Consider the following 144179-nt stretch of genomic DNA (forward strand, 5'->3'; position numbering starts at 1 on the left):
TCATGTAGAAATTTTAAAAAATGGGTCCAAGATGGTAAAACTATTTTTGACGAACATTGTGGAACATCGAAAATCGATTTTTATGAATTTCCGAAACTTCGAATTTTTGTATGTTAACAATCATTTTTAGCCACAAATTATGATTTCTGATGTGATTTTAAACAAAAAAGCCCATTATAAATCTCATTCTAAATGTAGCCATTCTCGAGATATTTTAAAAAATATTTTTAATTTATTGTCTTTTTTATAGTAAATATTCCCTTTTAATATGTTTGTCGTGTTATACCGTCATGTTCATGAAATTTTATCAGTTTCCTTATAATTTCCAAAAACTTCTCCAAATACATCATTATGGTAAAAATATATGTTTAGGAGTTACGTTGAAAATCATTTGAAGACATGTGGGTTAACACAAAACGTAGCGATAATAAAAAATCTTTTTTTTATCTTAATACAAACTTTTAACATATTATTCGTGTTAAACAATCAAAACACGAACAGTATAATTGAAATCCCAACAACAAATACAACTTGTTGATTCAACCGGACGTTATGGGTACAAATATAATTAACTTGTTTACTTTATGCCTAGATTATACCTGAAGTCAGGTATCTTTAAGCTACCTCTGTACAGGTATATAAAGTCAGGTACCTTTAAGGTACCTCTATAATGAATATAAAGTTACTCATATTTAAATATCGTTCATCAGTCGAACAATTTTCCTTATAGAGTGAATAACAGTACACCACAATGGACTACAAATTTTTTTTCGTGTTGTAGACCGTTTCCGAAAAACGGTAAGAAATGTTCATCTGAAAAACGTTTCTTAACTGTTTCATTGAGCTATTCAACAAGGGAATCGCCGGTATTAACGTTTCACCAATAATGACGAAAAGACTTGGACAGGCTAATTACCCCGAACAAAAATTCAAAGAAATTTCTAAAGGTATTAAAAGAAATCTATTTTCCTTTTCACATGAAGAAGACGAAGAGTCGAACTTTAAACAAAAGGCAAAAGAGTTTGATGAGATTATCAATCAGCTCAAAGAGAAATTAGACCACACAGAGACAACAAGATCAGAAAAGTTAGAATTTTAACAGTTTTGTCTAAGTCTTGGTCCGTGCAAAAAATGGAAGAAGAATTTGTCGTTAATAAATATATGGCAATTCAAGCTAAAAAACTGGCAAATGAAAAAGGTGTATTGTCGACACCACATAGCAAATATGGACCAAGTTTTCCAAATCATGTAAATCATGTTTCGAAATTTTATAATGACGACGATATCAGACCTGGAGAAAGAGACTATGTTTCTGTAGCCAAAGATGGGAAGCGTCAACACATCCAAAAAAGGTTATCAATAACATCATTACGTTGCTTTCTTCAGAAATTCAAATGGCTTACGCCGAAAAAAAACAAATGGCTTCAGTATTCTTGGACATAAAGGGGGCCTTTGATTCTGTTTCAATAGAGGTTTTGTCAGACAAATTACACTCTCGGGGTCTGCCGCCTCTATTGAATAATATGTTATATAACTTGCTTTGTGAGAAACATTTGAACTTTTCTCACGGAGATTCGGCAGTAAGTCGGGTCTCTTACATGGGCCTCCCCCAGGGCTCATGTTTAAGCCCCCTTTTGTACAACTTCTATGTAAGCGACATCGACAATTGCCTTACACAAAATTGCAGCCTAAGACAACTTGCAGATGATGGAGTGGTGTCTGTCGTAGGATCAAACGAATCCGACCTGCAAGGACCCTTACAAGATACTTTGAACAAATTTTCAACCTGGGCCATTGGGCTAGGGATCGAATTCTCCACGGAGAAAACAGAGATGGTGGTTTTTTCTAGGAAGCATAGACCAGCAAAACCAAAGCTTCAACTTTTGGGTAAACCGATCACTCATGCTATGTCATTCAAGTATCTTGGGGTCTGGTTCGACTCCAAATGTACTTGGGGGGCCCATATTAGGTATCTGAGTAAAAAATGTCAACAAAGAATAAACTTTCTCCGTACAATTACCGGCACCTGGTGGGGAGCCCATGCCGAAGATCTTATTATGTTGTATCGAAAAACTATTCTCTCAGTGATGGAGTATGGCAGTTTCTGTTTTCAATCAGCTGCCAAAACACACCTCATTAAACTCGAGCGAATTCAGTATCTTTGTCTCCGTATTGCGTTGGGATGTATGCCCTCAACGCATACCATGAGTCTCGAGGTTTTGGCAGGCCTACTCCCACTAAAAGATCGCTTCAATTTATTATCTCTTCGGTTCCTCATCCGGTGTAAGGTTATGAATCCATTGGTGATCCGAAATTTTGAGCAATTGATCGAGCTAAATTTTCATTCTGGATTCATGAATTCATATCATGAATTCACCTCTATGCAGGTTGTTCCTTCTTCGTATATTCCCAACCGTGTTTGTTTTCCTGACTACATCAATTCCTCTGTACATTTCGATCTGTTCATGAAGGAAAAAATCCATGAAAATCCAGATTATCTTAGATTGGGGTTCGTTCCTACAATCTTCAATGCAAAGTATGGGCGTATCAATTGTGATAATATATACTTTACTGATGGGTCCTCTATGAATGAGTCCACAGGATTTGGAGTGTTCAACGTATTTTTTAGCACCTCACACAGTCTTCAGAATCCTTGCTCGGTATATATTGCTGAATTGGCAGCGATATACTGGGCGCTGGACAGCGTCGCCTCACGACCTGTTGAACACTATTACATTGTAACGGATAGTCTTAGCTCTGTCGAAGCTATCCGTTCAGTGAGGCCGGAAAAGCACTCGCCGTACTTCCTTGAGAGAATACGAGAAATTTTGAGTGCTTTATCCAGACGCTGTTATGTCATTACCTTTGTCTGGGTCCCTTCACATTGCTCAATTCCGGGTAATGAGAGGGCTGACTCATTGGCAAAGGTAGGTGCAATTGAATGCGATATTTATCAGCATCAAATCGCCTTCAATGAATTTTATTCTTTAGTTCGCAAAAATACCATCGCTAACTGGCAACGCAAGTGGAATGAAGATGAATTGGGCCGGTGGTTTCACTCGATTATCCCTAAGGTTAGCCTCAAACCGTGGTTCAAAAGTCTAGACTTGAGTCGGGACTTTATCCGCACCTTCTCCCGACTCATGTCCAATCACTGTTCGTTAGATGCACTACTCTTTCGTTTCAATCTTGCCAGCAGCAATCTCTGCGTTTGTGGCCAAGGTTATCACGACATCGAGCACATTGTTTGGTCGTGCGAGGTGTATCTGGTCGCCAGATCGAATTTAGAAAACTCCCTTCGTGCCCGAGGAAGACAGCCCAATGTGCCGGTGAGAGATGTGTTGGCTCGGTTAGACCTTGATTACATGTCCCATATATATGTTTTCCTTAAAGCTATAGATCTTCGTGTGTGATTGTCCCTACATCCTTATACCCTCCTTTCCTTCCTTTTACGGGTAATTCGTCCCCTTGCTATAAATAGTAGAATAAGTTGAAATGTAAATAAACTATAGATATACGAATAGATTTAAGAATTGAGTGCTCATCAACATTGTTACAATTTCCTTATATCCCATCCTTCTCCTAAAAATATGTCACCCTTCTAAACTCAAGTACACCGCGAGTAATCGGTTTTCCACCTTACTAACCATAGATGTAAGAAAATTGTTTCTATATATATATAGTTTTAAAAATATATTTAAGAATTCGGCTCCTTTAAACTTAAGTAACTGAGCCTGTAAAAATAAACGAATTAAAAAAAAAACATCATTACGGGAAACTTTCAACAGATTTAAGGAACTTAATCCAAATTGCAAAATTGTATTTAGCTCTTTTGCATCAATGCGTCCGAAGCATTGCAAATTGCTGAGTAGTTCAGGAAATAATAACGTTTGTGTTTGTACATTCCATGAAAATGTAAATCTTATGCTTCATAGTCTCAAAAAATAATCCTTTAACATTGAATGCATTGAATATATGGAAAAAATATTATGTAACATATCAAATAGATCAAAATACTGTTACCTTCGTGAATGTAAGAAATGCCCAATGATGGACGAGTTTGGAAACTGGTTTCTAGATGAGCTTCAGGAACGCAATTTAATTGAAATCACTTATGCACAATGGATTTCTACTGATCGATGCGACATAGAAACTTTTGTAAAACCAATGGAAGAATTTGTATCGTATTTTTGCGAAAAAATAGAAAAATTACTTACTCATGATTACATTAAAACACAACAGTCCACATTTCTTAACAATATAAAAGCTAATTTGCAAGAAAATGAGGTTGTTATGATTTGCGATTTTTCCGAAAATTATTCATTTGTGCTTCAAGATGAATTTCAAAGTCATCACTGGAACAATTATCAAACAACAATCCATCCATTCGTTGTTTATTATAGAGATGAAAAAGGTTCTCTGGCAAATTTAAGCTTTGTAGTTATATCTGAAGTTTTAAGTCATGACACAATAGCTGTGCAAGTATTTATTTCTAAATTTGTAACATTATTGAAACAACAAATGCAGGTAAAGAGAATAAAATTCATGTCGGATGGTGCTGCATCCCAGTATAAAAAGGGAAAAATTTCACGAGTTTAAATGGATGGCAACAAGAGCTAGTTTGGCTAGGCAGAATGAACATCCGATTACGAGTGCAAAAACGTTATTTGACTGGGCTAGCAAGCGAAAAGAAGACTGTCTTACAAAATTGCCATTTTCATATATGTCACAAGAAGAATATGATCAGGGTGTGGAAGAGTTGAGTAGCATGTATGATAACACCAAACAAATTTCAGATACCCAAAAGTATCATTCTTTTGTACCTGTATCCGAGAATGAAGTAGCAGCAAAGTTGTACTCTAACGACAATGCAGCAAGTTATCATAATGTGTATAGAAATATAAGAAAATAATGAAAAAATTAAATTATATACAACAAAATTGTTAATTTTTTTTTCCAATTTATTTATTTATTAGGCTCATTAGCATTTTATCTGTAACAGAGCCGGGTTTTATCGTGTACATGTACATATGTTTATGTTTCTATAAATTGTAAATTCACAGTAGTGGTAGTAGCCATTTAGGCGTTAGGTTTTTTTTTTCTGTTCCATTACATTATGGTAAATTACACTGTAGTAGCCATTTAGGCGTAAGGGTATTCTACTGTTCATCCATTGTTCAGCAGACCGGACAGCGGAGACAGTTGTTGATCATTGTTGGGTTATTTATAGAACAGCAGCCCGATGTTTCTTGCAGAGCAGAACAGTTGTATGGATGAATCGATCTTATTTCGACCGTGGATCGATCTCCATCGCTGATGATTGTTGCGTGGACGTAGTTATTCTATAACAACACAAAGATGGTCAATTGAGGGCCCTGAGTTTGAACTGACGATCGATCGCTTAGTAAACGAACGCGTAACCAAGTGGCTACGAAGACCCCAAAAAAATTGTTAGTCTATAAAAATAAATGTTGATAAAAAATAAATGCTAAAAATTCTAGTATTATTATTAGTATCTCTTAAACTCCGATAAATATAGGAATTATTGACCAAATTGTAGAGAATTATATTTTTTCCTTCTATAAATGTTGTGTTCTGTTGGCGCAACATGTATAACATGCTGAAAGTTTGTATTAAGATAAAAAAAACATTTTTTAATATCGCTACGTTTTATATTATCCCACATGTATTCAAATGATTTTCAACGTAACTGCTAAACATATATTTTCACCATGATGATGTATTTGGAAAAGTTGTTGGAAATTATAAGCAAATCCATAAAATTTCATGAACGTGACGGTATAACACGACAAACATATTAAAAGGGAATATCTATATATAAAAATGGATGTCTGTCTGATTCTTATGGACTCGAAAACTACTGAACCGATCGACATGAAAATTGGTATGTAGGGGTTTTTGGGGCCGGGGAAGGTTTTCGTGGTAGTTTGAGACCCCTCGCCCCTCTCTGACGGAGGGCTACCATACAATGAAACACCAATTTCTGCATTGCTTGAGAATTAATCAAGCAAATGAAACCAAATTAGGCATATGGAGGTTTTAGGGTGAAATAAATGTTTCTATGGTGGTTAGACACTCCTCCCCCCTTTCTAAGGGGGGCCGCCATACAAATGAAACACAAATTTCTGCATTACTCGAGAATTAATCAAGCAAATGAAACCAAATTAGGCATGTGAACGTTTTAGGGTGCAATAAATGTTTCTATGGTGATTAGACACTCCACCACCCTCTCTAAGGGGGGCTGCCATACAAATGAAACACAAATTTCTGCATAACTCGAGAATTAATCAAGAAAAGGGAGCCAAATTTGGCATGTGAAGGTCTTAGGGGGCACGAAACGTTTCTATGATGAATACACTCTTCCCTCTCTCTAAGGGGGGCTGCCATACTAATGAAATACAAACTTCTGCATAACTTGAGAACTAATCAAGCACAATTTGGGATGTGAGTGTTTTTTGGTATAAGAATTGTTTCTATGAGGGTATGATACCCCTCCCTCCTCTGGAATGTAGAGGGGGTTCCACAAAAATGTTACACATATTTCAACCAGAATCAATCAAACATGACCATTGAAAATTTTCAGAAAAGTCTGAAGGAATGAAGGAAGAATTCGGAAAATTAAATCCCCTTATGTCCTACAATTACATAGTAACAAGCGTTGTTAGTCCATTTGATGTTTGCGCTAACGAAATATCTTTATCTTCTTCTATCTTAACCAATAAAAATGAATTGCCGAATATGTTGATAAGAGCAAAACTCGAGGAAGGAATTGTCCGATTAAGGACTGTCTTTATTCTATCATATTTTCTGTATGAAACATTTATTCCATGTAACAGAGAAACATGTTATTTGCAAGTGGTTGAAAAATCTTGAACGAGAAATGTGACGAAGTTTGCCGGGTCTGCTATCTATGTATATAAAAATGGATTTCTGTCTGTCTGCCTGTCTGATTCTTATGGACTCGGAAACTACTGAACCGATCAACATGAAAATTGGTATGTACGGGTTTTTGAGGCCGGGAAAGTTTTTCGTGATAGTTTGAGACCCCTCTCCCCTCTCAAAGGGGGGGGGGGGTGTCTTCCAAACAAATTGAATACAAATTTCGACATTTCTGCCATACAAATGAAACACAAATTTCTGCATTACTCGAGAATCAATCAAACAAATGAAAATGGGTGCAATAAATAATTTTACGGTGGTTAGATACTCCGCCTCCCTCTCTTAGGGGGGCCGCCATACAAATGAAACACAAATTTCTGCATTACTCGAGAATTAATCAAGCAAATGAAACCAAATTAGGCATGTGACGGTTTTAGGGTACAATAAATGATTCTATGGTGGTTAGATACTCCTCTCCCTCTCCTAGGTGGGGCTGCCATAAGAATGAAACACATATTTCTGCATAACTCGAGAATTAATCAAGCAAATTAAATCAAATTCGGCATATTGAGGTTTTAGGGTGCAGTAAATGTTTCTATAATGGTTAGACCCTCCAACCCCCTCTCTAAGAGGGGGCTGCCACACAAACGAAACACAAATTTCTGAATTACTCGAGAATTAATCAAGCAAACGAAACCAAATTTGGCATGTGGAGGTTTCAGAATGAAATAAACATTTCTATGGTAGTTAGACACTCCTACCGCTCTCTAAGGTTCTCTAGGAATTTTATAGTAAAAGGTAAATTCAACGGGATCGAAAAGAAGATCAATCAATGAACAGTTCAGCAATTGGACCCATGAACTTGCTCATAGTAAGAAAACGTGAATGTTTGAAGGTATTGATAACAAAAAACAAATTTTGGGCGGGACGAAGTTTGCCGGATCAGCTAGTTTACTATGAAAAAGACAATAAATTAGAAGTATGTTTCAAAATATCTCGAGAATGGCTGCATTTAGAAGGAGATTTATAATGAGCTTTTTTGTTTTAAATCACATCAGGAATCATAATTTGTGGCTAAAAATTATTGTTAACATACAAAAAGGGGGTCTTCGTAGCCACTTGGTTACGCGTTCGCTTACTAAGCGATCGGTCGTGAGTTCAAACTCAGGACCCTCAATTGACCATCTTTGTGTTGTTATAGAATAACTACGTCCACGCAAACATCATCAGCGATGGAGATCGATCCACGGTCGAAAATAGATCGATTCATCCATACAACTGCTCTGCTCTGCAAGAAACATCGGGCTGCTGTTCTATAAATAACCCAACAATGATCACTATCAACTGTCTCCGCTGTCCGGTCTGCTGAACAATGGAAGAACAGAAAGAATACCCTTACGCCGAAATGGCTACTACTGTGTAATTTACCATAATGTAATGGAACAGAAAACTTAACGCCTAAATGACTACTACTAACTACTGTGTAATTTACAGTTTATAGAAACATAAATATATGTACATGTACACGATTAAAAAACCCGGCTCTGTTACAGCTAAAATGCTAATGAGCCTAATAAATAAATAAATGGGATAAAAAAAACATACAAAAATTCGAGGTTTCGAAAATTCATAAAAATGCTTAGACATCAATACTCTATATCTCTCGATGCTTAGACATCAATACTCTATAACTCTTTCTAAGACACTATTTCGGTACGACTCATAGTTTTTGAGATATCAATTATCAAAGATTTCTCTTACTAAAATCGATACGCCCTTTTCAAAAGTTACGCTTGAGTCAAAAAAATCCCAATTGCTGTGGAAAACTCATATTTCCTTCAACCCAAACGGAATACAAACTTTCATTCGAATAAAAAATACTCATGTTTTGTCATTTGTCGATTTCATTTGGATTGCTCTTTATAGTTATGCAACATAGCGTATGTAAAAAGTTGTGAAATATGTAATAGAACAGGATAATAGGATACCATTTTCTGTTAGGAGACATAAATGATAAACGATGCGGAACGAAGCGAAACGATCTATCAGAAATCATGAATGACATTTCTAATCCTAGTTTATCATTCTCCACCCCTGTTATAAATCTCTTCCTGAAATGTGGTGAACTTAAGAGCGCAATCACGTTCCATGAATGAAGTTTTAACTACTCACACATTAATTACAACTTTCTCGAAGCGAATGAACTTTTTTTCACACAGATCCCACTCACGTTGCTCACTTTGTGATCGAAATCCCCAGACCGTGGGACGTATCGATATCCAGCTGGCATCACGTGAGAAGTGAGTATGTTCGTCACATGCGGAGGGGTTCATAACGTTCTGCTTCCTTCGGTTCACAACGGTCGTAAGAACGATTTTGCGTTACAAAAAAAAAGTTTCATTGATGCTGTTTCATCATCCAATCCAAGTTTTCGTCATTATAATCTTTCGAAATAATCATTCATCACTGTAACATTTTCTAATCCTGATTTCAGGGGAATACGTTTCGAAACAACGTTCCATATTTACGTCACTGATCCCATAGTTATCCCATAGCTTCTTACCAGACACCGCATGTCATCGGAAACGTGTTGGAAAATGCGAGCCCTCCTCCCATTGAATAGAAGCTGCGAAAAATGAGGCTAATCCGTAGTTTCTCCCGCGTCAATAGAACAACCATTTCACCCATCATCATCCTGCCCATCCGTCCCGCATGATGCGTATCGAAAACATCACCCAGACGAATAAGAGAGCCCAGGTGACGGCAGGTAAAAGCATCACCATACACTCTCAACGAAACAACGAAAGCAATCAACTGGCAGGAGGAGGCATCATCGTGTGTCACCAGACACGTGTTCAGCAACAGGTGTTTAATCGTCGTTCATTTCACTTCATTTAATCAGGTGAACGGCGCCAGATTCAAAGTGAGTATGGGTGGGTTCGAATGGGGATAGCAATTAGACAGCCGCTTGATTGAATGCCAATCTGTGGATGAAGGTATCCTCCAATAGATTAATGTTGCTCTCGTGTTTCAATGATGATACGGTGGTTTGCCATCATCCATCTGATTATGGTATGGTGCGACTTTAGTTTCACGTTGTTTTACAATATTTAATTTTATAGATTCATTCATGTAAATATTATCCGCTCCAGTTACAATAAGAGCCGAAGAATGAATGATCTTCACGATAGAATAAATCCGGGTCTTTGGCAGTTCAAGCCTAGGCAGTCAATGTTAAGCATCGTAGAAATTAGGGTTTATGGCGTCAGGCTATCAGGATGTCAAAATAATTAATTGTCGATGTCAAAAAAACTTTCAGTGACGCACACGCATAGCATAGGTTTTGTATGGACCAAAAACTAGTTCGGAGATGCTGTAATTTGAATGGAATATACTGAGAAGCTTTTTAGAGCAAAAACTTTCGTGGTTTGCCATGTAACGAACTGCGTCATTATGTGAGCATCGTAAGTGATTACATTCCAAATATTAAACACCATTTCATTGACAGTTGGTAGAACAAATTAACTTCTCACGCTTAGAAAGCAATCATGAAGTTATTACCGAGAAGAATTGAAAGTCCCACGCCTTATAACAAATCGGTACATTTGTTATGAGGCTTGGTTGAGGATTGAGGATGAATTTAGTCTTACATTTAGATACGATTTGAATCTTCTTATAATTGAATGTTTTGAATGAAATGATATATTTCAAAATTTAAACGCATCTAAAATGACCATCTCTACTGGTCAACAACGGTGAACCGATCCCAACTTACAGTTTTGCGATGAGCAATAGAAAGTCAGTACAGGACTGCAATTTTATACAGACTCGATTACATATGATTCGATTATATAAAATTTCAGATTTCGAAAGAATTTCTGGTGTAGGAAAACGTTTAACTGAACATCTAAACACTCAACATGTAGGAAAAAATGAATGATTTCGGATGTATGTAACTCGACCATTTCGTAATAGCTCGGAAATCATAACTGGAATTTTTCGGCAAATACTACAGATTTCGAAATTCAGTGATTATCTATATAAATAAAAATGGAAAGTAAAATAGGTTGATAAGCGCAAACCCCGACATTGCGATCGGTTTGCGATTGCGATCGTTTCCGAGTTCTAGTAGCTGAGCAAACTCAAGCCTAATTCTAGCCGATACTTCAGACCCATTACATTACATATCCCAAGGCATGTAAAGAAAATTTCCAACCCGAAAAAATCCTTGACCGATCAGGAATTGAATGGAAAAGGCAGATTCCGACAATATTTAAATTGAAGGTTGTTGATCAACGTCTGAATCCATCGATCACGGCTGGATCCAGAAGAATTAGTCACCCGTCAGGTCGCGGATTCTTCTCCCGTCATGGCTGTCATTTACGGGCTTTCTCCGAAGAGAACAATTTTACAAATGACAGCTGATGTAGAAATTATTATTTATTTATTAATTCCATCTGACATCAAATTGTCTTACTGAACCTACTTAAATCTAATACAAATATATACATTGCGATTGTCAACTTCTTCTAAAATATTCTTTAAATCTACTTCGAAGCGCTGTGCTTGCGGGGTTAAAATCAAAGAGGTGAAAAATCTTATTAAAGGTAGCAGACATGAATTCCAACGGATCATGCTGACCATACACACTGTTCCGGAAATCGAGCCTTAGGAAATCACGGTGACGCAGGGTGCGCTCTGGAGCATACATATTGACGTTAGCTAGCAAGGAAGGAGAATCAGTCTCACTCCTCAGCAGTTTCGCAACAAACTTGGCTTGTACTGCAGATCGCCTATTCTCCAGAGTATCAATTCCCAGCAAGTTACAGCGTTCCTCGTAAGGAGGCAATTCCCTTGGGTTCCGCCACGGAAGATTCCTCAAAGCACGACGCACGAACTTTCTTTGGACAGATTCAATGCGCGCTTTCCAAATGCCGGGGAAAGGGCACCATACGACAGAAGCAAATTCCAGGATAGAGCGAACCAGCGCACAGTAGAGAGATTTCAAGCAAAGCGAATCCATCGGTGACCTTCAAAACGAAAACGAGCAGTTTGTTTGCCCTGGAGATGATATCGTTATAGTGGTAGATGAATGTGAACTCCTCGTCAAGTATTACACCCCAATCGCGAACTCGTTGAACCCGCTCGATGGCTTCGCCGGACAACATGTAGGGGAAAGTGATGGGATTTCGCTTCCTGGTAAACGAAATAATTTGGCATTTCTCAACGCTCAGCGTCATACAATTTCGTGCACACCACGTCTGAAAAATGTTCAGCAATCCTTGAAGATGATGACAATCATCTATGTTCTCAACGATAACGTAGACCTTAGAATCATCAGCATAGAAGAGCCTCGTTCCTCGGGGCAAAATCAAGGGCACGTCATTTATGAACAATGAAGAAAGTAAGGGGCCTAAATTGCTCCCCTGAGGCACTCCAGATATGTTTGTGAATGACTCGGACTCATATGACCCAATTTTCACACACAAAGTTCGATTCGTCAGGTCCCGAACCACTCGACAAAACCTACACCACATTTCGCTAAATTTTCGAGAAGGATTCGATGATCGGCCCGGTCAAAAGATGTCTTCAAGTCCAAGTAGACGGCATCCACTTGCTTACCAGCGCGGATACAACGCGATGAGAACTCAACTAGATTGGTGCTCACGGATCTTTGTGGGTAGAAACCATGCTGATTCATTGATATGTACTGCTTGCAACTGGCAAAAAGCGATTCATTTATGATGATTCAAACAGTTTTAAGCAGGCGCAAAGAGAAGTAATGCCGCGATAGTTTATAGCATCTCGTCTATCTCCTTTCTTGTGAATGGGAAATAGATGCAATTTTTTCCAGCTCGAAGGAGACACACGCTGCTGCAGTGATCGATTAAAAAGTTTCGTCAGCGGAGAGGCCAGTGAAAAACTGCATTTTTTCAATACTGCAGGTGAAATTCCATCCGGACCTGGAGCATACGTGGTTTTAGGCTTTTGAATTGCTTGAAATACCTCCTGCTCAGATATTTCAAACATTTCAAAGTTAAACACATCCCGAGGAGCATCCTGGATAGCTGATCTAACTTGTTCAAGCTGAGCTGTATAACTGTTGAAAGAGTGTTTAAACTGTCGAGCAAAAAGTTCGCATTTATCACTGATCGAGTCAGAACAAAACTCGTCGAGATGCACTGATGTTGGAAGACCGTTTTCGTTTCGCTTCGAGTTGACAAACGACCAGAACTGTTTTGGATTCACACGTAGGCTTTCCTCAATACGAACTTTGTATCGGGTATACAAAAATGCATTGTATCTCCTGTACTCATTGCTAGCCTGATTGAACTGCAGCTTCGAGTGTTGAGATCGATGACTGCAGTAGGTAGTAGAGCAGCAGATCGACGAAGTTTCAGCAAGCGTAAACGGTTGTTTGTCCATGGCGGTTTACACGGAGGAGGTCTCAATAGAACATGCTCTCCAATCGCCTGAAGTACAGCGTTGGAGAAGTATCCAAAGGCTTTATCGATATCATGAATCGTGTCCAGAGTATTCCAGTCGACCACAAGCAATGCTGCACACAAATGCTCAAAATTGGCCCGTTTGAAATCGTATCCAGGATCATTAAATTCAGTTCCGTATGTTACAGCTGTTGGAAATTCGACGACTAGCTCGAATGGAGGATGGCGAGGATCAATCTTAGAGAGCGCTTCAATGGATTCGCTAATGAGGTAACTCGGTGGCACGATGTCGTTAACGAGGACAAGATCAAGAGTGCGGTTCTCTGTATTCTCCAAGGACTGTGAAGCTAGGTTTAAAGAATGTAAGAATAAGGAGATGGATCGAGAACAGTGATATTCGACTTACCCTCACCGTCATGATTACTTCCTCGTTATCGTCATGGATTGTGTTCCTAGTGATAAGATACAACAGTCCAAGCAAGTGACGTGCTACTAATCACGTCACCGATTCTGCTCTCTCAGAATCGTTTCAAGATGTTTGAATCAATGGATTGGAAATATTTCTACGCATCTAGGAAATTTAATACTTTTTTAGATAAACAATTGAATAATTGTAAAATATCAAGCATTATCTTACGAGCTAAATCCCACGTTTTGATTGATACTATTTGTGTTTCTCAAATTGTACCGACCAGAAAAACAAACAGCGGAACACAATTTGAGTACAGTAGAACTCCGATTATCAACGGAAAAGTTTGACAAGATCACAGCGAATAAAGAACATCGTGAAAAAGGCAATAAAGGACTAAAAATGAGGTAAAAATGCGAAAAAAGGTTATTTCAGAATGAAAAGTATATTTTATCAATACAAAAATCATGAAATTATCCATCTGCAAGCTCGTGTACACAAATGATGAGATAATGTGAAAGCTATGATCAAAACGAAAGAACGTGACCCTACCACTTAATGACAATTTCCGGGAAGGCCTATTCATTTACTATGTAATTCGCTAATTTTAGTTAATTCGTGCATTGTTCTCGGGTTGACAGTGCATTAAAGTACAACACATTGCAAGCCGGATAGTTTTTGCGAATAAGAGATTTTTCCAGCAGCGAGAGCTGTGCAGGACTGCCTAGTGTATTTTCAGTATAGTCTGGTTGCTGGTGACTAAAAAGTCTGGATTTGTTTGAATCTGCTCAAAATAGGAATAAATTTTTCTAAATTATATCGGTTGACGTTCATTCAAAATCATGAATTTTTTAATATAAGGTAAATGATTTTGGTTTGTCCAGTCGAAAATATGATCATGGTTTGTCAACTTTTTTGAATTCTCTAGTTCAGCGCACCTGTGTCAAATTAGGTATTCGAATGTTTCAAAACATATATATATATATATATATATATATATATATATATATATATATATATATATATATATATATATATATATATATATATAATTTTCCTTTTCATAATTTACATCAGTTTTATAGTATAGTTTTACGGATTCACATGACCTTCTATTGGTGTCAATGCGCCTCTCATTTGAGTTAACTTTTAATCAATCACCAGATCATTATTTGGCACGTATTTACACCTTTTCTAGGTTATACTACTTACAAATATTAGGCTGTCAAAAAAAGTCCTGCGGTATTTTTTTTGAATTTTCATTTGTTCATAAAATTAGTTACAATCATCTGTTTTAAGTCAAATATGCGCCGTTTTGTTCGATGACTTGTTCCCAACGAGATGCCAACTTCATAATACCCCTGTTATAGAAGCTCGCTCCCTTATTGGCAAAAAACTCGGATAGCCAATTTTCACAGGCCTCTTTTGTGGCTAACTTCTGACTACCTAGCTCGTTCGCCATGGACAAAAACAGGAGGTAGTCACTTGGTGCAAGGTCCGGACTCTACGGCGGATGCAAAAGAACCTCCCATCCGAGCTCCCGGAGCTTCTGGCGCGTCACCAAAGAAGTGTGTGGCTTGGCGTTGTCCTGATGGAAGACAATGCGGCCTCTGTTTATCAAAGATGGCCTCTTCTTCATGAGTGCTACCTTCAAGCGGTCCAGTTGTTGGCAGTACAGGTCCGAATTGAGCGTTTGGCCATAGGGAAGCAGCTCATAATAGATTATTCCTTGACAATCCCACCAAACACACAGCAGAACCTTCCTGGCCGTTAATGAGGGCTTGGCCACCGTCTGAGCCGCTTCAGCGGGCTTCGACCACGACCGTTTGCGCTTCACGTTGACGTAAGTGAACCACTTTTCATCGCCAGTCACCATCCGCTTCAGAAACGGGTCGATTTTTTTGCGATTTAGCAGCGATTCACATGCGTCGGCCGATGCTACGGCTGCTACTATGCCGGTCTTTCTCGGCTAATTCCGCGATTTTGTCGCAATTTTTGACGACAGGCCTTCCGGAGCGTGGCGCATCTTCGACGACCTCTACACCAGAACGAAAACGTTGAAACCATCGTTGTGCGGTGGAAATGGAAACTGTATCGGGTCCATAAACTGCACTAATTTTATTGGCAGCTTGAGATGCATTTTTGCCTTTGTCATAGTAGTAAATACTGTAAAATATGTCGGATTTTCTCTTTATTTTGCTCCATATTTGCGACACTATAACTCACGAACGACTTAACCAAACAAAACACTGTCAAGGACTATATTATAGCGCGCCTTTCCAACAAGCTATATTATGACTCGATACAATGAATACAACTAGAACTACGCGCTTACGACGACACCTCGCGGAAATACCGCAGGACTTTTTTGACAGCCTAATATTGTAAACATCATGCTTGCACACCATTTGTATCAAATTTACATAGCTAAACCATGTAATTAACGCATTTCGATTACCTCAATTCTGATCATGAGTTGTCCGATTCACTAATGCTGTTTTGTCCACATGATTTCTATGACAACCGCATGGCGCGCTGCAATTTGTTTATTGTGTCCTTCGCGCATAGCAGAAATAAAGTTTCTCTGTGTTGAGTGTGTTGAGGTGAACACTTTTAAAATGCCCAAGAAAAGGCAATACTCTGAAGAAAGCCTGAATTATGAATGGATCATACAGCAAACTCAAACATTGATAAATGCAAAGTCTACTTGAAAATTCGAATTTCTCTCTCTCAAAAATGGTGATATCTAATGATCATAATTTCTCTTTGAGCTTTTCAGCAAACCCAAACTCGTATTGATTATGTGTTATTTTCATGAATAAAAATCGATTTGAATTTACTAGTTGCGTGAAAACACCCTAAATCGGACAAACCAAGATTACTTACCCTACTTATCATGACCATTGCACAATGATCCAGGAGATGCATTTAAGTGGAAACTAGCATTTAGAGCTCGACAGTTATTCGCTAGACAAAAACTGTCTTCGACCAAGTTGTTACATATAATAGAGCGCTCATTTTTATGTTATCAAAAATAGTGACCAAAATTGTCGATGAAATGAAACCAATATAACTTTCTTATCTTTATAGATAGAGGTAAACATAGTTCGACAATGTTGTAGCCTCAGTTATTTCAGACATCTTTGCAGAACAAAGTTTTGTTCGATCTCTTGAGATAACCGATATAGGGCTTTTTTCCAAGTTGCGTTAGGGTCACCATAAAAAAAAAATTTTTTTAAATCTAAATTTATATTTCAAATTTCACATAGAAACCGATTTTGAAAGACTTTTAGAACTTACTAATACAAACATTTTACGATGTAGAACTTGTCAGTATCTCAACTTCACTCAAAGTGTTTTATATTTCTTCCCAAAAATACGCTCTTTTCATTTGTTTGCAATTCCTTTTGGGGCAAACATAAAACATTTTTGTTGACGGAATTTGAAAGCACAAATTTCACTCTATATAACATGTGATATTAGAAACTTTGTGGGAGATATAGACAAAAACTGTCTTCGACAAAGTTGTTACATATGATAGAGCGCTCATTTTTATGTTGTCAAAAATAGGGTGACCAAAATTTTCGTGAAATAAAAAATCTGACTTTCTTATCTTCGTGGATAGAGATAGACAAATCTCGACAATGTTGTAGCCCCATTAATTTAAATAACAACATTTTGCGATGCAGAACTTGTGAATCTCTAAATCCTGCTCAAAGTTATTGATTGTTTTTTACCCAAAAACTCATGATTTCTATTTTAATTCACCCAAAAACAAAATATAACATAGTTTTGAAAATCACACATAATGTAGTGTGAAATCTGCTCTCTCAAATGCCGCCAATAAACAATCTTTTATGTTTGCCCCAGAAAGAATGACAAACAAATGAAAAGAGCGTATTTTTTGGGAACAAATATCAAAAACTTTCAGTCAAGTTGGGATATTGACAAGTTCTACATCGCAAAATGTTCATATTAGTAATTTCTAAAAGTCTTTCGAAGACAGTTTGTATATAGAATTTGAAATATAAAAGTTAGAGCAAAAAACCCTTTTTTTTCATGGTGACCCTAACGCAACTTATAAAAAAAAGCCCTATATCGGTTATTTCTAGAGATAGAAAAAAACTTTGTTCTACAAAGGTGTCTGAAATAACTGAGATTACAACATTGTCGAGCTATGTTTACCTCTATCTATAAAGATAAGAAAGTTATATTTTTTATTTCACCGACATTTTTGGTCACCCTATTTTTGATAACATAAAAATGAGCGCTCTATCATATGTAACAACTTGGTCGAAGACAGTTTTTGTCTAGAGATAAACTGTTCAGCTCTAAATGCTAATTTCCACTTAAATGCCACTCCTGGACCAATGTGCATTGGTGTCACCCCTTTGAGGACGACACCGACACCCGGAGTGGACCGCCTCCGTACACTACGCCACTGCATCCATGTAAACTTCATATTGAATGCAATTAATGATGAAACCATTCTGTGTTTACCAACACAAATAAACTTCACCTACTACTCCACCTTGTTATATGAAGCACTGCAGTTCACTCATACAATGTGTTCTTGTTTGCAAGCTTGTGTACAATCATATGACTCGCTAGCTGAATGTTATCATTGATCATGTCGATCAATAATTCCTGCTTAACTTTTCAATAGGACCTATCTGTTTTGATCGATTCTCTTCATTGACTTTCTCTTTCGATAATCACGGCCTTATAAACAGATTTTGCGCCAGTTTTGCTATAGAGGCGAATGAACTGCAAAGTTTAAAGCCTCTTAAAAACAAAGAAAGAAGAAGAAGTTTTGCCACATAGTTTGATAAACGAGATTTCCCTCCACACTCCCGATTATCGAACACTTCAGAGAATGCTTTTACCGCTGAGTTATTAACGGTAGAAACTGTCGATGAAGAGAATCTATCAAAACAGATAGGTCCTATTGGAAAGTGAGGCGTGAATTCGTTTCGATTCGATAATCAAAGCCATTGTGCAAAAATTATTCCTCTTTCCTTGAGTCCAATTCGTAAACAACGAATTTTGCAACCATTACGGTGTGGGTGAATCTCATAACGAATGGCGATAAAGCATTCATGGAATGAAGCGCATGCCTTCATATACACACACACACACCCGCATCGAACTTGAAGTCCTTCGCTGGTGGATCGTATACATAATACATGAGGTAATAATGAGTTGATCAGTTGGAGTTGAACAAAAAACTATTGCATTTCGTTCAACACACTAACTAGTCCCAAAGCTTCACCAAAACTCTGACGAGACCCTCACCAGTAGTAGTCTGCTTTTACACGATCGCTGATCACCGATCACCGATCGGCGAATGGCGATCCACCCAGCGTGAATGATGCTGCTGTTGGATGAATGTTCGAAATGTTCGCATTGGTGAGAGGCGCCAGTAGTGGCAATGGTAAACTTTTTTTGCCACTCGCAGGTGCCCGATTCTATGAACCACTTCTTAGTTGTCGCTTGAACGACGGTTATGCGCCAACAAGTTCTCCGCGCGACGGCGGTGGCTTCTGAATGTGGTTGAGCAGTGAAATTACGACAGGAAAAATGTCAAAATCGCGGGTGTTAATTGTGCTGATGGTCGCGACGAATGTTCAATTCTTGGCAGTTCAAAGTGCACCACTCGGGAAGAACGCCTTCGCAAACCAAAGCAGTGACAGGTCGAAGTTCTGGGACAAGGCCTACGACGAGGAGTTCACAAAAGTGCCATATGTTGGAAATAACCCCGTAAGTGAAATTGCTTTAACTGCTGCAAAGTGTGCGAGGGGTGAAGCGTTTAAGCAGCGATTACGGTTTCGCGCGGATCGTTAAGTGTGCTTACTTGTGGGTACATGAAATCTGTACGCAATCACCTTGCAAGGCTGTGTTGTTCAGTTGTGTAATGTGGATTAGCAATAACCACAACGTTGTGGGCCATGTTAAACCAGTAGTCATCGTACGAAAAAAAGCGTGTTCTGTTGTACCCATGTCATTGTGTCGTTGTTTCGAATTGCTTGTCATGTTAAGCTTCGCTGGAAATTGAGTTATATATGGTTTTGCCATTGACTTTGTCTAAAATATTTGATGAAGTCTGCTGGAACTTCTTCCAGAGACGAGAACGAGAATGAAGCTGAATGCGGGAATAATTAAATTCAAGAAGCACACACAGCGTATCATTTTTACGACTCACTGATATGCAAATTTGAACTGACGAGATCGAAAATTCGTATTTTAGATAAACGGTACTGAGCGTGAACCCTTCACTTCTCCCAGTTAATGGGAATGTGATGTTTTTGTCTGTTCTTGCATTGGTTTAATAACTATTAGCGACCGTTTGAGAAATGTTACGCATGTAAATCCTTCCTATTTCCCTATCATGTAAATGTAAGAATTGGATCATCGTCTGAGCTGCTAACTATTGGAATTTTTCCTCCGTTTCTTTTCGTAAATGATTACTTATTCTTATACAGCCATTCCATGCCAAACCGATATAGTCATCCTCAGATTTTCATGAAAGAAAATAAATTTGGAATTTTAATGTTGGTTGCTTCGTGAAATTTCACATCAATAACTGATCATGCATTGTGAAACATTGAGCACAAGTGTAAGTGTGAAATTATGTATGGTAGCGGTAGCGTTAAAATGACCTTAGATATGAAACGATTTATTTTAATTTCTCGAGAACGGATCGTTCGGTTTAAGCCATCTGTTTTGTTGTGTTCATTTTCCCCCAAGGAAAGTTCATATGGCGAGAAAAATTTGAAATGTGACGGAACATTCGGAAAAGTGATTTTCCATATGCTCTATACATCGTATTAGGTTCTGTTATTCCAGATGAAATTCACATTTTGGTTTATAGGATCGTGTTCTGTTGGTTTGAAGCGAAAATGGAAATGGGTTGAATAAGCACTCATAAAGTAAAAATTATAAAAGAAAACTACCTTTTCCATTTCAAATATATGTATAAGAAACATGTTTGTTCTAGTGAGAATAACACAGGAGCCATCTCGTTCACCTTCTGCATCTTCCATCGTGATACGCACCATTCAACGACTAATCACCATCCTTCTGTCATGATCACTCGGTTGTAAACACTGATGGAGTGAACAAATAAGCTCAACAACCAAACAAATCGTCTCTCCTCAGGGCGACCAAATCATTATCAAAGAGTTTAACGATGTAATTTTTCAAACACATCCAAAATCAGCATGCAACAGATAACCTAACAGAATCCTATGTCAACTATGCGGTCGTGTCTCGGACACAATCCTCCAGTGACATTTTTCTTGAAAGCTGAGGTGTTTTTACATAACATATTTTAAAAAAAAGTAGAAGGGTCTGAGCATAAGGGGAACGGACGGAAGTTTGACGTAGGACTGTGATTGTTCAGAACAATTGTTTTTTAAAAAGTACTTCTTCATTGTTCAGAAAACTGAAACTCTTGAAACTCCAAAGAGTAGCCCTGAAAAGGGCCGTTTGTTATATATACTCATACCTGTCAAACTATCAAAATCGAGTCGTATAGGTTCTACTGCTCAATCTATCATAGGATAAATTGAATTATTGAGAATTATGAATATGAGTCATGTAGAGTATTATTATTTCATTTCGTTTCATTTTTTTGATGCGATGTAATGCCGATCTCAATCAGTCCTCGCATGATAATCGCTGGCATCCTCCTAGTATTGATATCATTGTACAATTGCCCATGTTGCTGCAGCCCGGAAGACACTCGCCTCAGATGTTCGTCACCCCGTCATATACAGAACTCATTCGCTAACTGAACTATCTTCAACTGGACTTATCAATAACAGAGCGTACGTTAACTGGGTTGCAAAGCAGTTATGTATTAATAGTAGATATCGTCATCAATTTTAAGTACTGCTTTTGCTGTTTTGTAGTTCCGTTAGCGAGTAAAAATCGATAATTGTATTGATTTCCCGACCCTATTAATGAACTATCACTGTATGGGTGACACTTTCCTCGTTGCTTTTTGATTTGATTTGAGTGATGCACGAAATCTTTTTTTTTATCCCATTTATTTATTTGAGGCTCATTAGCATTTTAGCTGTAACAGAGCCGAATTTTAATCGTGTACATGTCACATGATTATCATATCTATAATTAGCACATTACACACAGTTGCCATTCGCCAGTATTCCTTCTATACCATTACATATGGTACATTCACACAATAGCCATTTAGGCGTAAGAGTTTTCTATCTGTTCTTCCATTATCCAGTTAGACCGGACAGCGGAGACAGTTGATTGATCATTGTTGAGTTATTTATTGCACGAAATCTTGCATCTGATTATTTCAATATGTCGAAAAAGATTTTGCTAATTTGTTTGATAGAACGAATTATTGCACACAATTTTGTGTTGCATACAGCATTCATAGGAAGTTGAAAGGCGTCGTGCAAAATTACGTAACACTAAAAATCCGGATTTTGGACCGCCTCCCCCCCTACGCAATTTCCTATCTCTAATATACAGAAAGTAACGCAACCTCGACCTCTTCCCCCCTTATCGCGTTACGTAACTTGTGCACGACGCCAAAGAAAGAATGCATAATACATGATTTTCCTTCGCATTCGCTCGCAAAACATACCTCTTTTATTTGTTAAATTTCTCACTTGTTTTATTATTTCCACTGTTGATGTCTCAAGCAAAAAAAATTATGGATAAATTTGCTGTCCAATAGTATATATTATAACATATATCGAAAGAACGATTCTGCGCAATATGCAATTGAAAACTCTTAATAAACGTTACATTTTTTGTAAAGTGACCCCCCTATATAGAAATCAAAGACGTAATCCTACGTCAACAGAGAGGCCTATTTTTTCGTTTTTGGGTTATGATTTTTCAAAGTTAACCGATGGTCCAATAAACGATTTTTCCCCCTTTATTCAAAAATTATTTTTTCAAAAATTCATAACTTTTGACTACTGGACTGATTGAGATGATGATCGACATATCGAATTGAAAGCAATGAGCCAGTCAACTTGTCTTCTAAACTTGCGGATAAAATGGATTCTAGTCGCACAGATCAAGTCTTGTTGCATAGGAATATTGAACGAAGACTGAAAACATTAAAATGGTGATGAACACCGTGGATACGATGTGGTGACCAAGTGGTGAATTGTGGTATGGCGATCCGTGAACTTGTGAAGTTAATATTGAATGGTGACCAATGGAGAAACGAAGGAAACAATATTAACATATTGCGGACCGCTCACGAGTTTTCTCGAGTTTCGCGTTCCGTCTGTTACGGATGGATCGCGAAATAATCCGTGTTTTCTACACTTGAAAGTCCTTGGTTTGCCAAGAATCTAACAAGGCCTACCTATGGCTCGCCTTCGTCTCATCCACATCGATGTAAACGATCTCATTCGTGGAATCCGAACAAATTAAGCGTTCAAGTTTGCCCCAAAACGTGCGGTCCTTAATGTGTTAAGTGGCAACCACTTTTGTCCAACGGTGAAATAACATTGATAATACGAAATGGCGACTGTGATTAGTTAATAATACGAAACGGCGACCGTTAGTCCACCGAAAAACAATTATTATCCCATAATCTCATCATTGTCATCTCATAGCGGTATTAACCCATTCGCTACGATCGTCATCTATAGACGACATCAGGGTGATACTGCACATCGATCACACCAGCGGGATATGCATACTTTTCGGCGCAGTGCTCCGGATCAGCGGTAGCACTCCGACGGAACACACTGCCGTAATGAAAGGGTTAAGGGTGTATTTTTTCGTGTATGCACTAGGTGTTGGGCGTTTTTTAGAAAAAGATTGATCTTAATAGATCAATTCTCCAAATGGATCAGGGATCGATTCACTGATTAAATCGGTCTCAAAGAATCGATTTTTGCTGAATCAATCTTTGAAAAATCGAATCCCTAGTTTGAAAATGATATTGCAGCGAAAAGAAGAAAGATAGAAGTTGGGTGTCAAAGAACCAATTGTAGAGCGGATAGAGAGCTTTAATTTGGTTGATAGAAATGTTCAAGTTTAATATGAATTTTTTGGATAAAATTCAAAATAACACTTTAAGAACCAGCGACTTTTATGTTTTTCACTTCTAAAATGTTACTTAAATCCATTAATTTGAAAGAAGTGTTTGACTGTATCCTGTATAAAATTTTCTCATCTTTCAAATGGAATCAACAGAATTATCTTATGTAGGATAGAAAGATTTTTTTCATCAAATATGATCCTTTATCACTTTCTGAATGGATTCGGATTTTGTTTTATATGAGAAAGGTATTTTATGACTTTAAGGGAATGAATCGAAAATTAAATTCCTCATTTATGTTCAAAAAACGAAAAATATATGTATAAAAAAAAAATATATATATATATATATATATATATATATATATATATATATGTATATATATATATATATATATATATATATATATATATATATACAGAATTCGATCATACAGTGAAAAGAAATCGTAGACTACATATAATCGAATCCGCACTTTACCTGTAAAGTCACGGCTACTGATTGTGTCAGGGTCGTGAGATCATGCCTAACTCAAGAAGGGATTATCCGATTGAGAATGCTCGAGAGTGATCGTTTCCAATGGATTGATCCAGTTGAATTTCTGGCAGAAATGAAATCATTATGAATGTGTTTCTTAACATCATCCAGAATTTTGTGAACATGTGCAAGTGCGATTTCAGCAATCGAAAATTTTAATTTAGTAATTCAAAATCCAATTCCTGATTGCTTTTCGAAATTCATAATTGGTACCCGATTAACAAACAACTTTGCGCAGTAGCGATCGATGAGATTTCACCAAGGTGCGATTATTGCTAGTTGAAAATAGAAAAAAAAGCCAATTATGTCTAAAACACGAATCCATGGTGACGTAGGACTACGAAATTATTTTTCAATTCACTTACTCATTTCTTCGGGTATTATTTTTGAATTTTAGAATTCATCGAAATTTTATAAATAACACTAGCCCATAAAAAAAGCCACTGCTTTTCGTGGTTTTGTTGAAGCAGTTGAAGTATGTTGATTGATTGTTTAATTTTTCCTTCGCGAGAACAATACACAAACTGGCCGTATGTCATGATTTGTTTCCTTATGTAAGCGTACGAATTGCATTGAGTATTCATGGCGGCGGTCTCTACATGCGGTTTCTCGCCAAATCGTGTTGCGTTGTGATGGTTGACGGAACCTACGACAAAACCAACTATCCTCAACCCCCTGTACAGAATTGTCACGTTGCCAAGCCTAAATTTAGTGTTCCGGACAGTATTTAAAAGTAGAAAATATCGAAATTTACGAGGAAATTCTTGTTCTGGTAGGCGATTTGCGGGTGTGAAGAAAGTTAGCGCTCCCAACATCTTTTCGACAACTCATCTTTTCTGGGATGATTCATTTATTTCTTTTCTCGAAGCACTGCGTGGTCACTTCGAATTTGTGTGATTAGATGGATACCCAATGGATACCCACTTTTGAACGTAACATCTTCTCACGAAAAAAAACCCCTACTTCATCCGAGATTGGATTCGGATATGGCCCCATTTTGTTCAAAGCTAATTATGCGTTAGTGGCTTCAGCCTTGTGGTAAGCTGGTCGATTTCTTTTTCCAGAAACTGAAACCTATTTTGGATCATTATTGCTTGCACTCAACCATAGGTCCCAGACTAAGCTGATCAAATAGTTCAGGAATAAAAACTCGTAAACCCAAAAAATAAACAAAAATACATAATATTTTTTATTGAGTGAATAATAGTGATCTAACAAACATTCTTGGATGTACAGGGTGGGCCATTTAAAGTGGAAGGATTTGTTTTTGCAATAGCAAAGTAAAGAAGTGGAATTTTAAATTTTTTTTTTGAATTTCCTTTATTTTGGCCCAAGGAGATTTGTTCTAACTACTTTTTGATTATGATATCTCGTAAATGACCGCCTCTGGCCTTGACCGCAAAATGTGCCCTTTTTTCGGCATTTTCCATCACTTTGCCCAATGTTTCGGCCGATATGGCAGCAATTTCTTGTCGGATATTGTCTTTCAGCGCAGCCAGGGTCCTTGGTTTACCAGTGTATACCTTGGATTTTAAATATCCCCATAAAAAAAAGTCAGGAGGCGTCAAATCAGGTGATCTCGGTGGCCAGTCATAATCGCCGTTTTTCGACATTAATCTTCCGGGGAACATTTCGCGCAATAATTTGGTCGTGGCAGCCGCTGTATGGCATGTAGCGCCGTTTATACGGAAACATTTTCAAATCAACACGAATTATGCGTCGGAGAGTGGTTCGAGCGATGCCTTACTCTTGCGAACGATGGCGACCTGATGTCGATGGAGTCTCTGCAACACTGGCTCGAACGGCATCAATATTCTCGTCGAAACGTCTTGGTCGTTGTCTGGACAGATGACTGGCATTACCAACACTACCAGACGATATAAATTTGGCATATAATCGACGTATAGTGTTGTCTCCAGGCGATGTTTTAACTTTATTTTTATTTTTCCACGCACGTTTAGTTAACACAATTGAGAAGTTATTTTGAATGTACAGCTGAACAATTTCAGCGCGTTGTTTAGGTGTGTATTGTTCCATGGTTAAAATTGTACTGAAATGACGCTTCCAACGCGGTATGACATTTGTTAATCTGACATCTCTGTCAAAAGTTATGGGGTTGCCAGATGCTTCCACTTTAAATGGCCCACCCTGTACCTGCTTTGCTCCCTACAACTAAAGAATATTGAGATACTGGAGAGATTTTTGCAAAGGAGATTATGATTTTTGGTAATCAAATTTGTCATATTTCAGATCAAAGTTCTGTATGACAATTATCATTGCGTCGTGATTGTTCTGTTGTCCAAATGGTCGGTGTTAAGTCAGACCGGACCATGTGACATTTTTATGATTTCGAGAAAAACGAGTTTGAAGTTTGGTGCTATAAGGGGTTCTAATTGAGCGTTCAAAACAATTGCGATAAGTTATTCCTGCTGTACGCGTTATTTTCCAAATCTGATAAATGCGGAATGTAGCTTACAAGATGTTTAACCTAATGCAATTAATAGCTCGAAATTTGTAATTCTGCGACTTGGTCCGCTCTGACTTAACACCGACCAAATATTCTACTACTATTCTACCAGACAAACACAAAATATAATCATTAAGTTTTACGAGTTCCTTACATTCTAGAAATGTGTTTTTCATTTCAGAAAAATATTTGCACACAACTGTTTGCAAATGGTACGGATTATTATTATTATTTTTTTTAAACAATCGGTCATTGATTCCGACAAAAAAAGTTGTTCGCCGACATTTTAACATTCCATGTGCTGAATCGGTTTTAGGTATTGAAACGGTTCAATATCTGTATACTGCAACTTTTGAAAAGTATGAATCTTGTAGATTGGGTTCATTTGGATTGGCAGCCACCCAATTCTGCCTGTTTGTAACCCTACTCAGGTGGCAGCGATACTCATGAAAAACATGTGTAGAGGGAATGTCTGATTGTGAGAATATTCTGTATTATTTTTTATTTTATTTATTTGTTTGTTAGATAGCATGAGATATTGCATCTTTTAAATTGCTACATAGCATATGGCTTGTTACTACTAACATAACATAAAAAAAATAACAACAATACAATCCAATTATTAGGAAAACAAAAAAAACTATAACAATTATTAAAATCATCCAGGTATTCTTTGCATTGCTTCTTGAATGTTGTCAATGATTTTTGATTTCTCATATGATTGGGAAGAGAATTCCAAAGACAAACACCTCTTACAAATAATGTTTTCCCATGCAGTGGCGTGTGTTGGTAAAACACATTTATTTAGTCTGTCACTTCTGAAAGGCGCCAATTTCTCATACAAATATGTAGGGCATTTTGTAGGGATTATTTTATGAATCAAAAGACAAGAACGAGCTTTGATAAAGTTGTGGGATGAGTACCCCAAAAGTTCGCTTTGTAAATGAGGAACGCTGTCCAGGCAGTTGAGATTGAAAACGAAACGAACACAAGTATTAAGTGCTACCCTTAGCCTGTCCAAAGTTTGCACATTAACCGAAAGCAAAAGAAAGTCACACGATATGAAGAATGTTAAAATGAAACTTTTGAAAAGTCTAAGCTTAGTGTCTTTATTCAAGCAATAACCCTTTAAATTGAAACATGTACATCTTGCCACATTGGGACAAAACAAATTTATCCCATATTCCTTCTGTTCTTCTATTATTTATTTAGACTGGACAGAGGAGACAATTGATATGATCATTGTTGTGTTATAATTATCACAACAACCCGATGTTTCTTGCAGAGCAGATCAGTTTCAAGCAGAGCTTGTATGGATGAAGAGAGGACAGGACTCTGACCGTTAACCTCTCTCCATCGCTGATGATTGTCGTTTGGACGTAGTTGTTCTATAACAATACATAGATGGTACAGATACATCACATTTTTCTCCAAGGCCAATAAATGTTCGAAAGATCGCTAATCGTTGTTTAACAAAAAAAAATTAGTACTCAAAAAACGACGCAAGTTGATTAAAGGCGATGTAATCGAAAATAGCCTAAAAGACGATACTGTCCCGTTCAAAACGGTACGTTTGGTCAGAATTCCATTCCTACTATTTTCATATCCAACTAGAACTACGGGAGGACAAGGGTAGTTCGGAAGGTTTAGGTTCTGTCAAGGTTCTTCTAGGTTCAAAAATTTTTTGATAACCATACCTATAACGAATCCAAACATGAATAATCAATTGTGTCTAATTTGTCCCCTTACGCGTTGAACCACGTTTCGCGATCTCACAGTGCTTCTGCAGTATCGTACACACACAAATGCAATAGAAAATCAGTTTTTTACGATAAATTTTCAAATGTAAAACTTCATTCTCCCAGGTTCCAGCTTTAGAAAAATACAGCAACTCCAAGGATCAGGATAATGCCCAGAAGGAGGTGGATAATTTCCCGTCAAATGTGTATAGCAAATACGATAATATCCAAAAGAAAATCAAGGATTGGTTTGATGTGAGTGGTCATCATCTTTTAGATAAGCTAAATCATGATATATGTTCAATTTACCCTTAGACTGAACCCCTGATCGACAATATCCGTGAGGAAGACAAGTACGGAAATGAAGGTGACCAATTCTACTTCTTCACCAAACCGTTGGTGAAACTCACCGAGACCATGGCTTTGATTACGAACAAAATTATTGCGGTAAGTTGAGATCATCTCCCGAGAGATTAAATTACAATAATTGAATAACGTTTATTCTCGACAGGCCCCACGGGATTTGTTCAAGAGTGCAAAAAAAAGTATATCCGATAAGGTGAACAACATAGGCGGTAGCTTAGTTGGCTTGAGGAAATGACAGTTTGCGTATTAAAAATGCAAAAAACGAAAATCGTTTACTTGCCAATTTCGACCGACTTGTGATATCTGTTCAAAAATTTACGGTTAAGTATACATAGTGTCTATTTGAAATAAGTTATTCTGATACTGCGACCCAGTTTCCCGCTAAGGCCAACAACCGCCAGCGTTATTTCTCATCATCATCTTTCAAGGTTACCGCCGCGTGCTTTCGCAGCATATGCACCTGACAATCGACGATCGACGCAAGCACGAGACGGAGCGGGGTTTCGAATGAATTTCCCGCGCGAGATGAATCCACACGAAACTGAGAGTGTGCATGAACACCGCCATATACGTTTTCGGACCTCTAGTTCATAAGAGCCCACTTAGAAATGATAAAGATAAACAAAAAAAATACACAATACGACTCACACACAAGTGACAAGATGCGAGGCTGACGTGAGGAGAGCGAAATATAAGTCCAAACACATGGAACCAAGAGATCCGTCAATGATGAACCCAAAGTCAAATGGTTGGGTTAGATAATCGACCCTATGCCACCACCACCGTCGTTTTTTGGCAAATCGTAACTAGGCACGAGCTGGCCGCTCGGATTGGATTTACAATTTTTCGACCAATTAAGTCAGTCCATTTTTCACAATCGACCGCGATACAGGACTTGGATTAATCATTTTCGAGTGTTTCAGACCGGCAATCCAAAATGTTTCATCGGCGCAATTTAAACGTTTTGATCGTGTCAATGATTTTAATTCATCAGCAATTGGCACAGGGTAGACCTCAAGAGAAGTCAGTAACTTCCAACAGTGAAGTGGGAAGCAGACGAGCAAATGAGCTGACCAGAGAGACAAAGATTGGGGACTCAAAGGTAGGTCAAGAAACCAATGTGTTCATTTAGATTTTACAAGGTGAAAAAAAAGTTCGAGAAATACAAAGTGTCAATGCTCTGGAAAACAACTGACAAGGTCACCAGAAAAAAGTTCACCGTGTAACACAAGCACTCAAGCGTAATGATATTTCAATGTTTTTCAGAAATACCCATCGAATGATACCAGCTGGGTTGGATTCCAACCGAAATACTTTTCGAAAATTCACCAATTCCTACGCGAGAAGCTCAACTTCAAAGTTTAAAAGAATTTTTTTTAACTCTATTATTTCTGGGAACGAATGTACGCATCGGGCGATAAGCGACAAGAAATCCATTTCCTGGCAAATGAAGACATATGTCTGCTGGGAAGGAGCGGTTCGGGTGTTCGTGTGAAAATTTCAATCCATCCCAAAAGTTTGACCAATTCTCGGAAGGTTTCAAGCCTTTAATGGTGGAAGGAAGGGTGGCGATGCGAGCCGAAGTAGCTCTCAATTGATTGAATTATTCGATAATCAACTGCTACCAGCCAGCTGTCGGTTTTCAATCATGGATTGATTGGGTTTTTGTTGGACCACATATTTGCCATCTTATGTGTGTTTACATGAATTTAAATGAACCGTGTTAACCTATAATCCTTTCGATCCGGACTCGGGGCAAGAAAAATGAAAGAAGAGGATTGAGGTGAATTTTCAGCGAATCTGGGACTTTAGCTTCAAGCATGCGATTAACAACGAACGTAATTCTTTTAGGAGAAAAACGACTTTTTGCGATATTCAGTATTCTATTCATGCAAGGTGATTCAATTTATCGCTTGATTTTATTGTATTTCCAACGGAAAATGCTAAATAAATGGCAGGTAATTGTACGTGTGAAACAAAATTTCTAGAGGTTTATTATTTTGATGTGATAGAAGGACCTCTATTTTTGGGATCGATGTTCTTTCCCAAAAAATTGTCCTCTGTATTTATCTTTTATAGCACTCATGAATCATACAAACTGGTAGAAAATAGAGTGAAAGAGTCTTACTGTACAATTTAACTTTTATTGTTAATTGTTTGTTATTGTTTTATTTTATTACTTTTATTGTAGATATAAGTTGGGTCTTACTGTCCGGTTTACAACCACCCTCATTTTATGTCTCAAAAAATGATGAGCTTACATGCTCTTCTTCTTCGGCAGCCCTAATTTCGGAACGTTCGAGGAACTTTTGAGAAAACAAATCTGAGCTGTCTTGATCAGAATCACAACATAAACTGATTCTATTTCTGCATTAAATTGATTTCTGTTCGCACGGTTCAAGCTAAAATATGCTTAAAGGGTGGAACGATCGAAATCAACTCGAACAAAAAGACGTGCAGTTTGTTTTTTTTTAGTTAAAAAATGAAATTGAGTCCAAATGTCGTGTGGAAAGCAGAAGGCCCGAGACTGAACTACTAATCAATATTATACAAAGAAAAAATAGTCATTTCTAGCTTCCGCTTTGTCAAATCCGAACAGCCGTGTTTTTCGCTTAACCCATCCTGAACTATCTTACGCTTTCCACAGTTTTGCGTCTTCTTCAAGTTCTGCTTGGCAATGGCCCAATATTTCTCTATGGAGCGAAGCTCTGGGTTCCACCACATCACCATCACGTTGGTTCATTTTCATTTGTTGTATCACAATCGTATCATTCTGCCGTCTTTTTTACGTGATGGTACTACGCCAAATCCAGCCAAGAGGAATGGGTTAGTCGAGTATGTTGAGGAAAGGCAACAGATGTTTCCCCAAGCATTCCTGGAAAATTGATGGTTCCGATTACGAAGTAAATATCGCTTGTCCAACCGCAGGTGCAAATTGCCTGCCAAGCTGGGTATTTTGAGGAACTTGTTTAGTTTCATGGTCTTGAAGATGTCTGCCACCTATTTTCCGTCGCCGTGTAAACTGCCTGTCCCGGGAGTTGCTTGAAGTCCGTTTTTGCCAACATTGTGTGTCAGAACCTTGAATTTTCGCATAGTGCTGGATTTTGAAGCGATGTTCCTCTTAATTGGACGCCATTTTGAAAACTGAAGAGCAAACGACAATATCAAAATAGAGAATCATTTTTCACACACAACCCTACAGAATGATGAATATTTGAGTTTATTAAATGCACACTCAAAATAAATACGTTATAGAACTTAGAACAACTTAGAATATAGGTCCCACCCTATATTCCAGTTTTTGAATACTTAAGTTGCTAAGCTTACTATTTTAATAAATGTGAGTCTGCGGCTCGGTGCACTGGTTCGCAATGTTCTTCGCTGGTGGTGTATCATGCCTAAAGCCTGTTTCAGTTAGAATTTGAACGCATAAAGTAGAACATTTCTCAGCATAGAAATATGTACGAAAAAGGGAAGAAATTCATTCTGTAGGGTTTTTAATTAACTTTAAAAAAAAAACATGAAAATTACTCGTCAGCTATGTGTGTGAAATATTCCAAGCAGAAATTAGGTTGTTTGTTTTTTTTTCATTAAAGTTTGTATGTGTGCAAAAGGACATTAGAACCTTTCGGAGGGACAACTCGAAATTACATGGAGACATGAGTGGTCAGCCCGGAACTACTTAGTTAGCAGAAACCTACAAGTAGCAGTACGGATCGGGACGACCGTATGATGAAACGGAATAATAAAACTGGATATGCGCGGATGGGGACGACCGCACAAACGGCTACGACTCGAGACGACCGTATGAGTACAAATGAAAATGAAAAAAATGTGGATCGGGACGACCGTATAAAAAATGATAATGATAAGAATGCGGATCGGGATGACCGTGCTGTAAAAATGAAAGTAAAATTATTTGCGAGACGGAAGCGCAGAACAAGTACGGCTCGGGACGACCGTATGAAGAACAGAACTTGACGTCTTTTTTTATTCAATTCTTTTTTTTCGGAGAAGAGAGAAGATGGTATGCACAGTTCCTGCAACACGGGCATCGCCAGTTTAGCGATAAAGTGGGCTTGACACTCGACACACTTTCCGCCGTGCAAGGAAGCTTTCTTCACTACCGTAATCTCGCAAACTGACGCAAGCGCCAGAGGTAAGAATTTTCAGTACGGGACTTTTTGTAAAATTGCATGTATAATAAGCATACGCGTACATTACGAAAATCTGATCTGTACAAAATGTGTATTGTTGATGGAAAAACATTGCAATCGGCTTGATTTTTCAAAAAATGCAGTTTTTTTCAAGCTATGCCACCAACGCCAGTTTGTTGCGGTAACAGCAAATTTAAATCGCTGTGTCCACAACCGATTGGCGTTCATCCATCAAAGTATGCAAGAATCTGTGTCCAATTATTTTCTCCAACATGCTGCCGTTGAGTGAAGCATCAGGAAGCATCAGGGAGAAGAATTCACACACTTCTCCAACTTTGTAGCAAGCGTTAACGTAGTTGAGAACCGGATTGTAATAATTATGGACAGCACCAATTTTTTCGAATTCAAAATGCAATTGAAACCATCCGTGTTAAATAACATAAAGCCGTCCGAAATTATCCGAAGTAAAACAGATACAGTTTACGCGAGGATGTTTTGAGTTTTGTTACAAGATGCGTTTCGTTTCGTTTGGAGCATTTAGAAGAGTGCTGCTGTTCACCAAATCCGACATTTACCCTTCAATCAACACTCAGCTTCAATTTATCCGAAAGAGGAATTGAACAGACGAGGAAAGTAAACATCGTCAAGAAGCATTGTCCCTTGATGCCTGAAGAAAAAAGACACTACATATTAGGGAATCCTTGTAATCAACAATTAAATTGATGAGTTTGAACTATTTAGTTCTAATCTTTATGAGCTATATGTGAGAACAGCAATACACTTCAATCTAGGATAAACTTTACTTTAAGATGAGTATGATTTTATGTATTTAAAGTACGTGGTTTTGTGAGCTTCTTAGTACATGATTTGTAATTCTGAAACAAAATTGCTATTATAAAAGTAACATTATATGGGGATGGACTGTTTTTGATTAAAATATTTGGCATGACAAGCTTTTCGGAAAAGTGTTTTTTTTACAAGAAAGAAGGCATGTGACTTTTATTATGCTTTATTATGCTATTATGCCACATCATAGTGGAAATGGCGCTTGCGCCACTCCGTTTTCAAGCTTTTACGGAGTCATTTTTTCACATTTCTGTAAATTTTCACAATTGTTTGGAAGGATTTGGTATTCTTTATCGATCTATAACAAAAAAAGTAAAATGTCAATGTTGGCGATTGCGTCACTTTGCGAGATTACGGCAGTTCAGGTGTCTCCCCTAATGTTGAAACTTCTGATTGAACGATCAAGTTCTTAACGTTGGTGGCCGATGAAAACGTACTTGTGCTGGATCAGCGCAACTTCTATTTAGTGTTAAATATATCTTGGTATTCAAATCGACTAATTTCCCTTTAATAGTAGGCGATTTGAATACAGGCTCGTGATTTGCTTCATTACTTTAGACTGCCCTCCTACGCGTTTTTACGAGTTGATTGATAGTTCAGCTGACTATGTCCTAATTTGAAAAAATAATGTAGATGATAATGATTATGATCATAGAAGTTGTGGAGGAAAACTTTCCGATTATTGTCAAATGGTGTGTTTATATTGTAAATATAAATCAGGTTTTCTAGATTTTCCAGATTTATGTGATGAATTAATATAAGATAGATTTTCTCATTGCTATTGTGGACGAAAGCTTTTTGCAATTCTTATGCTTGAGCTTGTTGTCTTCTGTTGAATTTGTTCTAATCCGGCTTGGTCAATTTGTCTTTCAGATTTTCGCTTGATTTCCGTATAAAATTTTTGTAACTGTTTCGGGGTGTGTAATGTGAATGAATGAATGGAATAATTGTGTTCCACCACGACCACGTTGAAAATATTATGGGCCGAAAAGTGAGGAGTGACTTACTTTTGGATTATATGAGGTTCTAGGGCGATAGAAGGTAATGTCTCCACGGGCCAAAAGAAGTGAATATTTTCTATATAGAGTTAAATATACCTAGGTACTCAAATCGTATAATTTCCCTTTGATATCAGGTGATAGAATGCAGGACCTTTATTCATCACAAGAGAGCTCGATACAACAAAGAAGGTAACTGTTTCCTATATTGCTTTCTCAATATGAACAGCATGTCGAGATCTAATGAGAATCATGCTCCCATACTTACTGAATTTGTCAATGCTCGAAGAAAAATAGTATTATTATATTAGAAAAATATCTGTGCGAAGGATTTGGTGGGGTTTATTAAGAACAAGTGTTTTCCTGACTCATCTGCGTCTATAACATCTCGTAATATACAGGGTTTTCCAATTCGGGCTTCCGAAAGTATACAGCCCTGCGCTGACAACCGTTTGACATAGCTGTCAACCAAAGCGTCATATCGTTAGTTGAATGTCTGCCATTTTACAATATGGATCGTTTTAGCATCGCACAACGTGTTAATTTTGTTAAATTATACTATAAAAATGATGAAAAACCGGCAAATGTTTTTCGAACATTACTGACGGATTTTGGTCGTCATGGACGGCCTACAGAGCACACAATCGCTAATGTAGTGCGTAAATTCGAACAAACTGGATTCGTAGCGGATATTGTGAAACCTGTGCATCATCGTAATGTGCGTTCGGCCGAAAATATTGCTGCTGTTGCTGCCAGTGTGGAGGATGACCCGAATGTTTCGATTCCACGGCGTGCTCAGCAATTGGACTTGTCAAACACATCATTGTGGCGAATTTTGCATTTGGACTTGCACCTACATCCATATAAAGTCGAACTGGTACAAAAATTAGAGCGTGGTGACCATGGAATTTCGCGTTTTGGTGATGCCAATTGGCCGTCCAGATCATGCGATTTGAACCCGCTAGACTTTTTTTTGTGGGTTTATGCGAAAGACCGTGTCTATGCCAACTCTCCGCAAACTCTTGAACATTTGAAAGAGAACATTCGTGAAGTTATGACCGAGATACCGCCCCATATGTGCCGAAAAGTCATCGAAAATTACCTGTTCCGGATCAAGGTGTGCGAGGAAGCCCTAGGTGGACATTTGAATGATGTTGTATTTCACACATAATGGCATAAACCAAACTTTAATTTGAAATAAAAGTTTCATCGAAATTCGAACTCAAAGTGTGTTTTATTTAAATTTACTTTCGGAATTTAAAGTTGGAAAACCCTGTAGTTTAAGTGAGACAAATCTTGAGGAGTCCTGGCCTGCAGAAATATTTTTTTGAACACATCTTGGATTCGTTCTAGAATTGTTTCAAAAGTATTTAACACGGTGATTTTTGTTTGTTTTGTTCTTCTGGTTAAAATTCAATGATTGCCTGGAAACGGGATTATTATTACTGTTTCTGGGTTGGTCGTGGTAGTTTCAATTATTATTTGAAAATAGAAGCTATTCAACGGTGCTTCTGTTGACATAACGTAGCTGGAATCGTCGTCTTCTATGGAGTGTGGTGGCAGAGTGGGTAATAAAAAATTGGTCTGAACGCGGCTTAAGCAGCCCTCCGACAGGCTGGGTTAGCTGAAAGCTGAAAGGTGAACACTTTGGCAGTTGTTGATCCTTACTGACAGCTGAGATGTGGGCACAGTCGGAACGATAGACAATGCTACTCGACTGCGTTGAGGCATCAGCTACGACAACCATAATGATACTCTCGGATGTTCATATGTTGTTTATTTGAAGTTTTTGGAGAAATATTGTATGTTGGTGGCTAGTGGTCTTATCTTTCTCACCTATACATAGGTATCCTCCACTGAATAGTTCAAACCCCAAACAATCGCAAGCAGTTACTGTTGTGTGGCACTATGCGATTCCTCAGTCTTGTTTAAAGTTTTAGACGCAAACTGTGTCGATATATCGTTAATATGATTTCATTGACTCAAAACAGCACCAATCGAAAAATTAGATGCGTCGATCCTCGAAACAAAAAAGTTTAGAGAAATTTTATGTTTTCTAAAATTTTGTCAGCCCTATTTACTCAGCGGATTCTTAATTTCTGTAATGAGCGCGAAAAATGGTTCGAAACCGAGTAAAACCAGATGGGCCAACCACAGAAGCCGAGCCGGCTGCGAACGGCCGAAGGAATCAGGTTGAGCACAGATGCTCTATGTAAACAAAACACCGTTGTCCAATGTGATGCCGTAACACGTCATTTATAGATCACCGAAAGATGACCGGTGCAAATGGAATACGAACGAATTTGTATTAACCACAATCAACTAATCTTTCATTTTAATCTGATGAAAACTAGATTCATGATCGAGAGTAGTAAAATATTTATAGGAAACTAGCTGACCCGGAAAACTTTGTTATGCCAAATAAATTATTTCTAGTGAATATTTTGGTGATTGTATAAACCACAATAACTAATATATTATAAGTATGTTTAAATGGTTTTACGTTTTTCATCCATTCGTTGATCAAGATCAAACTGATGTTTTTGATGTAAAGTTTTAATATTTTACATATTAATAAAAAATAAATAATTGCTATATGTAAAATATGTTGTGAGAGCATGTAATATATTTTTGTCTCAAAGTAGAAAATGAAATAAAGAAAATCAATATTAATTTTGTTCAATTACGATCTCGTTAGTGAAAAACAACGTTTCTGAATGGACCGCCAAATTTATGACTGTTCATGAATTATGAAAATAAATATATGACATTGGTGGTAATATACCTGCTAATTTGTTGGCGCATTATTTCATCGTTGTCATTCAATCGAGAAATAGTTACATATTCTGAGTTTGAAACACAGCCATATTGCTTCATTTATTCACGAACCTTTAATTGGATTTACTGATTTTCGCCGAACAACGGAACTCAACATTAATCCATTAATACCCAATACCAGTCCGTCAACGTCTGCGTTACTGATATTAGTCGATCACCACATGGACCATGAACCATGTTTGTGGGAACAATACCAAACACTAACCCATATTCCGGAATCCGATTGGTCTGAAGGCCGATCGGATTCCACGATTCGAATGAAATCGACTTTTGCATACTCAAATCTGTTCGACTCAAATTTAATCGATCTTTGGAAATGTGGCAAACTGGCCTTGATGAAAAATAGAAGTTGTGAAGCAATTTACTTTCTAACGGTTGGCAGACCGGAAACAATTTCATATTGTTAACATTTGAATGAAGATTATTACTTTATGTCATTTAGATGACATAGATGACATAGTCCTGACCCTAACTCAACTTTTTTTTTCTATATTATTTAACTGCATTTCCGCTAAAACTTTATCCATAATATAAAAACATTATCAGACACAATTTTCACCCACTAGCAGAAAACGTGTTACTGTGTTACATACAAAACACCCGAAAATCCGTTTCTATTTTTACAGAGATTGAACCCGAAGCTCAATGTCGTCCAAGTCAAATTGCCATGCATTATCACATTATCACAACTTGATTGGACTTGAGTCGAACGGATTACAGAATGAAAAACACGATCCGTTCGAGTTATTCTGACTCGATCGTATTTTAGAAGACGGGTGAGTAGTTGATCAGTAGATGGATCTGGAATTTCCGAGGCCTTTACGCTGTTGATTTCCATAACAATGCATTGCGTTTTAACCTGGCAATAGCAGATGCTGTGTCGGTGTTGCTTTTGATACCTTCTCGCAGGTGAAATTATTCGTCCTCATTCTACTTCTGTCGATTGTGTCGTAGGAATCGCAGTCGTTCACCCCCTACCTTCGCATATATGCCGACCATGAATTGTTGGCACAACTCACGACATCGTAGAATGACGTTGCCCTAGCTGCGTTGAATCATCGTTCGATAATAAAAATCCATCGAGCTCTATTGTTTGTTTCGTCTCTTGGAACTACATATAAATTTTCCAGTTACTTCCGCATGTGTGGGTTCGATGAAGCTACGTAGCGCCATTTGTCATTCAATAACGTAAATAATTTCGTCCTGTTGGAAAATTGAGCGGTGGTTGTTTTTTCATTTGGATATTGTGTTTACAAAAGTACTAAAATCGCGAAATAAAAAATATAAAAGGGACGGCATTAAAAGCATGAAAATTTGGGTTTTTATGTTCTTATGTAATTTTGAAAAATACGCAAAAAGAAAATTCAATTTATTCAGAAAAAACCTTTTTATTTGCATGGTGTCACACTAATCGGTATTCAATATACGGTGATCGGTATCCTAGCGGTATGTAATATAGTTTACGACCTATTCACATGCCTAACAAACGTTTTGTGCATAATTTCATTAAAAACCGCCGAACCGTTTCGGAGGAGTTCGGCCACGAACATCGTGAAACGAGATTTTTATATATATAGAGAAGAGATAACATATGATGACAACCTCTCTACAGAGCGTTAACCGCGTATGGTGAAGGCCCGGCTCAGCACCGTCTCATCAGCCTGCGTATGAGATGCGATAGGGCATGTTTGGACTGCATGGCGGAACATCGTCCTGGTAGCCTGCATGCGAGATGTTTAATGGATTCATATCCTATTCCAATGGATATATAATCATCGATGGATAAATAAATAAGAGGATATTCCAGTCTAGAAATCTGAAACTAAATTTGTTTCATATTTTTGGAGTTTAGACATTGAAAAATATATATTATTCACCAAGCTATAGCTATTTCAGTAATACGGTATCTAATCCAGTACGAACTTGATTCAAAGCTTCAAACGCGTTTTTCTCGGAACTAGTTCTAGATCAAGTTCAAGAACTAGAACTAGTTCAAGTTGGCATACACGATATCTCAAGTTCTACTGAACCAATTTATTCCAAATTTGATTTGAATAATTCTGTATATATTAGGCTGTCAAAATAAGTCCTGCGGTATTTCCGCGAGGTGTCGTTGTAAGCGCGTAGTTCTAGTTGTATTCATTGTATCGAGTCATACTATAGCTTGTTGGAAAGGTTTTTTTGCGCGCTATAATATAGTCCTTGACAGTGTCTTGTTTGGTTAAGTTGTTCGTGAGTTATAGTGTCGCAAATATGGAGCAAAATAAAGAGAAAATCCGACATATTTTACAGTACTACTATGACAAAGGCAAAAATGCATCTCAAGCTGCCAATAAAATTTGTGCAGTTTATGGACTCGATATAGTTTCCATTTCCACCGTACAACGATGGTTTCAACGTTTTCGTTCTGGTGTAGAGGTCGTCGAAGATGCGCCACGCTCCGGAAGACCTGTCGTCGAAAATTGCGACAAAATCGTTGAATTAGCCGAGAAAAACCGGCATAGTAGCAGCCGTAGCATCGGCCAAGAGCTGGGGATAAGTCATCAAACCGTTATTAACCATTTGAAGAAGCTTGGATTCACAAAGAAGCTCGATGTGTGGGTGCCATACACGTTGACGCAAAAAAACATTTTTGACCGTATCGACGCATGTGATTCGCTGCTGATTCGCAACAAAATCGACCCGTTTCTGAAGCGGATGGTGATTGGCGATGAAAAGTGGGTCACTTGCGACAACGTGAAGCGCAAACGGTCGTGGTCGAAGCCCGCTGAAGCGGCTCAGACGGTGGCCAAGCCCTCATTAACGGCCAGGAAGGTTCTGCTGTGTGTTTGGTGGGATTGTCAAGGAATAATCTATTATGAGCTGCTTCCCTATGGCCAGACGCTCAATTCGGACCTGTACTGCCAACAACTGGACCGCTTGAAGGTAGCACTCATGAAGAAGAGGCCATCTTTGATAAACAGAGGCCGCATTGTCTTCCATCAGGACAACGCAGGCCACACACTTCTTTGGTGACGCGCCAGAAGCTCCGGGAGCTCGGATGGGAGGTTCTTTTGTATCCGCCTTATAGCCCGGACCTTGCACCAAGTGACTACCACCTGTTTTTGTCCATGGCGAACGAGCTAGGTAGTCAGAAGTTAGCAACAAAAAAACTCACACGGTGATTGAAATGTCTTTTTGCGACATTTGGTTGTGGGACAAATCACGAATACACTGCCACTTCGTAATGGTTATCACGCATACGTTACTTCAAATCAGAATCTACTTCCAGCTCCGAAATTCGGAATTCTTTCATCTGTGTCAGAACACTGAGAACCGTTAAAACTGTACTGGTCTTTAGAATGAGAATCTGCAGTTGGAATCGTAACTGAGATCTAAGTACGCAATCAGGAATACTCCAGATTCCAGATTGTGTTCAGAACAGAGAAAATGGTCATAAGAAACCAATCATGGTTATGGAACCTTAAAATGTTGTCTTCATTTCAAATCAAGGTTCAAGATTTGTTTTTTTGAAATTTTTAATTTGTATCTGGAATCCAAACATGGATCTGCAATCTGTATCTGTAATTTTTAGTTTGTATTCTGAATACAACATCAACCGTATCTAGTATCTGGGAAAATTTGTAGCTTGGATTCACAATCCCAACCTGAGTTTTGCGACCTGTGTTGTGGATCTGTGGTCTTGATCTAGAGCCTAGAATCTGCAGTTCGGGATCTGGATGAATCTCAGAAAATTCAAATCAATCATCAATTATACTAATTCAAATACTACTATTCCGCTAGAGTTCTTTCCGGGAAATTTATATATATTTGTATCCTTCTAACAGACATTCATTTTAGCATATTTTTCACCGGATTCCGGGTTATCTTGTTTATTTAAACTGAAAGTCGAGAAATTTATCGCCAGGTTAAATTAAATGGATGATTTTTGTACGGAAATTGCCGGAAGTATCAATAGGTACAAAAATGAAAGAGTAAATAGACCTCCATGAAAGTCTGTGTCGCTAATTTCTATAAATGATCTATCACCAAATAACATATCGCCTTTCTCCTTTTTTTTTAGCGAATAAACAATCCAAATACAAGTTTACTAACTAAAACACCCCACGAGAATTTAAACTGTTACAGCCCTAGAAATAATTCCTAAAGTTTTCGAATATTCTATGTATTTAATACTCTGACCAAGACGATTATTAATTGATACGATCATTTCAAAGGTTTTCGGTCTACTGCACAACGAATCCGAAAACAAGGAAGCCAAACTGGAAAAAGAGGACCTGACCTCCAAGATATATTCTTTCTACGACAATATTCAGCAAAAAATTATCGACGCATTGAACGTATGTACTCTATCCTAGTATTTATATAATATCCTATTTCTATCAGTTATTTTTTTCGAACATATCAACAACTCTTCTCCCAAATAGCCCGGAGCGGTCGTGGACAAGGCAACCCCCAAAGATTACAAGCCAAACCCAATAGAGGATTATCAGGCGTTCCGAGAAGGAATCATCAAAGTGGTAGATGCCCTAACCAAACAGCTGAATGCGGCCATTGAGGTGATCTGTTACAAATAGCATGCTCTTACCTAATAATTATTGTTTGATCACTTCTCAGGCTCCCAAAGAACTTTTCAACAAGGCGAAGAAAGGTCTTACGAAATCCGTCAACGAAATCGGCTCCAAACTGGTTGGATTGGAATGAAACACTGAAACGCTGGAGTATATCATCGTTTATTTTGGTCACTGTGTAAATACAATGCTGCAACTTTGGAATGTCTCTCTTGCTGGCTAATGAACAATTTACTCCCTAGTGGAAGCCCTTCGATCTCCTCATGCATGCATGATAAAATATAATCATTAATCTACGCTAATCTTCGCGCACTTGTTCCAGTTTGTTGAAAATAAATCTATCCTTGTCGTCGTTTTGTTTTGCATGAACGATGTCCTGCTACGGATCTTAACTCTATATTGTTTTCTATCGTTTTCATAAATTAACATTGGCTCATCTACAGATAGAAGTAACCATCTTTGTATGTTATCTTCAATTTTTGGCACAGCTTCTCTCTTAATCTAACAACTCGTTGTTATCTCGGCAGAAAAAAATAGAATTATAATGAGTATTTTTTCGCCTGCGATGTGTATGTTTTTGTGGGTCCCCTCCGTATGTGCACCACTTCGCTTTCAATCGTCCAAATACGTGCCGGAACTGTTCCGATTCAGGGTGGTATCAACAGTGGGCGAGTAGGATTTGTACGTTTTCGAGGACCGCTTGTGCTTCACGGTACAGAACAGGAGCATCGATGAGATGAGACCAAATAGCTATTGGGAGGTAAAACGTTTGCGCAGGTTAACGTTGGGAAACGATCAAAGTCGCTCATACTAACCTGAAGGAATGCTATGACGAGGCCAACAGTTCCAACAACATGCAACCGTTGGACGAACCACATCTGGAGAATTTGGCCGCAACTCTTGTCCCACAGTAGGGAGGGGTCCCCGGCTCTGAAAACGGTCATTAATTTAGCACATACGCAAAAAATATTTATGAAATTGAACGTTAGATATACTTTCTACAATCAACACCCTGTAGGTCATCGCCAGATCCCTCCAGGAAAATGGAATTGTAACGGGGACGACAGCATGATCGGGGTACCCATCGCTCGCCAGGCCAGGCACTGATATCGTACCAATCTTCGTACGATGAAACGCCGCAGCATTGCAGCTGAAAAATTTTTGACATAAAAAAACAATTTGAGAATGATTAACCATTGGTATTGGAATAATCACAGTTAGTTTGAGGTAATCTCGTTTCATAGTTCATGTTTTGTGATTTTCGGTAAAAATCGAAGGACATCTCAGGTCGAAGAATAGGGTTTTTAATCGGATTTTAACACGAGGAGTCAATACATTGAATATAACAGGGTGTTTCATTAAGTTTAAGTACTATTTTGACAAGCCCTTGCTCATCCCATATGACGTTTAAAGAGGTGATCCTCGCTGTCTATTATTGTTTACGGTTCAGCATGAAACTCTGTGTACAGTGAGCGCCAATTTCCATATTGTTCGTGAAAATGTTTTGCAACGCAAAAGCGCAAATTGATCGCACACAAATAGAGTACCATTTCGCTACTTTTGGACGAAGCATTGGAGCGGTTTGGAATGCGATTCAGAAGTATGGAGAAGAATGCAGCTTCCAAGACAGAAAGATACCAGGGCGGAAACCGGGTCCGGTGGAAAAACAAACTTTGAACCGGATAGAAATGCGTGCTTAAGAATAAGAAAAGTACCTCAGTTACGGATGTGACCAAATAGGTGAGATCGTCTTTCAGTACCTTTCATCCTACCAAGGTAAGATTAAACCGAAAGACATATGAGAACCAGAAAAAGTTAAATCGAAGTCAAAAACAAGTCGTAACCGTAATTTTCGTAAATTTTAATTGAGTTTTTTAGACTCCTGCAAAATCATGCTTGAGAACATGTGAAGTCAACAGATTCCTGCAAACAAGTAGCCAAAATCATCGCGAATCAGTTCGTGCTGAAGATGATTGGCCTATACGATTGACTGAAATATAGCTAGTATTGAAGCACTGTAATAGAAGAATAAAGTGAAAAAAACAAGTGAAATACAAATTGAGTTTGCTCCTAAATTATGCGTATATCGTTCATTTTAAATCGTTTTTAATGTGGCCGTGCACTTTCTTCCGAAGGTCAAATATTTGACAGATTGGTTTGAATTTGGTACAACACTATTTTGTTTGTCACCCTTCAATTATCAACAGTGACCAATGCAGATTTGATAATAGATAATAGAATTCTTTTGCATTTGAACTTTGGAAAATGGAAGATTATATGTTTAGTGACTTCTTGCCTTTTTATACGCATAATGACAAAAACAAATTAGTTCAATCTTCGTTCCTAACTAAATCACAAGTATTTGCCATGTATGTACAGCAGCCAATGAAAATGGTCATCTCGAATTTTTTCTCGCCGTGTGGTTTGCTCGTCACGTAAGGACATCCCAGGGCCTTTTCGCAAGTAGTGAAATGTAACGACAGGAACTGCTGCATTCAACCAAGGAGTAGTGTAAATCAACATCAATTTATATCAATCCATGTTCCTCTCAGTTTAACGCCAGATGGGTTGAAAGCACCAATCCCAACTGATGTCAGCATTAATTTTCCATCTATGCTTGTTGAAAATTCTATGAACTTGTCAAAAGTTCTTCCGATGTCACTACTTGCATATAAGGAACTTCCGTAAGAACAATTGCTTCAGACCTGGGCAGATATCAAATTGTTTTATGATGAACGAACGACTTTGACTTTGTATGAAGATTAGCGTTACGTAACATAAGAGGGGAGGGGGGTTTTGTCTTGCGACGGATTTCGCGCCAACTCGACCAGATGTTGGCACGACCCTCTCAGAACCTAATGAAACTTTCTGGGCCTGAAGACCTTACCTAATTGCGCAACTAGGCATACTTAGTTTTCCGAAAATTTATCTAGACTAGCATATGGAACGGGCCAAATATTTTCGCCCATTTTTTTAATAAAATTTTTTTATTCGAAAATGGTAAATGGTAAGTCGTAGGTAGGTATTTTTTTCCTTCATATTTCAGTAGTTCAGGCATTCAAGGATATACCTCAGAAAGGACTTATCGAAAATTCTATTATTTACCGAGTTATAGCAATTTTACTGATGTGGTATCTAACCTGGTACGGCCATAACAATGAACTTCAAACTCGTTTTTCTAGAAACTAGTTTTTTCAAACTGGCGTACATGATATCTCAAGTTCTACTGAACCGATTCATATCGAATTTATATGAATACAATCTGCAGGCATCGCGCTATCGCATGAACCTCTCAAATATGATATTTTCTAAGTTTTACTATGTTTGAAAAATCTGGAAACGTAAAAAATAACGTTTTAAACCGCATTTTGTGGCGACGACCTTTTCGAATTTCTCTTGTTCATAGTGTAGTGTATTCTCCAAATCAAGCCATTCAGCAATTTTTTAATGACGGCCAAATTGAATCTTTTAAGATCATGGAATACGCAGTTTTATAATGACAGTAGAGAATTAAATGTATGTTCCTAATTCCAGATCAATCATTCAACAGGAACGGGGTCAATTTTCTATTAATGTGGGACAACCCTACAAACATTCAAAGATACATAGAAACAGGTCAAGCTGAATGAAACCATTTTTAAAGTAATTGAGTGTTTGGGGACTGCGGCCATCTTGTAATTGGATATTTCATTGAGCTTGATTCTCGAATACACTTCACGGTGAAAACTAAATGAACGGCACGCCATTGAACTACGTTTTACGAGTTAGTGAAGCGTCAAAGACAATAATGGGTTTCCAAGCAGAATGTGCACTTTTCAAATAAAAATGATCAATGAAAATTAACATCTCCGTTTCAAATTAGTGTTCATTGTGAATGGAAAACATTGTTTTCTTTGTGTGATAAAATAACCTCATACAAAAACTTTATCTAAAGACAATTTGATGAGTTTTAGTGGGGAAATAATTTCGTATCCAGATGTCGACACCGTACCGTAGACAGACACTTCATTTCGTTTCCATCGTGAAGTGTATTCGAGAATCAGGTCCATTATCTGCTATGTTCTACTAGTCGAGAATTTTCTTTTGATACTCATATTGATGAGGTTTTGAAAAAATATATGGCATTATCTTGAGGTGGCGGCCATTTTGGGTTTACATTTATCATAAATAACTGTGTTCTACTAGCCAAGCCTTTTTCATTTGATATACAAATGATGGGGTTCTGAGAAAATTTGTAATCCGCCATTTTGTAGAGGTAGCCATCTTTGATTTACATTTTCCATAAATAATTGTGTTCTACTGGTCAAGTCCTTTCATTCGATACTCATTGTTGTAGTGGACGGAAAAAAATAACTGATTTTGATAGCTTTATTAATGAAGCGCTTCAAAGCTGAAAGTTTAACATCCGTCAGAAACTAAAGGGTGTGTCACATCAAATTGCATCACGGAAAAAACGCTGTAGAAATTCGCCCAGTAGACCGATCCTTTTGAAAATTTTAGACAGTAAAACCAAAACTATTAAACAACTTTTGGCATTTTCCATTTTTCATACTTCGAGCCCAAGCCCGTATGCTCGTACCTTCCTCTTTACCCCGTCCATAAGGTTCTGTACAACGTCAGGTTGTAGTTTTTTTTTAATAGGAATCCATTTTCTCTTGAAGTCCGCCTCCGATTTGACAACTTTTGGGTTCTTCCGGAGGGCCTCCTCATAATCGCCCAATATTTCTCTATTGGGCGAAGCTCCGGCGCGTTGGGCGGGTTCATTTCCTTTGGCACGAAGGTGACCCCGTTGGCTTCGTACCACTCCAACACGTCCTTTGAATAGTGGCACGAAGCGAGATCCGGCCAGAAGATGGTCGGGCCCTCGTGCTGCTTCAATAGTGGTAGTGAGCGCTTCTGTAGGCACTCCTTAAGGTAAACCTGCCCGTTTACCGTGCCGATCATCACGAAGGGGGCGCTCCGCTTTCCGCAAGAGCAGATCGCTTGCCACACCATGTACTTTTTGGCAAACTTGGATAGTTTCTGTATGCGAATCTCCTCCGGAACGCTGAATTTGTCCTCTGCGGAGAAGAACAACAGGCCCGGCAGCTGACGAAAGTCCGCTTTGACGTAGGTTTCGTCGTCCATTCCCAGGCAATGCGTCTTCGTCAGCATTTCGGTGTACAGCTTCCGGGTTCGCGTCTTCCCCACCATGTTTTGCCTTTCGTCGCGGTTAGGAGCCTTCTGAACCTTGTATGTACGCAGGCCCTCCCGCTGATTGGTCCGCTGGACGAATGAACTTGACAAATTCAGCTTATTGGCGACATCCCGGACCGAACTTCTCGGATCACGTCTAAACTGCTTAACTACGCGCTTGTGATCTTTTTCACTGACGGAGCATCCATTTTTGCCGTTCTTCACCTTCCGGTCGATGGTTAGGTTCTCGAAGTATCGTTTTAGTACTCTGCTGACCGTGGATTGGACGATTCCCAGAATCTTACCGATGTCCCGATGTGACAACTCCGGATTCTCGAAATGAGTGCACAGGATTAATTCACGACGCTCTTTTTCGTTCGACGACATTTTTCCAAATTTACGAAAAATTGACAGAGAAGCATGGCCAACGTGATCTATACACTCTTATCTGATTTTAAAGCGAAAGCTGAAGATATAATTCCTAAAAATTAAATTTCTACAGCGTTTTTTCCGTGATGCAATTTGATGTGACACACCCTTTAGGTGAATAAAGAATATGTTCTACATACAATTCAGTTTCCTTCCAGTTACTTAAAGTCCAACTAACAACGTAATATATCCAATAGATTTCGCTCTGCTCGTCCAATTCGCCTAAGCTGAAATCTATTGTACAATCCATTAAGTCTGCTACTAATATTAATCTGGATCTCTCAATACCTACTTCTTATATCAATGGGTTATTTTAATATTCGCTGATTAATTCAGTATCTTCTAACCAATATAAATTTCTGTCGCATTCAATGGTTATTCTAAGCATCCGTAGTAAACACCGCCGTCCAAAACAATAAGCCGAGATGTCAAACCGTTGTAGCTGTTGGCTGCCTTTGTTGTGCAGGGCTACCTAATTCGTCCGGGTTACCAGGGGTATTTTGCGGCGGCAACACTCATATTGACGGGGTTTTAGGAAAACCCATATTGATGGGGTTCTGAGAAAATATGTATCCGCCATTTGTAGCGGCCGTCATCTTGGGTTTGTATTTTTCATAAATAACTGTATTTGACTAGTTAAGCCCTTTCATTTGATATCCATATTGATGGGGTTTTGGGAAAACCCATATTGATAGGATTTTGAGTGCCAGCCGCGAGGCCTTTTCGAACCGAAGGCCGCTTGTTGTTAAGGCAGAGGGAGAAAGATTCGAATTTGACGAGGGTAATACAAAATTCAGAAAATCCAATTCGCATATGTTCTACAATTACATGGGCTAACGAAATTGATCTTTATTCGAAAGTGGATTCTAATGTGATAAAACGCCCTCCTATATCGTCTTTTATCCATACAAATAAAAATTGATCGCCGAATGTGTTGATAAGAGAAAGGCATTGTCCAAATTAGGGCTGTCTTCATTCTATCATATTTTCTGTATCAAACATTCATTCCATGTAACGTAGAAACATGTTATTTGCAAGTGGTTGAAAAATCTTGAACGAGAATTGTGTCTGAAAATAATCTTATATTATAATGACGAGTTTTGGTAGAATTATTAGGAGTATTATAGTAAAAGGTAGGACCCATGAACAGCGCTTAGTAAGAAAACGTGGATGTGATAACGAAAAATAAATGTGGGCGAGACGAAGTTTGCCGAGTCAGCTAGTACGATATAAAATTATTCTTCTGATGATTACTCACCTCAACCTGCAGCTTATCCCAGATGGAGGCCACCGAGGGAGCGAGAAGCCCTCCCCGATCGGTGACGTTGTAGTGCTTCTCAATACCATACTTGAGTTCGTGAACCAGCATTCGTCCGATTCCGCCGCGGAAAACGAATGCCAGCGATCCCAACAAGAACTCGCTCAAAAACAGTAAAACCACCAACGTGAAATACTATGAAATGGATAAAACGTGTGTTTCACAATCGGCCTTATTGTTATTACTGCAACATCCTCTCGGCGGAAATACCTACAATAATAAGGAAACACCTCGACTGTAACCACGAGCCGCAACAGCCGAAGAAAGCTATCACGAAGCTAAGCACCCCGATGGTGATGAAGACACAGTCGGCACTGAGGGCCGCATGGTCCGGCAGCAAGGTAGCGTACCCGGGTGCAGCGAATCGCAGCCATACGCCTATGGCTAGGAATCCGCTGCCACAAAGCTGTAAAAAAGTTTGAATATTGATTAAATAAAAAAAAGAGTCCTGTCGTATAATCAGCAATTCCTTACATACCCATATGAGAACATTGAACGAGCAAAAAGTCCGTCGGATGCAGGTGTAGCCTGAGTTGCCCATTATCCTGAAATAATGAAAAAAAGCAAAATTTTCAGTTTAACGCGTGTGTGGTATGAGCATAAGCGAAAATTGTGATCGTCGATTGTAATACAACACTGCTGATTGCACCAACTCAGGCACAGGCTCACGGTCCTCAGAATAGCCAAATAGCCAATAAAAGTATCGTCAAAATTGCACGGTAGTCAACGCCAGAGCGAGCACTCGTTAATCATGAATAATATATGTACGATAGATAGATACTACTGGGCTGCGTCCAACACCTCAATTTTGCTACTTGTTTGAAATCCAGTCTCTCACAACGCCAACCACTAACGACGCATAATGATAACATCCGCTGCTCGCAACCGTGTATAGTAGGTATAGTGTCTGCCCTTATCAAACAGAAGCTGTTGTAAATCTTCGGCTCCTCCAGCAACCGAGGGGAGAATCACATGATGGTGATTTTTGTGTGCGCGCTTAAATTTACGGTATTGAGACGCCAAACGCGTGTTTTCGCTATGGTTGGTGAGGGTTACTTTTGAACTCCACTGGACTCTGCTTGAATGTCGTGCACTTTTTCTTATTTGTTTTGAATATGTTTCCAGAGCATTAAATTATCATCACTGCCATTTTTTGGAGGAAGTTTCATGAATCGAAACAAGCTAAACCAAATGGCGAAATATTAGGTTGGGGAAAAAGTCATCCATTATTTTCTCGGTAGCTTTAGTGATCAATATCTCACGTAATATAGGTCATACAATTTCAAGTTTGAACTCGTTGCAAAGGTGACATTTCACAATAAAAAATATGTTGCTGTTGACGTGGGACTACGTCTAACCGGAATATATGGGGGGTAAAATGAAAACCTAAACACAGAACATGCAGAAAAAATGCAAGATTTCGAATGCTTATAACTCGAACATTTCTTACTGGATCGGAAAGATGTTTGCATCAATTGATAGGGAATATTTCTACGCATCTATCGCAATTAATAAAATGTTATTTTTCATTAAATATACAATTGAATAACTGTAAAATGTTAAGCGTAATCTAAACGCCCTAACTGTTTCGTTTTGATTGGCCCGATTTACAGTTTCCCCAACACATCCTTCAAAATCAAGCAGCCTTGGGGAAATCGGCATTGCAAATACATGAAAGTGTGGGATCTTATGTTCTCACCGAAATGTGTTCCCCAACACAGACTTCAAAACCAAGCAGCGTTGGAGAAATCGGCATTGCAAACACATGAAGGTTTGTTTCGACTGAAATGGGTTTCGTTAACACAGTCTTTAAATCCAAGGAGCGTGGGAAATTGGCATTGCAAATACATGTAAGTCGGGGGCATTTTTGTTCCGACTGAAATGTGTTTCCTCAACAGAATTCAGAGCCAAGGTGTCAGAGGAAATTGGCATTGCCAATTCATGCAAGTCGGGGACATTTTTGTTCCGACTGAAATGTGTGCCTAACACAGGCTTCAAAACGAAGATGTCTGGGAAAAATCGGCTTTGTAAATAAATGCAAACTGCGAGTAATTTTGTACCCGCTTGCAGACTAGAATATGTTTCCTTAAAACGGTCTCCTAAACGTAAGAACCTGGGAAAATCGTGCAGACACTAGAGGCGAATGAACTTTCAAGTTTGAAGCCTCTATAGTACAAAAAGTAGAAGTTGAAGTTGTTGATTCATGCAAGCCGAGGGTACTTCTGCACCCGCATGTTTTTTTGCACTCCGAAAATTGTTTTCCCAACACGGATTACTAAAGCGGGTACGACCACAACGCTTTGGATCGGTTATTCAAGATTGCATTGAAGGATATGACTTCATATCTTCTGCTCACTGAATTTCTACGCATACCATATGATTAGGCAGAATGTTGATAACCATTTGCTGCGATAACGCCTATTGATTAAACAATATGTGTTCGACGTACATGTCAAAATCGAAACTGAGTGCCTGAAGTTCATCAAATGAAGCAAATTCACGGTTCGAGAAGTACGTGCACTTGAGAGATGCAAACTTCAGAGGAAAATGTAAAATAAAATAATCGTTTGATAATTCTTCCGACTTCACATGGCATAATACAATCTCTTTACTATCAATACAAACAAATGATTGCTAAGCTAAGGTAGTCCCACGTCAACCTTGCGGTTGTATCATAGATATAACCCACCCATTTTTTTTTGTTTGTTCCGTTCAGTTGTAAGTTACAGGGTGTTAACAATGAAGGTCAACAAACAGAAAATTCGGCTTGTATTTTCGGCTTTAAACTTTTTCCTTTAGAAATGCGAAAATGCAAGCCGGGCCGCTGAAATTGTGAATGGTGTTTATGTTGCCGATACATCAACAGAAAAATACACACAATTTAACTTATTTAAAAAAAAAAATTTTTTTTATTTGTTTTTTTTTGTAATTTTTTTTTTAGTCCAATACACTAAATTAAGATCTGTACTGTCCGTTTGATTGACCAGAAACGTCCTGAATTGACCAACAGAAGAGGTGTTGTGGCCCATTAAGACAACGCAAGGCCACACGATTCCGAGGGCTTGATTGCGATGTTTTAATGCATCCACCATATAGTCCGGACCAGGTACCGAGCGATTACCACCTTTTTTTCGTATTGCAAAATTTCCACAGTGATAAGAAATTGGGATCAAGAAAAAATGAGTGGGTTATATCTATGATATAACCGCAAGGTTCACGTGGAACTACCTTAGCTTAGCAATCATTCGTTTGTATTGATTAAATTCTTGATTGAATGAAACAGTTTCCAAATTCAATTGAGTTCAATATATTTGCTCTGTGAGTGAAAAAAATGAACAAATGCCGTGTAAAGTCAATTCATTTATTGTGATTGATTGTTCTTCGTTACAAGTAAATTTAATGACGGACCTTTTACGTTTGGTATGATGACTAGAACAAAATATATGTACGGAAGAATTATCAAACGTTTGATGAACCAGCCTAAGGCTGAAAATCTTTCCAATAAAGACAAAAAAAAATTATCAAACGATTATTTTATTTTACATTTCCCTCTGAAGTTTACATCCCAAAAGTGTACATACTTCTCGAATCTCGAATTTGCTTGAAACTGGGAAGTTCATTCGCTTCTAGTGGCTGCACGATTTTCCCAGGTTCCTAAGTTTAGAAGATCATGTTAGGACAGACATATTCCACTCTGCACAAAGGCAAGCGAGGACAAAAGTACTCGCAGTTTGCATTTATTTGCAGAGCCGATTTCCCCAGAAACCTCGGTTTTGAAGTCTGTGTTAGGGAAACACATTTCAATCGGAACAAAAATACTCCCGATTTGTATGAATTCGCAATGCCGATTTCCCCACGCTTCATGGATTTGAAGTCTGTGTTAGGGAAACACATTCCAGTCGGAACTAAAATACCCCCGACTTGCATGAATTTGAAATACCGATTTCTCCAGGCACCTTGGTTTAGAAATCTCTATTAGGGAACACATTTCGGTGGGAACAAAAGCTCCCCCTACTTTCGTGTGTTCTTTTTCTTCTTTTTGGCTTTAAGAGGGTTTAAACTTTTCAGTTCACTCGCCTCTAGGCTCTATCGTGTGTTTGCAATGCCGATTTCGCTGCTTGGTTTTAAAGTCTGTGTTAGGGAACATTTTTCGATGAGAACAAAAGTCCCCCTACTTTCATGTATTTGCAATGCCGATTTCCCCAAGGCTGCTTGGTTTTGATGGCTGTGTTAGCGAAACCGTAAATCGGGCCAATCAAAACGATGCAGTTAGGGCGTTTAGATAACGCCTAATATTTTACAGTTATTCAATTGTGTATCTAATGAAAAACAACATTTTGTTAGTTGCGATAGATGCGTAGAAATATTCCCTATCAAGTGATGCAAACATCTCTCCTATCCAGTACGAAATGTTCGAGCTATAAGCATTCGAAATCTTTCATTTTTTCCTGCATGTTCTGTGTTTAGGTTTTCATTTTACCCTCCATATATTCCGGTTAGACGTAGTCCCACGTCAAAAGATTGTAAAAATCTATTGCTAGAGTTTTTCGTCAATAAGGACCAAGACTTCTATGGTAGAGACATTATGAAGCCACCTTTAGAATGGCAACAATTTTTACAACAAAACGATGCATATTTGACCTAAATCGGACAATTCGAAGCATATTAAAAATAGTTTTGAATTTCATCCAAAAATAGTCTATCGAAAATTAGTCTTAAACTTTCAAACATCAAAATAAAACTGTAAACGTTCAGAAAGTGTTTACAAAAGTGAATTATATTAAAAAATTGTTAATTAAAAGAAGTTGATTTCTAAAAAATGATCTAACCTTAGATTTAACTCCACTCATCAAATTCTGCACAGTAGTAGTGCACTTTCTGGGCGCTACAGACCAATTCTTCTTGAACTCTCACATATTTTTAGACACTGTAGCTTCCTTCTTGAACTTGGCCTTGACTATTGCCCAGTAATGGTGCAATAATGGTACACTCTTTCCAATCGATTTGGTATAAAATTCAGGTCCCGGCAGCGTTCTGGAATCTTCCCTGATATATGTTTCGTCATTCATGAGCAGGACCATACAATTTCACTTCAATTGACACATCGTCACTCAATAATGAGCCTATCGGCTTTCAATTTGCTGCAAACTCGTGCAGACTGAAAATAGTGCTACTCTCTCTTCACACTCAATAAAGAGAATATAAATTCACCTTCGTACGGTCTCGTTTCGCATCAAGTCCATTTCTTTCGTTCTTCATACCCAAGCAAAATTTTCAAAACGCCAAGTGAAAATGAAAGGTTTTTATATCGAATGAAAGTGTCTTATTTCGAATGAAAATTTCGTTGGAGCTCGAACCGCATTCACTGATACTAATGAAAATGACTGAAACTAATGAAATGTGAGAAAATGTGCAGTATGCTAGCAAACGTACTCACTTGTCGGTGCTGGCTGTAACACTGATATGCCCCCATATGCCTCTTTTAATTTCATTTTTATTGGAAGACGGTGCAGGAAAATCCCGTTTGGAGAAATTAAATCGTATGAAATTTTCAATTGAATGTAGTGATCGTCCTTTCACATGTGGAACTGAACGCGACATAAGGCACATTCAAACGATAATGAATAGGGCACTTTTAATCGTCAAGTGAAAGCGACTGCTTTCAAATTCATGGGAAACGACGAAAAAAGTTCACCCGGTTGTGTGTAATAACGTGTTAAATGTTCAAGACTACTTTTCGATACACTCCTTAGGTGTTGGCAGCACCATTTCAGTGCTACATTATGGGTGTAAAAAAATTGATCTTTAAGCAACTTTGTATACTTGGAACTTTTGGAAAGGACCAAAGTTGTTTTTTTCTTAATTTTTACGAAAATTAACCGTAACTCAAAAACTATAATACCTACAAAATGTTGGTCAAAGAATGATTTTTGAATGAATCTTTAAAACTGAAAATCACTTTTCTTAAAAACGTTTTTTTTTATTCTCAAAAAAGTTATATGAACAGACCTTACATTATCCTAAAAGTTATCCATACATTGGAAGATGGGTACTTTCGTTGTATGGTTTTCAAATGTATGGGTAATGAGCTATGAATATTTTTGTACAATAATTTTTAAAAACATGTTTAAAACAAAAAAAATAATTCTCAATATATTTGTTTTTGTGTTTTTTTTAATTTGTTGAATATTTAAGATTGAAAACTTGAACAATTTTCTTCATTTTGTTCAATAATCAACATTTTGTATGTCTTACAATTTTATAGTTAAGATTTTTCGTTAAAAAGTCCAACTCAAAGTTTCATAAAAAAAAACTCCCTTAGAAACTATAATCACTACAAAATAATGAATCATGAAGGAAGTGTAGAAAATAATTTATATTTTCCTAATGAAAATATTAAAAAAATTAAAAGAAAAATTCATTTAATAGAATATTTTGAAAATTAAAATTCATTTTTCTCAAAAATATGTTTTTTTTAAATCCAGAGTAAAATATACACAAATAGCCCACACAATTACCAACAAATCATCCATACATTGGAGAAAGAGCACTGTTACAGGAAAGGAGTTTTCTTAGCAAGCACTTTTTCAAGTTTTCTTTGAAAAATTACTACTAATGTTTTACTCATAACATTTTATGCGTAAATTAGCTGACCCGACCAAATGGAGGAGTGTCGAACCATGAAGAAACATTTATAGTCCCCGAAAACCTCCACATGACAAATTTCGTTCCATTTACTTGATTATTTCTCGTGTTATGTATACCCATCTCCCTCCCCTTAGAGAGGAGGGAGGAGTATTGAATCATCATAGAAGCATTTCTTATCCTCTAAAACCTCCATTCTTAAAAATTGACTCCATTTGCTTGGTTAGAACAATCATAAGAACGTTTATTGTCTCCTAAAACCTCCACATGACAAAATTCATTCCATTTGTTTGATTATTTCTCTAGTTATGTTGAACCTAATTACAAAGAGTTCTATATTCTGCAAAGGTGTTGCAGATCACTCCCTTCTTCATAAAACGATGTTTCTAAGCATGAACTTTCGGAAAAACAGCAAAAACTTATTGTTTGCTCCCAGTATTTCAAAAAACAACCAACATAAAATTGAACATCAAGGGGGTGTTGACCTACCATAGAAACAAACCTGCACATGCCGAATTCGATCCCATTTGCTTGAATAGTTCTCGAGTTATGCTGAAATTTGTTTTCATTTGTAAGACAGTCCCCCCTTAGAGAAATGGGAGGGGTCTCGAACAATCCTAAGAACGGTTTTTGTCTTCGTCTTTGGTTAAGCAAAATATTGAAATGATATTCCAAATGCAGCGAACAAAAAATTTTCTGGGTGGCAATATAGTTGCACTGCCTTATAAAGGTGTAGTAGAAGTTTCATTAATCAGGCTATACCAAATAGCGAATTATATCCATTTTTGGATATTCATTTTCGTAGTAATTCTCTGTACAAAATCCACTGCGATCGAGAGAATGTAAACCAGCAATAATTAGTCATCTTCCGTTGCAAACATTGAGTATTCGACACCGCTCAAACTTCCCAACCGATTTCCCACGATCACCCCGAAATTGGCGAAGATCGATGCCCCAAACTAATTGGAACGAGCTGTCGCCTCATCGTAACTGAACGTGGCAATATAACGTAATTTAGTCACATAACAGCGACTTTCCCGCCACGGAAAAGCTTACATAAACCCATAAAAGCTACTTCCAGGGAAGTAGTGACGCGGAAAATTACCCCGAGGGCACACGATGAAAACCGCCATAATGATTCTGGTATTTGCTTACGGTATACTCAGTTCAGTTCCATTCTGATGCTGCTACTGCTGCTGCGGAGAGAATGATACCAAGAATTCGATACACTGTTCCATTCCCACGTGTGCGCATAGCATTCGCATAGCGGTGTGTAATTTGGCCTCAACAACTGTCGTAAAAGTTGCGCTCCCCTGCCCCCATTGTTCCGAAAGGTGTAAACCACTCTCAGCGCGCTGTCTTACATACCATTGGGTCGTAAGACAGTGGCAAAGGCTATACCCACTGAATCCGAGCTACTTGTAGAGCTTTGTTTTCCGCGCGATGCTTTATGATTTTTCACACCACACACTCCCCGGCCCGGCCCTGTGACGACAACTTGTGGGCAAAAGAATCGCAACGGTGGGCGATGCCCTCTATGCTGTGGAACGACGAAACACACATAATGGCGAAAGAAATGTGTTACCTGCAGCGTTCGCTGATGATGTTCCGTTCTCACATCTCTCTCGATCATCTCGTAACATCGACACTCTGTGACGGAGAATGATCTCCTATTTCTTATTAATATGTGACGTAATTATATTATGATGCTGGTTTCTCTTGATCAAGCCGCCCTTATGTGGTGTCGGTGCATAGTGCTACCCGAGATGCCGGGAGCTCACTGTCATTAGGTTGATTCGCGCAAATTTTCCCATTGCCCTCCCCGTTGGGTTACGAATAGTTTAATCGTGGATTATGTGATGAACATGGGGAATAAACAGTGGTCCATAAGGTGGGATTATCTGGGAAGCACAGATTCACGTCGAACCAAGGCATGATGGGTTTCTGATGTCTTTCATCTATTTTTTCCGCTGTTCAAGTGAATAGTGCTGCTTGCCATTATTTCATATTTTTTGTATTAAGTTGGACTGATACAGTAAAATAAATCAATTACTTTCTATGGTTTTGAGCATCTACAAACATACGAATCAACAACTTCAGAACAATTCATTTTTTTTTTGTGTTGAGCTTAGATTGATACAGGTCATAACTTCGGAGAAATATTTGTATGTTGTACTGTTTATATAAAGAATGTATTCTTGAAACATTGAACTAATTCAAAGCATAATTTATTTTCCGAAATTCTAACAATTCAGGCAGAGAGTATGATACATTCGTGACTCATGTTGGAACGAGCGATCAAGATCTCGAAAAAGGATATGGTTCGTATAGATAACCTCTAATAAACGGATTTTCTCATTGTGTGGACTGTACCATTAAATGTGGACTTGATCTTCTTGCGCTGATAAACGATCTTTTTTCCACACATCTCAGCTAACATCAGCTATCAGATTAATTGATTCTTATTTGCTCAAAAGTCTCACATGAACGCGGTCTTAAAAAAACAGAAGTTTGGCAGCACAGCCACTGCACAAAATCTCAAAATATAGAAGCGATTTGTTAAATTTATTGTTAAATTTGTTAAATTTGTTAAAGAATACTATAGCGTTTACCCGAATACCATTCACCCGAACCAAATTTACCCGATATACATTCAACCGAATATAACATTCAGATTTGAAATGTAACACAGAAAATATTGAAGACGAATACAGAAAACAAAATTTACGTAAAAATGATGAATTTTTCTCACTAGTTCAAGAAAACGTGGAAGAATGACGAAATTTGAACAATAATAATTGAGAGACTTCGCCGTTGTATTTAAAACTAGGGTAGACAAAAGTGTTTTTTTTTTATTCCGTGTTGCTTCTTGAAATTAGAGGTCATTTATACATTCTCAAGGGTTTCGTTGGAAATGTAGTAGATAATACTGTGATAGACTTTCGTTTAGCCAGGCGTTGTAAATTTGAAAGCAATTGCAGCCTCTTAATAACCCGTTGAGTGAGTCTATATCTACATCACTCTTATTCCTGCTTATTGACTGGATGTCTAATTTTATTGATAAAACGAATTGTTGCACACAATTTTATGTTGCATAGAACGAGAACCAAGCTGGAAGAAAGAATGCATAATACATTATTTACCTTTGCATTCACTCGCAAAACATACAGGTTTTATTCGTTAAATTGCTCACTTGTTTTACTAATTACACTATTGATGTTACAGATGATCTTACATTTGATAAAAGAATAATCAAGTGTAAAAATCTTACATACTACATACTACATACTACATTCAGAAAGAGACTATCTCTTTCTGAATAGCAATACAGGTCGGGTTCGATTATATACAGACTCGATTATACACTCGACAAAAAAATTACAGTAACAGAGTGCGAAGTCTGAAATTTTAAGTTTTCAACGCATATCGATGGGGTGTACCGTTTTGTCTTATTTTCTTATTTTTGTTTTATTTTTCAAGTATGACTTATTTCAAGAAAAAATGTTATATTATGTTATATTATATAAATGTTGGCTATTAAATTCGTAAAAATCGTGATTTTTTATGATTTTGATTGAATTCTCACTAGGAACTGTTTATAACGATATTGCTGCGAAGTTGAGAACGATGGGGTGTCAAAGGACAATTTGTAGAACGGAGGAGAGCTTCAATTTTGTTGATAGAAACAATTGAATTTATTATGGATTTTTGGGATAAAATCAATAATAACACCTTACCACAATATTTAAAGCTTTTATCTCGATATATCAATATTTAAAGCTTTCATCTCGATTATATACAGTGAAAAGTAATTGGAAACTGTATATAATCGAGTCTGCCCTGTAGTTTTTTTTATTATTTCCGCCCAACAAACTTTTCGACCACTCGCCAATTCATACATCACAATTTCACAAAAAAAAAGGTCATCCATCATAAAAACAGTAAACAGGAATCGACCTGGTGATTCACTAGACCTTCACTTCACCGAGTTGCTTTTGGTTTAATATTATTTATAAATGCACAGATAAAAACCGTTGTTTTGGGAATTCTTCTACGCTTGACAGCCGATCGTGCGCATCGAACGTTTACTCAGCATTCAACTTTCGTTCGGTCAGCGGGTAGCAATTTCCATACTAATTGTTTTTTTTTATTTTGGATTAATAACTCTTCTTCCAGAATAATGTTCAGCTGAATCGGAAACGATTGTACTTGAGAACCATTTTTTCATTAACATTAACCACGTTCGAAAAATGTTGAAACAATAATACATCTCGGTATTTCGAAATAAAAAAATTATGGGAGGTTGTGTCCAGTACACGACCATATTGTGGATGTAGAACTATTCTATTATTTTGTTCATGTCGCTTGTTGATGATTCCGGATATTATTTAAGAATGCTGCGAAATTTTAGAAATAACTGTTTAGTAGAATGGTTTGGTCGCCCTCAAATGGCTTCTTTTAATGTAGAATCAGTTGACGATAATTGATTGATGATTCATTCTTGCCCTCGCAGAACAATACACAAGTTGATCGCATGTCGCACTTCGTTTCATGACAATGCATTGAAAATTTACCTCGAACGTTATTCCGGTGGCTTTTTTCGCAATTGACATACACTTATATATTTTGATTATATACTTGTTGCATCAGCACCATTATTCAACATCTCATAACTACATCAATCTTTCTTTGGTATCGAATGGAAACAACAACAATAGCAATACTTACAAGTATCAAATATCAGGCTACATGTTATTCAGTATTGTCTCAGTGGAATCTCGCCTCTAGACATCGTTTGTACAACGTAAACTAACCAGTGTCACACAAGCGTTCAGCATAGCATGTATACAAAGCCATACATTGGTGGCTTGAGGCGACTAAGAATATAAACACTTCTCATTATTTTGCGCTATTGTCAAATAAAACGCTTCTGTTAGTATTACTGATCTCGAAAAAGTTGCATTATTTTCTCATCCTCGAGATAAGTGCAGCTGTTATTTTTAGTGGAGAAAGTTTTGCTACTAACAAGCGAAACCTAATCACATACAAAATTCTAGATGGACATTTACTTTCTTGGTGACTAAATAAACGTAATAAATTATGTCTGTTAACCGCAAAAACCTCGAAAAGTGTTGCATTGCTTCATTATTATCAAGATTAGCGCAAATACCATCCTTGCTGAAGGCAGTTTTGCGATTGACACGCGAACCCAAATAAGCATTCCAGCACGACATTCACTATGGTTGAGCTTAATATCCCTCAAATAATTATGTGGCGCCCAACCTTACCGCTTGGTTTATTTAGCCATAGCATCAGTTCGATGTATTGATATAATGTTAAAGGCACCAAAATTGATGTAATGTCAAAGTCTGAATATTTGCCTCAGCAAAAATCCATTATTCATACCCTAGCGCAAATACTCCTCTCCTCAGTGTAGCGAAGATGTGCTATTTGTACATACGGGTTATGAAGCACGCATGTACGCACACAAAACCATATATCGATGGCTTGAAGTAACTTAATATACACGAACTTACCTCCGCTTTGCGCTCTTCTCAACAGAAGCGCTTAATATTTCCGGTCTTGATTAGCTTAGCTGTCAACCTTGGTGGAGATAGCTTTGCTACTGTCATGCGAAAACAAATGACACACAAAATTCTTGAACAATTATTTTTTGACGTAGGACTACGTCTTTCATTTCTATACCGGGGTGTAAAATCAAAGTTTCGAAAACGAAAGCGTTACGCCGGAGACCGAGATTTTGAGCATTAATAGCTCCTAAACAACTGAACGAAATGGTATGAACACTTCATTCGAAAGATAAAATTTCTACGCGTTATATACTTGTTGCTTTTTGATCCAAAAACTTGATTCAATAGTCTTAAAATTGATTTCAAAACAGGCTATTGAAATCACCAATCGGTATATAAGCGAGCGCCACTCGGAAATCCACTCAGTTCTAATTGAACAGCGATTGGAGTATGTTGTCGCTGTTGTGGTGAAGCTCTTCGTTTATCATGAAAGCGCGAATGAACGGTGTCATCAAGAGCCTGTTTGTGCACCTTGGACCAGAATGGAATCCATCAAGAGGAGAGTGATGCCGCAAATGGTTCCCCGGGAAGAGATCGGAGCAGCCGCCACACACACACATACACGCGCGGAACTCTTCGTTTGGATGCCATTCAGCATCGAGAAAATTCCGGAAAGATTCAATCGTTGCTAAAAAATAATCTGCCAGTTCCCCTGGGAACTGAAAAATACATTCATGCGAAAGAGTTCATTTTAATGTTTTTTATCCATGTAACACTGCGACCAAATATTTTTCAATTAATTGCCATTAACAGGTGGTTATCGAGTTAGCATTAGCCACTGGTGGGCTTCGAGTATCGAGGAAAATCGGGAAAAATCTAATCGTTGCTGAAAAATAATCTGCCGGTTCCCCTGGGAATTGAAAACTACATTGATGCGAAAGAGTTTATTCTAATGTTTTCTATCCATATGACACTGCAACCAAATACATTTGGTTTTGTGATTTTTCAATCAAGTGTAATTAATTAGCAGGAAAGCTTCTGAAGATTATTTTCCCCCATCAGTAGGATATTTTCGTATCGAATACAGTTTGCGCGCGCAATGGAAAATGTTTCGCATCGCGAAAATCATATAATTTTCAATCAATTATTGCTCAGTCGCCGAAAGTTGCAAACTCAAAGAGTTCATTCGCCTCTAGTTTGCCTTCCATATTGCCATCGTAAACCACACCTTCTTTCGATTCAGTCACGGACAAAAAGCATACTTAATCGATATCCTGAAACGCATTCATTTTTCGTGAGGACATCGACAAGACATCATCGTTACTGAACGAGTTGAACGAGCTGGACGAGCTGGATGGTGAAGGATCAAGGGATTCATTACCTGGTCTGACCTAACCTGAAACGCATTCAGTTTGTTTGGGACTGTGAAGGAGCGCAGAAAAGGCGATCCATCAGAAAGAGAAGAGAAGACGACCGAGAGAATACCAGGTTCCGCTTGAGGCATCGGAGCAAATGCCATACATACACACACACACACACACGCATACACGCGTGCAACTCTTTACGTTTGCTGGTTATCGAGAAGAATCCGGAAAGAAGTGATCGTTGCTGCAAAATGATCTGCCAGTTCCCCTTGGAATTGAAAATTACATTCAAGCGAAAGAGTTTATTTTAACGTTTTCTATCCATATAATAATGCGACCAAATACAATTGGTTTTGTGATTTTTCAATCAAGTGCAATTAACAGGTGGTTATCGAGTTAGCATTAACCACTGGTGGTGGACTTCGAGAAGAGTCCGGAAAGATATCGCTTCTGCAAAATAATCTGCCAGTTCCCCTTGGCATTGAAAATAACATGCAAGCGAAAGAATTTATTTTAATGTTTTTTATGTTTTTCTGCGACCAAATACATTTGGTTCTGTTATTTTTCAATCAAGTGCAATTAGCAGGAAAGCTTCTGAAGATTATTCTTCCCCATCAGTAGGATATTTTCATATCCAATATTGGATGCATAAAACCTTGTACCTCCAACGTAACGCTCTCGTTTTCGAAGTCACCCAAATATTCATTTATTCTTTTATTCAGAATGGATTCAGATTCAACTTCAAACAAATGATCACTAAATCAACGATAGTCCTACGTCACCATTGCGGTTATACCATAGATATAACCCACTTCCTGTTTTTGGTGAGCCGATGTTAGCCTAGTTTGATGATTCCCCACACAATTGTGTAGTTCAGCACCTTAATGGAATGGCGTCAGTTTGATGTAAAGATTATAATGCCAGAGACATCAGTGAGTAAGTAATTTGGTCGCGTCCACAGTTGAATCCGAAACGAAGACATGTGATGACGCAAAATAAGGAAGAACGAGTGATGTTCATTGCTTCCTATCAAGAACGATGCTGAAAGTTTGCCTCAGCAAGATCCATCGTTTATGCTCTAGGCAAGTATTCCCCTTCTTCTCCTTCTTCTTTTATTTGTTCACCGAGACTTTAAATCAGAGGTTCTCAAACTGTTTTGGGCGAGAGACCCCTCTTCCAGAATGAAGTGGTACCAAAGACCCCCATAGCAAAATTGATTTAAAAATCTCTAGTTTCTTTTCTTATTCATACATAATAATACTTACCAATTTAAAAACTTTGCGGTTGATGAAATGAGAAAACTTGACCTTATTTTCTTATTCAACAAAATAAATATATACATGAAATTCAGTAATTATTAAGTGTAACTAAGAGTTTTTAAATACACATTACTTACAAATACTTAAGTAGGTAATTAATTTTTGAGACTAAGTTTAAAATCGCAAAGTAAAGATAAAAATATGTTCCGGAAAACGTAGTCCTACGTCAAAAATTATGGGTGAGTTATACCTAAAATACAACCGCGAGGTTGATGTAGCACTATCGTTGGCTTAGTAGACATTTGAGTGTATTGATTAAATAATTGATTAAACCAGTGATTAAATGAAACTATTTCCGAATTCAGATGCGAACGAATCCCAATTTAGGTCAATTCATGTATTGTAAAAAGATTACTTTCTTTGCTGAAAGTCGTATGGCATGATTCATTCATTTCTCGTGGACTTCCAAAATATGTGAACGAAAGAATGGCTAAACGATCAATGTATCTTACATTTACCTCTGAATTTATTGCAGCTCCCAAGTGTACGTACTTCTTGAACCGCAAATTTGCTTGATTTGTTGAACTCCAAGCACTCAGTTTTGATTTTGACATGTATGTTGAACGCATATTGTTCAATCGACGTTATCGCAGTAAATTGTTATCAGAACTTTGCCAAACGGTATACGTAGAGGTTCAATTAGCTGAAGACATCAAGGAATGTCTTCCAATGCAGTCTTGAATAACCGAGCCAAAGCATTGTGTTCATACCGCTTTTGAAGTCTGCACATATTCCCAAGTGTAAAAATGCATGCGGGTCCAAAAGTACCCGCACATTGCATATATTTGCAATCCCGATTTCTCCAGATTCCTTGGTTTTGAAGTCTGTGTTGGGGAACTCATTCCGGTCTGCAGAAACGCATGCGAGTACAAAAGTACCCGCATCCTTCATCTATTTCGCAATACCGATTTCCCCAAGCCCATTGAAATCTGTGTCGAGGAAGCTAATCAAGTAGCTGCACCTTGCATCAAATTATTGTGGCGAATGAACAATATTGTATAGAAAATTTGCATTAGGCACCAATCAACGTACAAAACGAAAACCAAGAAAACCGAACATTCATAATTTTCGGTGACAAGTATCCTGAACGCTACGCTCTTTTAAATTATTTCTAATCACTTCATTTAAGTTTACTTTCACTGTGTAATCACGTTGTAATCTGTTGAATTAAATTAGTCGATGAGTGTATTATCATTCATGGTGGAAACTCAACCAAGAAAAGCAGTAAAACCAGGAATTTTCATTCAAAACCAGGAAAATCAGATGGATGAATGTTTTCAATTGTTATTTAATGTAGTGCTCTTGTATGTTTTATATATTGATCTTCAATCAGAGAGTCAACGGAGTTTTCGTCGACATTTGAGTCCCGTCTAGAGTCAGAGTCAAACACAAACATAAAAAATTACACCATTTATTCCGATTGATTTATGATTCAGGCTGTTGGAAAACGTAAGTATTAAGAAATCAATTACTAAAAATAATAAAAATGGAAATAGGCGCTGCCAAAGAAGATTCAACGAAAATCGCAGTCGTGGATACAATTTAAGACAACTGTAAGTAGTCCATTTCCACTGAAACGCAGAATACACGCACGAGTAAGGCCGTGAGCTCATTTGGGAAATCTTCCTCAGCGAGTGGTAGACATGATCCCATGGAGCTCTAGTGCTCTAGTGCTAAGCTCTTTCCGCATATGTTTCCGGACAGTGGAATGGTACCAAAGTTGCAGCTCAGCAGAACTAGAATGAGCTACCTGATCACATACGGTATTGAGCCATACTTTTTGAATGGCATCCTTCGTTTACTCGAAAATTGCAAGGATATCGTTATCGGATGCGACGAAACGTTAAATAAGATTTCACAAAAGCAACAGATGAATGTTAGGGTCCGTTACTGGAATGTAACGAAGGGAACGGGTGGAATCCAGGTACATTGACTCAGCTTTTCTAAGCTCAACGCGTGCACTGGACTTATTCGGCGGATTGGAGATATTTTTTAAACCTAAACCAAGTTTGATGAGGGTCAACTCAGCATTGTCGGTTGTTGATTGGAAAGTAGTGAAGCAGTTGGATGAAGAAATTCGTGAAATCCGAAGCAGCCAAAACTACGAGCTCACGAATATAGGAAGCTGCAGTTTGCAAGTTTTGACAATTCATTCAAAGAAGGAATAGAAAAGGACTGTTTGGAAAATTGATGAATTCCTCCAGTGCTTGTACGCCTGTTTGAGAACGTTCCGTTAAGATGTGAGGAGTATTCGTGAACTATTGGATCGGCTGAAGTTCTGCGGAGTAAAATGGATCGAAAATCAACCGTTGGTATAGATAGTTCTTGACATGCTGCCGTACTTTAAAACCTACGTATCCGCAGTCTAAGCACAAACAAACTTACGTTCCTAAGTACAAAGATACACATCCAGATTTCCGTAGAAGCTTTGCTGTTGTTTTCACAGCCAGTTTTCACCTTTAGAATAGTTGCAGAGGCTATTGAGGATAAATTGTTGGGGGCTTTTTTTAACATCAGCTGCAGTTCAACCATTTATGACGAGCTTTCAGAGTGACGAGCCTATAGCTCTATTCGAACTGATGAATCTTTTTAAACCAGTAATGAATAAATTGATCAAGCCAACACTTTTGAGAGGGAATCTGAAGTCCCTTATATACGTCGATCTTTTCGATGATTCGTTTCTGCTAAGCAGCGGCTAAAACTGAATAAGTAATCAACAGTAAAAATTGCAATCAACAGTGTTGTGGAAACAATCAAGTTTATAAGATAAATATCTTGATTTTTGACAGAACTGTAAAGAGTACTACATTTAATTTATTCGAAAAATGTAGGTACGATCACCTTTGTGCCTTTGACAAAGGCACGACACGATATATTTCTTGTATCCAGCATTTATAGTTTGCAAAAAAGCGCAAGAATTTCGCTCTTGAACATTTCGTCGAGAAAAATAGAATCAGCGAACGTAGGTAAACAGGAATTCCTCGAGTTTTGTGATACTTTGAGTTCGTGCGATATGCTAAAAAACTATCGTTGACAAGAAGAACGTTTGGACCTTTTGTGGGTGGAGAAACTCATAGGCGCAGCGGGAAAAGAATATACAAACTTGTCTGACTTTGTCAAAGAGATCCTCATTCTGTCCTATGGCAATGCTACATTGGGCGAGGTCCTCCATGAACAAAGTATATTTGGTGGTAAACCAAAATGATCCGAACTTGGTAGATCAGCGCATTTATCTTTAGTAAAAGGCGAAAGATTTACTCGACAATTGAAGAGAGACCAGAGTAGCTCAGCGCATTGTTCACAATGAATTCATCTTATTTTGCAAACAACTTGCAACCTAAATGCAAGCCTGTTATGTTAGTTTGGACTTGAATTTGATCATGGCTTCAGTCGTTCTACTAAAATATTAGTCATTATTGTAACAAATTGCTCCACGTAATACAGCTTATACAGTATCATGAAAGTTTCAAATAAAAACAAGTGTTAATTAATAGGGGTCGATTTTAATTTCATTTTCGTTTGTGTCGACCCCTTGGAAACCGAGATCGACCCCAAGGGGTCGATATCGACCACTTTGAGAAACCCTGCTTTAAATCATTCCCCTTCGTTGATCGTCGATAAGTTGCTCGTTATTGACGGCATGGGTAGGGAAGCTCACAAATGAGCAACGCAAATGTTTGGGAAAATTGAAATGCTTCTAGTTTTCATCAATTTGAACCGTTTAAACATCAGGGGATTGTAACATATAGCATAAAAACAGGAAGTGGGTTATATCTATGGTATAACCGCAAGGGTGACGTAGGACTATCGTTGATTTAGAGATCATTTGTATGAAGTTGAATCTGAATTCATTCTGAATGAATGAATATTTGGAGAACTTCGAAAACGAGAGCGTTACGTTGGAGGCACAAGATTTTATGCATCCAATATTGGATACGGAAATATCCTACTGATGGGGAAGAATAATCTTCAGAAGTTATCCTGTTGATTGCGATTGATTGAAAAATCACAAAACCTAATGTATTTGGTCACAGTGTTACATGGATAGAAAACATTAAAATAAACTCTTTCATATGAATGTAATTTTAAATTCCCAGAGGAACTGGCAGATTATTTTCAGTAACGATTAGATATTTCCACATTTTCCTCGATACTGGAAGCCCACCAGTGGTTAATGCTAACTCGATAACCATCTGTTAATAGCACTTGATTGAAACATATTTGGTCACAGTGTTACATGGATAGAAAACATTCAAATAAACTCTTTCACATGAATGTATTTTTAAATTCCTAGAGGAACTGGCAGATTATTTTCCGGATCTTTCTCGATCCAAACGGAAAGAATTCCGTGCGTGTATGTGTGTGTGTGTAGCGGCTGCTTCGAGATCTTCCCTGGGAACCGTTTGTAGCATCACTCTCCTCCTGATGGATTCCCTGCTGGCCTAAGGTGCACAAACAGGCTCTTGGTGACACCGTTCATCCGCGCTTTCATGATAAATGAAGAGCTTCACCACAACAGCGACAACATGCTCCAATCGCTGTTCAATTAGAACTGAGTGGATTTCCGAGCGGCGCTCGCTTATATACCGATTGGTGATTTCAATAGCCTATTTTGAAAGCAAATTTAAGACTATTGAAACAAGTTTTTGGATCAGAAAGTAACAAGTATAGAACGCGTAGACATTTTATCTTTCGAATGAAGTGTTTATCATACCATTTCGTTCAGTTGTTTAGGAGCTATTAACACTCAAAATCTCGGTCTCCGGCGTAACGCTTTCGTTTTCGAAACTTTGATTTTACACCCCGGTATAGAAATGAAAGACGTAGTCCTACGTCAAAAATAAATCTTAGGGAATTTCCGATTCGTTTGGTATGTGAATCTCCAAAGCCCGTTCGCGGCAAAAATAGTTAGCCACGTTAACTTTATTTCATGAAAACTTGACTTGTTTTCTGATTTGGCCCTTAATGAAAGACGTAGTTCTACGTCAAAACACAACAACAAACGGCAACAATTGAGTATAAAACCTGCGTTACTCAAAGTAGGTACTTTACACACATTAATTCTCTATGTTATCTTATCATTCATCTGTCAACGCATGTCAGAACAAAACAATTAACTGTTTGCAGTTACAGATCGTCATTCTATTTGAAGTCAACGACACAGACATTATACGGTACAAATGAGCTCGGTACGATGTTTTCGCGCAATTGTTCAACAACATTCCGTCAGCGATCCAGTTAAACTGTATTTGCATACTTCGTTAGTGAAGATCCATTTGACAATACACGACCATATGAATTGGAACACACGCATACAGTAAATGGGATCTCTCATTCCAGATTGGACATGCATCTGCCTTTCCGTTCAATGGATCGTCGCGAGCTAGAGAGATATGAAGAAAAATAAAATAAATGTCCGAGACATGAACGAATGTGACGACTATGAATCGAACCCAAATTTTCGGTCTTGAATACAAATCGCCTTATGACGCTGCTGTGTTGTAAGTTGCATATGGTGATAAACGCCACGGCTAGGCGTTTCCGGATAATCAACCAGAACGAATAGGGAAAGCCACTATAAAATTTCAAAAATAATCGTACGTGATTAACAACAATGAAAATGACAGACGCTCCATCCTATGTATTGCTGTTGATTTTTGTTCGTCAGGTGTTGTCTGCCGACGACGGAATATTCGAAATCACCGTTTGAAAACAAAACAAAACAATATTGAAAACTATGATTCAACAACGGCGATCACCGGTCACCTCGTCGGGGTGTATGATTTTTTATAATTAGTAAACTATGCCGCGATCGCGATTAACAACTTCCTCCCAAACGAACTCCGATTGTCGTCCCACAGACAGACAGTTTCCCATTGTTTATTTACTAAGTGTCATTCTCCGTTAGCTGGAATGGATGAACGTAACAGAGAGTGTGTCAGTTGAAATTATCATCGGAAGCAATCATAGAATAAAATTATCTTTCCCAGGTAATTTCAATATTGCACTCTGTTTGTTGACTAGAAATGAAAGCAATGAGGTTGTTTCAATATTAAATGAAAACAAAGCGTTGCTGAAAGGTTTCATACTAAATGGGGTGTTAATTAAATTTCGGGACTGGGAGTGAAAATAGAATTTGAAGCAGAATTTAGCTACACCAAGTTTACTCGTTCCTTTCAATTCCCCGAAAATTTAATGACAATCGAATGAAAGGCTCAATTTTGCCGAATAATTTTGTGTGATGCAATTTATTCGTGAACACATGTTTCAGTGTTTTCTGTTTCAATGCCCAAACCGGCACCCTAGCCGATTATTATGATGCAAGCGTCAGACCATCCAACTCTGGTCGTCTGGTGCGCGGCGCTAACGGAAAAACCCTTACCATCGGCTCAAATCAAATTATTTCACTTTCGATCGCGTTCCACTTCTAATAACACATTGGCGGCAATATATGTATGGAGGCAGTGCGTACCCGAGTCCAATAAATTGCCACTAAAGGCGCAATGTAAATTAATCACAAACGGCTCCAATGCCGGTCGATTCCGCTGCGGAACATCAACAGAGAGCAAAAAAAAAAAGATTGTGCTTCCCAGGCGTCGTCAATCAGTCCACAGTGCCAGTGGCCAGTCGGTGAACGCCGCTTGGAAGGAACTAATTGTCGATTATATGCAGGAAAAGTGTACTCCAAACATTGGAGCTTAAAAAAAATTGCCATCTCATGAAATTTGGATTACGGTTACTTAAGACGGAGCCGGTCGAACAGCGACTGATGTTGTGATCTATGTGCAATTATTATTTCGTAAAACAAGCTTGTTTGTAATTTGAAGCTGGTCGATGTTTCGAAATGTCTCGGAGTAACGCGACATTGGGTTATTGGCAATAAATAAAAGTTAAACACCATAAAATATGATTTTCCGAATACATATGAATCAAACGAAAGTAAAGTTTGCTCTGCGGATTATATAATATGGTTTAATTAAGCCGACTGTTTTGTCGGAAGCAGATGCTTGTTTCAACTGACCGGCCTTTCTAATGCGACCGCTTCGTCGTAATTTTTACCGAATTGCGATTGTTAAGTCACCTTTCTCGCTTTGGAATCGATTTGTAATCATAGTGGAACGAAGATTTATTGTCACAGTTGAAAAAATGTGGGAAATCGTCTGCTATGTTTTGTATTCTATTGGGATGCTTCAATCATTGATTTGACGTAGGATATTGGATTGCCCTGACTGACTCACTTTTCTCACGAGAACATTTTGGTTCTTCGCATTCTATCTCTTAGCCTATCTAGGAACGAATGCCTTTTATTATCTCATCAATCGAGAGAATAATTACAAAAACCACTTAAAACTACTAACTGTAGATTTTTCCATTGTGAAATGTTTTAATTGTGAATATTTTGGTAATTGTGATTTTTTCAATTAATTTCTATTAACTGAACCAGTTTAGTGCATTGTATAGTGTGATTTTTGATCCAGTTTTCAAATGGAACTATTGAAGTTATGATGATGATGATGATGATGCTGACCAAAATCATACTTCTACAAAAGCTTGAGCAGGAATATGCAACATTGACATCGATATAATCATAGTCTCATCTTTAAGCTTAAAGATTTCCCAGTGCTTGTAGCAAAAACGTCCAAGGCGTGAACATCCTCAAATGATTGATTGAATTGAATCCAATATATTCAAAAGTTTCAGCTGAGAACATAAAAAAATTATAGGAGGTTCTGTTCAAGACACGACCGCATTGTTGACGTAGAACTACGCTGTAGTTCAATTCAAGTCGCTTGTTTATAACTGCGGATATTATTTTATAATGCGAAAATTTTGAAATAAACATTGTACCAGTTTGGTCGCCCTGAAATGTTTTTTTTATTGTAGAATCATTTGATGATTAAGTCTTGTGCTCGCAGAACAATACATGCTCGAGATAAGCGCAGCTGTCATCCTTAGTGGAGAAAGTTTTGCTACTGGCAAGCGAAACCAAATCACATACAAAATTTTTGGATTCCTCGAGTCGAGAAGACGCACCACGCTAGATATGGGGTACAGACTAGGGAGGCGTTGCTGATTAATGGTCAGCTGCATCCCAATAGGAAGTATCCCGTGTCGGGCACAGGTACAGAGCATTGAAGACAGCAACATCACAATTACGAAAACACTTGTAATACTAACCTCGAGCCAACCGCGAGTAATCGGTTACATATTACTAACATAGTTATAAGGCAAACATCGTCGAAATATTGAACTCCCGGCCCCGTCAGGTTGACGCCATATGAGCCTTAATAAAAATATATATTTTGTATAAAAAAATACTTATTTGGTGACTAAATAAACGTAATGAACTCTATGTGTCAATCTCTACAACCTCGAAAAGAGTAGCACTGCTTCATTATGATCAAGATTGGCGCAAATGCAATCCTAGTTGAAAGAAATTTTGCAACTGGCACGCGAGCCCAAAAAAATTAATAACTTAATATAACTTATCGAATAGCTTCGTATTCAGCAAATAATATATTGGTGCACAACCTTAACACCTGCCTCACCATAGCGTCAGCTCAATGCATTGATGACAGAAAACAAACAATGTTAACTGCTTGTAAAAAGGCTGAACATTTGCCTCAGCAGAGATTCATTAATATTCAATATAAAAATTTCCCTCTCGCTATCTCCCCTCCATGTTTATATTTATCATTACGACTGCATAATTTGCAACACCAAACAATCGTCAATCATAAAAAAAATTAAAAATTTAGGCGATTGTTGCATCGTTACAGGGCCAATGCACACGGGAGCAGATACAAATGGGGTTTCAGCGTAGCGACGTTGCACTATTTTTACGTACGGGTTATGAATCTCGCACGTACGCATACAAATATCCATATATCGATGGCTTGACGCAACTAAATATACACACACTTATCTCCGTTTTGCACTCTTCTCAACAGAAGCCCTTTCTGTTAATATTTCCAGTCTAAATTGGCTTAGCTGTCATCCTTTGTGGAGAGAATCGTCATGCGAAACCAAATCACTGACAAAATCCCAGAACATTTATTTTCTTGATGAGCTGACGATAGCCTAGCTTGATGATTCCCCACACAATTGTGTAGCTCAAAACATTAATGTAATGGCGTCAGTTTTATGCAATGATTGTAATGCCAGAAATATCAGCGAGTGAATAATTTGGTCGCGTCCACAGCTCAATCCGAAACGAAGACATATGATGACGCAAAACAAGGAAGAACAAACGATATTCATTGCTTTGAATACAGAACGATACTGAAAGTTTGCCTTCCTTCCTTGCTTGAGACTTTAAACTTCTTCGGTTCATTCGTCTCTAACCTTCAAAAGACCTTGGAAAACTTTACTTATCCATAATATTATTCCTCCAACCCCAATGCCTTGAGAAAGGCATTCGATCTCTCGCCGTCCAGCTCGCCCAGTAACGACGTTGTTCAGTCGATTTCCTCACGAAGAATGAAAGTTTGCCTCAGCGATGATGATGATGATGATGTTGATTTAGAGAGACTTTAAACTTTTTAGTTCATTCGTCTCTAGCCTTGTGAAAGGTCCTTGGAAAACTTTACACTACTCCTGCATTACACCTCAACCCTCGCTGCCTTGAGAAATGCACTCGATCGCTCGTTGTTCAGCTCGTCCAGCAACGATGTTCTCCAGTCGATGTCCACACAAAGAATGAAATTGCCTCAGCGAGATCCACTGTTTGCACTCTAGACAAATGTTTTCCTTCGTTTTTCTTCTTCACGTTCACGGAGACTTTGCATCTTACAACAGGCGCAAACCATTGGCCCTTTTCAGAATTACAAAAACCTTCTACTAAGGATCTAATTATAAAATGTAATTGCATTCTACAACAATAGCCGAAGTGATAAACGAGCGAATTGAATAAAAAAATTAATGAACTGAGTGGTATGAGCTACTCATGAGGGGCTCAAAATGAAAGGAGTGTAAGTGACATCATCGATTTCTCTACATCGACTCTCTCTTTTGGTCACAACTCAGATGCAAACATATTCCCAGCTGTATTTGCCAATGTGAAAGATAGGTCAGAACCTCATCTTTCGAATTCTATAACAAACTCGAATTAGAACGTTTTTGCAGTTGAGTTATTAACTGAAGAAAAAGTTGATGAAGAAAAATCGATCAAATCACTTACACCCCTTTCGTCTTGAGCCCCTCATTTAACATCTACATTTGAATTGATACACTACACAGATTCACATTTTCATCCTAATTTTATCTTAATTTTTTTCAATTTTTGAAATTTTTTTATTTAGACTTTTTTGCAGTAATCCTTATCTTATGTTTCTTGATTGTGCAGGTTTTATTTCCGCTATCCGATGAGTAAATTTATTGTTTCTATATTTTGAACAAGTTATGAATAAATATCAAGAATATAGACTCTGTCGAGCTTCTACAAGACCAGGTGATGATCCTTCTGCCTTGGCCCATTGTAAACAAACAATGCTTCAACTTATATTCTAGTGTATTAGTATTGGTGACTACCATACACTGCATGATTTTCATGTGTGTGTGCAAGCGCTGAGCGTAAACCAAAGGTTTTGTATTTTTCAAGTGCCAAGTTTCTATAAATCCAGTTACATTTTTCCGTTCTTTTAGTTGTTTTGATCAATAAATCTGGAAAGTGCCGAAGGGAAAAGTGTTCACGGAGAGAAATGAAAGACAAACCGATGCATTTCACCAAGAAAATGTTGGTATCAGAGAAATTTATCGTCGGATTGGACGATCCCATGAAGTAGTGCTCAATTATTTGACGAACCCTCAAGGATACGGTAAGAAGGAGAGAGCTACACGTAAATCGAAGCTCTCTGACCGGGATAAGCGGGAAATAGCTAGAACAGCTTCGAATACCTCAAAATCGCTTACGCAAATAAAGCAATATTTCAATTTAAATGTTGCTCGGGTGACAATTCGTTAAGTTTTGGTAAAAAAATCGAGGGGTTATTTGCGATTACGTCGAAATTTCATAAATAACTCTTCAGTAAAAAGTACCGGGACCCTGAAAAGGTTTAATGGCTTGTGTAGTTTTGTAGAATCATTTCATTTAAAATTATTAGTAATAACTAATTGCGCCAGTAACACCGGCTGAGTGTATCCTATGGCTTACCTTCTCTACTAACACACATCCTAAATTCCCGAGATATTTATGAGAGGTCGTAGAGTTCTCTACATCTCTCGTAAGTAAATATTGAACTAACATTCCTTCCCTTTCCTTAGCAGTTGCAAGGACGTGGCCAGGACAATTCTTAACTGTTGGAGAAAGCACCCCTTCATCTAAGAGATAATACTAATCATCAGCAACGGATGGAGGCTAGCTTTTAACTGAACAGTTCTGAATTCGTACCACCTACGATATTGTGCAACTTGCTCAATGCTAATGCTACTGTAGTTTTGTAGAATCATTTCGAGAAGCAACGAGTCTTTCTTGCCTTTGCGAGAACAATACACTAATCGGTCATATGTCGCAATTCGTTTCTTTATATCAATGCACCCATTGCACTGAGTATTTAACGAGAAGCATCTTCCGTGCATCGCCATTCAACAAGCATCAAACACACGTCTAGTGTTCACAGCTCGATGGGAAACATAAAACACAAAACGAGCAGAATAAGCGACCTTCGTTGTTTCGGGCACAGAAAGATTCTGAGAATTTTCCTCATAGGAGATGCAATACTTTTACGCTAGCGACAAATTACTTACTACGCAAGGGTGGAGTTTACTTCGTAAATATTCTCTTTTCGCTGCCCCCCTCCGTTGTTTTTATTCTAGCGGCAGCATAAGTTGCCCGTTATTGACAGCTCAGTTCTGGAAAGCACACAAATGAACAGAACAAATGTATTGGGAAATGGGAATGCTTCCAATTTTCATCAATTTAAGCCATATACAGACTATGGGATTGTAATGTATAGAACATAAAACAAATTTTAGAAAATTTCCGATTCGATTGATATGCAAATCGTTAAAATCCGTTCGCAGCGAAAATAGTTATTAACGTTAACTTTATTTCATAAAAACGTGACCTGTTTTCTGATTTTGCACCCTTAATGTAAGACGTAGTCCTACGTCAAAAATCCTCACATAAAGAGGGTTTAAAAGGTTTAAGTTCCTCATCTTACACCATCTCACATCGCAAGACGTCTGAGTAATGCTAAAGCTCACATGAACCGACAGTGAGACATGGTATGTTGTGACAAAAAATGTTTCCAAAAGAATACATTTTGCTATATCCCATAACGAAAAGTTCTTCAATGTATAGGTTATCTTTACTGACGAAAAAAGTTCGATTAGGATGGTACTGATGGAATTTTGGTGAAGGCTGGTGCATAGTTTGGACGGGATTCTGTGCAACCGGAAAGCGCAAGATAGCTTTCATATCATTCAAGGATTATTTACATGTTCTGAAATCTTTTCTCCTACCATTTTTGCATGGGTATCGACAAAAAAATCACATTCCGGCAAAACAGCGCTACTATTCATATCAGCAAGGAGACTAAGTAATGGAGTTCGGACCAAAAACTTAATTTTTTCGACTGGTCGACTCGCTCTCCAGATTTGAATCCTGTTGAAAATCTTAGGGGGATCCTTGTAGGCAGAATCTACACTGAGGGAAAACGGTACACCACGATTGAAGAGCTCGAGGTTGCAATGTCCGAAAAAATGAAAAATATCGAGAATGCCTTTCAGCAGAACTTGGTAAATAGTATTCCAACACGAATTTTCAAATTTATTAGTCGAAATGGCAAGGTTGCCAATTATTGATATGTAAATCAGCCGATCGTTTTAAATTTTTCATTGATTTTTTTTATTAATCCATTTATTTTTACAGGATCAGTTACATAAGTTTAAAGGAGCCATACTCCTGACTATATTTCTACTAGCATATATTAACATGTTTCCTTAATTCTATGGTTAATAAAATAGGAAACCGATTACTCGCGGTCGACTCGAGTTTAGAAGGGTGACATATTTTCATTAGGAAAAGGATGGGATGTAAGGAGATTGTAACAATGTTCACACTCATACTCACATTCTCATTCACATTCACACTTCACACTCAATTCTTAAAAACTATCATTACATCTAATATGTAATTGAATTTAACTTATCCTAATGGAAGAGAACCGATAGCTCGCAAAAAAAATTTCATTGATAATACTATGAACTTTGAATTGGTCTTATAGAAACTGGACAGCGGAAATTATCATATTTAAGCACAATAAATAAACAAACAACTCTTTTGAACGAAATTGATGTTAAATATACTTTATTCTAAGCATTCAACAATGTATGAATGTATCTTGTTGAAATTCTAACTGTTTGTGTTGCAACGAAATAGAATCAGGGTGGTCTTATAGTAGTTGGACAGAGTGTATTTTGATTTTCTCATAATTTTCTAATGTAGCACATTTATTTTAGACTGGTTCGGCTTATCCACGTGAGAGCGGAATAACAGCTCAGAGAGAATTTGAACACCAGAGTTACCACCCAAGGACTAATCCACAGTGTGAGCGATTATTATTTCATCTGTTTTGTACATTTCTGGCGTGCAGTACTTGAAGAGGTGGATGGATCTCAAATTTAGCCATAGGAAAACGGGATGACCATGGACAGAGTTACTGTAAATCATAAGGCACTGAAACTCTTAAGATTTTCTTAGAAACACTTCCGACTTCAACGCTGCGCCTAGAACTTTTTCTAACGTTATGTGTATCGGCTGTGTCTAATGAAAGAAATTTTTCGAAGCTTCAGCTTATTGAGAGCTATTTGAGAACGGTTATATCGTAATCTCGTCTGAACAAGTAGCCAATCTTGTATGTTGAGAACGAAACAATAAAAAATTTTATTATGAAATAATTATTAATTTTGTTGCAATCGAGGGCCGGAAGCTTCATTTCCGATATGTTGGTAAATAGTTTTAATAAAATGTCCTTCGAAGATCTTACTCAGTGCAGACATGGGACTCTCGGGCGACAGCTTTCTCGTAGATAGATACTTTTAAGTTCACTTTTTTCTGAGGCAACATTGAAGCTACCGTCGTGACAAACAAGCATTCAATGCTTGGAACCACAATTTGAGCAGTTTGATTGAAAATAGACCAAAGACTGCAAACGCGAGCGTTTTCTTTTGCCCTCTGCAAACCCACACCAAACACCGACCCTTCAAACTCTCATCGCTCGAACTAATAGATCGCGACGCGTCCGGTTGTCTGGTGGCGCAAGAATGGCCCACTTTTGAACCCTACGAAGGCAAGCGAAAGCATCATGTTGCAAGTAACAAACCATAAAACGATGACGGTTTGCTTTGGACCTCTAAGCAAACAGCCGAGAGGCATAGGAAAAAAGTGAGAATTCCTCCAAATGGGGACACTCTCACACATTAAATCTCCGGATAAAGAAACTTCTCCATTGCAGGGCCCCCGTTAAGCAGATGAAAGTACTTCTGTCGAGTCATGCGCCCGCCACAGGTGAGTCGGAGCTGCTCACAAAAGAGCAGAGAGCACTGGAAAAGAAAGATACGATCTTTGGTCACACGACACAGTTTGTAAATTTTGCCTCGCCGGTCGCCGTACTTGGCAGGTTGGAATAGTCAAGTTTGCTTACTCGACTGATAACGCTATCGTGACCGCCACCGTGTTTGGCTAGAACGGAAGCCTTCCAATGTAGGCCAAGCAAGGGTATGCAAAGCAACTACTTATAATAATTCCTCCCACGTGATGACAATTTGCGGTCTTTATTCTTTTCCCAGTGCAAATTCCGCACATGGTTTAGATGCACATACCAGCAGTCATATTCAACGAGATCACGATCTTGACATCGCTGCTTTTGCTCCCTCGGAGAGCCGCATCACCACGACCAGCACCAGGGTAGACAAATATAAACAGTCCGGTTATTCAAAAGGTTATGATCTCGCACTCTAATTCATGTGCCGGCGGGGCTTTGTACGCGAAAATCCGCCGATCTGCATTCACAGCACAGTCTCTCCTCCATGATGGGGCCGTGCAACGCGAGGCGAGAGAATTATCATAACAATTTAGAGCAATCTAGCGTCGAGCGTCGCAATAATTTACGAGATTTTTATAACACAGATTGCTCTTCACCGGAGTGTACATACGGAACGAACTCACACAGAAAGGCAAATGTACTCTGTGCATCTAATCTACCTCCCAGACCACGTCCACCCATCCTAAATCATTATTCTGTGCTACGGTTCGGCTCTGCGCCTGGCCATAAAATAAAATTCAAAGTTCAATTCCATAATATGTATGTTTATTTTTTGTTTTCTGTCACACGCACGAGTCACACACACACACACACAAACACTGTTGGAAAGGGAGCAACGGGAGTGATATAGGAAATACCTCGTTAAGAGTAGTCGGTAAAAATATATGACATTGTGTGTCCGGTAATTTACCGGGCTTTTTATTTATGTTGGACCCTGCGATGATGGGTCGCAGTTTAGCCGTTTTCGTACGACCAAGGTGAAATTTGCACGGAATGATGAGCTCGGGAAGCGATATCCCCATATAGATAAAGATTAATGTTTGTGGCCCTCGGGTTCTATTCAGTATACGACTGCAATCACGTTTTGGCAAAAATTAAAGTGCGATTACCAAAAAACGGAAGCGACAATATGTTTGGCCACCCATATTAAATAATTAGATAGTTAACAAACTGAGATACGCATTTTGATTATTACAACGCCCCTGGCAATCATATTTTAAACTTTCTGACTGCCATTCTCAGCGCCAAAACTCTCATCACGCCAGCGAAAGTAGTGCAAGTTGAAGGACAAGAGGAAACAAACCACTTGGCACTTAATAATTTATAAACATATCATGCGCACGGCTTGCAAGGTTACAAAAACACTAGAATTCATATGCTGTATATATTGCGCTAAAGTGTGACTGCGAGTGTAATTTGTGGTTATCTGTTGAGGAGCACGGTGCTGAAGATAATTAGGAATACGAGAAAAATAATCTCGACAAGAGTGTTGGTAAATCCGAGTTTGGTAATATGTCGAATAAGTTCTTCAACAACATTATGTGGTTTGTTATCAACTAATTTCTACAAAACTATTCGAAAAGTGCAAGTGGGGGGTTTCACATACGATCGTGTTTTGTTGAGTCTAGTGATCGTTCGATTAATCTTATTGATTGATTAAATTTTAAAACAATCACATTTATTTTAATCTTTTTAAAATTTCTGAAAAAAATATATGAAAAATCCATACTATAACCAACAAGTTATCCACATCGGAATAAGGACTGAGGTACGATCGCTGGAATGGATGGATGTTTCCCTAACACAGACTTCAAAATCATGAAGCCTGGAGGAATCGGCATTGCAAAATAGATGCGATCTGCGGGTACTTTTGTACTCGCTTGCGTTTCTGGAAATCGGAATGTTTCCCTAACACAGGCTTCAAAACCATGGAGCCAGGAGAAATTTGCATAACAAAATAGGTGCAAGCTGCGGGTACTTTTGTACTCGCTTGCGTTTCTGTAAATCGGAATGTTTTCCTAACACAGACTTTAAAACCATGGAGCCTGTGGAAATCGGCATTGCAAAATAGATGCAAGCAGTGGGAACTTTTGTAATCGTTTGCGTTTTTGCGATCATGTTTTGTTGAGTCTAGTGAACCATGAAGCCTGTGGAAATCGGCATAGCGAATTAGATGCAAGCAGCGGAAATCTTTGTACTCGTTTGCGTTTTTGCAAATAAGAATATTTCCCTAACACAGATTTCAAAAATATGGATTCTGGAGAAATTGACATTGCAAAAATTGTTTTCAAAACAGGCTATTGAAATCACACCAATCGGTATATAAGCGAGTGCCGCTCGGAAATCCACTCAGTTATGATTGCGCAACGATTGAGGTACGATCACTGGAATGGATGGATGTTTCCCTAACACAGACTTCAAAATCATGAAGCCTGGAGGAATCGGCATTGAAAAATAGATGCGAACTACGGGTACTTTTGTACTGTGGAAATCAGCATTGCAAAATAGATGCAAGCAGTGGGAACTTTTGTACTCGTTTTCGTTTTTGTGAATTGGAATGTTTCCCTAACACAGACTTCAAAACCATGAAGCCTGTGGAAATCGGCATAGCGAATTAGATGCAAGCAGCGGAAATCTTTGTACTCGTTTGCGTTTTTGCAAATAAGAATATTTCCCTAACACAGATTTCAAAAATATGGAGTCTGGAGAAATTGACATTGCAAAATAGATGCAAACTACGGGTACTTTCGTACTCGTTTGCATTTTTGCAAACCGGAATGTGTTTTTCCAATACAGATTCCAAAACCAAGAAGTTTGGAAAATCGGCATTGCAGATACATTCAAGTCGACAATACTTTTATAACCCCATGCATTTCTACACTTCGGAATTCGTTTTGCTAACACGATCTACAAAAGCGGGTACAAATGCAACGCTTTGGCTTGATTAAGACTGCATAGGAAGATATCTCTTCATGTAGCCAGCTCACTGAACTTCTAAGCATACCGTTTGATGATTAGGCAAAATGTTGATAAATATTTGCTGCGATAACTACTACCATAATGCATAAATTGGCTTAAATTGGGATTTATTTGCAGTTGAATTCGTAAATAGTTTCACTTGTTTAATTAATAATTTAATCGGTACACACAAAAGATAGCTCTGCGCAGCTGCGATATCGTACCTCATTGAGTACATCCGAGGTGGGATTATTACTAATTGAAGGAATACAATTGATTACTAAGCCAACGGCAGTCCTACGTCAACCTTGCGGTAATATCATAGGTATAACCCATCCACAGTTTTTCTAACACTACTTTTTCATGTTTTTTCTGACAAAAATATAATTTATCCTAATTTTATTCAAAGTCAAGATAGCGTTTATAAATATCATTTTTTTTTAAATATTGTTTTCAGTGTAATTTTTTTTTATTTGCTCAAATTTTACCAACTCTGCCAACTCCTAAAACGAGTGGAGCAATGTTTCGAAAAAAAAGTCATAAACATTTGATAATAATAGTAAACAAGTACATTTGTTTGTATATATTTGATATGTTTGCATATCAAAAATGTAAACCGGAAACATTGTTAATTAGACTGCAATTCAAAATCACCTTAGTAAAGCACATGTGGCTAAAGCGTAGTGCGCAATCTACCGGTCGCCTGTGTAACCTAGAAATAACACGCCAGAAGATCATTTTTACACATACAGTTGTTCGATCAAAAAATAGTACTGAACAAAAAATACAGCTAGGAACAATTTCAACAATGTTCTCCTCAGGCATATCATTTCCAAAATGACAAATTCAGAATACTGAAAACAATTATATATGCGACATAAAGCTTCGAAAAACCATAAAAAATTAATGTTTGGAGAAAACTTCGCATTTATTTATCTATACAATTCGTTTATTTTTACACACACACAGTTACATAGCTTTTAAAGAGCCAAACTCTTAAATGCAGGCAAAAATTTTTTTGTGTGGGGGATAGGGACCGCATAAAAAAACCGTGCAAAACTTCACCAGTAGCTTTAAAAAACCGGGTACACATTTTGAAAAAAACTTTTTTTGTGCGGTAGATAGGGACCGCATAAAAAAAGTTTCCCTCAAGAAAATAACTCAAATCCACGCTGTTCACCGTTCAATTTCCTTTTGTTTCCCTGCTTTGCGATGGGACAGTTTGCCTCTTCGGTTGCGCGTGGCTGTTTTGTGCTTTTAGTTACATGCCGAAACATGATGCTGTTAGATATCATGTCATGCAAAAACTTAGAAAAACTTAGAGCATTTGATGGGAGGAAAGGAATGATTTCAGAAGTGGATAATTGAGACGCAAATATGCTTTTTTCGCACTGAAATGCATATAAACTAGGGATTGTTAACCGGTTTTACCGTTACCGGTTTTACCGGTAATACCGGACCATTTTTCATTACCGAATTACCGGTAATTTTACAATCAACAACCGGTTATTTCGGTAATTTTTATTTTTTCACCATAAATAATATTTGCCTTTATGCCGCTTTAAAATTTTACTCGAGAATCTAAATAAGATCGGGAAAACACAACGGCTGCGTCAGTGTCGATACCCATACGGGAGAAGATATCGACACTTACATGTAAACATGGCTAGAGGCACAAAAGTCTTTCTCTGTCTTTCTCGTTTCCATCGTTTCCATTCGCTGTATACATGAATGAGTGCTTGACGTGACATATCACCAGCAGCATACGAATGAAAGAGATGATGAATCAACATTGTGCCTGTCTCACCGCTTTCATACCGAAAAAACATCGATTGTTGTGAATTCATTCATTTGTTTTTTTTTAACACGCACGAGATTTTGGTTAGAACGAAACAAGTTTTGTTAGATAAAATGGATTTTGAAGGAAAAGTGAAGGCAGGATTGTCGGAAACCTCAGTATGGAAGTACTTTTTACGAGGTAAACAGAACAGAGGGATTGCAAAATGTGTCAAGTGTGATAAAATCATCAAGTGTGAAGGCTCAAGCACAAGTGGATGTAAAGCTCATCTCCGATTGAAACATGGAATACTACTGGACAAACGACCTGCATCTGCCATTCCGGAACCGTCTAAAGAAGTTCCATCAACATCCGGACCCGAAGCCAAGAAGAGGAGTATCATCCGATATTTCTTCAAGTCAAGCCCTTTGGATGCTGTTCTAGCTAGATTGGCAGCTAAAGATGGAATACCGTTCAGCACTATTTGCAATTCGGAAGACATCAGGCAAGGGCTGGTAGCTCGTGGGTTTTCGGACATTCCTCGAACCAGCAATGGAATTCGCCAACGAGTCAAGACATTTTTCGAAACAGTCGTCATCGAGTATCGGAAAGAGTTTGAAAATATCAAAAAGGACGGGGGAAAATTAAGCCTAACCTTCGACGAATGGACTTCGATTAGAAATCGGCGTTACATGAACGTGAATGCTCATTCGGCCGATAAAACTTGGAACCTCGGTCTGCAACGTGTTGAAGGCTCAATGAACGCGGAACGGTGTGTTACCTTACTTTCTGAGAAAACATCCCAATATGGAATATCGACAACAAAGGACATAATGGGTGTCACGACTGATGGGGCGTCCGTCATGAAAAAAGTTGGAAGCCTCATACCAGCTGCGCATCAAGTTTGTCTCGCGCATGGCGTTCATCTAGCGGTCACAGACGTGTTGTATCAAAAATCCAATTCAACTTCGTATTCAGGTAATAATTGTAAAAAATAAATTAAATGATAAAACATAAATAAATTTTCCGTTCAATGCAGATTTTGCCGATTATAACGGGTCGGACACAGAAAATGACGACGATAATGATGATATCACCGATTTTTTCGCGATCAACAGTGAGGAAACCGATGAATGTATCATTAAGCCCGAATACTGTCTAACAATCCAAAAAGTACGAAAAACGGTGAAGCTCTTCAGAAAATCTCCGGTTAAAAACGACGAAGTTCTCCAGAAGCATGTCACCGCGGACCACGGGAAGGATATTTGTTTGCTCCTTGATTGCAAAACTAGATGGAACAGTCTTCTGGCAATGTTGCGCCGATTCTACTACCTCCGAACTTCAGTTCAAAAATCGATACTCGATCTGAAAACGAAGCACAATATAAGCTTCAGCGATCAAGAACTGACAGCGATAAAGGAATTGGTTGATGCCCTCGAACCAGTTCTGGTCGCCGTTGAACTGCTATGCCGGAAGAATTGCACTCTTTACGAAGCTGACGTCGGATTGCAATTTATGCTAGAACAGGTATCGGATCAACCATCAGAAATTTCGAAGCAGCTGCTTGAAGCCCTGATTGAAAGGATTACAGAAAGACGTTTCGTATATGCAGATTTGTTCGCATATATGAATAATCATTCTGCTCGTGGTGGTGACACAGCTAATGGTGACTTTGGCGTTCTCTATCAAACGTCACGGACTACAATGATCAAGCAGGCATTTGAGATTGTGCGTGACCTGATGAAATTTGACCAAGATGGTATTGATTCAGTAGCTGGTAAACAGCAGGAGGAAAAGCCACTGGACGATGCAGAACCTGCAGAAAATTTGAGCATCAAGGAAAAACTGGAACGACGATTGCAACAGTCAAAGGTTTTAACGTCCAGCTCCAACACAACGTCTACAAACGTATTGATGAAGACCCTCAGACAAGAGTTTTCCTACTACGACGCAGAGAACATCAGAGGCAAATACATGACGATTGTATTTGATGCTCTTCGTACTGTACGCCCAACATCAGTGGACTCTGAACGTGCCTTCTCCGCTTCTGGAAATTTCGTTAATAAGATTCGATCTAGATTAGGAGACGACACAATTAACATCCTTAGTGTCCTCAAGTATTATTTTAGCCAAAAAACTGAGTAGCAAAAACTTGCTAAATGTTTTGTTTGTTTGTTATCTAATTAGTAACAATAAAAGCCATGGAATGGATTCATTTCAAAGTATTTTGTTTACCGGTGATTTACCGGTTTTACCGGTAATGAAATTTTCATTACCGAGTAACCGGTTATTGAAATTTTGGCACGGTAATGCAATCCCTAATATAAACCATCGAAAAAAAAAATAAATGGACGATAACTTCGTCAAATATGCTTCTTTTCATATACCGCTAAAAAACAATAAAAAAAACGCACAAGAACAGAAAACAGCACAAAAAAAAGCGCGCAAAAAAACCGCTCAAAAATAGGTTTTACTGTATATTTTGATAGGAAAAGGGTGGTAAAGACGGACACCCTAATTAAAATTAATTTTTTTTTCGTGAATTTCACAAAAAAATGTATAGCTATCTCAACAGAAATTGATAGTCTAGGTCTCTTCTTAAAATAAAATTCGTCTTTGAGGCAGAATGTGTCCGGCATCTTTGAAAAAATAAGATTGAGTCGGGAAAGATGGACACTAACTGAAAATTCAAGTTCATGTACTCGATAGGTTTTAGAGGTCTTCAAATACGCCTTAAAAATGATCTTATTAAAAGGATAGAGTAAAATCACCTAGAAGGGCTTGTAATTTTTCTCATTTTTTCATGTCTAAAGTAGCTTCCGGCATTCGGGATGACCAATTCGGATTACGTTTTAATAACCGCTCTACTGATTCGTTGATGATATATGGTTGCACTTGCAAACGTAGTTAGTGGGCATATGTTAGAAAAAGGAGAAGATAATTCAATTGTTTTCAGAACAAAAGTCCTTTCCCTTCGACGGAGTGTTCGTCCTACGTGACTTGATAAGTATTTTTCATGAGTTTTTGGGTAAAAAAACATAAATAACTTTAAGTAGGATTAAGATATTGACAAGTTCTGCATCGTAAAATGTTAGAATTGATAAGCTCTAAAAGTTATACGAAGGCAGTTTTGATGTAGAATTTGAAATATAAAAGTGAAAGCAAGAAAACCCGTTTTTTCATGATCACCCTAATGCAATTTTTTATTTTTTTATTTCATCGAAAATTTTGGACACCCTGTTTTTTGATAACATAAAAATGAGCGCTCTATCATATGTAACAACTTTGTTGAAGACAGTTTTTGTCTAAAGAACAAATATCTCAAACAAAGTTGTTTTTGGCGCTTTCTATCTAAGTTGCATTAGGGTAACCATGAAAAAACGTTTTTTTCTGCTTTAACTTTTATATTTCAAATTCTACATCAAAACTGTATTCTCACGATTTCAAGATCTTATCAATACCAACATTTTACGATGCAGAACTTGTCAATATCTTAATCCTACTCAAAGTTATAGATGTTTTTACCCAAACACTCATGACTTAAATTGCAATTTACTCAAACACAAACAATAACATAGTTTTTAAAATCACATATTATTTAGAGTGAAATCTGTTCTTTCAAATTCCGCCAACAAACATTTATGTTTGCCCCAGAAAAAATTACAAACAAATGAAAAGAGCGTGTTTTTGGGAAGAAATATCAATAACTTTGAGTGATGTTGAGTTATTGACAAGTTCTGCATCGAAAAATGTTTGTATTAGTAAGTTCTAAAAGTCTTCTGGAGACAGTTTGTATGTAGAATTTGAAATATAAAAGTTAGAGAAAAAAAAAATTTTTTTTTCATGATGACCCTAACGCAATATCGAAAAATGACGCTTACATATCAGTTATTTCAAGAGATAGAAAAAAACTTTGTTTTACAAAGATATTTCAAATAACTGGGACTACAATATTGTTGAACTATTCTCACCTCTATCTGTAAAGATAAGAAAGTTAGATTTTTTATTTCATCGACAATTTTGGTCACCCTATTTTTGATAACATAAAAATGAGCGCTCTATTGTATGTAACAACTTTGTCGAAGACAGTTTTTGTCCAGAGAATAACTGTCAAGCTCTGAATGCTAATTTCCACTTAAATGCATCTCCTGGACCAATGGTGCAATGGTGTTAAAAAAAACTGTTTCATAGTTCGGTTTTCCCGTAAATTCGACTGTAAAATAGTATTTATTTAGCGTTTATCAAATACACCATTGTGGAGCACTTACAGATTAGTTTCTTTACTATTTGATCCAATTGGCCTTTCAAAAATATTGCAGTTATTAGATTAAATAGCTGTAAACAAAGTTACTAAATAATTCATATTGAATTCATGAATATTCAATCAGCTGTACTTACAAATCAATATATATATATATATATATATATATATATATATGTATATAATAAAATATAAATTCTAAGAACCTTATATTTAATGTTGAATTCACTTTTTATAATTTACAGAACAATGAAGCTTTTCATTAGCTATTGATTCAGCGTTAGCGCATCGTTTTTTTTTCTTCGGATTATCGCATTTAGCTATACACTGCGTTTCACAATTGTAGAACCACTCCATTTTTATGAGTTTCCAGAGATACGTAAGAAGTCGGTTGAATTGAAGTATATAGTGTAGGATATGATAACTATCTTCATTTATAAGACTGGTCGTTTGAACTTTATTGTTGTGCCCAGGCGCGAAACATTCAGAAAACTAAAATTCCAATGTTTCATAACTATAGAACCAGATGGAAAAATTATCACTCCTCTACAAAATTAACGTCAGTTTAATATTATTGACAATAATTTTCTTATTCGTAGGTCATCTTTAGTTGCCAATCAGTTCAAATACCCTATCAAGAACATAGAAGGAGTGATCTTACGAATAGTAGATGCAGCTTACAAGCAGTATGAGTGATTTGAAGAGCTTAAACGAGCAGTATTCTCTGCGTAGAACGACATACCGTTCTGTCTCATATTCCGAACAGACTCAAATTCCGAACACTTCACTGTTAAATCTAAATTTACTACACTTTAATGTTATAATTAATTGAATAATGAAAGCTCTGACATTCTTTAAGGTATAAACTACATTTTAACATCATTTACAGGCATTGATTTAGCCTATAGTTTCAAATATTAAACATTTGCAAAAAAGTGACAGTCAAAACCATAGATAAAATGCTTGTGTTAGCAAATTGTGTAAAAAACAAGCATTGTTATTTTTTTTGTTTTTGTGGTTCTTTCAATTTCTTTGTTTGCTTTTTTCATGTTAAGTGCTAGAAAAAGTGAGAATCTACAATAAATAGATGAAAAATGATATTTTGTGCAGAAATATTCATTAAAATTAGTATTGAAGTAGTGTTCGGAATTTGAATCAAGTTTCTTTGCATGATTCAAATTCCGAACACTTCATTTTAAATGTAAATTTACTGAACTTTAATGATATAAATAGTTGAATAATGAGAGCCTTACCATTCTTTGGGTTGTAGGCTACATTTTCATACCATTTACAGGTATCGATACAGCCTATAATTTATAATATTAAGCATTTGCAAAAAAAAAAGTGACAGTCAAAACCAATGATAAAATGTTTGCGTTAGAAAATTCCGTAAAGGACAAGCACCGTTATTTTTCCAGTTTTTGTAGTTTTTTCAACTATTTTGTTTGCTGTTTTCATATTAAGTGCTAGAAAAGGTAAGGAACTATAATAAATGGATGAAAAAAAAAAGATATTTTGTGCAGAAATATTCATTGAAATTAGTATTGAAGTAGTGTTCGGAATTTCCATCCATGATTCAAATTCCGAACACTTTATTTAAACGTAAATATACTAAACTTTAATGGTATAAATAATTGAATAATGAGAGCCTTGACATTCTATAGGTTATAGGCTTCATTTTAACATCATTTACAGGTATCGATCGATACAGCCTATAATTTGCAAAAAAGTGACAGTCAAAACCAAAGATAAAATGTTTACGTTAGCAAATTCCGTAAAAGACAAGCACCATTATTTTTTCAGTTTTTGTATTTTTTACTACTATTTTGTTTGCTGTTTTAATATAAAGTGCTAGAAAAGTAAAAATCTACATCAAATGGATGGAAAAAATGATATTTTATGCATAAATATTTATTAAAATTAGTATTGAAGTAGAGTTCGGAATTTGAATCGAGTTTCGACGTATGATTAAAATCCCGAACACATCATTTTTAAATGAGAATTTACTGAACTTTAACGTTATAAATAATTCCATAATGAAAACCCTAACATTCTTTGGTTTGTAGGCTTCATTTTAAAATTCATTTACAGGTATAAATATTGCCTATAATTTATAATCTTAAACAGTTATCAACAAAAGTGACTATCGAAAAACAGTGATAAAATGTTTGCATTAGCAAAATCCGTCGAAAACAAGAATCGTGAATTTTTCGATTTTTGTATTTTAATTGCTGTTTATATGTTCGTTCGGTAAGAATCTCGTTACGAATCTTCTATAAATTGTTAAAAAAATCTTTTGTGAAGAAATCTTTATTAAAATTAACGTTTTATAGTGTCCGTAATTGGAATCAAGTTTCGAGGCATGAATCTAGTTCCGAAAGAAAATGTTTGAACACTATTTTCCGGCAAATACAATGATAGTTCACAAATTAGGGTACAAAGACAATCCAACTCTGGTGCAACAGTATAAAAAGAACATTTGTTAACAAATGTTTGCATGCACTTTCCTTGCAAAACGCATGTCGCAGGTGCAAAACCAACGAGAGTAAAATTGATTTTCTTAGCCAGGTCTTCAACTAAAACCACAATAACAAAACAAAATAATTAAAAAATAAAAAAAAAAACTAAAAATAATTTGCAAAAAAAAGGAATCCTTTTCGCATAGATCACGCCTAGTCGCATAGGAATATCGAACGTAGACTAAATCATGTTAACTTTGAAAAAAAATAGCTCAAATGCGATAAGAAACACACCTCTGATTTTTGGATATCTTATGTAAAAACTCCTCAGCTGTCAAGAAAAAATATAAAAATATATAGCGCCCTTAGTCCCGAAACCATGTAAACTAGAAAAAACGAACACAATCGATAATTACGAAAACCAAATCAAATTTTCTTGCAAGTGAAATATTTTTCCACAAAAGCTTATTATATATTCTAGCTTATTCGCTTTAATTTGATATATCGATCATCAGAATCGGTCCAGTAGTTCAAAAGTTATGAATTTTTTAAACAAATGCATTTTGGCTGTTCGGAATTTGGAACAAAATTATTCGGAATATGAATCAGTGGCATAAATGGTGTTCGGAATTTGAGACAAATGTGATTAATGTAATTTTTAGTTTGTCACCAATTTTTTTGAGTCAAATGAAAAAGAAGGCTCTATTGTATCCAAAAATCAAATTAATTTCGCGATAAAGTACCATTTTGAGTAATGAGACACTGTTTAATGGCCACCAAAGCTTAAGTGTTCGGAATTTGAGACAAAACGGTACAAGAGAACAAGGAATAGGTCAAGTTGGAGAGCGTGATCCAATAAAATGAGTGATAGTGGAAAACCACCAATGAAATGATAGAGTGAAAGAGTTTAGAATCAAAGAAATTATGAGAGTTGAAGAGTGAAATGAAATAATATGGATATTCAAAAAGTTGGTGAGAAAGAACGAGTTAGCGCAGGCGTAGAATTTGTATTTTTAATTACAGAAATAGATTTCTAGAACTTTAAGTAGATTGAAAAACAGAAAGAGTATAAGAGAAAAAAATAAAGAAGAAACTATGTATATAAGTTTTTTTGTGCAGCAATGGTTAAGTAAAATTATTGTAACATAAACGTTTTAGTTTTGAGCCGTTAAGAATAAATTTATGTGGCAAAATCTTATTGCAACACACACACATCCTGAAAGACATATAAAACAATTGAAACATAATTATTTTGAACGATAAATTCGACTTATTTTCTTTTGAATGTATTCTGAGTGGCAAGCTCTGGAATACAACGGGAATCAATCTCAAAGCTCCGACATTTTAATTGTGACGCTAATTACTCTGCCAATAATGAATAATGAATTATGGAAAAAAAATCAAACACCCGAAACTTTTTTTTCCGATCAAATACAATTCAATTTTAATTTTTCATATATTTTTTTCATAAGAGTTGAAAGTAGTCCGTGGTCAATACAAACGAGCAATTTTTAATCGTTACTTAGATACATTTTTAAATGAAAACAACTTTATATATTAAAATAACTTTAGTTACACCTTGAAGAATTCAGAGAACACCAGTAGTATATTGACAACTTTGAAGACGGTGTAGTGTAACAACTATAGAGTACACCAATAACAAAAATGTACTCCGAAGACAATGTTCCCTTATAAACCCATTTAGTTGATAAAGCTGTCGAAGCTCGTTTTCTGATCTTTTATGAGCACTGTGGCAAAGTGCCTAAACAAACCTCATATAGCGATTCATATATGTACTGAAGTAATCCCACAAAATAAATAATACTTTTTCCAATTTTATTTTGTTTATTGTGTGGTTGCATCCACACTGCACACTCAGCATGCAGCACTTTGCTTCGCCTTTACATCTGTGCTTTGGCAAGATACAAATCTTTTATCCGGAACAATTTCGCTTTCGAGGCTATTTCTGAAATCGATTTCAATCTTCCTCCCCAAAACGATAAATAATCGGATAATCCAGTTCCCAAACTCCGTTTCAAATAACCGTACCAGAACTTGAGCAACTCACTTTTAGACGTGGTTCGATTTATCCGCTGGTTCGGTTGTTTTTGCGCAGAATTTGCCCCCGAGTGGACAATCGGCTCTGTTTTCTAGTGATCGACCACACCGCCCCGTCGTTGTTGGGTCAGCAACGGAAACCCCTTCGCCTTGCCTCCCGATCTGTCGCTTCGATTTGATCTCTGCAGTCTCCGAAAAGTAGAACACACCACCACTGTCCGTCGAGATTCGTTTCGTGACTTATGGCGCGCTGAATACGCCACGCAAACCCAGTGACACACCCGCCGACGAGTTGGAGTTCTCTCCTTTTAGCTCGTCATCATCGCCGGCATTAGAATTGCTAATCGATCACGTCACGGTTTATTCCGCACTATAAAATCGAAAATCTTCTAACAGCTCAACACTATGTATTTATTTATTTATTTATTTCGGTCGGCCCCAGAAACATCCACAATTTTTGTACGCAGATCAGGCCTCGAATCTCTCGCGCACTTTCTACACCACAACACACGATGATACTGGACAGAATACTAAATCAGATTGTGCTTGCACAAAATGGACTACCAACAAACGGTAAGTGAAATCGTACCCCCGGCACCGAGGAACATTGAGCAGATCACCGACACAGACCAAACCTCACCGCGGCTAGTCGCGCACTGTCTACTGAACCTCTGCGCGGATGATCGTGCCGCTGAACTAACAACAAAACAAACCCTCGGCGCTTTGGATCGCTGGATTGTGGAGAAGAGAGGTCTCCGCGCACACCCAGAGAGTAATCTCAACGCAATCTCCTGAACTGACCGACGCAAATCGCCCAACGCCTAGCGGGAACGCCATGGAAACTGAAACGCGCAACATATGTGTGTTTTATGATCTGTACAACAAAACAGCGTGTGAGGTTTTCATCGACCTCCCAACTCTACCCTATCTTCCGTTCTCGCGTTTGATTAATTTGTCGTTTCTCACTTCGTTTAGCTTCAAACAGTTTTTCCGGTTTGGGTGATTTGTATTGGACGAGCGTTGCACATCACTTCGCACGCCGCATGGAAAGCGATTCAGCAGCAGTGGCGTTTTGGGCGATGGAAAGTGTCGTTGCATTACGAGGGGAGAGCACACATTCGATTCCGAACTTTGATCCATGAGAGACGGGCCCAAATGGAGGAGCAATTAAATCAAGTGCCACTTGGGATTAGTATGTTTTGTGTGAAACGAATGAAGAATAAACAAGCCGAAAATAATATTGTAGCATTTGCAATAAATCTATCGTAAACATATCAGTGTTAAAAAAAATCCGGCGTAGGAGTTATAGTTGTCGCCCATATGAAGTGATGGAAAATAATGGAATAAATATTGGGTTTTTCAGCCTCCAATATTTACAAATTGAAATCTTCATTATTGAACAATAAAGTCATTACCTAACTTCATCTTTTGAAGATAGTTCAAATGTTGTCCAATCTGCAAATAGTATTTTGAATTCTGGAGTTTAAAGGGCCTGGGTGGGTAAGAAAGTAAAACGTACCCCCTAACCAAATCACCAGGTCTATGGGAAATATTGTACAGTGGGGGAAAATCCTACAAGCGCACCTGGGTTTTCTGAAAATTCTAGATATATAGTAGATAAAACCATTCCTTTTTTACGTAGTGATTTCCTAATGACTAAATGTGTACTAACTTTGTTGTTTAAGTCATCATTGGTGCAAACATATTTTTTTACTAAACATTTTTAAAATTATGGTGCGAAATTCTCATAAGCGCAACTGGCATTTTAAATATTTTCCCACCAATATGTAAACATCTTGGCCATTTTTCAACACATCCTGGTAAGGTTGTAACGTGAGAACGAGTTAACCACAATCAGCTAAGCAGTGAAGTAGCGCAATTGAATTTGAAGCACGATGCCGAAAGGAAAGTTCTTGGACGAAACTGAGCGGAGATTAATAACCGAATTGAAGGATATTGGTTTAAGCAACCGGGAGATAGCAAAGAGGATCAATAGAGGAGAAACAGTGGTCCGGATTTTTTTCAAGAAGGGCCCAAAATATGGCATCAGAAGGAAGAATAAAGGTAACTGTAAAATTTCAAACCGCGACCGGAACCGCATCATTCAGCTTGGGGAGACTGGAAAATTTAATGCTTCGGAAATAACGCAAGAACTGGACCTTCCCATATCCAAACGACGTGTTTCCCAAATTTTGCGAGGATCTGGACATCTGGTTTACACGAAGAAGGGAAGGCAAAGAAACCAAACCTCACCCCAAGGCACATTAAAGCAAGATTGGATTTCGCTAAACAGCACATGGATTGGAAGGCAGAGTGGGATGAAGTGATCTTTTCCGACGAGAAAAAGTTCAATCTTGATGGTCCCGACAGCTGTGCGTATCATTGGCATGATCTACGAAAAAATCCCGAAGTGAAGTTGAGCAGGAATTTAGGTGGTGGAAGTCTCATGGTGTGGGCTGCGTTTTCAAGAAAAGGGAAAACTCCTATCGCCACTATTTCGACAAGGATGAACTCCGACAACTATGTAGAGCTACTGGACAGTGTTTTGGTTCCATTTACAGAAGACATAATGGACGAAAACTTCATCTTCCAGCAGGATAATGCTGGCATTCACGTAAGCAAGAAATTATTGTCATGGTTTTCCGAAAGAAACATTCAAGTTATGGACTGGCCAGCTCGTAGCCCGGATCTCAATCCCATCGAGAATCTCTGGGGAATCCTGGCAAGGCGAGTCTACAGTGGTGGACGGCAATTTGCAACAGTTCGTGAGTTGGAGAGATGTGTAAGGGACGAGTGGAATAAAATTCCACATGAAATGTTTGATAATCTCATTGAGTCAATGCCAAACCGTGTCTATGAAACTATTCTGAAAAATTTTCATTTAATTGTTCTTTGAGAATAAAGTCTGATGTCGCTTATAAGAATTTCTACCTTGAAAACACGTTTTTCTCATTCTGAATAACTGTTGAGAATAGGATTGGGACTTTTTTTGGCAAGATAAACTTGATGTTCGAAGGACATTTAAATCCCATGAAAATATTTTGGAAATATATATCTAGTTAATCTTACAGCTAAAATATACATGTGCGCTTATAGGAATTTCTCGCACTGTATAGGGCAAGGATGGCCAAACGGTAGTCCGCGGTCTACCGGTTGCCCGCGTAGGTATTCCTAGGCGCCCGCCAGCTGGTCTAGGATAGTGTCAACCACAAACGCAATGGATTAAATATTCTTCCACCTTTTGCCGTAACCATTTTACAAGGTGTTTATGCTAACCTCAATTAAACATATTAACTGTAAGAGTAGATATTTCTCCATTAAAGTTTCCGTTTTGATATTTTCTTTCAGATTGTTAGTTATTTCGTATTAACACATCTAGTTGTCCGGTCGTAACTTGTAATATTTTTTTTTGAAACTGTGTCTTATTTTAAATGTGTCACTAGGAAAAATTTCAACAATATTTTTGCCATCCTTTATTAAATGACCAATTGAAAACATCCAACATAAGATTTCGAGAGACTTGGGGGGTCTTCGTAGCCAATTGGTTACGCGTTCGCTTACCAAGCGATCGATCGTGAGTTCAAACTCAGGGCCCTCAATTGACCATCTTTGTGTTGTTATAGAATAACTACGTCCACGCAACCATCATCAGCGATGGAAATCGATCCACGGTCGAAATAAGATCGATTCATCCATACAACTGCTCTGCTCTGCAAGATGATGATGATGTTGAATTAAAGAGGCTTTAAACTTTTCAGTTCATTCGCCTCTCGGCTCTGCAAGAAACATCGGGCTGCTGTTCTATAAATAACTCAACAATGATCAATATCAACTGTCTCCGCTGTCCGGTCTGCTGAACAATGGATGAACAGAAAGAATACCCTTACGCATTTAGGCTACAACTGTGTAATTTACCATAATGTAATGGAACAGAAAAAACTTAACGCCTAAATGGCTACTACTAACGACTGTGTAATTTACAATTTATAGAAACATAAACATATGTACATGTACACGATTAAAACCCGGCTCTGTTACAGCTAAAATGCTAATGAGCCTAATAAATAAATAAATGAGATAAAAAAAAAGGTTTCGAGAATCAATAAAAGCTAAATGAAATAATTGTGCAGATTTCTCTCAAGAAATATAGTCATGAATAGAACAACAGTGATGAATGAGAAATTAGAAATTTCTAAAATTAAATTTTGAACCCTATTATATAATTCTAGTTGAATAGAATTTTGCTCGTTAGCTCTAATTTCCTGTTATAGATAGAGTCGGGTGGAAGCTGTCGGGATAATTTGTCGAGCTGTTTGGTTCGCTTGTTGCATTCTTGATATTTTGCCTATGGAAACATTTCGGCAACATTTCAAAATATGAAATTCGCAATAGGATGATGGCCAGATGTTCGGCTCTTTATTTGCAAATACGAGACCGGGAGAAACTGCATGTATGCATGAAGTATATGAAAGTTTAGGGAGTAATAAACGCATTTTTACAAACAAATGATGAACTATGATTGAATTTTCCGTATAAAATGAATATTCTTTAATAAAGTACAAGTTTTCTGCAAGAAATATTGAACAGATTATTTTTTTCTGTTTAAGATTTTGTATATTGGGCATATATTGGAATAATTTTAATACTAGCCGAGTAGAAGTAAGTACTACGAATTCAAATATGTAAAGAACATCATTAAATTAGTTTCATTCAAAATTGAAAACTTGGAAATGTCTTTAGGAATAATGAGTGTCACTTGCTTGTTTGGTGGTCAACAAACTCTAAGCAGTACCCACAATTGGCAAGGTTTACTAGAGTTTATTTTTCAGCTCCTTGCAGTATTGTTCACAGTGAAAGACGACGAAGCAAAGCGTAATCGGTCGGTTAAAAAAATTATAATCAATGTAAGTCTTAATGAATTAATGAAAATATTAACTTAATTTAGAAAAAAAAAGATTTATCTTGTTTTTAACACGAAATTATTGAATTTTCCTATTATCCGGTATCAAGAAGGATAGCAAATATTGGCCAGTTAGGCCGGATACCGGAAAGCTACCGGATATCCGTTTCGTCTCTAGTTCTTATACCTCTCGATAATTGAGGAATATAAAAATTATCTTGGGTGTATTTTTATGGGAAATGAAGGCTTTGTGTGTTCATCAATGGCAATTTGTTAGAACAAATCAACGATATTGATTAATGAGACTTTACAGAAAATAAAATATTACTTATCTATTATTTAGTAACCGATAATTATTTTTATACTATAGAATAGTTGGGATATGGGATATTTATAAGTATGATCTATGTTTTTAATTACTTTAATTACCCCTCTATACTCGAACATACGGTCTCACAGACCGAGAATCAATAATTTTGTTTTGAGGAGGCTGAACTAAATGACTATTGAATGAAGTTGAAGAAAAACATTACCGGATACCGGCAAGCTTTGAGGCCGGATATCCAACGGTCGGATATTCGGCTCTTTTTTTGCGAATACGGAAATGGGAGAAACTGCATGTGCGCATAAAGCTATTAAAATATTACATTTTAGGGAGTAATAAGCACATCATTAACATCATTAGTAATGCACTATGATAAAAAAAATTCTGTATAGAATGAATATTCCTTAATGAAGTATTAAGTTTTCTGCAATATTGAACTAAAGAACAATATTGAACTCTTTTTTCTGTCAAGCATTTTCTATGATGAAATTTTTGTGAATATATTGGAATACAGGTAAACTTCGATATAACGTACATTTCACTTTCAAAATTGTACGTTGTATCGAATTGTACGTTATATCGAAGCATAATAAAGTACTCACAAACGTAGTCTATAATACATTATTGTTTTGCTGTTTTAGTAAAGTTAATGAATAACTTCAATCAGAAGACGAAGCCAGCTTTTCTCATGATGTTTCCCTTCGTACTGTTGATTAAAACTTGATTCGTTTAGAATCCGGAATTACAAAACCAGCTGTATTTCGGGATTGATTGAAGGTACAACACTTGTTTCAGCATTACAATACAGATATTTCATTGTTCTACCAGAAAAAAAAAATTGAAAAAAAAAATTCCTTTACACTTTGGAAATGTGTACGTTATATCGAGTGACGTTATATCGAGGGTACGTTATAACGAGGGTACGTTATATCGAAGTTTCCCTGTAATAATACTAGTAGAGTTAGAGTAAGTACTACGAATTAAAATAATCAAAGAACTTCAATCAATTATTTTCATTCAATAATAAAAAAAAACATGGGCCAGTCTCCGGGGAGGATAATCTGAAGAGGGTACACTTACTTCGACACAAATCAAGTTAAACGAAGCAAAAAAGACGAAACTGAATTAAACCTGATACGCGAAGCTCATGACACCCTTTGGGACAGTTTCAACAAAGTGGCAAATGAAAATGATAGTCATCATTTCGTGTTCGGAACAAAGCGCAATCGGTCGGTTAAAATATTATAATAAAAGTAATAGTGGTTATGACTTAATGTTATGAGTTAATATTAATTTAATTTTTTAAAAAATATGATTTATCTTGTGTTAATGAGAAATTATTGATTGCTTTCTAATATAATAATTACCGGATATCCGTTTCATCTCTACGATCAAATAAGAAATTTGACTATTTTTCGAATCCCTACCATATGAAATGTAGCATTTGCTCCGATATTGCCGACATTGCTACAATAGCTCCGAGATAAAAAATTGAAAAAAATACTGAAAAACCATCTTGCTAGGGTGTATTGAGAAATATTATCAATTTTTTTTTCATCAAAATTTGTATTACTAAAAGAAATTTTGAAATATTGAAAACTTTGTTGGGGGACTTAAAGGTTCAGTACTACTCTAATTCATATTTGAACACCTTTTATAGATGTGTGATTTTTTTCAGAATTTTAGTTCAAACGTTATATTTCCAAATTTTTAGTTTTGCTTAGAATTTTTAGACATAGTCCTGCTTTAATTTATATTCAAACATGTTCGTATGTGTTGTTTTATATTTAACTGCGCGGCACGAAAATATCTAATAAATGTTAATTTTTTTTTCTTATTACTTTTTTTATTTTTCTAAAATCTGTGATTGTATTGTACTCGTAAAAAGAGCCTTAAACCTTATCACTAGCGCTATGGAAAATATTGTATATGGTATCAAATAAGAAAATTATGTATTTTTGTGATATGATTCACTATAAGAGCTATGGTTAAAAACGTAGTTTTTCTATTTTCACGCCATTCTCAATATCTTAGAAATGAAAACATTGAAAAAATTATCAAAGTGCATCTTACTATGATGTACCGCGACATATCGTGTTATAAAATTACCATCAAAAATTCAACGAATTTATTTGAAAATGGATAATTTTAAAAATAGACCAGACTAAACATGTTAATAGTTTTTTAGATTTCATGAAAAAAAAGCAGACGATGTAAATAAGAAAAAATAGTACTTTCAATCCTCGAAACATTATTAAAAACAAAAATATAAAAAACACGAATGAACACAAGTTAGCACAAATTGAGACCACAAAACTGATACGTGAATATAAACAACGGACCACCCAACATCATCACTCCGTTCATTGATCTAAACACAAATCCACTTAGCCAGCCCAACGGATAAACAACGCGACAATCGATTAGCCAGCTCAGCGAGATAATGCAGAGTTCCTGATAAACGATTCCCGATTACGGATAAACAATCTCACGGCTCACCACGAAAGAATAAACAATCGAACAAGAATATCGCGTCCATTATAAATAGCAAAGAAATCCAAATGTAAGATTAGTATTAAGCTTGAAGTGAATAAACGCACAGTTGTGCTCTAGAAACTAAACAATGTTTTTTTTAGTTAGTGTTTTTTTATGCAAAAACTTTTTTTTCATGCAGAATGCATTAAAATTGCATTACTTGTTGAGATTTACTGTTATATGGTCGGTGTTAAGTCAGACCGGACATTTTTCTGATTTCGAGAAAAACGAGCTTGAAGCTTGGCGCTATAAGGGACTTCCATTGAGCATTCAAAACAATTTCGATACGTTATTCTTGCTATACGCGTGATTTCCCAAATCTAGTAGTAGTGTAGCTTACGTAATGCTTAACCCTCCTGTACTCGCGTGCAAAATCATAACACGTATACTCGCGCACGGTGTCACAGACCGAAAATTGAACTTCTCTGTAATGTTGCCATTGTGTATTTTTCAGGCTTTATCGGCATTCGTTTGAAGAAAAGGGTATGATTGAATGAAAAAACTCCATATGTTTTCTTCGTCTTTATTATGTTTCAATAGTCATCTTATTCAGCTTCCTTTAAAGTAGAGTATTTTTTGATACTCCAACACAAATAACGAAATTCGAATTTTTCACTGTTATTAATTTAAAGTAAGCAACTGAATATAATTTATGGAAGTATAAAGACCTATAAAATAACATAAAAACGTATTAATCGATTGTGGTTTCATCGGAGTTAGAATAGCATGAATGCATGCTCGAAACAAACATATTTTTTACATTTCATGCGGTTGTTGCGTGTTTTTCGGGTCTTTTATCGAAGAGAAGAATGTATAACGACCTTTTAGATAATTACCAGATGATAAAGGTTCTGGAATATAAAGTTTGCATATTTCTAATATTCTTTGTCTCTGTTTTCTTGGTAAACTAAGAATTAATGCCTTTTTCTAGATGGGGCATAAAAAGATAATATAAAAGGATTTCTAGGAACTTCCTTTTCTTTTTCTTGTTTTCTTGTCGATATTGTCCATTATAAAAATTATAAAAAAGTGTCCCCGAAACTGTAACTGTTAAAAATTACCATAAGCTACCGATTAGTTTATAGTTTACTGTTTACAATTCTTCCACAAGTGTGTATATGTATGACCATTATATTTAGCGAATAACTATACGAAAGTCAAACATTTATATTTTGTTTTTGAACGTATGAATCTAATTGAATATATGATGAATATATCGACGAATAGTTAATAAATGGATCCGCTCAATCCAGTTAAAAAAAGGGACTGAAATTAAATAAGAATAGTCCGGTAATGATCTTATGCATTATATTCATTTAATATTCCACGCCACTAACATTAATTAAAACATTTAATTCAACAATATTCTAGAATATGAAAAAATGCACTTGTCCAAAAAAGTTACTCCTATACTCGCGTCGGTGTGTGAGACCGAAAGTGTTGAAAAAGTAGCACACGTCCGCTTTGTACCAACACATGCGATACGCTAAACGATGACGAACGACGAATAACGAAGCTAGAGAGAATCGCAAAGTCGTAGTGTTGATATTTTCTGAGAAATAAACGAATTATTGATTTCTCGGTCTGACAGACCAATGCGCGAGTATAGGAGTGTTAACCAAATGCAATCAATAACTCGAAATTTTTAATTTGGTGACTACCCCGACCCCTACCCCCTACACCGACCATATAAAAAAAATTTGTAAAAAAAATTTTTTTTTCTGCACTTGGTCGATTTTTTGTTCGAAAAATCAATAAAAAAATTTCTTAGATAACTGTAGATCTCGACGTGTCATGCAATTTTGAGACATTTGGCATATAATTTTTTTTCGTAAACCCCGATTTCCGGTGGTTTTCCCGTTTTCAAAAAACTCAAATTTTAACGTCTTGGACACTAATAATTGAAGTCCGAATGGGCTAATATTTTGCATAGGGTATATTATAGTACAAACCAACCTTTCTCAGCAAGTTCCGAATGAAAAATCGAGATAACAATTTTTTTGGCACCCAAAACCATACTTTTCGTTTCGTTTCCTTGGTTGTGTCCCTGTTTCATATCCCTCCTATCCGATCTATAAACTTTTACTTAGTCGCGGCAATACATACACACACTCTTTACAGATACACGGGTCAAAGGTTGTGCAGTCCACTGATCATTCAACAAGAGCCAAAGGTTGTACCGCTCATGACAACTCTACACGAGCTGATGTTTGCGCCGGCTAGTGACCGTTCTATCCTGGATTCCTCGAGTCGAGAAGACGCACCACGCTAGATATGGGGTACAGACTAGGGGGACAATTACGAAAACACTTGTAATACTAACCTCGAGCCAACCGCGAGTAATCGGTTACATATTACTAACATAGTTATAAGGCAAACATTGTCGAAATATTGAACTCCCGGCCCCGTCAGGTTGACGCCATATGAGCCTTAATAAAAATATATATTTTATAAGTGTTCAAATTCTTCCATTATTTCATTATTTCATGTTCAGTTTTCAGATTTTTATTTTACACTTTATATCTTCCAGTTAACCGTTAGCCTATGTTAAATACTCAATTATCCAAGCTTCATAAGCATTATAGGAAGGTTATTCTTTTCCAATATCGTCCGTTACAGCGGATAACATTATACATCTTGTTGTTCCAATCTTCAATGAGGCGTAAGAACATATAAAGGGTGTGTCACATCAAATTGCATCACGGAAAAAACGCTGTAGAAATTCGCAACTTTCGGCATTTTCTTTTTATTCATAGTCCGCCTCCGATTTGACAACTTTTGGGTTCTTCCGGAGGGCCTGCTTCATAATCGCCCAATATTTCTGTATTGGGCGAAGCTCCGGCGCGTTGGGCGGGTTCATTTCCTTTGGCATGAAGGTGACCCCGTTGGCTTCGTACCACTCCAACACGTCCTTTGAATAGTGGCACGAAGCGAGATCCGGCCAGAAGATGGTCGGGCCCTCGTGCTGCTTCAATAGTGGTAGTAAGTGCTTCTGTAGGCACTCCTTAAGGTAAACCTGCCCGTTTACCGTGCCGGTCATCACGAAGGGGGCGCTCCGCTTTCCGCAAGAGCAGATCGCTTGCCACACCATGTACTTTTTGGCAAACTTGGATAGTTTCTGCTTGCGAATCTCCTCCGGAACGCTGAATTTGTCCTCTGCGGAGAAGAACAACAGGCCCGGCAGCTGACGAAAGTCCACTTTGACGTAGGTTTCGTCGTCCATTACCAGGCAAAGCGGCTTCGTCAGCATTTCGGTGTACAGCTTCCGGGCTCGCGTCTTCCCCACCATGTTTTGCCTTTCGTCGCGGTTAGGAGCCTTCTGAACCTTGTATGTACGCAGGCCCTCCCGCTGCTTGGTCCGCTGGACGAATGAACTTGACAAATTCAGCTTATTGGCGACATCCCGGACCGAACTTCTCGGATCACGTCTAAACTGCTTAACTACGCGCTTGTGATCTTTTTCACTGACGGAGCATCCATTTTTGCCGTTCTTCACCTTCCGGTCGATGGTTAGGTTCTCGAAGTATCGTTTTAGTACTCTGCTGACCGTGGATTGGACGATTCCCAGCATCTTACCGATGTCCCGATGTGACAACTCCGGATTCTCGAAATGAGTGCGCAGGAATCATTCACGACGCTCTTTTTCGTTGGACGACATTTTTCCAAATTTACGAAAAATTGACAGTGAAGCATGGCCAACGTGATCTATACACTCCTATCTGATTATAAGCGAAAGCTGAAGATATAATTCCTAAAAATTATATTTCAACAGCGTTTTTTCCGTGATGCAATTTGATGTGACACACCCTTTAATACATACATATATCAATATCTCAATTGTTGGTCCATATGGAATTAAGGCTGAGAAACTTTCTTCAATGATAATCTAATGCAACTTTTTTACTGATTTCATGATGATTAGCGGTTTGCTTGCTTCGAAAAAACAACTTTTTTATACAAAAAGAATATGGTTCTGGAAAAAATATCTGTTCGGTCCATCTATATTCAACATTAGTTTGAGAGGATTTGCTGCTCAGTTGAAATGGATGACCATTTTCAGCTATTCATAAATTCGGAGAAGGAATGGAATGAAGAATGAGGAATGAGGAATGAGGAATGAGGAATGAGGAATGAGGAATGAGGAATGAGGAATGAGGAATGAGGAATGAGGAATGAGGAATGAGGAATGAGGAATGAGGAATGAGGAATGAGGAATGAGGAATGAGGAATGAGGAATGAGGAATGAGGAATGAGGAATGAGGAATGAGGAATGAGGAATGAGGAATGAGGAATGAGAAATGAGAAATGAGAAATGAGAAATGAGAAATGAGAAATGAGAAATGAGAAATGAGAAATGAGAAATGAGAAATGAGAAATGAGAAATGAGAAATGAGAAATGAGAAATGAGAAATGAGAAATGAGAAATGAGAAATGAGAAATGAGAAATGAGAAATGAGAAATGAGAAATGAGAAATGAGAAATGAGAAATGAGAAATGAGAAATGAGAAATGAGAAATGAGAAATGAGAAATGAGAAATGAGAAATGAGAAATGAGAAATGAGAAATGAGAAATGAGAAATGAGAAATGAGAAATGAGAAATGAGAAATGAGAAATGAGAAATGAGAAATGAGAAATGAGAAATGAGAAATGAGAAATGAGAAATGAGAAATGAGAAATGAGAAATGAGAAATGAGAAATGAGAAATGAGAAATGAGAAATGAGAAATGAGAAATGAGAAATGAGAAATGAGAAATGAGAAATGAGAAATGAGAAATGAGAAATGAGAAATGAGAAATGAGAAATGAGAAATGAGAAATGAGAAATGAGAAATGAGAAATGAGAAATGAGAAATGAGAAATGAGAAATGAGAAATGAGAAATGAGAAATGAGAAATGAGAAATGAGAAATGAGAAATGAGAAATGAGAAATGAGAAATGAGAAATGAGAAATGAGAAATGAGAAATGAGAAATGAGAAATGAGAAATGAGAAATGAGAAATGAGAAATGAGAAATGAGAAATGAGAAATGAGAAATGAGAAATGAGAAATGAGAAATGAGAAATGAGAAATGAGAAATGAGAAATGAGAAATGAGAAATGAGAAATGAGAAATGAGAAATGAGAAATGAGAAATGAGAAATGAGAAATGAGAAATGAGAAATGAGAAATGGGGAATGAGAAATGAGAAATGAGAAATGAGAAATGAGAAATGAGAAATGAGAAATGAGAAATGAGAAATGAGAAATGAGAAATGAGAAATGAGAAATGAGAAATGAGGAATGACACATGATTCATTCACGATTTATCAGTCATCCAGCTAATCTAATCAAGTTTATTGTGGATTTTTGAGGTAAAATTAATCATCTTATAAACCAAGTTTTACATTTCCAAAATATTATGTACTAATTTAGATATTTCACCACTATATCCTGTACTAAATTTTCTCATCTTTCAAAGTGAAGCAACATAATCATCCTATGTAGCATACTATTTGAAGTAGAGACAGTGTAAGACAAACTGAACCCGAAACAAAAAAGAAGTTCAATAACTCTGTCATTATGGAAATTCGATTATATGCGTTGATGGATTTTTTTCATCAAATATGATCCTCTATCACCTCCCAATATATGTATTTTTATGTGAGAAAGGTATTTCCTGACTTAAAAGGGGTAGTCAAAAATTGAATTCTTTTTTTTTATTAATCCGTTTATTTTTATGGGCTAAGTTACATAGATTTAAAGGAGCCACGCTCTTAACTAAATTATTACTAGAAAATATTAACATGTTTCCTTGATTCTATGTTAATTAAATAGGAAAACGATTACTCGCGGTCGACTCGAGTTTAGAAATGTGTCACATTTTCATTAGGAAAAGGATGGGATGTAAGAAGATTGTAACAATGATAAATTCAATTCTTCTCTTTAATTCAAAAAACAAAAAATATATTTATACAGCCATTCCATGCCAAACCGATATAGTGGTTCTCACATTTTCGTCAAAAGTGGTAGTTTTGTTCATTATCGCAAATTATTAGACCCGTATTTTTTATTTTTTTGTTAGGGTGACCGTTTCCATTTTAGGGTGGTCCAAAAAATCATTTTTTTCGCATTTTTGCCAAAAATGACTTTTTTCTAAAACTCATAACCACTGGACCAATTTAGATGTTCGATATATTAAATTAAAGCCAATTAGCTGGTCTTTTTTGGAAAAATATTACAGTTGAAAATTTGAATCATGTTTTCGTTATTATTAATTTTATTTGTTTTCTATAGTTTTCATGGTCTCGGGACCAAAGGCGCTATATTTTTTCAAAACTTTCGAAACTTTCTGATTCTGCACATTTTATTTTAGTACTCAAAATAAAACATACACAATGGCATCCACAATGCTTTGTACTTTACTCCATTTCATCCTGAATGAGAAAAGAACAGAACAAGCAGTCCGGTTTACACCATACAGGTACTCAAAGCATTGCTTAAATCTGTCATCGTATCCTGAATAGAAGCATCCAATAAAATGCCACAGAAGTAATTGTTGATGCGGGCATTATCGAAGGCCCATCCCAATACAGAATATACTATGTAGAGTTCCATCTGTGTTTTCATTGGCTCTTCAGTGATAAAGTTAAAGTACTGTAAGAATAAGTAAGATCATTAAAACAACGTTTCAGGAAAAACTCACAATCTTTACCTGATTTATGCAACTGGTCGAACTAGGATTGCATATTCCCAGCTGGTTGGTGAGCGCATTGAAATCAGCTTTCACATTTCTTACGACGTACACAACACTAGAGGACGCAAATTCAACAGTGTTTGTTTTTGTGTGCAAACACTGAGTTAGCTCCTTCAACGCATTTGGAACGGCGATCAGCTTATTGGCGTTAAGCTTAATGCACGCATCACCCTTGTCTCCTGCATAGTAACTGTTCCTCAACAGATTATCATACTTTTCTAGGATTGCAGAGACGGTCTTTTGCAGGACACCAACCGTATCTATGAATGCCGAGTTGACCTCCATGTACAGTGATGATTCCGCGTAGAAAACCGTTTGATTGAAGTACTGCATGTTGTTCATCAGATACTCCAAATAGCTCTGGCTAGCACCGTACGTCTCGTTTAACTTCGTGTAGGTAATGTTCATTTGACCCAACAAGTCGATCACTTCATCCATCACGCTTTTGCGTGCGGTGGTCAGGCTATTGTTGTATCTGGCCACAGCGCTGCCAAATTCCTTCAAGTTTTCTGCTAATTTTATCAGACTTTCGGCTTTTACTGAGACGCCCGCGAATTGAGCGTAAGTCCCACTGAGACAGCCCAGGAGACATATTAGTACTAACGAACGGTTCATAGCTGTGGCTTCCAAATACGACATGATCAAACACCGAGAAATAACTGATTGTGAACCAGCTGTTTGTGAGTTTCTTATATACTGTCGAGGGAAGCTGGTATGAATGGTGCCATTTGTTGGGCCGATCGGCGTAATGCTTATTTTTCGCAAATACATTCAAGTTTACGCGTGCACACTTGAAGTTATACTATTTTGAAAAAAGTGTCTAGTACAGTGGTAAAATCTTAAAATGCCCAAATTCGGAGTAAATTGAACTGGTGCCGATTGTCAGAACCTGAGACGTCAGAACAAACGTTCATCAAAATACAACATTTTACCAGTGTGTTTGCCTCGACTTGACTGAACAATTATCACTTGACTAGCGATTATCACCTGTTATTAGAGAATAATTATTATTGTTATTTACGTAATTCTTAAAATTATCGAATGAAAAGTATAGCGATCACCGGATGTTGTCTCCTTCCAAATTAGTGTATGTTTATGTATCCCTCTCGTCCCATCATCGTATGTTGTTCAAAGGACTTTGTGTACTAGAACTAGGCTGACCAAACGTACCGTTTTGAACGGGACAGTGCCGTTTTTTGACCTTTTTTCCCGTCTTTTTCAATTATTTGTACCGTATTTTCAGTATGAAAAAGAAAAAACCTATTTATTATTTCCCAAAAAATCGTTTTCGAATGATCATTTCCGAACGTTTTTTGACGGATTGTAGTCCTATTTTCCACAACAAGAAATATTCTGTTGAGCCATGCGATTTATTTGATTACCCATGCCTTAAAACTATGGCTGCTTTCAACCACACATTACTCGAGAATCAATCACGCAAACGGAACCAAATTTGGCATGTGAGGTTTTAGGGAGCAATAAAGCAATAATGGATTGCCGAATTTATCAACACAATTTAAATTTATCAATTTAGCAAAACTCGAGAAAGGAATTGTCCGATTTAGGGCTGTCTTTATTCTATCATATTTTCTGTATCAAACATTTATTTCATGTAACGGAGAAACATGTGATTGAAAAATCTTAAACGAGAATTGTGTCTGAAAATAATCTGATATTATAATGGCGAGTTTTGGTAGAAGTACTCGGAATTTTATAGTGAAAGGTAATTTTAAAGGGTAGATTAGAAGATCAATCGATGAACAGTTCTGCGATTGGACCCATGAACGTGCGCTTAGTAAGAAAACGTGAATGTGATAACGGAAAATAAATTTTGGGCGGGACGAAGTTTTCCGGGTCAGCTAGTTATCTTATAAAAACGTGACCTGTTTTCTGATCTGGAATCCTTGCTGAAAACTGAAAACACTTGGACCAAGTAGATGGTTTGGCTACCATTGTTGGTGAAATACCAGCCGAAATGTTCGAAAAAATTGTGTCAAATTGAATCACTAGCATAGATCACATCAGACACAATAGCGAACGGCTTTTGCATGAAACTTTCTTAAGCAAGCCATGCCAGACTTCAATTTATCGGTTCAAATAGTATTTTTATAAACTGTGTACGTGTTTTATTTGTTTTATTTTGAAATTACCCAAGATTAAGATCATGAATGTGCTCCCGTCACCGAGTGGTTAGCGTCATAACTAACATGCCGGGTGTTCGGGTTCGATTCCCGTTCTGGTCGGGGGAATTTTTCGTCAAAGAAATTTCCTCCGACTTGCACTGTGATCACGCGTATTCTAGAGCTTGCCACTCAGAATTCATTCAAGGCGTGTTATTTGGCATAGAAATCTCAACTAAGTACTAATAAAAATGACGCAAGTAATACTACGTTGAGACGGCGAAGTTTCCTCTAGGTACGTTAGTGCCATTGAAGAAGAAGAAGAAGAAGATCATGAATACTTGACTGGCTCGAAAGCTACAAATTATTTTCGATAAAATATCTGTCATGTCTGTCTGTCATGTTATGTAAAAGATTTAAACCAGATCTGATTTCTGAAAGTAAAAAATTAAAGGCTAGGAAGGCATTTAGCGGATGTTCAAGGTGCAGTATAATATTTCACTCTAGACAGTTCATCTGAAAACCTGTCATCGACATTCAGAGATACTTTTTTCCAGTATAAGTTTGATGGCAAATTCCACAAGCGTCACGTTTTACGTTACGGATCAATATTTTTTGTATGCTTCATTCACAAACAATTTAACTGTTTTACGAAAATTCGTGCACTTAAAGCTACTCATTGCCATTCAATCGGTAGAACGAACAATTACACTCTATACTTTATATTTTCACAAATTCAGAAATATGCTTTTTTTTAATTGGGAATCGATCAATCAGAACGATCATACCACATCATACGACATTATCGAGCATTGGAACTTCAGAAAAGATCCGCAAAAATGTTCAAGGATCTCAATCGAGTAGTTATAAGATTATGATGCCATTTGCGTGACGAAATCAACCACAAAAGAATTAAAATGAAAAAAGCATAATTTTTTTTCGAACCACAAGATGAATAACTCTGCATTTTGTTCTAGTTCTAGGTTGTTCTTGAATAAATGACAATTTTCTTTCAAGAAATTTTGGATAATGCAACTTTTTTTCTCTGATATGGCTCCTGAAAATCGCATTAGTAAACATAACAGTTAAACAACAGAAATAATTTAAATAGTAAAACCGCACCAAATAACATCTGAGCAAATGAACCTAAAACAAGTGCGCATACCACGCTTATTTCGCGGGTCGCTCAAAACACGCTGCCTTTGTTTGTAATTCACCAAACTTGTTGTGGCGAATAACATTGCAGAAAATCCCCGTTTAGGGAACAAACCACAGGCTTATTCAAGTCATCGGAAAATTTTGCGGCATCCTACGGATCGAAATGCGTGTAACTAGCGATTCGTTGGATACAAATGCAAAGAAAAACAACATACATATTGATGTTCAAGAATTGGATTCTGTAGTTCAATAAGATTGTATGCATGAATGAAGGATGTTTGTTATGAATCGCGAATACCTTCGTAGTGAGGTAGTCGAATTTTGTTATTCGCGGAACAGAACAAAGATTCGACTTTCATCGGATTCACTGTCTTCCATCGAAGAATTCGGTTGACGATATCGAATCAATGAATCCCTTTCAGATGTTCAACGAGAAACATATAAAAGCAGCCTGACAATTACAGCTCTGCTTTAGTTAGCTTTCATCTTGTTCTGTGGTACATCTGGATAATGAATCATCATCTTGCTCTCGTAGGAGCGTTGCTCCTGGTAAGCGGAAATCTGGCAGCAGGTACTCTTACCGCAACAGTTTCCGGAAAGGTCACGGAATCGCTGGCTAAGTTCAATGATGCATTGAACACAATCAACGCTACGGTTACCACCGCCAATTCTAACATGGCATCAGCGTGGATGAATTGGTTTGACACACAGATAGCCCAATATACGAGCTTGATCGATCGGTTCCAACAGTATCCCATGCTCGATCTTAATGCGATAAACTCCGCTCGGAATGATTTGTATTTCGAACGGAACTATTCCGAACCGGCCAAGCTGGAAGACGATCATTACTTAACTTACATGCTGATTCCAAACGCAAATCTAGCGGCCAGTCAGATTGGCGATATCCTTAATGCTGCGGCGGCTGACATGAGTGCTCAAACTACTCCCACCAATAACTGTCTAAACCAATACGGTGCGTTGCTGACAACCAGTCCAATTACAATTGATCGTGTCACAGATTGCATTCTGGGCGCAAACGAGAAAATACCCAGAATTGAGGGAAATGTCATAGTGCATATAAACGCCGATATCACTTTGGCACCTCCCACTTTTAATCTGCTGAATATCTGCAATATCCCTGAACCAACAGACACTAGTTCATCGAATATTTGCCTTACTCAGGTGAGTAAAATGGTGTTTTCTATTCCTATAATATAGTTTGCAATTGCATTATTATTATTTCAACAGTACATCAGCAGAATTAGCCAAATGAAATCCTATCGATTGAGGTCCAGCATTGACACGGTGCGCTATCAACAGTCTGCGATGATTTTCTCCACCGCAGATCGATGTGTCAAACTTGTACAGAACGATATCCAAGATACTGTGGATCGAGTGAAGGCAGACTTTGCAAACTGCCTTTCTAGCAGCGCGTAGGGACTTGACCAAAAACGAAAATTACAAAATATGAAATCTAAAATAAAAAAATAAATGTATATTTGAGTTTTCACAAACGTCCGCTGCATTGCCAAATTCTACGAGTATTGGAAGTAATACCATTTACGCTCTTTTCTTCTGATGTAACTGGTATGAATTGTCCACCGTCAGGCACTTATTCCGTTCCGTAGGATCAGTTTTTTGTTGTTGGCTATTGGCCCTTCCAGCGTAGAACCGAGCGATCATGTTATAGATCGTGAATTCCTTGTGGCCCTTCGTCAGAAAGTGCCTTGCCACCTCCGATGTCGGACGCGCTCTTGGAGAAAACTCTGTTCTGAGATATTCATCGTAAACGAACGAAAACACACTTAGCACGAAAAACGCCCCCAAGGAGAAGAACAAAAATACCCACAGCTATTTGTCTCCCTCTCTCTAGCACATGTGACGAAAAACGTGACATGAATTTAGTACCGCTACGTATGTCCCACCCGTTGATAACGAAGCAACGAAATAGACTTTCAGAAACACCTGTGGGGGACGATGGAGTTAGACGGTCACCCTAAACGTAGAGTCAAACACAATTGATACAAAACTGAAGCATTTCATTATGTCAGAATCGATCATTAGAATGTTTTCCGCAATTAAGTTGATGTTCAGAAAGTTTACTTTTTGTTCCATAATGTTATATGATAAATCAAAAGAGGTATGAAAATGTTGCTACTAAAATCATGCCGGGTGATATGGTTGACCACTACTACGGGTGAGACGGCTACCTAAATTACCTATAACGTGCTCAATCAATTCGTCAATTACGTGCGTTCAAATGATGTATTTTATGGCAAATCACATCTCTTACAATAGTGTCCGCCCTAACCCTTCACGAGACCGTGGCAACTGTATTGCCACCTACAGAAATATTTTTTTTCGCTGCACTTGGAAATTATTTCAATATTTCACTTTACCAAAAACTTCGAAAGAGTAGCCACATACTAAAAAATGTACGATGTTAAGCCACATACTAAAAATGTACGATGTTAATTTGGGAGTCATTTTTATGTAACAAAACCGCGATTTTAATAGGATAAAATATAGGATGTTTAAATTCGTGCAATAATTTTAAAAGTTTTCCACTGTGAACGTTCCATTTAGGATCTAATGTGGAAGATCATACAGGTTTTCCAATAAAATAAACGATGTATTTGATGAAAAATTTAATTTTTTTCAATTTATCGGCCTTATAAAGGGTTATCGCAGGTATGAACCGAGTTAAAGTGCCTCGATAATTATATGAAGTGCTCAAAAACATACCGTTTTCTTGAGTGGTTTAGTGTACGGGGGCACACATAGAAGAAGACTCAAAAGACCTGTGTGTTTACTATTATAACATTGATTTAACGAATATGTATACTCACCACTAAAACACTAAATTTCTAGCAAATGATAAAGCGGTGCTCGTCGCCATCTGAAAAGTTTAATTTTGTTGTTCATCGTGACGTTTCATCTGTACACATGCTAAAATGGTATAGCTAATTGAGAGTAATACATGAAAAAAATTATAATTGTCCAATAGTTGATTGCTTAAATAAACTAGAGAGTGGCCGTCTTTCCGCACCTTTCCCTACATAAAATGTAATTCCTACAGAGTCTGGATGAATCTGTGTGGTTTGGATAGGACCTAACCCAGTTGCCAAGAAGGGCAATGTTGATAGAATCCACAAATGGTGAATTTACAATCAACTCTTTGTACAACTCTCAGGAATAACATTGTTATGTTATTTGAGATTTCGGCATTAAAAATTCAGAGTACCAAGGCAAATCTATCGCAGCAGTGGTCAATGATCCTGTAAACATTCCTTTTGGACTAGTAGTTATAAGTGACTTATATGTGATTCCTTTTGGACTAGTAGTTACGACATTTTCAAACAAATTCACTATCTAAACAACATTTCACGAACAGGCCATTTCCAACAGTTTTTGCTTTTTCGAATAATTGCTTTTTTTTGGTATGTTTAAGCAAAAAAAAAGCAATTATTCGAATGATTCGATTATTATAAAATGCCCCAAAGATCAATCCATAATCGATTAAATGAAACCAAATAGACATCTCTAGACTCTACTTCCGCGTTTCACTCAACTCTCGGATTTTCACACCACATATTATTCAACATTTTGCATATATCTCGGGCGTCAAATTATGCGATGTTTTGTATTGGCAGTAATTTAGATAGGGGAGGACGGGGTCAGACGCCCACCCTAAGCATGGAATACAATCAAAAAAAGGTATGAAAGTGATGCTACTAAAATCATGCCGGATAAAGATGGCCACCACTTGGGGTTAGACGGCCACATGAATAACTTGTGATTCTAGCCGTATAGAGGATAATTGTTTCCGACAAAGACGTACTACAGATCAAGGCCGTTGTACTTTAGATCGAGCGTGATAAGAGTGGGAGGTGTTATTTTCCCTGAATTATCCATAACGTGCTTAATGGAAAACCCTTATCGTAACTTATCATATGTGGCATGAATCGGTGCTCGTCGCCACCTGAAAAGATTTTTTTTTTTTTGTTTTGTCATAACATTTTACCTATACACACGCCAAAAATGGCCTAGCAAACATTAAACAGTATAAAATGCCATAATTGGAGGCCATATACATACATCCAAGCCACATTTGAGTGATATATGATGCGTTCTTCTTTTTAGATGGCACTAACGTTCTCAGTTCTCAGAACTTTTGCCTTCTCAACGTAAGTATTACTTGCGTCATTTTAATTAGTAATACCTAGTTGAGATTTCTATGCCGGATAACACAATAGCAAAATTGGAGTGAATTACTATACCGATATACGACTTAATCCATCAAACATATAGAAAATTGTGTTTTTGTATTTTATACGATTTCAGATATACATGATGCATCCCTTGATTGGTATTTTATACGATTGTAATTTGATACGAATTTTTATATTACATTTATATATGTGCAAAAGTTATACGATTTAATATTTGCTGGGTGGCAAATGCAAAACAATAAAATAATGTATTATAATTGTCCAATAGTTGATTGTTTCAATAATCTAGAGTGGCCATCTCGCCTCGGGTGGCCGTTTTCCCCCGCCTTCCACAACATTCATTACACATTGAAACCGAGTACTTAGACAATTACAAGGTATGCCATGAGGGTCCGCGCGTTAGAGTTAGTAAACAGCGTGCAATTGTACAGAAATTTCTGTAAATTAAAGGAAAACAGCGTTCGAAAAATCAAACAGCAACTTTGATATTTTTTTATGTCTTTGGAAAGCAACTAAATGGTAATGTTTTTGCACCATGAGATAGCATAATTTATTATCTACCACATTCCATCAATTTCATTCATTTTTGTATATTGGGCAATAAATTCGATTCAATGTAAGGCTGTCTGGGTGGTGTTTTCAAGTTCAATAAAAAAAACCCAATAAAATACAAAAACATTTGAACTTTTCTACAGTATTACTTTGATAAAAGACCGCACATTGTGGTGTAAGACAAAAATCATTCAATTAAGGGGTTCTACTGTATTATGAGTTGCCTCCGTATGGCCAAAAACTAAAACCAGATCGATAGAGTTTTCCCCTGATAAGGACCAAGACTTCTATGAGAGAGGTGTTATGAAGCTACCTTCAAAAATGGCAACAAATTATACAACGAAACAGTGCACATTTGACCCAAATCGGACAATCCGAATAATCTTGAATTTAGTTTTGAATTCCACGCGAAATAATGGATTTTTCCTCAACCTAATATGATAATATATTCGATCAATTCCAATTCGAACTTTCCAATAACTATGAAATGTCTGAAAAGCAGACAGATTTATTTCAATATGATTTATTTTTTCGTGTTCATTGAAGGACGCAGGGAAGAATCTTCTGATGCGGAGAAATTCAATTATTCAGCTGAAATTCCGTACATTTGTACGTAAATATGTGTAAATATGTGTTCTTTCTCATGAAAGGATTATGTTCTCTGAAGCTTGAGTCGATATCTTACGTAGCTTCCACGGCGTAGTTTTAACTCAATTCTTATGGGCTCTTCTCGTGTAAATCTTTGCTTCCGTAGTCTTTCGTGCAATGAAAATCATGGTTTCTGTCAACGGCCATTTTCTAGTAATTTCTTCGTAAAAAACAATTTGTTGGTGCGAGTTGTTTGACACAATCACCCTTCATAATGCCGTGGCAACTATATTCAGCCATTCCATGCCAAACCGATATAGTGGTTCTCAGATTCTCATGAAAATTGGTAGTTTTGTTCTTTATCCCTTTTTTGTTTTTTTTTTTTTTGTTGGGGTGACCATTTCCATTTTAGGGTGGTCTGAAAAATCCATTTTTCGCATTTTTGTTAAAAATGATTTTTTAACAAGTTAAAGTGTGTTATTTTTTCAAGAAAGGCTAGCTAGTAGGCTTTAATTTGATATGTGATCATCTGAATCGATCCAGTACTTCAAAAGCAATAATTTTTTGAAAAAAGACATTTTTGTGAAAAAAGGGAAAAATGTTTTTTGAAACATCGGGTAACATTGAAAAATCATAACTCAAAAACGAAAAAAACCGCCTCCATGGTTTCGAGATATGTTATGTGAAAAATCCTCAGTTTTCCATAAAAAATATAAAAAAATATAGCGCCCTTGGTCCCGAGACCTTGAAAACTATAAAAAAAACAAATACAGTCAATAATGACGAAACCAAACCCTGAATTTTTTGCAAGCGTAGCATTTTTCCAAGAATGAGCTTATAAGCTTTAATTTGATATGTCGACCGTCTAAATCGGTACAGTAGTTCACAAGTTATGAATTTTTGAAAAATGTCAATTTGAGGAAAAAGTCGATATTTCGGATCACCCTAAAATAAAAATGTGCACCCTAACAAAAAAATAAAAAATACGGGTCTAATAGTTTGCGTTAAAGAACGAAACTACCACTTTTGACGAAAATCTGAGAACTGCTATATCAGTTTTTCAATCAACGTGGTTTTTTTACGCGGATTTTCAAATTAACGCGTTTTTACGCGGATTTTCCAATTAACGCGGTTTTTTACGAGGTACGTATCCCCCGCGTAAAAAAAACCTGAGTGTAATCCAGTTTTTTTAGGACTGCTGAAAATGTACGATATTAATTTGGGAGTCGTTTTCGTTCTTTATCGCAAACTATTAGACCCGTAACAACACGGCGATTTTGAAGCGCCTTAAGGAAATTCTGTTTAAATTCGTTGAAAATGCAACAATTCGATAAGTTTTTCACTGTAAGTTTTCTGTTTAGGATCTTCTCTGTGAGATCATTCAGTTTTTTCATTAAAATAAATGGTGTATATGATGAAAAATTCAAGTTTTGAGTTTTGTTCGGGAAAACCCGAAAAGAAACAAAAAGAAAAATTAAGAAACCAAAATGAATTTATACATACCTTTCACAAGTCATACTTACCAAATACACACCCTACTATGATTCACTATAATATTATACTTACCCTACATTGTATACTTACCTTGTATTGAAATGCCCTTGAAGTTATTGTAAAAAGTTATTAGAAAACCATGAACCAAAACCCATTGCTCAGATTGGAATAGACTCTCGTACGACACACATCGTAAGTTTTTCTTAAGTCCGACAAATACCAGTGAACGAGTAAAAATTACTCGAATAAAGTTTTGAAAGAATAGAGTGAAGTTCGCAACAGATTTTTCTTTGTAAGTCTATGAAAGAACATATGTTTTTCCGTTGGACTAGAAATATTGTTTTAATTTAAATAGGATGAATAGTGCTTGATTAGGCTAGTGCCATCATCCACCGCGGCAAACGTAACAGAACGAAGCATATGAATGGATAACGCCTCAATTCACACATAAGACAAATATTTCCCCATCCGCGATGACAAATGTACAGTGTCGACGTCTGGTGGCGATATTTTAACCGATTTTCGAAAACGGCTAGAACGGTTAAATTCTCTTCCAGAGTCTGGCTTAGTTGTTTGCTGACACCAAAAAATGGTAACTAAGTTCTTTCGCATGATATTTTTATTCTTGTTAAATTTTAAATCATCCTAGAACCTGACCTTTGATATGATCGCTTTCAATACCTTTCAGGGCCCCCGCAGACCACAGCCTTAAAAGGAAAAGTATCCGACCAAACTATCGGCCGACGAAAAGTTCGCAGTCTTCGGGGGCTCTCAATGCAACTGCTAATTGTAATTTCAGCTACAACATATAACGCATGCATAAAAAACTAACTAATTTCGGTAAGTGATGACAAAAAACTTCAAAATATTATTCAATGGAATAAATTTTACCTATATTATACGTTTTTTAAGACTAAACCTACTACTACGGGTTCAAATGACCCCTTTGAAAACCTGCCGGGCGACCTTACTGCCGTTAGCCCATGAAAATATGGATTTCGGCATGTTCTTCAGCGCTTCCGTTGCCAATACGATCAGCTTCTTCTTCGTTTTGGCCTTCAAAATTGTTGAAATTGGAATGTTTTGGACGAAATGTAAATGGAAGATCTACTCCTTTATTTAAAATTCATTCAAAAAAAAAAAAGAAATTTTCATTTCAAATGTGTTTATTTCTCTCACAGCTACGAGTAATGACACTTTATTCCACATTTTCATTACTCTTAATTCCTACACAATCATTTTCATTGTCATTACTTGACGTTTGATAGCTTAGGACAACGTTGCCTCCGTAGTTGTGGGAGAAATAAACACATTTGAAGTGAAAATTACTTATTTTTCTGGACGAACTTTAAATGGAGGAGGCATTATTTTTAACATCATTATTATTGATCGTGAAATGACCGCTTAACACTGCCTAGAATAGATCTCCCACTGACGAATAATTAAGGATTAAGCCGTAGTGAATCACCAGATAAAGCGTGTAATTATGCCAAAACTCCTTATCCGAAGCCCGAGTATACGTCATTATGATAGCAATGATATTTCAATCCTGTCTCAAGCAGGGTTACCATATTTACAGAATAATCTGTATTTATACAGATTTTCAGCCTTTTTGAAATCATGAATCTGTAGATACAGATTACAGATTTTTTTGGTTTCCACGCAGATTTACAGATTTTTCAAAATAACGATCCAATATTAGTTATGATTTGTTCTCAATAATATTTTTCCCTAACTCACCAATTTTAATCATATAGCATTGGAATCAGTCGGAATGAGAGTCATTTTGGCATTCATATGTAGCATGTAGTACTGCTTTCTCATGTTCAATCTAAGGTGAAAAGATGCAAAAGTCTGCGTCATCGGCTAGCTTTACAATGAATAAATAACACTGTTTATCTTTTTTCTACTAGAGCACCGTGAATACGAATTTTTACGTGGATACCATCAACATCGTCAAATTCATAATAACTATGCCAATCAATGATATTAAAGCTAAGATTAGGCTTCAAGATTTAATTTATAAATTTAACCCTTTTGCGGCCGTATTAAATTCCGACATGTGTGTCGTACTGGCCGCAATTTTTTTTAAATGATAAAACAGTGATGTATATCTTTGTGACAGGTTGGATTAGGATTACACAGGATTATATATGATTCATTTATATACAATTTTGGACTCGATTATATACAGTTTAAAAAAAATTACATTTCAAATATTACTTATTTCAAGACAAAATGTTAACTTTCAACGTTAAGGTGAAATTTAAGTGGCTATTATAAGTACAGTGGGGTAAAAATCGTGATTTTTGAAGATTTAGCTTGAATTTTCACCAGAAATTGATAATATCTATATTGTAGTGAAATTAAGAAAGATAGGAGTTGGGTGTCAAAGGACAATTTCGTAGAGCGGTTAGAAAGCTTTAATTTAATTGATCAAAAAACAAGTTTAAAATATTTTTTTAGGATAAAATAAATAATAACACATTAAAAATTCCTAACTTTTGAGTTTTTCACTTCCAAAATGTTATTTAAAACAATTAATTTAGATTTTTCATCTTTCAAATGGTCGTTGTTGAGTCAGACCGCACCATGTAGCATTTTTATGATTTCGAGAAAAAAGAGTTTGAAGTTCGGTGCTGTAAGGGATTTTCATTGAGCGTTCAAAACAATTTCGATAAATTATTCCTCCTGTACTCGTGATTTTCTAAATCTGATGAATGTGGAATGCAGTTTACAAAATATTTAACCTAATGTAATCAATAACTCGAAATTTTTATTTTGCGACTTGGTCCACTTAAAACCGACCAAATGGAATCGACAAAATCGTCTTCCGTAGCGTAGTTTTAATGTAGAGCCAGTTTTAGGCAACAGAGTCCGGAACAAAAAAAAAGGTTCTTTGTCAATCTTGAAATTCGAACATATGCGTAGAAGGATTTTTTCATCAAATAAAATGAAATATAAATTTATACAAAATCCTGAGAGATTTTGTATAAATTTATATTTTTTCATGTGAGAAAGTTGTTTCCAGGCTTTAAGGGGATGAACTAAAATTAAATTCTTCTTTTATATTAAAAAAAACAAAAATATATGCATCAAAAACGAATAAAAATCATTTTTTGACTAATTTTATACAGAATTCGATTATATACAGTGAAGAGAAATCCGAGACTGTATATAATCTAGTCTGCCCTGTATTAGTATACTTCTTTGCTGTGGTGGCTGGAAGCCGACAAAAGACCGCAAAGGGTTGATACAGATTTCGATACAGATTTTCTGAGAAAAAACACAGATAAAAAGATTTTTTGGGACCAAAAACACAGATTTTATTATGGCAAACCTGGTCTCAAGTGCAATTGAGAGTGATCCACTGTCACAACTAAATTATTATTCAAGGCTCAACTTGATTTAGATAGTTTCATAGTCGCTGTTGAAAAGTCCTCCGACCGGATCTAAAATTTTCTTTCGGAATCATTGAAAAATTGATTAATTTTAATTAAACGAATTGCCATGCTTCTAATTATTTCCAGAAACCAAAACCAATACAAAGATCATACCATTTTCGATGTTTTTCACTCTACTCACGTTCATCGTATATGGAGCAACTCTCAATAGGCCATACAAGTATTCAAAGAGTTGCTCAAATCTGTCATCGTATCCTGAATGGAAGCATCCACCAAAATGCCACAGTAGTAATTGTTGACGCGGGCATTATCAAAGGCCCATCCCAAAACATTGAACACCATGTACAGCTCCATCTGCGTCCTCGTAGGCCCCTCAATGATCGAGCTAAAGTACTAGAAAATTAAAAAAATATTAAAATTATCTCAATTATTATCCACATTACTCAGAAATCTTACATCATTTACGCAACTGGTAGAACTAGGATCGCAGATTTCCAGTAGGTTGGTAAGCGCAGTGAAGTCCTCTTTCACATTTTTCACCATGGCCACAGCACTGGGAGCCGCAAATTGAACAGTATTAGTTTTTGTTTGAAGACATTGAGTTAGTTCCTTCAATGCATTTGGTACGGCGGATATCTTATTGGCGTTAAGCTTAATGCACGCATCACCCTTGTCTCCGGCATAGTAACCGCTTCTTAACACATTGTCGTACTTTTCTAGGACAGAATCAACAGTCTTCTTCAAAACATCAGCCGTCTCTATGGATTCCCAGCTGATCTCCATACCAAGGGACGATTCTGCATAGGAGACCGTTTGATTGAAGTACTGCATGTTGGTCATCAGATACTCCAAGTAGCTTTGGCTGGCACCGTATTTCTCGTTTAATTTCGTGTAGGTAATGTTGATGTGGCCCAACAGGTCGTTTACTTCATCCATTAGGCTTTTGCAAGCGCCATTCAGAGTAGCACTGTATTTATCCAAAACAGTGCCAAATTCCTTCAAGTTGTCTGCCAACTTAATCAGGCTATCGGCTTTTACTGAGACGCCCGCGAATTGGGCGTAAGTCGCTCCGAGACAACCCAGGACACAAATCAGTAGCAACGAACGGCTCATAGCTGCGGTTTCCAGATTCGACGAGTTCTAACGACGAAAAACAACTGCTTGTAAACCAGATGTTTGTGGCTTTCTTATATACTCCTTCAGGGAGGCTGATATGAATGGATTCATTCATTTGGACTGACCGGCACGATACACGATGTATTATTTTCGATTGCGAACTCGCTGAAGGATTCACATGCACACATCATATAATACTATTTTGAATAGAGTACAACTTCAATGAGGATTCTCTTGAAAATAATATGATTAGTGTATCATTGGAAACGAATAAAATAGTTTTTTGATTTAATATTTTGATTTAAGTTGAAATTCTGTATGAACAAATCTTGAATCAGCGGCTCCGCAAAGCTTATGCGATTGAGCCTTACAAATAAATGAATTGGAAAAAAAGTGTCAAGGCACAAATTCCACGGCGCCGTAACACGATTTAAAATCTGTAGTCAAGATACACGTAAGGAAGCTATACGAGAATTTGATGACAAAACGTGATTGTGTCGTTAACCCATTAACGACCAAGCTATAAAAAATATTTTTTCAACAAAAGCCATTGGTGTAAATTTGATTGATGGCGTTACAGAAACCCATTCTACAAGATTTTTTTCCGTTCATTTGTTTTCCGGAAAATGACAAAAACATTGGCCAAAACCTATATTTTTGTTCCTGTAGGAGCTCCAATCCAATGGTTTTTCCCTACATCACAATGTGTGATCTTCTATCAAAGTAATACTGTAGAAAAGTTTACATATTTTTGATTTTATAAGATTTTGTTTTTTGTTAGTTTATGAGAGGTTTTATACTTTCCGCACATAGTTGCTTTAATTCAAATCTATTGCCCAATAAAGTTATACAAAATAGAAAGAAATTGATAATAAGTGCTAGCTAATAGACTATGCTAAGATTGGATGCCAAAAGCCATGAAAAATTATTAAAGTTGCTGTTCGATTTTTTCGAGCGCTTGGGTTGAGAATGATGAACATACGGCATACTGCAGAGAAAGTAAAAGACTCAGTGCATAAAGGCCGGGACTTGACATAGGACTGTTATTGTTAGGATCAACCGTTTTTTAAACTTAGATCTTCTAATTGTTCCAAAAGCTGTTCGTTATATAAACTGTTATCCCTCAAACGGTCTGTAAGAGTTGAGGTGTAAAGTATGAAGTAATATAATGATCCGGAAACAAAAATTTAAAAGATGTTGCATTCGCAATACTCAACTAATAAACATAAATTAGATGAACAAATACAACCTGACCACAAGAAACTCGACATTCTTTGGTTTTCTTATATCGATATTTATAAACATCAAAAATATGAATGATGACAAAAATCAATCGAATAGACTTTATGTAGTTGTACTAAATCAATTAATGGATCGAACAGATAAGGAATCATCATCAATGAATCGATTTAATCAAACTAGCCTATTACTACAGAAAAATATAATGGATAAAATAATCTCTTCTTCACTGTCCCGTCGATATGGTTCTTGACCATGCCTATGGTGGGTCGTAATAACTCTATCCCAGATAGTCACCCATATTCCAGAACCCGATCGGATTTGAAACTTCGCAATTCGATCGAGATCGATTTCTGTATTTTATAGTACGTCCGAGATTCAAACTCAAACGACATATGCAAAAGTGGAAACATTGCCTCAATGCGAAGCGAACGTCAAAATATTTCTTCCTTTCTCATGAATTCACACAAATCTTTTGACAAATTTCTAACAAGTATAACAAGATTTTGTGAAAGTCTTTGATTCATAACTTACATGAAAGCCTTCTTATTCTATAGGAACGGTGATGTTTCATGCTATGATATGTCAATATTTTTCAGTAGTTGAATTTATCATCGTAAGTGTCCGGATGTCTATGCATTACGGTATTTTAACGTGTTTTTTGTGAATTGACCAATTATTGGTCATTTTTTGCCGGACGAATTATTCGTACATATTACGCCAAGGAAAAGGTAAACAAATGCCAAACCGGCAGAATAAACCGGCGGGTCAACGTTGGTTTAACATATACCTTGAACAAGTTTATAAATGATTAAACATAATTTACGTTTATGTATTGTTGCTAACCGCAAAGTTACCAATACCATGCAGTAGAATCATTGGCATGTTTGCATCTGACATGCATTTTACATACGGTTGGTAATATGTACATTAGGGTGCCAATGAATGGGAAGAAATCAACCCTAAAATTTCTAAAAGTTACCCTATACAAAATGTTTACCACCTCAAAAAACACCCTATGTCAAATATCAGCTCATTCGGACTTAAGGGAGAGTGGCGCAAGGCTGTCAAAGTTTGAGTTTCTGAAAATCGAAAGGAAATCGGGGTTTTCGAAAAAAAGGTTGTTGATGCCAAATGTCTTAAAATTGCATGAAACGTCGAGATGTAGTGTCATCTCGAAAAAAAATTATCAAAAATCGACACTCTGGGACTGGGTTTTTTTTTCGGAGTACGAGTCGAAACATATGGTTTTAGGTGCCCTATGCAAAATATTAGCTCATTCGAACTTTGTCTTTTTTTTTTATTCGAGTTGCAGAAACCGAATTTGAGTTTTTTGGAAACCGAAAAATCACCGGAAATCGGGGTTTTAAAAAAATGTTTTGATGATAAATGACTTAAAATTGCATGACCCTTCGAGATTTACAGTTAACTAAAAAAAAATTTGTTAAAAATCGATTTTTCAGACGGAAAAACGACCAAGCGCAAAAAAAAATTTATTACAAACTTTTTTTTTGAGATAACAGTAAATCTCGACGAGTAATGCAATTTTAAGACATTTCGCACTAACCTTTTTTTTTTTTAAATCCCGATTTTCGGTGATCTTTCATTTTCAAAAAAAAACTCAAAGTTTTACGTCTGTGACACTAATAAATGAAGTTCGAATGAGCTAATATTTTTCAAAAGGTAGGGTAAATGATCTTGGTTTGTCCAGTCGAAAATATGATCATGGTTTACCCACTTTTTTGAATACTCTAATTCAACGCTCCTGTGTCAAATAAGGCCTTCGAATGTTTCGAAACATATAAATGAAATTGCCTTTTACATGATTTATAGTAGTTTGATAGTATATTTCTACGAAATCACATGTTTTAAAGGATTATAAAATACACCTTCTATTTGTGTCAATGCGCCCCTCATTCCAGCTAACTTTTAATCGATCACCAGATGATTATTTGGCACGTATTCAGACCTTTTCTGGATTACAACACTTATAAATATTGTAAACATCAGGCTTGCTCACCATTTGTATCGGATTTACATAGCTAAACCATTAAATTAACGCATTTTGATGAACTCAATTCTGATCATGAGTTGTCCAATTCAATAATGTTGTTTTGTCCACATGATTTCTATGGCAACCGCTTGGCGCGCTGCAGTTTGTTTATGTTTGTTTATGGTGTGCTTCGCGCATAGCACAAGTATGGTTTTTCTGTGTTGATTGTGTTGAGGTGAACACTTCTAAAATGCCCAAGAAAAGGCAATATTCTGTAGAAAGCCTAAATTATGAATGAATCAATATGATGACAGTAAATTCAAGCAATGATAGATGCAACATCTAATTGTGAATTCGAATGTTTTCATTCAAAAATGGAGATTTCTAAAACCGGACAAACCATGATAATTTTTTTTGGGCAAACCATGATCAGAGGTGGTCAAACCATGATCATAATTCTTCTTTAAGGAAAATCGTCAAAAAACATAAAAATTTGAATAATTTCAACACCTTATGGTAGTATTAGCAACTAGAGACTTGGGGCTTTTCAACAAACCCAAACTCGTATCGATTATGTGTGATTTTCATGAAGAAAAATCGATTTGCATTTACTAGTTGCGTAAAAACACCCCAAATTGGACAAACCAAGATCATTTACCCTATATTATCGTGCAAATCAACATTTCGCCGCAAGTTCCGAATAAAAAATCGAGATAGCTATTTTTATTGGTACTCGAAACCATACGTTTCGTTTCGTATTCCGAATAAAAAACCCAGTCCCAGAGTGTCGATTTTTGACACAAAAAAAAATTATCGAGCTGACACTAATTCTCGCCGTATCATGCAATTTTAAGACATTTGGCATCAAAAAAAAGATTCGAAACCCCCGATTTCCTTTACTTCCCCCTTGGGTGATTTTTCGATTTTCAAAGAAATTCAAACTTTGACCGCTTTGCGCCACTCCCCCTTAAGTCCGATTGAGCTAATATTTGGCATAGAGTGTTTTTTCGAGAATCGACTATATAAAATCATGGTGAACATTTTCTATGAAGTAACTTTTTGAAATTAGAGATGACCATTTTCATTGGCCCTAATGTACATTCTACTGAAGTTGCATTACCAAAGATTTGGTAGCTTCTTTTACCAAGGATTTTTCTAAGTGTAGTTATTCTGTATCACTGTATCACATTAGCAAATTGTTGGAATTTGAATAAAATTATCACTAGATATTATTTATATACTTTGAACTCGTAGTTGGTCGGTGTTAAGTCAGACCGAACCATGTGACATTTTCATGATTTCGAGAAAAACGATTTTGAAGTTTGCTGTTATACGGGGTTTTCATAAAGCGTTCAAAACAAGTTCGAAAAGTTATTCCTGCTTTACGCGTGACTTTACAAATCTGATAAATGTGAAATTCAACTCACAAGATATTCAACCTAATGCAATCAATAACTCGAAATTTTTTATTTTGCAACTTGGTCCGCTCTGACTTAACACCGACCAGTTCTCACCCTTACTTAACAATTTCTTTTAAATTTTCCTAGCATTTCTGCTCAAGCTTTATCAACAATATAAAATCATTATCAGACACATTTTTGTTTCGCGTCAAGACAATGTACCGCTTTTGCATATGACGAATTTCATGCCAACTCGACTGGCCATTGTCAGCAATACAGGTAAACTTCGATATAACGTACATTTCACTTTCAAAATTGTACGTTGTATCGAATTGTAAGTTATATCGAAGCATAACAAAGTACTCACAAACGTAGTCTATAATACATGATTGTGTTGCTGTTTTAGTAAATTTAATGAATAACTTCAATCAGAAGACGAAGCTAGCTTGTCTCATGATGTTTCCCTTCGTACTGTTGATTAAGCTTGATTCATTTAGAATCCGGAATCACAAAACCAGCTGTAGTTCAGGATTTATTGAAGATACAAAATTTGTTTTAGCATCACAATACAGATAATTCATTGTTCTATCAGAAAAAAAAATATTGAAGAAAAATGTCCTTTACACTTTGGAAATGTGTACGTTATATCGAGTGATGTTATATCGAGAGTACGTTATAACGAGGGTACGTTATATCGAAGTTTCCCTGTATCTCAGAATGCAGTGAAACGTTGTAGGTGTAAAGACATTGATCATTGAAGCAACTTTGCATACCGTCGATAGGGGTGAGAATGGGTCAAGAAAGGTAGTCTTCGAACTTTTTGTTGAATAACTATCGTAAATTAGAGTGAAACGCAATTCTGATTACGTAGATATGTTCTCTAATAATGAAGTTTCGAGTGTTCAACAAATTGTTGAATTTAATAAATTGATTGAACTTAATGATTAAATGAAAGTTGATCCAATCTCACCCCTTAGAGGGGATGACAATGGGTCATCGCAACTTTTTCTATTCAGCAACACGTGAAGAACAAACCAAACGCGAGAATTTACACACATAATTGTTACGATGAGTTTTTTAATGAGTCTCCATACAAAAATACCATACAGTAGTACGGGACGAAGGTGCGCTCGCGGCAAAAGTGCGCATTGGCCTTTTTGTAACAAACGAGCATGAAATTTCGGCAATAGAGTATTCCTTTGACACGTTATTACACCAGCTGCTCACACATATAAACATGATAAATTTCATGAAAGTGGCAAAAATTTATGAAGTAAGAAGTGTTTTGCGTTATTTTGATCTATTATTTTAATTTTGGGGATGGCGATTTAGTTTCCTAAAATAACTGGAAAGTTCCAAATCAAGGATGTATCAAGGAAACCTTTATTCTATAGTAGATAATAGTGCGTATTGGCTTTTGTGAAAAAGTTCATGAGCTTTTTTTAAAAATTCGAATAGTTGAAAAATTGCTTATGGGGCAAAAGTGTTCAGTAGCTGTAGGGTAAAAGTTCGCACCGTCGTTTTGCTCTAAAAAAAATACAAAATGGTTTCAATCAAATTTTTATCGGGATACACAAGAAGAAAAGTAATTTAATGAAATGCCAGGAATGTCCGAAATGGTCCGACTTCGGGAGGAAGCCTTGAAGCGTCGGAGTGCGGCAGTCCTCGGTATTTCTGAATAAGCTCTGAGGCTCATATCAGTAAGTGATTTATGAATTCTTTTATTGATATTTCTACTACTGCTAGGATGTGCCAGTAAGCACCTAGGGCGGTTTAGGGGATCTGGCGAACCATTGCAGAGTACTGGACAAAGCTTTCTATGGTATAGCTCTCAAACGGCATCGGGCGTTTGATTTTACGGAAGCCAACAACCTCAGGCACGAATTCAACCAAATTTCAAAACTGCCTCAAAATAATCCAAAATGAATTTCAAATGAAAAATGTTTTTTATTATCAATTCAATAACGGTTATGTTTTCTTTATGTTTATGTCTTTACAATGAACTTCAAATAAAAATTGTTTTTTTTTTCAAACTTGATTTGCTAATTTCAGTTGTCTTATATTGTCAGTTTCCTTCTCCCGAAAATTTCCACAGGGTATGTAGATGACCCGTTATCATATTTCTAGGTGCCAAGAATTAATCAACACATAACAAAATCATGTTCGACCATAACAACCACCCTTCTCCACCCAAAAAAACATAATACAACACCCCCTTCCTCCCCATTAGATGGTACCTACACACTCTAGTAATGATGCTTCTCCCGCTGGTAATGATAAAGCATTTATTCTTGTTACACGTTATCTTAAAAGTTCAATCCAAGAAGTGTGCACTTTTGCCCCCACTATGGGGCAAAAGCGCGCATTTGTCTTTTTGTATTAAAATAGGTATTTGTCCAACTACAAACACAACGCGAGAAATGCTTGCACTACGCTTCGAAGGTTATATAATAGGATTACAGGAAAGTTTATTCGTTTTTTTAAAATTAATACTTCATTCGGCAAAAATGGTTTAGTATTCAAAGTATTGCTCATCACTTTTTCCCATATTTCTGGCAATTCAGGGATCTCTCTGCGGAAATAATCGGCCGGTTTGTCGGCTAATCACGAGTCGATCCAATTTTTGACTTCATCAAAATGTTGCATCGATCGGACGGACCAATGTCTAGAGAATACGGAGGGTGGGATAGGACCTTCCATTTCAGCGTTTCGAAGAATGTTTTGACCGGTGTCGCGACATGCGGCCGAGCATTGTCGTGCTGCAAAATAACTTTATCGTGTCTTTGCTCGTATTGTGGCCGTTTTCCTTCAGTGCACGGCTCAAACGCATCAATAGTTGTCGGTAGAGGTCCCCCGTAATGGTTTCATTTGGTTTTAGTAGCTCATAGTACACCACACCCAGCTGGTCCCACCAAATAGATAGCATAACCTTCTGGCCGTGAATATTCCGCGCGGCCGTCGATGTTGATGCATGGCCGGAGTATCCATACGTTGCCCGACGTTTAGGATTGTCGTAACCCACTTTTCATCGTCAGTAACGATTCGATGCAAAAAACCCTTTCTTTTATGCGTTGGAGCAGTTGTTCGCACGTGAAAAAACGACGTTCGACGATTCGTGGCTCCAATTCATACGGCACCCAATGTCCTATCTTTCGGATCATTCCCATTGCTCTTAAACGATCGGATATGATTTGCTGAGCTACTCGAAGTGTATCTGCAAGTTCTTGTTGCGTTTGTGACGGATCTTGATCGAGTAAAGCCTCCAACTTTTTTGGCGGTCCGGAACGTTCTTCGTCTTCCAAGACAAAATTACCACTTTTAAACCGTACAAATCACGTCTGACACGTTCGCTCAGTTGGACCATAAACTTCCACCAAAATGTGATGACTTTCCGCATCTTTTTTCTTCATATTGATGTAATGAAGTAACACTCCCCGCAAAAACACTCTCGTTGGTACGAAATTCGACATATTCGAAGTCGCAAAAAACTATGTTGTTTACGCCTCAACTTTTTGATAAAAACTGAAAAAGACGCGCAATGACAGAAGCTTTGCAACGAATGTCTGGAAATTTGATTCACTGGAATAATAATCAAGGTACGCCATCTGTTGTAAAACCGAAGAAACTTACCGGTACACCTAATATATAGTTACAATTTGGTAAGCAAACTGGATTTTATTTGCTTTTATTTCAAGAGTTATTGGACGACAACAGTTAGGTGCGCACCTTTGCCCCGCACTACTCTATATTATACAAACTATGGACGATTGTAAGTTGACGTCTTCGACAAAAGTTCATATTTAAATAAGATCGAAAACATTGTCGATTGCACTGCATCGCTATTTTGACTTTGAACAAAATTAGAATTACAGTAAAACCCCGGAATAGTCGGGCAAGCTCACAGCGAACAACGAAAATCACGGATAACGCAATGAGGGACTAAAAATGAGGTGCAAACACGGAACAAGGATGTTTCAGCATGAAAACTATGTTTTATCAATACAGAAATCGATAAACTATTCATCTAGAACGTTGTGTAAACCAGTGCATGGGCCTGACCTTTGCAATAATCCGCATTGCGGATCATCCGCTCACAGATAATCGGGGTTCTCCTGTAGTTGTCATTTTTTTTCAAAGAAAACGTTGTTGCGCTGTTCTTAAATCGCCTAAGGTGATATATGCAGATAACCTGAAATTGTTTCGAGTAGTGACATCATGTATGGACTGCTATGCTCTTCAAATGGATGTAGATGCTCTGCTGGTCTGGTGCTCAGTAAATGGAATGGAAGTGAACATCAGAAAATGTCATTTTCATTTTCGCGGGGGGTCTCCATAGCCACATTGGTTGCACGTTCGCTTAGTAAGCGATCGATCGTGAGTTCAAAACTCAGGGTTCCCATTGACCACCTTTGTGTTGTTACAGAATAACTACGTCCCCGCAACAATCATCAGCGATGGAGATCGATCCACGGTCGAAATAAGATCGATTCATCCATACAACTGCTCCGCTCTGCAAGACAACGGGCCTGATTCTCGAATACACTACGAATACACTTCACGGTGGAAACGGTATGAAACGCATTCGCGATGACAACAATACGGTGTCGACATCTGGATGCGAGATTAGTTTCCCACTAAATTTATCATTATGAAATCAAATTATCTTCAGATTAAATTTTTGTATGAGATTATTATATCACACGAAGAAAACAAAGTTTTCCACTCATATTGAATACCAGTTTGATACGAAGAGGTTAATTTTCATTAATGATTTTTCATTTGAAAAGTGCTCATTCTGCCTGAGAACTCATCATTATCTTCGACACTTCACTAACTCGTAAAACGTAGTTCAATGGCGTGCCGTTTATTTCGTTTCCACGGTGAAGTGTATTCGAGAATCAGGCCCAACATCGGACTGCTGTTCTATTAATAACTCAAACAATGATCATATCAACTGTCTCCGCTGTCCGGTGATTCAACTGGATAATGGAAGAACAGAAGGAATACTCTTACGCCTAAATGGCTACTGTGTAAATGTACCATATGCAATGGTATAGAAGGGAATACTCTTACGCCGAAAAATGGCAACTGTGTAATGTGCTAATAATAGATATGATAAACCTGTAAACATGTAGGGTGACACGGGGTGATTTGGTCATATGGGGTGATTTGGACCACTCCTTTATCTCAAAAATTACGGCTCAACTTGGATTTTTTATAATGTCATTTCCATCTATTGTTGAACCGTATTTTGGTAAAACTTCACAAGTAGATTGAAGCAAGCACTTTGATCGTCAAAAAATGTGAGTTTTCCGATAGTGGTTTTAAGGGTTTTCCCGCTAATTAAACAAACTTTTCGTGTATTGTGCAGTAAAGTTCTGTTCGCCTACAGAGGAGAAACAATTTGATGTAGCGAAACTGTAATTATGATAACAATAAATGAAATTAATTGCATTTTAATTTTTGCGTGTTGTGTGGGGTGACATGGACACGTTTCTGTGGGGTGAATTGGTCCTACAGGTTTGAGACTTTTCTTTGATCTAATTGATTCCAGATGCCACTGAATTACAAAAAGAGGACGGACAGACAACGTTGGAAGAAGGAGGACCTTGAAAGAGCAACACAGGCCATCGGGAACGGATTTGATTAAGCATCAAAAGTTTTTGAAAATGCTCAACCAGCAGTGAAAAGATTCATTCAGAATTCGAGATGGTGTCAATCTAACTTTTCTGGTCTGGAATCTGGCCAAGACACCTGGTATTGATCCCAAAACATTGTTACTGATTGTAACATAATCCCAAAATACTTCACATAAACATAAGTATGTTTTTTTCGATAAAACACACACTGGACCAAATCACCCCGCACCAAATTTTAATGTCCAAAAATCATCTCTTTTATTTTATGATACATTTCGTAGATTGAAGCTTCATATAATGATTAAACATTATTTATTGAGAGAAAACAAGTGTAGATCAATATACAATGTGACATTTTTTATTTAGACCGTATTGGTTTGGAAATATTAGGCATTTTGCTTAGGTGGCCCAAATTCCCCCCTTTTCCCCTACACGATTAAAAAGAACAGAAAAAAAATCTGCTCTGTTACAGCTAAAATGCTAATGAGCCTAAAATAAACAAATGAGATAAAAAATAAGAAAATTAAAACCTTTTTGGCGGCTTTGCTCATCAATCACTTTTGAATATATGATGGAATCGATCGAAGTGGACAGAGTTGCAGCCGTCAAAGATCTAGGTATCGTGCTCGGCAGCAAACTAAAATTTACGGAGCGTATTGCAACGGTTACCGCTAAGGCTTTTACCGTTCAGGCGTTTAGAGATGTTTTTGCCTGAAAGCGTTGTAAGTGTCTCTCGTACGCAGTATATTAGAATACGGTGTCACTGTTTGGACCCCATACCACAATGCTCGCCTGGAACGTGTGCAGAAAACTTTCATCCGATATGCTCTTCGTCATCTCCCGTGGCGCAGCGACGAACAACTGGCCTCATACGAAATACGCTGCGCACTGATTCACTTACCGACACTGCAAAAATGACATGACTTTCTCCAGAGACTGCTGGTTTTCGATTTTTTAACAACAATCTTAACCGTGCAGAAGTTCTTGGGAAGCTTCGAATCAACGCTCCAGGTAGATGAACCAGACATTTTGTTGTCCTCTGGATGTTTGTTACCAACGGTTCATTGAAGTGTATTACTTGTTTGAATTCGATGTCCAGAAATGTGTTTGTTATAAGGATTCAATAATTAAATTTTAGTCTGTCCGACAATTTCTTGGCGAAGACTGGATAAATAAATAAATAACCTGTCCCTACAAAAATTAGTGATTAGCAAACTTTTTAATATCAAAAACATGGACAAGTTGTTGTAAGAAAAACTTTTTTCCTGTAAAGGTACCCATCTTCCGATGCATAAGTGATTTGTTTGAAATTGTAAGGACTGTTCATATATTTTTTTCTGAGAATTAAGAAAATACGATTTTGAGAAAAATGGATTGAAATTTTTAAAACATTATGTTTTTTATTGTTTTTTTTTGGTAGTTTTTATAAAAATTTAAACAATTTGCTACATGTCGACCAAAATGTTGTAGGTACTATATGAAAAAAGAGGCCCTTTTCAAAAAGTAATCTAATTCTTTTTGAATATTTCAAGTATGCAAAGTTGCTTAAATGGCTCTTCACACCTTAAATGGATCTTCACACCTATAACATGAGATTGTGTTGCCAACTCCTAAGACGAGTTGGCATGACCTTCGTCATATTGCACAATGCAAAAGTCGATCTCGGTCGAGTTACAGAATGCAACATCGTGCTAATTTCAAAATTTCAGATCGGGCTCCGCAATGGATGCGAATTTATATGAGGGGCTTAGAATGCAAGGGGTGTAAATGACTTGATCGATTTCTCTTCATCAACTTTTTCTTTAGTTAATAACTCAATTACAAAAACGTCCCAATTTGAGTTTGCTATAGATTCCGATAGATGAGGTTTTGACCTATCTTCTTCTTCTTATATGGCACTAACGTTCCTAGAGAACTCCGCCGTCTCAACGTAGTGTTACTTGCGTCATTTTTCATTAGTACTTAGTTGAGATTTCTATGCCAAATAACACGCCTTGAATGCATTCTGAGTGGCAAGCTCTAGAATACGCGTGATCACAGTGCAAGTCAGAGGAAATTTCTTTGAAGAAAAATTTCCCCGACCAGAAAGGGAATCGAACCCGAACCCCTGGCATGTTAGGTTTGACGCTAACCACTCGGCCACGGGAGCACTTGACCTATCTTCCACATTGTTAATTACAGCAGAGAATGAGTTTGCAGCTAAGTTATGACCAAAAGAGAGAGTCGATGTAGAGAAATCGATCAAATCACTTACACCCCTTTCATTCTAAGCCCCTCATATTAGCTATTCTATGCACTTGAGCTACTCAAAATCACAATTTTCATTTCCATATAACCAATTTGAATTTCAACTGATTTTTTAATAGAACGTGATCAAAATCATAGATTTTTTTATTTTTTTTTTCAAAAAATCATGAAAATTAATCCAGATGTCTGATTAAAATGTGATGTTTAACAAAGTTGTTGAAAAATCAACGAACAGTGATTTCAAAAAAAGTTGCGAACGCGAAAAAAGATATTTTAAAATGAAGAGTGTGTATTATTAGGGAAAAAACAGGGAAGGGAAAAGTATGTATTATTAGGGAAAATTCGCCCTGCGAATGCTTTGCTATACCTAAAATCGAAATGGGTCGTGATGGCGTTGGTCGATATGTCTTCGGGTACGACAGGCATTTGGTGATATGCTCGCTGGAGGTCTGTGCAAAAACAATGTCTCTTACTGTGCAAGATGCTGGAGAAACAACGGATGAGTCATAAGCAGACTTTCTAGCGCCCGCTTTGTCTTCGTTCGTTCTAAGCAAAGCATAAAAACAACAGCGCGCCCCCATTTGAACCGTATACGCTTGTGTGAAGAAAAATACCTCAACAGAGAGAGCAATCCAGATTCAAGCACGCAGTATAGAAATATGGCGCAAGCACGGCGCAGATGTCAGCGTAAAACTCAGCTTAGAACTGGGCGTAAGAACGGCGCTGACAACCAAATATTTCATCTGTGTTTCGGAGCGTGCTCATTCTCCAGAGCACATGTGTGCACAAGGAGTGGGAGCTCAACCGGGTACAAAAATGTTGTTGCGCATCAGCACGGAGTTGCATTCTGAAGACTGGTCATAAGTGGCAGGACTAACGTTTTCCGCCACACGCGCCAGAGAGAAACAAACAACTGTGCGTGGTTTTGTTCTCTTCTTTGTGGGAATTGTTCGTGCTAAGTGTGTTTTATTTTATTTAACTCGCTTTCCTATTTTATTAACCATAGAATTAAGGAAAAATGTTAATATATTCTAGCAAAAGTATAGTTAAGAGTTTGGCTACTTTAAACCTATGTAACTGAGCCTGTAAAAATAAACGAATTAATAAATAAAAAATAAAAGTGTGTATTATTTTGTTTGCGATGAAGGTCGCGGAACAGGTAATTTTTCCGAGAGCGCGTCATTCGGATGCTTGAACAGCATCCGAAATCGGAATCAGCGAGGCACTTTTCGACGGAGGGCCAAAAGAAATCCACGATTTATAACATGGTTGCTCGGTTTCACGCTGGAGGACCAACCGCCAACAACAAAAAACCGAATTGGAGCGGAATAAGCGCCGTCAAGCGGACAAAACTGAAAGCTGCCGCCAAGAACAAAATTGACGCCAGGAAGTTGGTCAAGAAGCTCGACACATTGCAGGGCACGGTGGTCAGAATTCTGAAGGCGGAGGGCGTAACAAACGTAACAAACGAGCATCCAGACCGAAGTACACGGAGAAGCAGCTACAGGAAATCCCGGGAAAGTTCCGAAAGCTGCGCCATAAGTACTTTAAGCCGGGTGTCACCATCGTTATGGACCAGATGATTCAGTGCGTATTCGAAAGAGGAAAATGTCCGAATTTGGGAGTAAATCTCTGATCTGGAAGGCGATTAGCGTATGTGGAATAATCAGTTCTCCCCACATCTCTTTCGGAATTATGAACGATGAAATACACAAGAAGGAGATTCTTTAGAAGCCAATCTTGCCATTATTGACGGAGCAAAAGCGTTTATCTATGTTTTGGCTTGATCTAGCGTTCCGTTTCAAAAGTTTTTCTATTTTTGGTAGTGAAGTATCAGTCATCTCCAGGGAACGACCTGTCGAATCTGCGAAAGATTGCAATGGCTTAGGATTTTCTCAAAGTCTCTCTCAAAGAAAGTGCCCGTTATAGCGAAGATTGGGTCTATCGGATTTGTAATTAAAACGCCAGAAGCAAAACGGATAATTTTGTTATATTTAGAGGCGAATGTTCGGTGTATTCTTTTGACCTCCTTGTCCTAACAATCCAATTCCATTCATCAACTTGGAGATCACAATGCGGTTGAGTGGCTCACTTGTCAAGAATAGTTTTGAGCACAACTAAAATGCTCTAGAAAAATCATAAAGGAAACTCTATTGAGAGGTTCTAGTATATTTCTAGAAAGTCAACCTCCAGTTGTGAGTCAGTTGAACAAACATTTCTTTCTTTAGTATTGCTGACGTAAACCTATCTCTTCAGGGAAAAAGCTTCCTTTTAAGCCGATAAACACATTTCTAACGATAAACAACACAATTCTCATTAGAGCAAAATAACATAAAGAAACCGTTCTTTCCCTAAAACACATGAAAATCGAATTAATAACGTCAATGAACATGAAAAACTTTAGGATTACGTCAATAGGCAATAAAAACAACAACTGAGCAAATAAGCTGTTGCAAAAACTGACGCGCATACCGCGCCTGTTACGCATTTTGCTGGTAAAAAAGTTATTTTCCTTTCAATTTTGCAAAATTTTTGTCGCGAATAAAAATGAAGAAAGACTCTCATTCATTTAAATAAACGAAAGCGAGTTTCTAGAACAGGAATCACCAATGATTGATTTGTTTGACTGAAAAAGTGAGGCGATACATACGTGAAGAGAAACAAATTGTGTATCGAGGTTCAAACATTTATATCCGAAATTGATTAGTAGTGTTTGTATGAGATGAGTCAAAAACGCGAATGTAAAACAAGTGTTCTAACAAAAACACGAGAAACTCTGTTTTTCGGTTGATCATGTCGAAACAATGAGTTCCATTTAAATCTTCAGTTTCAGGAATATAAAAGCAGCCTGACAGTTACATCCCTGCATTAGTTAGCTTTCATCTGGTTTTGTGGTACATCGGGAAAATGAAACACTATCTTGCTCTCACTGGAGCCTTGCTCCTGGTAAGCGGAAATCTGGCAGCAGGTTCACTTACCGAAACAGTTTCCGGAAAGGTCACGGAAGCGCTGGCTAAGTTCAATGATGCATTGAACACTATCAATACCTCGGTTGCGAACGCCAACAATAACATGGCATCATCATGGATGACTTGGTACGACTTAGCAATAGCCCAATACACGAGCTTGATCGACCGGTTCCAACAGTATCCCATGGTTGACCTGAATTCGTTAATTTCCGGTCGAAACGATTTGGTTTTCGAACGAAATTATACCACACCTGCCAAGTTGGAAGATGATCCTTACTACACATACATGCTAATTCCAAACGCAAATCTAGCAGTCAGTCAGATTGGTGATCTCCTTAATGCTGCAGCGGCTGAGATGAGCTCTCAAGCTGTTCCAGCCAATAATTGTCTAAATCAACACGGTGCATCGCTGACATCCAGTCCAATCACAATAGATCGTGTCACAGACTGTATTCTGGCCGCAAACGGTAAAATTCCCAGAATCGAGGCCAATGTCATCGTACATATCAACGCCGACATCGCATTGGCACCACCGACTTTCAATCTGCTGAATCTCTGCAATGTCCCTGAACCAACCGACTCCAGCTCATCGAACATTTGCCTAACTCAGGTGAGTAAAATTATGTTACCAATTCTTACAGAACTCTTACTAATTGCATTACTATTGCTCCAACAGTATCTCAGCAGATTCAGCCAGATGAAATCCTACCGACTGAAGACCAGTATTGATTCGGTGCGTTCTCAACAGTCCGGGATGATTTTCTCCACCGCGGATCGATGTGTCAGACTGGTCCAAAATGACATCCGAGATGCTGTGGATCGCGTAAAGGCAAACTTCGCCAGTTGCCTGTCGACTAGCTCGTAAAGCTCCATCGCGTGGTAAGATGCGATTATGTGACCATTGAAAATGACTTACGTTTTTTTGTTCTTGAAATTATGTTACGAATACGGGGTATGATACAATTTCCACCTAATTAAATCGACTTTCCTGCTGATGCAACTGATATGAATGACTTTTTTTTCATTATCACAAATCCTTTAACGAGTTCAAATCCAATTCATATCTAGCAATTATCGAAACCTTAAGCTCAGAAACTTCAGGAGTTGGTGGAATTCTACCTTTCAATTCGATACTAAAATTTGCGATGATGTCTCGAACTTACTCCAGAATAGTTCCCATTACACAGGATTTGAACCTAGCGATGAAAGATTTTTTCGGGACCACGTTAGCTAATCGTTGAGCATTAGCCATGATTATCAATGTTTACATTTTACAATACACGACTCAAAGCCACTTGAACGTTTTGAGCCAATGTTTTGCCGTAATTCATGTATCTAAGAGTGTTGGAGTAATGCTGCAGAATAGATATATGGTAAATATGGTAGTTTGGTTTCTTCGGTGAAACATCCCAAAATAAAAACAGATGCTAAAATTTTCAAATTACATTTGGCTTTTGTTGTCAGGATAAGTCCATTTGTTTACATCATAGCATCACCAAAATAAACAGGTCGCTGATCGATTCCTTCACGCTCGCAAAGAAAATCCCAGTCAATACGCTCATGAGCAGGCAAAACTGTTGAATTATTTCAAATCCACGATGTGTGTTGTCTCAAAACGATTTGAAGAACTTAAAACCAAAGACAAGCAAACTCAGAAGTGGAAGATTTGCAAAGGCAGCTAATCCCAAAACACGAAAGAAGCGGCTCTTTGCGAACGGGACTTGAGAAAATCGCGACAAAAATGGAAGAAGTTTCGCAATCCCTAGATTAGAAAGTAAAAAAAGGCTGGTTCAAGGCACAAACTGTGACGGACCGTAGCGCGAAGAAAAAAATTGTGCTAAAGAAACGCTCATGAAAACACTATGAGAATTTTCTGACGAAATACCATGGCGACGACAAATAGCTGGACAAGAATTTTATACCTCGTTCAATAGGCAGAGACCCACAAAAAAATCAAAATTTAAAAAAGGTCGAAAATCTGTATATGTGAACTGACACGTAATGCTTCCATAACTGCAAATACGCAAATACGTAATTTTGGCGTATATTTTCCCAAAGCATTAAAATAATTCTGATGTTCTGAAGTTCTTGAAAGTAAACGTAAACAAATACACTGCCAACAGAAATAAGTCATTAGTTACACAATATTAAATTCTTCTTCTTCCTCTTCTTCTTCTTCTTCTTCTTCTTCTTCTTCTTCTTCTTCTTCTTCTTCTTCTTCTTCTTCTTCTTCTTCTTCTTCTTCTTCTTCTTCTTCTTCTTCTTCTTCTTCTTCTTCTTCTTCTTCTTCTTCTTCTTCTTCTTCTTCTTCTTCTTCTTCTTCTTCTTCTTCTTCTTCTTCTTCTTCTTCTTCTTCTTCTTCGGGCATATCATTCTTACAGATTATATTTCTTTCACGTTAACTACAAAATTCAAAAAAAAAAAGTCGACACTGTACCTTTGAAAATGCGAACAGATTAAGTATAATCGAAAGGAAGTGTAAGCATTACATAACAGCGGATCGGAAAGCTTTTTAATGTAGACCATTATGACAGTTCTCGTACACGGTGACCGGAATAAATCGCCACAGTAAACAACTGCAACAGAAACAACCGCTTAGAAAAAGTGTAGTAGGCTAGAAATATTTGGCGCGGGAAAAACATCATGTGCCTCACATTTCTATTATAAATTTATTCTCTTGTTCTCGTTTTTCGAAATTTATTCTGAGGACAATGTAATGGGGACGAAGTCCCCATTTGGCGAGGATAAGGAATCGAGGCGGCCCATGCCGCCAAGATGACGCAATCCGAGTCCACCGCCGACCCGCCGTCGGAAGCGGCGGTGTCTCGCACGCAAACCTGGGATCCACTGATTGCCCGGTTAGTTTGAAACATAGGATACGATCCTTTAGCAATGTCCGACCGAGCTCTAGCGAGCGTCGGACGGTATACGTCTGCCCGGGGCGTTACGTTTGCCTGGGGCGATACGTTTGCCCGGTTAATTCTTGTTTTGAAATACAATACCGCGCCACAATATTTATAGCCTACTACACATTTTATAAGCGGTGGTTTCTGTTGCAGTCGTTTTCTGTGGCGATTTATTCCGGGAACCCTCGTACACAACCAGCAATACTCCCAGTACATTTATATGGGTTTTTTTCTGAGCAAAAAGTAAAAAGTAAAAAATGCAAAAAGCAAAAAGTCAAAAACCAGGGAAAATCAGCATCATTGTATAAAAATCAGGGAACATTGAGTGTTTGTCAGGATATCAGGGAGCGTGCCAAAACGTCTGGGAAGTCCTGAAAATTCAGGAAGGTTGGCATCTCTGGGTCTGAGCCTAGGGTCGCGGACGGGATCTTGACATAGGACTATGATTGTGTCGGAACAACGTTTATGTGTTATATCCGATTTCCCCAGCTCCATGGTTTTGAAGTCTGTGTTAGCGAATCATCCATTCATTCCTGCGATGGTACCTCAATCGCTGTTCAATTATAACTGAGTGGATTTCCGAGCAGCGCTCGCTTATATACCGATTGGTGATTTCAATAGCCTGTTTTGAAAGCAATTTTAAGGAAACATATTTTTGGACGAAAAAGTAACAAGTATATAACGCGTAGACATTTTATCTTTCGAATGAAGTGTTTATCATACCATTTCGTTCAGTTGTTTAGGAGCTATTAACGCCCAAAATCTCGGTCTCCGGCGTAACGCTTTTGTTTTCGAAACTTTAATTTTACACCTCGGTATAGAAATGAAAGACGTAGTCCTACGTCAAAATTGTTATGGAGTGTCGAATTCGATTGACGCAAAAATTTCATCAATCCATCATGAAATGACTAAGCAATTGAAATTGGACAATTCACACAAAAAGTCGTAATCCTACGTCAAAAAGAGATGGTTGATACAATCCAGGTTGCGTTTTGCTGACTACCAATCTCTTGTTACACTGCTGACATGTTCTTTCTCGCTGACTTATTTTGATGATGTAACGAGCAAAATAGAACAACGAATTTTGTTCTGTTCTGTCGAGGAAAGTTTTCGCTTCATCGACGGTGTACTCATAGTCGAATTCAATATTCATGTCATCCACATTCTCACTAAAATTAGATGAAGCTGAAATTCGATGAAGCATTCGGTACTACGGTCATGTGTTGTGAAAGAATCACAATTTTCAAGTTGTTCCTGAGTTGCAATGGAGTTGAGCACCGTTGTTTTGCACGAATCAACGAGAAAATACTCTCCAGACAATCTTGGACGAGTTGTTATGGATATTATTATTATAGCGTATTTTAAAGACTTAATTTATCCTTTTAAAACATATTTTTGAGATTGTCTAATTGAAAATATGCAAAATCATTAAATTCGCACTAACCAAATGTTACGATTCATAAAAACATAAATTTAAAAAATCTGAAATTTTATGATACTTGGCAACTCTGACATCTTCATGCCATGGCTTCCTTTTTGGGCGACGAAGAAGAGTAAGAAGCCAGTTGTCTGATCTTATCTTAGCTATAAATAACACAATAATGATCATATCAACTGTTTCCGCTGTCCGGTCTAACTGGATAATGGAAGAACAGAAGGAATACTCTTACGCCTATATGGCTACTGTGTAATGTGCTATTTATAAACATGATAAACATGTGACATGTACACGAATAAAATTCGGTTCTGTTACAACTAAAATGCTAAAGAGCCTAAATAAATAAATGAATAAAAAATATAAATAATATTTGTATTAATTCACTAGTCGTCCCGCCCAAAATAGATTTTTTGATTTGAATACTTCCAAACATCCACGTTTTCTTACTAAGTGAATGTTAGTGAGTCCAATCACTGAACTCTTCATTGATTGATTACCCTTTGACCCTTTACAATTTCCTTTTACTATAAATTGTCTAGTACTTCTACAAAAATTCGTCCTTATAATATAGAATTACTTTCAGACACAATTCTCGTTCAAGATTCTTCAAGCATTTGGAAATAACATGTTTCTCCGTTGCATGGAATACATGTTTGATACAGAGAGTATTACAAAATAGAGGCAGCTCAAATCGGATCATTCCTTCCTCGGGTTTAGGGCACACCAACACATTTTGCCTTCCATTTTTGTTCATATAGATAGAAGATATAAGAATGCGTTATTCCGTCTGAAAATCCTTTTTCACTTTCGAACAAAAATCAATTTCGTTAGCGCCAACATCAAATGGAATAACAACGCTTAGCTATATGTAGAACATATGGGAATTCAATTTTTCCGAATTTCCGATTTTTCTCTCCGCTATATTGATCTACGGGAAGAGACGAATACAACGAAATATAGATGACTCAAACTGAACCATTCTTTCCTCGGGTTTGGCGCTTACCAACACATTTGGCCTTCCTTTTTTATTTATAGGTATAAGATATGGAAATGCGTTATTTCGCCTGAAAATCCATTTCCACTTACGAACAAAGATCAATTTCGATATCGCAAATATCGAATGGACTAACAACGCTTATTATGATGTAATTTTCGAAAATGTGGGAATTCAATTTTCCGAATTTTCCGACCTTCCTTCAGGATTTTCCGAATTTTTTTCGATTTTTCTCTCCACTATATTGATCTACGGGAAGAGACGAATACAACAAAATACAGGAGGCTAAAATCGGACCATCCCTTCTTCGGGGTTTCCGCTTACCAACAGATTTGCCTTACATTTTTATTTATATAGATTACAGTCTATCGCTAAGAATTGGATGAAATATAAAACAGTTTACAGTGTACTTATTCAATATATTTCACCACTCATTCGACCTTATTCTTTCGATTCAATTTACCTAACACGACAACCGCCATCTTTCTGACTAGCCAAATTGTCACTATCACCCCCAACAGCAACACTCCCACGACGTCCAGTAGAGCAAAGCTTACCCACGGCAGATCAAGTCCCGCTGATCTCAACTGAGGGGCACCCTTGTGTCGAATCACATACTCAATCCAGTAAGCCGCTTCATCCACGGCCGGTACCGGTCGGTCTCTGAATACCGACGAAACCTTGTCAATGTTCTGCTTATACTCTGGTTTATACAACAACTCGTTCAAAGCCCACCGGAACGATGTTTCGGTTATATTCGGAAAATACAATTTAACCGCGTACCCTCCCAAAACGGCTTTGTTCATGTTCAAATGCTGGTCGGCATAAATTGGAACACCCAACATCGGAACAGCGCGATGAACCCCCTCCTGGGTTCCCAGCAGACCACCGTGGGTGATGAAGACTTTAACATTCGGATGACCAAGAATATCGCTCTGCGGTAACCAGCTTTTGATCAGCACATTCTTGGGCAAATTCTTCACCGATTCGTCCTCGAACTTCCAAACAACTCGCTGTTTCATCGAACGAAATACGCTCAGAATCGCCGCCAATTTTTCCGGTGGCATATCGGAGCTCTTCAGATTCGTTCCCAAGCTGAAGAAAATTGCCCCGTGCTCGGCACCATCCAAAAACTTTTGAATGTCCGCTGGCAGCGACTTGGGTTCTTTGATGTGCAGGCCACCCACTTGAACCAACCCAGGAACCTTGGCACGAGTCGTGGTGAGTGGCGCGTAGCTGTTCAGCAGAATAACGGACACTTGACGTTCAAGTTCGGCCACCCTCGGAAGAGGACCCTCAAGATGGGCGAAGTTCTTCTGAGCCATTGCTTCCTGTTTGGGCATGTAGTACACCGACCTTAGCAGCTGTTCATAGAAGGACACCATTGAGTTGTACATTCGTTGTCGCAGCGTCATCCTATCCGTGTAGGGAAGAAACTCATGCGGGACGTGGGACCACATGTTCATCATGCCCATTATTGGACCCATGTACTGCGCGAATCCGAAGGTGCCTACAATGGAAAATATATCACAAAAATTTTTTTGGTATTTTTTACCCATGCAGATTTTTTACCAACAGTGACAATCGGCGCCTTGTATTTGTGAGCCAACATGAGATAGGACTCCTGATAAAACTGTTCCGCTAGGATCAAATCGAAGTTACTCTTATCGTTCACCAGGAAGTCTTTCACGTTTTCCCTGGTGTAACCATACTCGGCCGTTTCCAAGCCCAAACTGTACAGAAAATCAACCAACATGGAATGGATCGAAATATCCGTCAGATCGTACAACGAATCCACCTTCACAGATTTCTTCCAAAAATCATAGATGGGAGCTATCCGAATGTCGGTGTAATTTTCGTGCTGTCGGGATAACGCGTAGTTGCCGATGGCGGTCACCTGATGGCCGCGGTCCAGCAGCTCGTTTATTATGGCATCGATCATCATCCAGTGGCTGCGCCCGGGAAATACAAACACCCCCAGAATTCGGGATGCGTGCGAGTGTTGCCATGCTAGGCAGCTCAGGAGCAGGACTGCAAAGA

General features: G+C 37.3%; 9 protein-coding genes across 9 annotated transcripts in view; 4 read left to right on the top strand and 5 right to left on the bottom strand.

Annotated features, from left to right (window-relative positions):
* Window positions 1–19158: 19158 nt before the first annotated feature.
* On the top strand, window positions 19159–29185 carry LOC129768532 (uncharacterized). Its single transcript, XM_055770252.1, has 4 exons — window positions 19159–19515; window positions 28670–28798; window positions 28859–28990; window positions 29055–29185. Exons 1-4 carry the CDS (start codon window positions 19303–19305, stop codon window positions 29142–29144), a joined length of 564 nt encoding a protein of 187 aa, XP_055626227.1. The 5' UTR covers window positions 19159–19302; the 3' UTR covers window positions 29145–29185.
* A 444-nt stretch (window positions 29186–29629) lies between these two features.
* Window positions 29630–42668, top strand: LOC129768534 (uncharacterized). The gene is made up of 5 exons (XM_055770253.1): window positions 29630–29767; window positions 29833–30011; window positions 41966–42088; window positions 42176–42307; window positions 42366–42668. The coding sequence occupies exons 2-5, from the start codon at window positions 29847–29849 to the stop codon at window positions 42450–42452; spliced, it is 507 nt and encodes a 168-aa protein (XP_055626228.1). The 5' UTR covers window positions 29630–29767; window positions 29833–29846; the 3' UTR covers window positions 42453–42668.
* LOC129768531 (tetraspanin-9) lies at window positions 42464–92858 on the bottom strand. The gene is made up of 7 exons (XM_055770251.1): window positions 92170–92858; window positions 49720–49786; window positions 49456–49647; window positions 49182–49376; window positions 43315–43469; window positions 43135–43249; window positions 42464–43069 (listed from the first exon to the last, which is right to left on the bottom strand). The coding sequence occupies exons 2-7, from the start codon at window positions 49780–49782 to the stop codon at window positions 42932–42934; spliced, it is 858 nt and encodes a 285-aa protein (XP_055626226.1). The 5' UTR covers window positions 49783–49786; window positions 92170–92858; the 3' UTR covers window positions 42464–42931.
* LOC129768530 (uncharacterized) lies at window positions 43477–49171 on the bottom strand. The gene is made up of 2 exons (XM_055770250.1): window positions 48216–49171; window positions 43477–48157 (listed from the first exon to the last, which is right to left on the bottom strand). The coding sequence occupies exon 2, from the start codon at window positions 47879–47881 to the stop codon at window positions 46907–46909; it is 975 nt and encodes a 324-aa protein (XP_055626225.1). The 5' UTR covers window positions 47882–48157; window positions 48216–49171; the 3' UTR covers window positions 43477–46906.
* Window positions 92859–105713: 12855 nt separating the features above from the next.
* LOC129770902 (uncharacterized) lies at window positions 105714–107266 on the bottom strand. Its single transcript, XM_055774079.1, has 2 exons — window positions 106609–107266; window positions 105714–106550 (listed from the first exon to the last, which is right to left on the bottom strand). Exons 1-2 carry the CDS (start codon window positions 107263–107265, stop codon window positions 106365–106367), a joined length of 843 nt encoding a protein of 280 aa, XP_055630054.1. The 5' UTR covers window position 107266; the 3' UTR covers window positions 105714–106364.
* Window positions 107267–110420: 3154 nt separating this feature from the next.
* Window positions 110421–111368, top strand: LOC129771447 (uncharacterized). The gene is made up of 2 exons (XM_055775081.1): window positions 110421–111110; window positions 111177–111368. Exons 1-2 carry the CDS (start codon window positions 110439–110441, stop codon window positions 111363–111365), a joined length of 861 nt encoding a protein of 286 aa, XP_055631056.1. The 5' UTR covers window positions 110421–110438; the 3' UTR covers window positions 111366–111368.
* Window positions 111369–120284: 8916 nt separating this feature from the next.
* On the bottom strand, window positions 120285–121346 carry LOC129770664 (uncharacterized). Its single transcript, XM_055773626.1, has 2 exons — window positions 120655–121346; window positions 120285–120591 (listed from the first exon to the last, which is right to left on the bottom strand). Exons 1-2 carry the CDS (start codon window positions 121309–121311, stop codon window positions 120403–120405), a joined length of 846 nt encoding a protein of 281 aa, XP_055629601.1. The 5' UTR covers window positions 121312–121346; the 3' UTR covers window positions 120285–120402.
* A 15365-nt stretch (window positions 121347–136711) lies between these two features.
* LOC129770145 (uncharacterized) lies at window positions 136712–137805 on the top strand. The gene is made up of 2 exons (XM_055772798.1): window positions 136712–137411; window positions 137478–137805. Exons 1-2 carry the CDS (start codon window positions 136740–136742, stop codon window positions 137664–137666), a joined length of 861 nt encoding a protein of 286 aa, XP_055628773.1. The 5' UTR covers window positions 136712–136739; the 3' UTR covers window positions 137667–137805.
* A 4732-nt stretch (window positions 137806–142537) lies between these two features.
* The window catches only part of LOC129769132 (UDP-glycosyltransferase UGT5-like), an 11501-nt gene continuing 9859 nt past the window's right edge, over window positions 142538–144179 (bottom strand). Inside the window, exons 2-3 of the mRNA XM_055771205.1 lie at window positions 143712–144179; window positions 142538–143649 (exon numbers count right to left, since the gene is read on the bottom strand). The exon at window positions 143712–144179 is cut by the window's right edge and continues 10 nt beyond it. Coding sequence (XP_055627180.1) covers window positions 142571–143649; window positions 143712–144179 — 1547 coding nt within the window. The 3' untranslated portion in view covers window positions 142538–142570. The remainder of the gene's footprint in view (window positions 143650–143711) is intronic.

Source organism: Toxorhynchites rutilus, chromosome 2 (genome assembly GCF_029784135.1).
Source record: "Toxorhynchites rutilus septentrionalis strain SRP chromosome 2, ASM2978413v1, whole genome shotgun sequence".
NCBI lineage: Eukaryota > Metazoa > Arthropoda > Insecta > Diptera > Culicidae > Toxorhynchites > Toxorhynchites rutilus.

Coding starts and splice junctions, on each gene's coding strand:
- LOC129768534 (XM_055770253.1), top strand. CDS start 29,847: ATGTTTCATCGGCGCAATTTAAACGTTTTGATCGTGTCAATGATTTTA. Junction 30,012..41,965: donor CAAAGATTGGGGACTCAAAG/GTAGGTCAAGAA, acceptor ATCATTTCAAAG/GTTTTCGGTCTACTGCACAA. Junction 42,089..42,175: donor AAATTATCGACGCATTGAAC/GTATGTACTCTA, acceptor TCTCCCAAATAG/CCCGGAGCGGTCGTGGACAA.
- LOC129770902 (XM_055774079.1), bottom strand. CDS start 107,265: ATGAACCGTTCGTTAGTACTAATATGTCTCCTGGGCTGTCTCAGTGGG. Junction 106,551..106,608: donor CGACCAGTTGCATAAATCAG/GTAAAGATTGTG, acceptor TTATTCTTACAG/TACTTTAACTTTATCACTGA.
- LOC129770664 (XM_055773626.1), bottom strand. CDS start 121,311: ATGAGCCGTTCGTTGCTACTGATTTGTGTCCTGGGTTGTCTCGGAGCG. Junction 120,592..120,654: donor CTACCAGTTGCGTAAATGAT/GTAAGATTTCTG, acceptor TTAATTTTCTAG/TACTTTAGCTCGATCATTGA.
- LOC129770145 (XM_055772798.1), top strand. CDS start 136,740: ATGAAACACTATCTTGCTCTCACTGGAGCCTTGCTCCTGGTAAGCGGA. Junction 137,412..137,477: donor CGAACATTTGCCTAACTCAG/GTGAGTAAAATT, acceptor TTGCTCCAACAG/TATCTCAGCAGATTCAGCCA.
- LOC129771447 (XM_055775081.1), top strand. CDS start 110,439: ATGAATCATCATCTTGCTCTCGTAGGAGCGTTGCTCCTGGTAAGCGGA. Junction 111,111..111,176: donor CGAATATTTGCCTTACTCAG/GTGAGTAAAATG, acceptor TTATTTCAACAG/TACATCAGCAGAATTAGCCA.
- LOC129768531 (XM_055770251.1), bottom strand. CDS start 49,782: ATGGGCAACTCAGGCTACACCTGCATCCGACGGACTTTTTGCTCGTTC. Junction 43,470..49,181: donor GGGATAAGCTGCAGGTTGAG/GTGAGTAATCAT, acceptor AAAATTTTTCAG/CTGCAATGCTGCGGCGTTTC. Junction 43,250..43,314: donor CAGGGTGTTGATTGTAGAAA/GTATATCTAACG, acceptor GACCGTTTTCAG/AGCCGGGGACCCCTCCCTAC.
- LOC129768530 (XM_055770250.1), bottom strand. CDS start 47,881: ATGTCGTCGAACGAAAAAGAGCGTCGTGAATTAATCCTGTGCACTCAT.
- LOC129768532 (XM_055770252.1), top strand. CDS start 19,303: ATGTGGTTGAGCAGTGAAATTACGACAGGAAAAATGTCAAAATCGCGG. Junction 19,516..28,669: donor CATATGTTGGAAATAACCCC/GTAAGTGAAATT, acceptor TCATTCTCCCAG/GTTCCAGCTTTAGAAAAATA. Junction 28,799..28,858: donor AAATCAAGGATTGGTTTGAT/GTGAGTGGTCAT, acceptor ATTTACCCTTAG/ACTGAACCCCTGATCGACAA.